The sequence below is a fragment of the Passer domesticus genome, chromosome 14 (genome assembly GCF_036417665.1).
Source record: "Passer domesticus isolate bPasDom1 chromosome 14, bPasDom1.hap1, whole genome shotgun sequence".
Lineage (NCBI taxonomy): Eukaryota > Metazoa > Chordata > Aves > Passeriformes > Passeridae > Passer > Passer domesticus.
This window is the reverse complement of record NC_087487.1, coordinates 12,199,020-12,322,350: the sequence shown is the minus strand read 5'-3', so window position 1 is coordinate 12,322,350 and position 123,331 is coordinate 12,199,020. Positions and strand designations below refer to the sequence as shown.

General features: G+C 41.2%; 1 protein-coding gene and 1 long non-coding RNA gene across 10 annotated transcripts; one reads left to right on the top strand and one right to left on the bottom strand.

Moving 5' to 3' along the window:
• The first annotated feature begins 25,254 nt into the window (after nt 1-25,254).
• On the top strand, nt 25,255-122,077 carry ARNT2 (aryl hydrocarbon receptor nuclear translocator 2). 9 transcript variants are annotated; one of them, XM_064389553.1, is made up of 20 exons: nt 25,255-25,584; nt 49,992-50,103; nt 55,747-55,794; nt 58,777-58,821; nt 61,314-61,527; nt 63,390-63,603; nt 80,627-80,729; nt 82,702-82,767; nt 83,149-83,234; nt 90,280-90,356; nt 92,112-92,246; nt 93,055-93,129; nt 97,061-97,212; nt 103,049-103,121; nt 103,279-103,402; nt 107,360-107,456; nt 109,980-110,118; nt 112,559-112,724; nt 115,199-115,335; nt 117,674-122,077. In XM_064389553.1, exons 1-20 carry the CDS (start codon nt 25,554-25,556, stop codon nt 117,770-117,772), a joined length of 2,193 nt encoding a protein of 730 aa, XP_064245623.1. In that variant the 5' UTR covers nt 25,255-25,553; the 3' UTR covers nt 117,773-122,077. The 9 variants fall into 9 exon arrangements, with proteins under 9 accessions (XP_064245623.1, XP_064245629.1, XP_064245622.1 ...); XM_064389552.1 differs by having other exon boundaries at nt 25,410-25,584; nt 107,357-107,456; XM_064389557.1 differs by lacking the exon at nt 25,255-25,584 and adding an exon at nt 32,033-32,169 and having other exon boundaries at nt 107,357-107,456.
• Nucleotides 65,520-67,445, bottom strand: LOC135281044 (uncharacterized). Its single transcript, XR_010347816.1, has 3 exons — nt 67,214-67,445; nt 66,316-66,404; nt 65,520-65,716 (listed from the first exon to the last, which is right to left on the bottom strand). It is a non-coding gene; the product is annotated as an uncharacterized LOC135281044 (long non-coding RNA).
• Nucleotides 122,078-123,331: the final 1,254 nt, after the last annotated feature.

Below are 123,331 nucleotides of genomic sequence, written 5' to 3'. Positions count from 1 at the left end.
GGGCTCTCAGGAGAAAAGCCCCATTTTGGGGCCGTGCTTACCTGTTACCCAGGCCTCCTGCAAATGCTAATTGTGCCTAACCATGTGTGGCAAATCCGGGAAAACAAATGCATTGCAGTCCTGCGGGCAAAAATGGGGATATTTTTTCCACATAGGCACCCCCAATAGATAACACAGCAATCATTAGTAAACATTTTCTAAGATCAGGTGCTGTGTAAGGTGTTGATTCACTCATCCCCCAGAGCTCTTGGTCAGGGGAGATTTTCTCTGCCACTGATGGGGGCATTAAGACCTCAGGAGAAGAGCAGCAGCTTTTTGCTGGTGAGGGAAGGTTTTGACCCCCTTAGCAAAGGGTTTGAGCATCCCCAGGGGCTGATTATCCTTTCAGATAGCACAGGGAAATCCCAGCAACCAAAAGACTGTGGCTAATAAATTTTTCAGGATTATTAATTGGATTCTTTAGAAAAAGGGCAGTCAAGGACAGGCATCTAGAAAGAGCCCATTTCCCCTTTGAAAAGTGTTTTATTAGCTGGACTTCAGTTTCTTTTGGAATTCCTATATAAATGCAGCTTTCTATGATACCTGTCAGCATCATTGGTCCTGTACCTATTGTTTTCTGTGCTATAATTTCTGCCTGTGAAAATGCCAAAAATACTCAGTCTTCCTGGCTGACAGATGTTGCTGGGAAGGTGCTGCTTTGCACTTTCACAAAAATAACACCTAGGAGGAGAGGGGAAACCAGCACATATCAGTGTCAGCACCAGTGGATTCCTGTGGAATGAGGAGATAATTCTATAGTAGCAAAACTGACTTTTTTTTTCTCACTCTTGTTCTCACAACTGTATTTAGCACCTCAAGGTAATAAATTTGTTGAGTCATAGAAAGCAAAAACCAACAAAGCTGCCTTGAATGTTAAGTTGGTCTTGTATAATAATTATGTATTATGTGTGTGTTTTTACTTTTAAAATGCAGACAAGGCACAGTCCCTGTCCCAGGGAGAGTCCAGTCAAGTCAGACAAAATTATGCAGATGTAACACCAGGATTGCCAGGTGACAGCCTTGTTGTAAGCAAAGCAGGAAAACCTGGGTGGGTCTGGGAGTATTCTGCAGTATTGGTAGCAGAATTAACTCACACTGAAGGCTCTCAGGCTTTTTAGGACCCTGTAGAAAGGTGCTCCAGTTCTCCTCTTTATTCCTGCCTCACCCTTTTGGAGTATATTGATCCTTCCAGTAAGTTCATTTACTTTCCTTGGTTGGGGATAAGCTATGATGGATTTCTTTAAAGTATGAGTTGGACAAAAATAATCAAGCCAGCACCATAATTAGGTGTGGACCTTCTCAACATTCCAGGAAACACCAGCCCTGGCCACGGGCAGATAAGTAATTATTCTAACAAGCATAATAATCTCATGTTCTGGAGCTGTGGCGAGGGAAGGAATAAAGATTCCAGTGGATCATTTTCCTTTGGTTTTCTGAGTTCCTTGCCTCAGTTCAATAATGCAGGAACTCTGCTTTGCTAACACATCACTTTCTGTCAGTAACAGTATTTTAAACCCTGAAAACAAAGAACCAGGCACCTGATTTACTGGGGAGAGGCACAAAGCATGACAGCATGGACTCAAAGCCTCCAGGAGACACTGAAAACCTAAAAGCACCATTGTGCCCTCACCCAAAAACCCCTCAAAACCAAAAGAAACACAAAACTGTCTTTGCAGCAGTTCCAGTAAAAAGCAATATGGTATAAAATAACTCTCCCATGTAAGGACAGACCAATAAATAGCCTGGAAGTGTGGGGCTGTCAGGCTGTTGTGTAGGGAGGCACCAGTGACTAAGAAGCAGTGTTGCACAAAATGATTTAACTGAGGAGCTTTTGCTAGCCAGCTGGAGAGTATATTGTATTTGCAAACTGCAATAAAGGAGAATTGAATTTTAACCTTCCTGATAGAGAAATATAAAGGGTTTATAATTGACTCTGGACGTGTAATATTGAAGAGAGCCATATAGTGCAGAGGGCTTTCCCTGAGAAAAATAAACCAGTTCAGGCACGAATTTATGTTTGTTGTAAATTTATTTATTTATTTGTCATAAATATGGAAATATTTATACAGTAACAGTATAGCTGTGTCAAGAACAGGCTCTGTACACTTTAAAAATTTGGGAGCAGTCTGAATTAGTGTTACAGGTTAATTGTGGTGGCATGGAACAGCCCTAGGAATATCCTGGGATAACTTGTGGTAGTTACTGCACTGCAGGGTGAAGAGCATGCACAGAGGGAAGCTGAGCTGCAGGCCAGTGTCTACAGGAAAATCACCTTGCCACTCTTCTTTCTGCTGGGCAAGAGAAAAAATTGGGGGAAAGACACTGAGCAAAGGCTGCTCAAGTCACTTGAGCCTTCAGAGGACTCAGAGAGCAGAACTTCAGGTTACAAAAAGCCAAGAGTGTTCTGTGTCTCCTTCCAAAGTCAGGCAAAAGATCATCCTTTTTCCTCAGATATTGAAATGAACTGTAATTCAAATTTGAGTTATTCTCTTGCTTCGTCATCTTTCAGCTGGCTCCATGGTCAGCTGCTCACTGCAACCTATAGAAATCAAGGACCAGAATAAGGACTTCTTACTACACATCTTGTGACAGTAATTAGAGGGAAATCTGCCTAATGTGTCCTAGGAAAAAAATAGTTACAAAAAATAGACATTTGCACATTAAGGGTTAGGACAATATTAATTTCTTTTATGTGTGAATCCAGATTTACATCCACACTGAATTAACTTGTCACAGTTAAATTGTGTTTAATGTGTGAGAAGGACACCATTTCCTACCTTTAGTGCTGATGATTTGTATTTTATTATTCCAGAATAATTTAACCTAAGATGAATTATAAACATCTTAATTTTCAACATAGGCATATAGCTACAAATGAATAATTTAGGAATTTACTTATTTCAAATGAATTGTACTGAATATGTCTACATAGTCAGACCCTGCAAAAGTGAATGCATGGGAATTATGCTTACCTCCTCTAGCAGGAAAGATTCCCAAATATTTTTTAAACTGATTTCATTGTATTCCATTTGAGATATTACAGTTCTTGAAGATGAGGAGAAAAAGGAACTGAGTATTTAGCCAGCAAAGCATCTCATTTGAATTAGAGACATGCTTTCTAATTTAATGGGACACTTAACTGTGGGCATCAATACCTTAATTAGCTCATATTTTTCTCTTAAATTAGCAGATTCCATACTCTTCTGTAATGTGTTTCAGCTTTTCTTCTTTAGTTTCTCTGGGTGCTCGTACTCCTACTGTACAAATAAAATGCATTATTTAATTCACAACTTTTCATCTCTAATGCTTTTCAGTTAAACCCATGAGTTCAACTTTACTCTCCTTGCTCTCTCTATACAGTTGTTCTCTCTGAGGTCAACAATTATGAGAAATCCTCCTGGCACACAAATCCAGGCATGTCCCCAGTAAAACTGAAAGTGGGATCATGGAATCTGAACCTGATCTAGTGGAATATTTAATATCTATTTACATAAGTTTTAGTCTCTGTGCCCAAAATTGCATTAGATCCTTCACAGCTGATGAGAGGGCAGCCCTAAAAAATCCTTCAGTTTGGTGCAGATATGTTTTCTGAGAGGACATGCTGGAGCCATGGGAAGCTGTGGTTCTGTATTTCAGGATGAGAGGGAGAAGAGCAGAATGTTAGTGAGGAGAGCAGATGATGTGAACAGAGAGGTATGCAACAGCCCTGACTGCCCATGAGATCAGAGAATGTCTTTTCTCCAAACACATTCTGCATTTGCAACTGGGATTCTTGGGGAACTGAAGGCTCATGTGTTCATTCTGGAAGTGGTTTAGGCTTGAAAAGAGACAGTGACAGGCTGAAAGGGGGGCCATGTGGTGCAGGTTGGATTTGGCCAACATGGGGAGAACTTGAGACTGGAATTACTGAGAGCCATGAACAGCAGCTGAGGAGAGGGCTGGGGGTGTGGAAGAGGGTGGTTTAGCCCTTGGATATGCTGAAATAAAAAGGAAAGTCAGACCTGGAGTGTGTGAACAAACCCCAGCTCTCCCAGACTGTGCCAGGCAGAGGCTGGAGATTCACAACTCTGATACAGGTCATGGGATGAAGCCAGGACAGGCCACTGGCCTCTTACTGCTCTTCTGTGATAGTCATTCACTGCACAGCAGGGAAAGAAAATGAATATTCTTTCCCATTTGAACAGTATTAATTCTACCCATCAAGCTTCCTTTGGTATTGAAAATTCTGAGGAATGAAACAAATTATTTTATGTAGCCAGTCCCTAAAAGCCTCCAGGAGAATAAAAATTGAATGGGATCATGGGGGAAATATTTTTTTCTCTTTCTCCTGTGTCTTTAGGGAAATGTATGATCTGATGAGCTCCTCATCTGTGCATCTTTATTCTTATTCTCCTCAGAGCTGAAGTCAAACATTCAAAAGCCTGGGTCAAAAGAATTGCAATAGCAAAGAAAGCAATCTGGCTGAAAATGAAGGAGTTAGCAAAATGGGGGTTTTTTTGCAGCCAGCTTCTACAAAGAGAAAGGCCAGTGCTGTGCCTGTGCCATTAATGTTCTCCTGACTTAATTTAGTCAGGAGCTGGGATGAGAGAGGAGTTCAGGTCTGAGGGTCCACAATGCTCTCTGAAGCTGTCTGACAAGGCTGATGGTTGTCTTGTGCCAGTAATGCTTTGAAGAATCTACTAAGAAATATTTCTATGTGTGTATATTATATATATGCATATATAATTACAATATGATGTAATTATAATATTATATTGTATATTTTAATGTAATAATTGAGTTAGATTAATGGCCAGTGTTGATCCAGGGCAGAACTGGGCTGCTCCTGTCTTTACAGTCTGTGTGGTGGGGCTGGGAGCACTGAACAGAGAGTTAATGAGCCCTCCTGAAAGCAGAGAGCTCCTGCTGCTTTGCAAAAAATGTGCTCAGTCTCTCACTGGAACAGCCCAAATGAGTGTGGTTCCTGCTCTGGGAGGTTGGTGACCTGGGACTCAATGTTACAGTGATGGGCAGGATTCATCTGTCATCTCAGATGGTGTCTGTGGGCAGACACTGACTATTAGAATTTGTTTCAACACATGAATTTCAGCTTATTAGCTAATGTCTGAATACATCAAGTAGTTAATAGCTGGGTGTGAATCTGTTTTTAATGCTTTGTATTAAGCAACAACTTAAAACTTGTGAGTTAAAACGTCGAGGGAGAAAAACTAAATCAAAAAATAATTACAGCAAGTTAGACCTTCTTAAGAGATGGGAAAAATCTCAAACCAAAAGTAGGTTATTAAAGGATGGATCATCAGACTGTGGGTAATGGGCTCAGACATTACGTGAGGCTCCCTGCAAGTGTTTGCCATTGTCCATGGCACGTATCCCTTGGAACAGCATGCAGGTAAAAAATGCATCATATCTGGAATGTGTAAGCCATAGATGAGGAATAACAGCTATGAACAACCTCATTCAGCTGGGCATAATTTTCAGATTATGTTGTTGTTACTCAGCATCACAAGACATTTATGACCGGGAGAATCAAAATGAAAATATGGACTTGGAACACAAAACTGTTCATCATGCCAAATGCAAGCTGTTTGTTTTTTGGATTTTTTTTCTGGAGAGCAAATTCCTGCCATGGCTGCTTTGGGGTTTCTGTGCAGGAAGCAGGCATCTTGATGCAGTTCAGAGAACTGCAGGGAAAATGTCTTCAAACAGAAACCTTCCAGAATGTCCTTTGCCAAAGGAAATATCTAAAAACCTAGAACCCAAATGGAGAAACCATAAACCCCAAACTCACTGGTTGTTTTGGAATGCCCTTCAGTTGCTGGGATGCTCCTCTGGAAGTGGAATGAAGCCAGGAATTGGCCTTGAGCTAGTGAGCTGAGAGGTGATGAGCTTTGGGTGGGACATGGCTTTGCTGTCACAGTTCTGTTTCTTCTGCAGAGCATTTCTTTTTGTCCTCTAAAAGGCTGCACTTAATGCTCCCAGCTTTTTCTCATTAGACAAAATAATTTTCCAGGCTCATCCTCTGTGATTTCCAAGGGGTGCAGTAAAGCAGTATGCCAAGCCCAATTTAGATAAGAACTATTATCTTTGGGGTTTTCTAGCTGATGTGCTTGGTAAGATACTGAAATTGCACCTGTGGGCTTATTATCCAGCCACACCACAAACCCCACTGTGGGCCTGAGATGAAGCTGCATGAATAGGATTTATATTTCACTCTTGTGCCCATTATGTATGAGTCTGTTCTATAAGTCAGTGCTTGATTTGGCACAAATGATCAGCTCTGATTAGAGCTGCAGATGTAGAAGGAAGAGCAAAGTTACCTCTGTATCTTGATTTACCTACTACCTGTATCTCCTTATAAAACATCACAGCCTTGAAAATTACCAGGCAGTGCAGGGGAAATCTGCATGAAGGTAATGAGGAGTTTTCTGAGAAATGCAGGTCATTCATTAGGACTTCATTCATTGCACTGTCACAGCAAAAGATGCAAGAAAACTTTCAGTTATTAGTTCAAATAAAATCAGCTCAGCTTGGGGAACAAAATAAATCAACCTCAGGCCTCAGGCATATGACAAACAACAATTCCAGTTGAGACCTCCATTTCTTTCTGACGAGACTGTCAAACACTATTAAAAAATCATGAACACAATTTTTTTCTGTAAACAAAGAACACTTCATTATAATATCTGCCATCTGATCTTCTATGCCAGCATATATCAGCAAGGAAAATTAAATGCCTTTCCTTGAAAAATGAAATAGAAAATAAAATTAACTGAATGTAGGTTTTTTTATACTTAGAAAGTCCTGGCTATATTGCCTGTATATTTATTCTGTTGCAACCATCTTTTTTAATCAAAATAAATCTCCATCTCTCTTTTCTGCTTTAGAAAAAAGCTTTACTCCAGTAAAACTGAGCTCAATTATAACAGTTCATTACAGCAAACAAAAAACTCAGTTCCCCAGAGAAAAATAACATTAAGAATGACGAGTTGTTTACTGTTTTATGACCAAGTGTCTGTGAATGGCTCAGTACTGAACAAATTTCTTTTAATTTTTGCTTATATTGGAATTATCTGTTCTTTACTGAAATAGCTTTTAGATCTCTTTTACAACTTGAAAGACCAGAAAACAAATCTAGATCTCAGCCTTGTTATTGTAACACCATTTTTTTCAGGCTTTTGAATTTTTAGTTTTTCAGTGACCTGCAACTTTTTTCCATATTTGAAAATATAAGTGATGCTTGTTACCTATTTAGTGTTGCTAAATATTTCAATATAATGACAAGACAGGTTCCAGAAGATCTGAGTCCTACCTCAGTTAGTGTGAGGTTACTGCACCACAGTAGCCATTCCAATGTGACTGATGGAAATCTTCATGGGAATCCCTTCATGGACTTTCCCATTCACTGTTCAGCTACAAAGGGGATCAGAGCTTGTTCTGACCTTTCTGGAGGAGCCTTTCCCATTGATAATAACAATTTTCTTTCTTTCTGCTATGATGGGTAGCATCCACATCGATGGATTTTTTTCATCATCTGCCAGGGAAAAGAGAATTAATTTCTCTCAATGAGTCCCATTGTCTAGGACAATCTAAAGACATAGGACTGACTTAAAGGCATCCCAAAAAATGTTTTCACATCATATCCCAAATTTTTTTCAAGAGAAAGCCTTCAAAGGCTGGAAGAGGACTTTTCCCCTGCCATCAGTGCACAGAAATGGTCCTGAAGCTCTGTAAGTGCTGCAGCTCTCACCCCTCTCTTTGTAGCAAGACAGCCCAGTTCAGCAAACACCTGAGGCTTTCTGCTGTACCAGAGCCAGGGGTCACTGCTGGACCTCCTGGAGGCCAGAGGATGAGCAAGCCCTGGCAGCTGGCTGTGTGAGAGCCAAACTCCGTCCCTTCTCCAGCAGCAGAGCCAGCTCCATCCCTCCAAAGGCCGTGCTCACACATCCACGCTGTGTCTCACTCACCCACTCGCTCCCCAGTGGATTAACACTGACATTCCTCTTGGAAACACTGCGTTCTCCAGAAGTTCATGACTGGGATGTGTGGCTGCTTACAAATACCAGCATGCTGAATGCTTTTCCTGCATTGCAAAGGAACATTTCCTAACCCTGCAATGGGATTCTGCATTTTGTCTAGCACTTGGATGCTTTGTCTGGGTGGATTTTGTAGCGGCTCCAAAAGTTTCTTCCAAAGTGCCAAAAAACTCCTGCTGTTGCAATTCCACCTCAGTGCTAAATTTGGAGAAAAGTGTTACCTTGCACCAAGAATGAAGAGAGCCCCAGGCATTAGTGGAAGCTGACTCCAGATGGATCCAGGCTGCTTAAGGAAGGTTTTTTTCTCAGTGTCACCCTGTTAGCTGGGGACACAGGGGTGTCAGGGTTCCCCAAGACACAAAAGATTTTAATTCAGTGTTGTGTGGACCTGGACAGGTGGAATCAATGACAGTTGGTGCAGCTTCATCTACTCTTTCATTCACACTGCAGCTTTCTGTGGTATCATATCAGAGGTGTTCATCATACAAGCTAGCTGATAAATGACAGCTGATACACATGACATACACACTGATACAAGCTAAACTTTTCCCAGGAAAATGGAAATAGATTTGTAAGCTATTTTCTTCTTCCAGGAATTTATGCTCATTTCCTTAGGTTTTAGGTCTTAATTGTAACTAGCAGGAATGGGGAATTAGGCAAACAAACAAGATGCAGTGTTTTCTGTTTTCAGTGCATTGGTCTACCCACGAACAGTTATTTTAGGAAGTCTTGAAAAATATTTTCCATTTTCTCTCAGGAGTTCCCACCACTTTTTAAAAGGAATACAAACAAATTAAGAAACCTCAGGCTATATTGCAAAAAACATTCTTTGTTTAAAATGGTTTATAAAAAGAAGTGGTATGAAAATATGAGTTAGAGGGGAGGAGAAAAGAAAGATAAGGAAACAGATGTGTTGGAAAACTAGAAAATATTAAACAAAGGGACAATTTTAGCAAGTGAATGTACAAAGCATGAAAGATGTGGTTGCTAGGAATTTTTGGAAGGAAGATACTTGTTCATACAATACCTCGGGTGGCGACTCACCTACTCCCTCACCTCCCTATTCATGTGAACAGCTGAGAAAACCTACAAAGGAGAGGAAATTCAGCAGTCAGAGACTGCAGCACAGGAACCTTTTCCACTGCTGACCTAACCTATAAATCTGGGAATTGTTAGTATAACGTTCTAGATAGCTAATCCTAACTCCTGTGGTTTGGAGAAGCAGGGGAATTAAGTGTACTGCTTCCATGAGGAGTTTATGTTCTTCAGCTTGTGCATGTGAAGATTATTTATAGAGTTAAGTCCAAGAAAGCTGTTTAGTCTGGGAGAAGATGGAAACCAATGGGCAACAAAACAGCGATCGCGACATGATACCTGGGGTAAACAACTTCAAGGGAGTTAAAATAACAATAATTCAATAATCAGTTGGGAAAATGCTGTTTTCCAGGCCCCGGGCTTGCCAAGTCTGAGAGCCTGGAGATCAAAAAGAATATGAATCTTAAAAGGATTGTGTTGGAACAAGAAAAGGAGGAGTGAGCAGCTGCCAGGGGATGAGAGGAAGAGTCTGAAAAAGGAAGGGACTGCAGCTGAACCCAAAGATGCAGATAACTGGACAGGCAGGGAAAATGTGGGCTGGAACCTCACTCCTGCAGAGATCTTATCTCAGCAGCAGGTGGAAGTAAGTCCCAGCACACCTGGGCACACAGTAACCAGAAATACCTGATTAGCACAGGGATTTGCACTGATAACCTGGGGTTTGATGGAGTTTGGTTTTCTGTGGATGTTTAGTCCAAACTAAAACTGGAGTTGAAATTCCCTTGTAGTTTTGAATTCACATTTTTTCTTGTTTACTGAAAAGGATCTGTAGAGTGCTAATATCTTTGTTCATCAAGGAATGTCCATCAACCACCATGTGTTGGCTGAGGTGCAGTAATAACTGGTGTTTCTATCCATTACAGGAAAAACAAAATCTTCAAGATACGCTTAAATTAAGTAAGTAGAATAATATATTTAATTGAAACTGTCTAGAAGCGAGTGCCTTTAAGCTGAACTTCTCTGAATATTACATTTTCTTTGAACAGGATTGTGACACACTTTGTTTTTTCCTCTTTTTCCTTCTTTCCTTCCTCTAACACTGCTCCTGTGCCATACAGGGCAAGACAGGGCACACTCAGCCCTTTGGTAAATTGTGATCATCCACATGCAGCACTTCCCTGAAGTCAGTGTCACAACTCCAGATTCATCTCCTGGCAATTATATTTAGAAACAATAAGGTTTTCTACTGAAAACAAAAGCTTGTTGAGACAACAGCATGTAAGTACAAGCACTGTCTGTGTGGGATGAGAGTTTATGTTTGGAATGACTCTTTTATCTTTGAAGCCTTTAAAACCTTAATAAATATTTTGGAAGCTGTTTCCCTGACTGGGGTTTGTTTGGGATTTTTTTGAAATCCCATCGTGCCTGCCTCCCACCCCATCCCACAGATTTGTGTTGTCTGTCTGCTATGGCTTGTCAGCCAAGCTTCAGGCTCCATGGATTGTCATTATCTTCATGTTTCAATGAGCTGCCCACCACACGCTACAAAAATATTTGCTATAAAACAATAATAACAGCTCATCCAAGTGGTATTCACTTAAGTATTGAGTTATTGCTTTTGAATTTGGAATTTTTGTTCAGATTTTCAGGAAAATATTACATTTTCTGAGAGGAAATTCCTCTGCAGTAAACAGCCATAGCCCACAGCAGAACAGGGGTACCAGATAGTGACTTCCATGTTATGCTGCTAAACTGTGTCAAACCATCAGCATTTTCTATTTGAATAGTTGATGAATATTGGAATAAACTTTGTATTTTTGTGGGTGCTTCAAATTCTGCCAGTGGACCTTGCCAACAGCCCAGTTTGCTGCGCAGGTGCCCACAGGCCCTCGTGGTGTTATTGAATCCATTCCTCCTCTCCTCCATGGAATGCAGAGCCAAATGCCTGCCCCAGTGTGGGCTCCATGTCCAGCCCCACCCATGGATCAATGTCAGCTGGGAATATTGGAAGGGCAGGGGCTTGGGTTTTTCCATCTCTGCAGAGAGCCAGCTTAATGTTCCCACTGAAGGTAAAACGATGCAGCTCGTGCAGCAGGGGATTAGGAAGTCTATCAGAAATCCTGTGCCACTGAGTTTTCAGAGTTTTCATTATCCTTGTCCATCTGCCTCCTCAGAATTAACATCCACCTGAGCAAGTCTCTGCACCTTGGCTGAGGGCCAAGCATGCTCTCAGCCCAAGGCAGGGAGAAGGAAGGGAAAAGGCTGCTCCCAAGGAAATGCCATCACGGTGGAGGCACTGACAGCCTCCTGAAAGCCACGGGAAGGCCAGGTCTTAAATCATCACAGATTTACTGCTTTGACTCGTTACTCAACAGGATCCTGTCTGAAACATGGACTTGGGAAAAGTGAGCCTTGAAGTGTGACTGAGAAAAGGAGATGGCATTAATGGCTGTGGCTGTGCACAGCACCCAGACAGAGCCTTCCCTGCCAGCTGCCCAGGGTGTGCAGGCAGTGGGTCGGGCTCTGGACTCACCTGTGGCTTTGCTTCTTTAATTCTCCAGTGCCCTGAAGCAGCCATGAGGCTCAGGGACCTTTTCCCATGAGGACAGACCTCTGTGCAGGGGCTGCAAACAGGGAAATGTCCCCTGCAGCACCTGTGGGTGCCAGCTCAAGGGTGTGGGAACTGGAGCAGCACATCTGGTTTCAGGGCAGCTCTTTGTGTTCTATGAATAGCAATTTTCAGGATTTCTGTTGCACTTTTGCTTTGGCTCCAGCTCTTGACCCTTTCCCATGAATTCTCTTGCTTTTTTCCTACTCTTATTTTGCATGACAGCACCAAGCATTGTTTTTCATTTTCAAATGCAATGACTTGTTCAAACTCACCACCTTCTTCCTTGGGAAAAAAGGGAATTACAAATAAATAATGAAATGTTCTTAAACATCAAAAAATGCTCAGCATCTCTGACTGATGTCATTAGGAATCTTCCCATTGACACTGGTATCATTTATAGTTGGATAAAGGACAGGAAATTATGCTTTATGGTTAAATATACTTTTTTTTTTAAATCTGTGCTTTGTTGAAAAGTGACATAGAACATGGGAGGCAGAGATAAAGATAAATAATTTTCTGAATAGATAAAATAATGGTAATATTCTTAAATAGATAGGATGAGTTATTGGGAACTTCATAACAGCTTGCTGAAGATATTTAAGACTCTCAATCCACTCAAAAAATTAATTTTTTATTTTGGCAAGAGGAACAATATATTGTCCAGGAGACAGCACATGATCAGGACAATCTACTTTTATGATTTTTTCCCTCACTAAACATAGTACCCGGATATGTATGAAACAAAAATTTCATTTTGATATCTAATTTTACTGCAGGACAGAGGGAAGGTTGTCCTGTGAAAGGATCTCTCATGAAATTCTGAAATATCTTTTCACACAGTTATCTAATAATACACACAGTCACTGAATATCAAGGTAAAATTGTATTTGCTCTGTCTGCTGACAGTCATTCTCAAAGAAGGTGCTCACAGAAAGCAATTGCTTTCATCCACTTACACTATTTTGACAATCTGGCTCCCTGTTTTATCCCCACATCGTTCTAACACGATCCACAGGATGGAAACAGTGTCTCTGTATCTGTCCCTGCATTTTCCTTTCCCAGCACATATTTCAGTAATCTTGTGTGATAAGTAAATAAATCCAACAACGTATATTATTACTTATTGCTGTTCTGTGCCTGCTATCCAACATTACTTCATAACCCACTGAGTTCATTAGGGGATTTTTAGAAGGCATTTCTGGAAATGCTGGTCAGATGTAATTCCACTGGACTGAAAAAATTTTTTTTGTCCTTGTGCAGTTGTGTGTCAAAGCCAAATTCACATCTGGGTAGACATTATTTTTTTCCTTTTCCAGATAAGACAGTGATAAAACAATACCACTGTCTGTGCATTCCTCATGTTTAGGGATCACTGCTTCAGCAAGCTCTTACTACCAGGCTGATATTTGTCTCCAAGAAGCAGATGAGAGGTGACATAACCAATGCCAGAATTTACTTTTGTGGATCCAGAACTCTTTCATTACAAATATGAATTAGTGATCAGTGACAAATCAATTAGTGATCATGACAAATGCACAGGGACTGTATTACCTTTGCATCTTAGTTCTTTTATTTGCCTTATATTCATCCTTTGTACCAAGGGTACAAAAATTGATATAATATTATCTTTGGGTAATTTGGTTTTCTTAGAACTCCTGGAGGTCCAAAGGAGCTGATCCTTCAGGCTTCCTTGTTCACCCATTGAGGGGCTTGGAGTCTGTCCAGTGCTTCCATGACCTCCAGTTCCACCCTGCTGCTGCCCACAGGTGAGTGTGAACTTTGGGAGAGCCACACCCCAGCCTGCCATGGTCCAGTTTGGCATTTCATCCTTACATTTTATTTTTAATGAAAGCATTGCATGGCATGGGATCCTCCGAGCACTGGTGATAACCTGCTTTAGAACTGGCCTATTTAGTTAGCCCTCTAAAATGACAAATCTATGCAATTTTCTGGGAGCTGGTTCTTTACTTAAGCATTTACACCCTGTGTTCAGAGTAACACCTCCCTCCATTCTAGTGCTCAGGGACTGACAAACAGTCGAACCTACAAAATGAAAGCAGTATCTGGGCATTCATTTACCTCTGTATGGCACTTGTATAATTTAAATAACCTCCCATGACCCTTGTGTGAATGTTAGAGTTCATGTAATTACCAACAAAAATTATCTTGCCCATAAAGCGAGTGAACTGTGTATAAATCCTTGATGTCAGGGATAGCATTCTGAAATGTAAGTTATACAGAAGGAATATAACATGCAGAAGAAATTACTCTTGCTGGAAAAAAGATTGATTCACTGGGTTCTATTTAGCTTTTAATTTATAACAAACTAGCCTAATCTCAGTTTCTTTAGCTTCTGTTAAAATATTAAATAACATTATTATATCAAATACATCCCCTGTGACATTAAAGGAAATGGAAAGCTTAGGCATACATTAATTGCATTCCAAAATGTGGCATAAACCTTAATAAACCTAATTTAAAGAACCTGAGAACAATGACATTTATGCTTTAATTAGAGCAAAGGAAAGCTGTGCTGCACACTTTTACATAAACAATTTTTCCTGTGGGACTCAACCTTTCTGGCAAGGTGCACATTTCCCTGCAGTGTGCCACGTGTCAGGCTTCTTCCAGAGGCAAACCTTCCTTCCTGGAGGTGGACACTGCCACACCAAACACAGCAAGAACAAGCACTGTGAGAGCCAAGCAGACAGCATAGGCAACCTTGAGGCAAGACCTCCTAAAAACCAGACTGGGCTACCCCAGGAAAATGAAGTAAGTTATTTCCCTTTAAGGAGAGCACATTAAAATGGCCAGATATGCACTAAACCAAACAATAACAGTTTAAGATGATAAATGTTTTTTTAATGATCCCTATCACTCTGGTATTCTAATTACAGCACATACGTTTAAAATGGAAAACATCCAAATCTGCAAAAAACCCATTTGACATGAGATTAAAAAAATATCCAAAATCAGATAGATTAATAGATCTAATTTACTTTAGAGGTATTCACAAACTGTTACAAAAACCAGATTGGTCATAAGACTCTAGTTGTTACCATATGCATCTCACAGGCTCTGTGTGATGTTCCTTATGCTGGCAAACTCACTAATGAGTTCAAGGCTGTTCCCCAGACAAGAACATGACAATTTGTGTGCTATGCATTACAGCACTTTGTGCTCTGCAGCAGAATGAAACATAAATTTTGTGGAAGAATTTAGATGTTCTTTCACAATCTGCTCTGGTAAAAAGGAAATTGTGCAGTAGCTTAGTATATATTTAAAACTGAGAATCTCACTGAATGCAGATGAATGACGTAATACATACACTGCACTTGTATTTACTTCCATTTTAATCTTTTACTGCCATTGCCACAATCTCAGCATCTCACTATTGTTCAGGTCTTCATGTTGTTAATTTCTGTGGACCCTTTTCTGTTGTCTCAGGAATATCTGCTGTTTCTCTGCAATTAGACAGAGGCTGGAGGCACTTGGGACCATTGGACAAGCAGAGCAGCCAGATAAACTTGTTGAAAATAACAGCAATTTAATAGTTTACTCTGAAACCTAATGACACTACTTAAAAATGTCAATACTGTCAACAATTCAATAACACTATCAATTCCAAATACGGGCATTTGGAAATATAAACTAAGTATTATTTTGAAAAAGCTGATCATAAAATAAAATTTCAGTTCCTCAGGGCACTGCAGCATCTCCAGGACTTTCCTTGGTATCAGTTTAAAGCCCCTAACTTTTAGGTGAGGGGCTGGTGTGGCAACAATGCACTCAAGTCCAGAAAGTTGTCATGACTTGCTTCATTTAACAGGAAGGAAGTATTTGACGCTGATTTTTGAAATTAATGATTTTGATAGGACAGAAATAAAATTTGTGAGCAAAAATTGCTTCCACCTTTTTGCAAAAACCTATTCTTTTTGGAGGAAAAAAGAACAAAAAAGGCAGAGTGTTCCAAAAGAATACTTTGATGAAACTGCAGATTCTGGAAAAAGCTGCTGCATTGAAGAAATGTCATCAACCTCTATCTTGGGGCTCATTCAGGCAATTTAATGAATACAAAAGCTAACACTTGTAATCAAGAAGGACTAGTGATACATTTTTTAAAGGGAAATTAATTTTGGAAAACACTAGAACTCTAACACTGCAGGACGTCTGTGGCATCATGCCAAGTACTTGATATTAGCTGTTAATTGGCACTCAAATTCTCATTCTTTACGTGGCCATGTATGCCTGAGAAGTGATGAACCCAGGGCAGCTCTGTGCAGGACTAGATGCTAAAGGAGTGCCTTGAAACCATTCCTATCAATGGTCACACCTGGCACATGTCTGACATCCAAATCCTGGTAGAACAGGAGCTCAGAGTTCATTAATCTCAGACTGTAGCAGCCCCGAGCATTAGCAGAAAGCCCAGGTGGGTAGGGAACATGTTCCTGTGCTCCTTGGGATGAAAATGGTGATGCTGATAAGCTATGCAATGGATGTCAGGTGATTTGGGAGCAAAGCTCCAACCCCATGTGATCCCGTGGTGAGGGAAAGACAGGAATTTTCTGAGTATTGTTGCTGCTGCCTGGCAGTGAAGACAGGAATAAATGAGCAGTTACTAATGAGCTCTCCTCTATTTAAATCCTGTGACATGACCCATAGCATCACACTTAAGAATTTAAAAACACTGACTCATGCCTTTGAATTGTGGATAACAAAAATTTCTTTTAACTGTGGCAAAGTTTTTTTTCTGAAGATACAATCAGAAAACCAGAAAATTTAAAATTAATCTGTAGATAAAAATGTGGGGTACATATAGAGTGAGTGCCAGAAAAATCATTATTATTTAAAGAAATTATTTTTCATCTGTGTTACCTCTGTGGTGTTGCAGCACAACACAGCAGAGTTGGCTTTGCATGTGCAACAAGTGATGCTTAGATGATTAGTAGCAAAACTTGACCTTGAATTCCATCACCCACGGACTGGTAATCACACAGTTTATTTCCATTTTGCTATTGCTTTGGGCAGGAGAAAATAGAGGGATTGCCTTCTTTGCACATACCTTAACAGCAGGGCTAATCTGTTTCCATATGGTAGTAATAGAAGTTAATTTCTTTTTTTTTCTAAATATTTGAAAAATGTCTGAGAACAGCACTTGGTATTAGTCATGGTAGTATGAAAACATTGTGTCAATATTTTTTCCATGGGAAATACTGCAAGAAAACATACATTTTGCAGATTCTGGTCTTTGGGACACATTCCTACTATTCAGTCACCTGTGCTCAGGGGGAAGGCAGTGAGAGGTACAGCAAATACCTCACACACATATTGAAGAATGTGTTCATTGGGAATGAGACACAGAGTATTCATTCATTTTTAATGGCTGTGTTTCATCTCAGGAGGAGATTCTCAAAGACCTGATTTGCACAGGCCTTTTGAAGATCATAAATTCAGTAAGGTGTCTGAGGATCAATGAGGGGACAGAATTTACCCAATCCACATTTTGGCTTTGGAAAATGTCTAACCCAACTTTCTCATTCCCAGACCTTGACCATTCCAGAGCTGACTCTAGCCATGTGCCTCTGTACATTCAGCAGCTTTCAGGCAGTCAGATAATGACTGGGAAGTCACTGCTCTCCACGGAAATAATCTGTTTCAGGCAACAGGAGCAGCAGAAGGAAAAAAAGACTGATGCTGAGCATGATTAAAGGTGAATTTAGATCAGGACCAGCACCATTCCAACTGGAAACATTGGGGAATTATGTTCCTGTGATCCCATATTATTGCTTATGCCCTGACTAACCACATTTCACAGCTCCCCCTGCAGCTGCTCAGTGCTCTGCTCTGCCTCCATCGTGCACAGTCACTGCCAGGGACTCTGCCCATGTAATTGGAACAAGGGGGAAACCTGTGGCAGACAGACAGACAGAGCTGCAGAGCCTCAACATCCTCCCTCCTGGGAGCTGGGAATTAGCATAATCCCTGTGCTCCTCTGTAGCTCCAATGCACCAAGGGCATTTCTGGAAAATCCTGTTCTCTGATTTTGCCTCCCACCACCGTTCAATACTCTAATTGATAGATGGGAACTTTGAGGTGAAGCACAACGTGCTTAGAATGGGAAATCCCTGACAAAACCTGTAAACGTCACATTACAAAAGGGTAGCTCAGGCTCTGAGGAATCAGGCCCCAGCCCAGCATTCTTCTGATTTTTTGGCTTTGTCTTTCTGCCTCACACCAATGGGCAGAATAAAATACACCATGAAAGAGGCAGTATGAAACACCAGTGTCCTGCTTACTACCCCTTACCAACAAAGCTTTAAAGCTATGTCCTTTCCAGCTTGGCTGTGAGCATGCAGCCCTACAGTAAAATCCATGTGCACCCAGGGAAAAATGTTGCTCTGGAGTGTCAGTAAGTGGCTCTTCCAGAAGTGTGAATTGTCCAACGACCCAAACAGGAGAAACCCAACATAATATCCCAGCCCTCATCACGTTCCATTTTCAAATATAGAGACAGTTGTGAAACAGCTTACTACTTTTTATTCTTGTTTTCTACTTTTTATTCGTGTTCTCTTAGACCAGGATGAGTGGGAAAAGAAGATGCTGATTTTCCAGCTTCCAAACACCCAAAATTCATCTGCCTAATATTGTCTTGGAGCCTTATCCTCAAAACTCTGTGGCTGTGAACACTGACATTGTAAATTCAGGTGAGATGAACACAGTAAAAATGCATTTCAACCTCTGGATACCCAGGATATTTAGTTACAATTTTTTTCACTATTTTGTACACTTCAAAGCACACATCTCAGGCATTGCTGTTCCACAGTCTTTTCTTTATAAGCATTCATCTCAGCTGCCTTGCAGTGCTATTTGCACTGTACTATTACTTCCTACCCCAAAAGATGCAGCTACCAAACAGGAATCTGTGTGCCAACTCTATCACTCCTCTGTTTAAAATCCTGACACTCAGCCTCCTGTTTGAGGGGAATCAATACATGATCTGGCCTGGATGGATAGAAATTAATCGATGTGACATTTTACAATACATTCAGAGCACTGGGCTAATGCTCATAGTGCATTTATTTTGCAAATGAAACTCTCTACTGCATGAATTCTTGTAGTTGCAGTTTGCTGGAAGCTGCAAGAGTACAGCAGAGGGAAGTATAGCTCAGTATTTGCCTTCTTTCCTCAGTTGTTTCAGACTTAGTGGGCATTTTCAGAAACAAAATGCTCAACCAGCTGCATCTTTGGTCTGATTGTTTTTTATATGTTGGTAACTGTTTTTGATGTAAGTACATACTGACACAATCTTATTTATATGTATTAGCAGATATGGTAGAAGAATTTTGTTCTATACAAGGTGATCTGGAAGAATAGATAGGAAAGAAAAATTATCCATGGCTATATATTCAGCTATTCAAGATAGCTGTTCCTTCTTGTTAATGCAATTGCAAGAACCATAAAGCATATGGTAAGGGATGCTCCATCACTTTTAAAGAACACTTCAGCTAATGCAGAAATTAATTATGCTGCATTCCATAATTCAGGGATTAGATTTTTGAACATAATTAAGCGTGTGGTGCCTGGTCTTTGAGACACAGGTACACGTGTTCATTTTGTCTGTTTCAGAAATAAAATCAAGTAGCAAGCTACCAAAAATATTTTGTTCAAGCTTTTTAAATAAAAGGGTCTGCTGAAAATTTGCATAATATCTTACTTGTGAAATGTAAAAACTGTCATAAATCGTAATTCAATTTATAAGACAATTAAATGCATGTGTTTCTGCTCTCTTTTATGGTTCTTGGAAATCATTATCTTGTGTAGCTGGAGAAAAAGGGGCTAAAGAAAACAGAGAAGAATTAGAATAGAATTAGCATTAGAACAGAGGGAAAATATCAGACAGTCACTTCCTTCACATATTTGTTTTTTCTAGCTGTCCTGAGCTCAACTGAAATAGCACAGCATGCTCCACATTCCTCAGTATTTCTTATTTTCCTTAGGACAGAGGTTGCTTTCTATGTCTCATGGGACTGAGATGGTTTTGCTGCAATTAACTGCTAGAGATTTTCTGCCATTGTAGTCTCTTTGCAGCTTATGATACTCATTAAATCTCTCTGATGACATAAAGAAAACCCTGTAAAGATGATAGAATGTTGTTTATACAACTTACTGAAACACTCTTCATAAATTCTCATCTCAAACAAGGCAAAGTTGTCCCATAAGTTAGCAGCAGTATTTTTCTAATGTACCATGTTCTTAAAATATGTTTTTCAAACAGCCTTGCCATCAATGTAAATGTGTTCTGGTCCCACCAGTGGTTTTATTGTATGTCAGAACATATCAATCTTTTGTTCATTACAAATAGGTCAAGTCTAGAAATATTAAAAAACTAGAAATCAGAAACAAAGAAATGAAAAAATGTGAAAACTTTTTTCAAGACGTGTAGTGTGGATGTTGCATTACTTGCACCTTTAGACTTTACTACATTTGAAGAATTTGCAATAGAGCGGATGGGGCAGCAGGAATCTGGGAAAAAGGCAGTTTGGTTCCACACTGAGCAGTGAGAGAAAAAGGCCCTTTTCCCTGCAAAAGCCCAGCTCTGGATTTATCCCTCATTTTTACTAAACTGACTGATCTTTTACTCCAGCTGGTATTACAGCACTAGTGAGTAGTGCTATAACAAAACTGTTGAAGAAACAGCCTTCACCTTATTTGAACTACTAGTGAACTGCATGTTTTTGTTTCTGCAGAATTTAGTTTCTTATTTCTGAAGGTCAAAAGAGATAAAGATGTTCAAGACTTTCTACTGATGTGGAACTCTATTTCTGTGTCTCCAACCCAACAGGTCTCCATGCTTTAAATCATTATATCCTAATTAAAGTTTACCAGCAACACATCCCTTCAGAAGAAAAAGCTTTTAGGTCAACATGAGATATATGGCATTTGGGGAAAAAGGTCTTGACTCGCATAGTTCTGATCTCAGGTGCTGATTCAGTGCTGTCCCTGGGATCTATCTTTTTGCTCCTGTCTTGGGCTTAGGTAAGTAGACCAGTATTCTCTATACCATTTTGGTTTTTCACCCATTTGCTTCACAGAATGGTTTCAGGGATATAATTAGGTAAGCAGTGTGAAAAGTGTATTCCCAGATGCTTCTTGGTCAGTTCTGCCTGAGGTAACCACCAACAGCCTCTCTCAGCTTAATGATGCCTGCTGTTGGCAGTGCTTCTGCCAGAGAGTGAGGTTAATGTCAGGAAATAAAATAAAATCTGCTTAGTAAACACTGCAAAGAAAATAGGTTATGTGTTAATGTGCTTGCACCAGGTATTGCTCTCTGAGGCTTTATTTTCAAGTTTTGTTGTTTAAATTTTGGTTGTTCATACATGGTTAAATTTATACAAACTTTGAAGAAGCTTGAAATGATAGAGAAGAAATTAAGAGATAAAAGATGTCTGTCAGGTGTTTGGCTCCTAGTCCATACTTCCACTAGCATAGGAACACTTGTCTGATCTCAGTTTAGTTTCTTAGGTAAGAGACATCTGCCACACACATTTCACTTTTAGAAAGGTTTCTCTAATTCTCAATGTCATTTTCCCTAAAGGAAAACCACTGCGGAATTTAACGGCAATAGCTGTAGAGAACATCATAGAAATTACATTTCTATACCTGCAGGACTGAATAGAGATTAATATAACTTACACATTCCTATTGAGGTATTTTATTGCATTTTATAGGAAGAATACCATTTTCTCTTAAATTATATGGGATAGTTTAAAGAACAAGGTTGTAATTTCCTTAACAAATGCTTTTAAGACCTCCCTATGATAGTTCATGTTTTAAATTTCATCATTGTCTCTATAGCTTATTTAGGCAAGTGTGGCCACCCATACGTGACGAAACAAATTAAAAAGGGCACATAATGTTCCAGTTTCGAGTACTTGGGTGGATGGGGTTGCTTTAATATACATATATCATACTCTTCCAAGCTATCAAAGACCTTTGGATGAATTGGGTGCAATATATTAACTCAATTACAGTGGAAACAAAGATCAAAGAATGTAGCTGGGAGGTCTTATTAAAGTATGAGACTTCATTAAAATGTCACTGGTTTTGATTATACTGGATTAAAGTGTCTGAAATTTCACTTAACTTCTTCACGTCCCCTGAAAAGAAAATTCTGCTGGGTTATTCTGTAAGTTCACAGTTTGAGAACTTATTTTGCAGTGTTGTTATTAAAGTGGACTTTTCATAAATTGGTAGAAAACACCAAAGATCTTTTTTATTCATTTCTGACACTGAATATAAAATCTCTTCTGCTTCAATTTATTTCCTTTTTTGTTTGTGATTTTTGTATCTGGCTTTTACTCATTCACATTCATCCCGGAAAGACTTCAGTTTTTCAAAGGAAATCATAATAAAAACCCCTACTTTTCCTCTATTTAAAATAAATAAGAACACATGAATGAGATAGAAAGGTAAGAAGTCCAGTTTTTCCCAACTGGCAGAGCAGTGCTGAGCTTTCCAAGGAAAGGTGTTAATGGGGAGCAGTTTCTGTGTGCTGCAGTGCTCAGCTGTTCTATTTCTGCCTCTCCAGCCAAGAAACAGAATGCACATGAATGCTGAGCACTGCTATCAGCGGTAATAGCCCTTTAAATTGGAAACAATCACTGTAAAGACACCTAACAGACATTCTCTGGTATGTAACAACAAGATTGAGATAAAAATCACTTTTCTTAATTCGTTTATTTTCCTGTTGCTACACATGATGTCAACACTTGTTTGTAATTTTATTAAAATGGTGACGCACCCCCTGTTGTGACGCAGGAGCAGTGAAAAGTTTGCATATTGCTATCTTGCACATCCATCATATTTTATGCTTGATATTGATACAGCCCTGCTCAATCTCTCTGCAAGTGCCAGGGTAGAGTCCAGCCCTGTCCCTGCTTTTGTTGTGATGAGCCCCATTCCATGGGAGTTAGGCTTTCAAGGTACATAGCCCAGCATGCACTTAGCAAAACATGAATTCATTCTGTAACTAAATTGATTTCTTGCTTTGCTGCGTACATGTTCCTTAAATTACAGTGCAAGTAAAACACAGAGCATGCACTTCCACCTTAAGTAGAACACAATTTTATGAGCAGCAGTTGCCAGCGTTATGGATCTCCCCACAGATCTGGAAAGGCTCAGGACGAGATAGCAAGCAAGTAGTGTATTACAGATAAACAAGAATAATTCCATTCATTTATGGATTGTTTCAGGGATTCTGAAAGACTCTGCTAATACTGGCTATTAGATAGAGAAGATGGGGAGGAGAGAAAATCAATTCATTTCTCAATCTATTTAAGTGAACAAAGAATTGTGTGTGAAACTGAACAGAGCGTGTCAACAAAGCTCACACCAAACAAAAAAAGAAAAGCAGCTTTATTTTGCATAATTGTGTCTGAATCACTGAAGATTTGACAGAACCTGTTCCATTCTAAGCCCCAAGGTCTTATTTAGGCAGAGCACAATATCAAATACCCTGTAATGTGTTTTTTCTGGGCTAATCTAACATCTCACAGGATATCACGCAAAAGGACAGCACAGGCAGTTGAGTGGTTTCCTTGGTTTATATTCAGTCTTTGCAGGACTTATTCCATCTCTCTGTTGAAAGCTACGACACTGCACTGTCAGATCTCTCCAGTTTTTTAGGGTGGCTTCCTTATCTCTAAAATAGGAACGAAATAAGAAATATTAGTGTGTTTCTGGTAAGAGAGAGATAAGGTTTAACCTCTGAACACTTGTAAAGGTCTTCAGAGGACACTTCAGAAGTGCCTAATGCTATAAATTCTGGCTTTATAAGGTTTTTTACTATCATTAGTGTATTAGGAACTTGACCTTTTAACCTTTATGCCCATATGTAACCTGCCATAATGGAGGTTCATGGAAAAGCTTTCATGACCAGCATTACCTGTGCAATCTGAACAACAGACTTGGCAGAAACCTGAAGGAATTGAGCTGTGACTGTGCAGCAGGGTAAGTCACTCCAAATTTTGCCTTCCTTATAAAAGGTAAGGGTCTAGAAAAACTATGACCAAGATTTCCTCAAATCACAATGTTTTATCTGAACAGAAGTAAGTTGCATTTACGAAATGGCTGATATTAACAGTCTAGTATTAGCAGGGTAAATGCCTTGAGATAAGAATTAAGATTGCCTGCTGAGCATCCAAAACTCCACAGCATCAGCAGGCACTAAAGCAGCAAGAAGCTTGGAAAAACGGCTCCACATCTGATAGGGAAAAGCACAATAAATCAAAGATAAAGCAAACTTTCTAGATAACCAGGAGCATTTAGTGCCATTCCTCTACAGGAAATGAGTCAACACAGCCTCCATGCTTTCCCTGCCTTTCTGCCAATTTACATCTTAATGGATAAACTGGTCCAAGTTACTCATTTGGCAAAGCAAGGGATTGATTTGCAACTTTTCATCTTGACTGCTCCCATCAACTTCTGCAGGGCTGTTCAGGGCAACTGAGCACAGCCATGGGCAGGCATTTAAAGATTAACAGGCTTTTGCAGCATTCCAGGGGGATGACAAAGCCATCAAAATTCATTATTTTTTCCCCAGTATTTCACACACAGTACACGTGACTGCTGCAGTTATTACACCAGTGGCTTTTCAGAAATCTTGCAGTTTAATTCTGGGATAGTGGGGGGTTTTTCCCCTTGAAGACCCGAGTTATGAGATTATGAGCAGAATCTCCAATTTCATAGAAAGTGTATTTTTTTGTCCTTGCGTTTGTAATGCAAAGCCTTGAAATGCGAGCTGAGTTACAAAGGATCAGTTGTTCAGTTGCACTACTTAGCATGAAAGCGAGTCCAGTGGGAGCCAAAGCAAGGCTTTTAGAGGAATATGGTACCACTCATACACCCCACCTGGAGGGGAACAGAATGTCTGAATTCCTGGATACTTCCATACACTTGATGAGTGTGAGTGAACTCATGGGGCTCTGTCACCCTTCCACCTTCCAGAGGACCTTGTCACCTCAGGGGAAAAGGGATGTGATTATTTGGGGACAACATGGATGGTGGGAGCATCCGCTCAGTTTTGGGTGGTGACCTGCACCTCGATCTTCCCCTTAAGTTCAGGAGGGCATGGACAGCACCCCAACCTCCTCCTGCAATTTAAGGGTGACACAGAGCACCTCAACCTCCATGTTCAGAGCCAGAGGCCACGGACAGCACCTCAACCTCCCTCAATTTAAGGGTGTCCCAGAGCACCCTGACCTCCCCATTCAGAGCCAGAGGTCAGGGACAGCACCCCAACATCCTCGCTCAGTTTAGGGGTGGCACAGAGCCCCCCAGCCCTCCCGCTCGGTGCCGGAGGTCAGCGCCCACTCCCCGCCGCTGTTGGGCCCTCGGGCCGCACCCCGGCCCGGCCCCGCCCGCGGGCTGCGCTGGCTGCCCCGGCTCAGGGAAGTTCGCGCCCCGGGGCCGCGGGTTCGAGCCCCGAGGGGGGCGGCCGGTCCCGGGCCGTGTCGGGGGCGGCTCCCGCCGGTTCTGGCCGGGGGTCCCGGCCGGGCAGCGGCGACCGCGGGCCCAGCGCACATGTGCGGCCGCCCGGCACATGCTCACTGAGCGCGGCGCATGAGCAGAGGCGGCGCGGGGCCATCGGACATCTTGGGCCGCCCCGCACGGAGCGGGCAGCGCCGCCGGTCCCGGGGCGGGAGCAGCCGCCGCCCCCGCGCCGCCCGGCCCGCCCGCCCTGGCGCCGGCTGCCTGCCCCTCCCGCGCTTCCCCCGGGCTGCTCTGAGCATCCCTCCGCCCCTCTTGCATTTGTCTTAATTCTTCTCAGAGACAAGATGGCAACGCCGGCGGCGGTAAACCCTCCCGGTGAGTAGCTGCCGTCTCGCCCCAAGTGGCCCCGCCGCACAACACGCCCCCGCCCCGGCTGCCCCCGCCCGGCCCGGCGCGCTCCCCACAGCGGTGCCGCCGCTCCCCCGGGCCCCGGGCCGGGCAGAGCCGGGCAGAGCCGGGCCAGCGGAGCCGGCAGCCCGTGGGGGTTCCTCGGGGCACGCCGCCCCTCTGGCCCGGCTGCAGCCGTGCAGACACGAACAGTGGTGCATAAGCATTGGCGGGCAGGGCAGCGCCGTGCGGAGCCGTGCCTGCCCTGGGCATCGGTAGCAACACTGGCTTCCCCTGCGTTTGTCAGCTTTATTGTCGGCTCGAGAAGCCGAAAAAACGGTGTTGAAACTGACCGGGGGTCAGGAAACTGACCAGGAGAAACCTCGGCATGTGCCTTGTGTTTGTTTTCTTTCCAAAGGATACAGTAAACATTTGCTGTTAGTACCAGAGCTATTGACAAAAGAAACTTACAAACATTTTCCCATTCAGTTTTTTCGTGAGGGAATTCCCCGACGTTTTGTTGCGTGTCTGTGAGATGTAACATCTGTTTTGTTCAGTGCCTGATGGAATAAAGTGAGTTTGGGTGAAAGGCCAGAGTGGTATTTTGGAGATTTACTTGGGTCAGTTTGGTGTGGATCAACAAGTATCTGACACTAAAAATAATTGGGATGACAGATATTGTACTCAGTACTAAGGAGGAGTATTGCTATTAAAGGTCAATTTCATTTTTACTTGTTTTAATATGTGCTTGCATGGTGTCATTTTTTGTAGAGTCAGGTTGAGTTCTGACAATTAAAGGCTTGCTTGAGTAAATGCCAACTAATGTTTAAAGCTTGTTCATTAGATCAAATCCTGCTGTAGTTGGTAGTGTAGTTGACATGCTGAAAGTAAATATTGTGATATAAACAATGAATTTGGTTCAGTAAGCGCCAGTACACTAAGCAGAAACTGATATTTGTCAGTCAGAGTAGGTTTTAATATCAGAGTTCTACATATTAAATTAAAATCAATATTTAAGGGAAGGTTATGAAATTAATACTGTTTAGCTTTCATGGTACCATGTTGTGCATCATAACAGAGAGTTTCACTGGGTGCATTCAGTAGAATTAATTTTGCAGGCAGAGGAGGATACAAACAGCATTTTTTGACTTGGCTTTGGTTTGCCATTCTCCTGTCTGCTCTCCAAGCTACACGCTGAAGGAACAGCCCTGTCCGCTTAGGGGCCAGTGCTGAAACTGCTGAGTTACAGCAGAGCTCGGTGCCCCTTTGGCACCAGCCTTTCCCACTTTCTGTGCCTGAGGCTGAACCCTGAAAAGGTTTGGTTGCAGGAGGTACAGCGTGCTTCTGAGGCTTCACCATAGTTCTCCTGTGAGCACTTGGTGAATTGAGGGATTGTAATGGGATTATTGAGGAAGCATAAAAAAGAGGAAAGAAGGGCCGGGTAGGTGTGTTGCCTGTGTGCATCTCTGTGAAAGCTGACCTGCAGTGTGGTCCTCAAACTCTCTGAAGCACAGGTTGCTGGTCCATGGGGAGGATAAGGAAAGGTGTTGGTTTCCTGATGAGAACCAAGATCCCTTCTGCAGGGCTGGGGTTACAGAGCATCATTCTGCTCCTGTCTGGGTGGCTGGAGCAGATCTGAGCTGAAAGGCAGACTTGCTGCCTGTTAGTGAGCCTCCCACGTTTTCTGAGCATGAGAAGTGTTGTCAGACACCGGGGTGAAGTGGAAGTGGGGAGCTGTGAGGAGAGGAGACCCTTGGTCTGTAGCATAGTGCTGCCTTTGCTCTACCACGGACAGCAGAAGGTAGAGCTGTGTGAAATGCCTGCACTTGTACTGTGGCTTTTTAAAATCATAATTTGTCGCAGTTCTTTTTTTCTTTTAGTAAGTAACTGCAAAGCAATGCAGCGAAACAGGCAAAATCTGTAGCGAAATTATTTTAATCCTGTTATTTTCTCTTGGGGACAGATCCTCAGCTGGAGTAAGATGAAAGTAGCCCTATTGGTATTGGTGAAGCTGTGCCACCTTGTGCCAGTTGGCTTTCTGATCTGCAATGTTAGGGGACCACAATAGAGGATTAACTTGTTAAGCATCTTTAATGATGATTAGAAATTACAATATGATTAAATTTTTATTAAGCAATTGTCTGGGGTTCTAATAACAGTTGGTAATTTAGGCAGGACATTAACTTGCAGCTACCACAATACAAATACATGTGGTTTTAGTCATATTCTAGATAGTGGAATGGGGATTAGTGGAGAGAGAAGAGCTGGGTGTTCTCTAACCATGTGAGGGTCTTTCAGTGTGGGATCTCGTGCTGCAGACCCATGCAGTGCTCTGTGACAGCATCTTCTCTCTTGTGTTAGATGCAGATTTATCCTTTATCCTTTTCTCCGCTGATTTTTTTTTAATGGAGAGCTTCAGTTTGTGAAGTTCATAGAAGTGGGAGCAGTTTGGATCCTTTCCCTCCTGAGGCTCACAGCAACTGCAGTGTCAGGGACCAAATTTGTGCCACCTCTGTGGCTTTGTGGGCTGTGTTAGATGTACACTGATGGTTCTTTTTGGTGAGGGTGTATGGCTGCAGCTGGGCATCACCCTGACACGGCTGAGGGGCTGTGTGGGAGAAGCTGCTTCCTCTTGCTGCAGGCTCAGCCTTGGAACGGGTCTGGCTGGGAGTGCTGGGTTGGTTCCTCGTACTCTGGGTGACAAACTGAAGTGTGAAACAATACAGGTGTGTGGGAAGCTCATCTGCATTGGCACAAAGCATCACAGTTAATTTATTTCCTCCTGAAATAAGATTGGCATATTAAATGTGATTTAAGAACAAAAAAACTGTGGAGGTGTTACAAGCATTTTGTATATTACTGCTTGCAGCAAAGTAACTTGGTGCCATGTCTGTTTGAAAGGTGTTATTTTTGGAATGCAAACTTTGTCCTTAACTGCTGCTACTTTGTGTTTGGATTTTACTTAACTTGAGTGCAACACATGAAGGGGTGATTCTTGTATTAGCCAGAGTGGGATGAAAACATAAAACTCTTCATGAGTTTAGGAGTTTTTTATCCTAAGACATCATCTGGTTTTGGGTGATGAGTTCCAGTCTGGCTCAGTCTGATGGGTGAGCAGCAGCTTCATGCTGTGGTCAGGTGGTGAGAAATGAACTGAAAGGCATCATTTCAGTTCTCCCACTGAGATACTCCTGAATGGAAGGTAGTACACACAGATTGCCAAAATGCCACAAACTCAAAAGTCAAGTCAAGAGAAATCATGAGGTTTTGCAGTTTATCTAGAGTTACTTTGGAGGGAAGATCCCACAGGGTGCATTTTTGGTGATGTTTTTACAATTTTATAAATCTTTAGGGCTGTATTTTTATATTTAATTGGAAAAAAAAATAAGTAACTGAGTTGTTAATGTAATCCCTAAAGCTCCTGGTATAGAGAATATATCCTCCAAAGAGCATCTACTAGAAATATGTAGAGAGAGATGTTGTGATGTGAGAGAGAGGAATTGCTGGGGTTTAGGACATTGCTGCAACCACAGCAGCTCATGAGGGGTACTTTCAGCCCATGGCTAATCCAAAATATAAAAAATTGGAGTTTTAACTTAAAGATTATTAAATAAGCTCTCTTTACTTTCAGTTTGTAGTGAGTTAACAGGAAATTTTCTGTCATATTCATGAAGACTTGTAAGCCCTGCATCTGGGCTCTTGGTTTAGGTGAGCGCATTGGGTTCTGGGAGGTGGTTTTGGGGTTTATGTATTTGTTTGACTCGGGAGTTAATTGGACAGAAATCATTCTTCTATTTGAACTAGATATTCTGAGTCCTACCCAGTCCTACATTGGAGCTGAAGTTCCTAAGATATTAAGTGCTGTGGAATTTTTTTGATGCTGCCCAGTTCATATTCCCAAAAGGAACTGACTTGCTGACAATCTGGCCATTCTTTTCTTCAGATTTCCAACAGCTTTGAAATTGATGATTAAAAAAAGTGTTTTAGATTTCAAAATCACTCAACTCAAAGCCCAAAAGTTGTGTTTTATTGCTGCTGCTCTGCCCTTCATTACAACACAAGTTATCCAGTAAACTAAAGAATCAATTTAACAGCATCCTGGGGAGTAAATGGAGTGTTGTAGTGGTGGAGGTTATAATGAGCTCTGATGTTTCTGGTATGCAAAAAAGTAGTCATCATTCTAGGATAAAGTTAAAAAAAGGGTCTCAAAATTAGAACACTCATTAGCTAATGGGAGGTTTACATTGCAGATCGTTTTCTTCTTGTGTTTTCATAGCTCTGGTACTGCAGAATTGGTCCTTAATTCAGTCAAAATGTGGTATGAAATGCCAATGCCTCGTGAATTGTTCTGTGATAAGGTTTTGTCCTTCAGGACTGTGTACTGAACAGTAACTGGCATTGAAGAAATGCCATTATTTTTATATTTCTAATATATAGGTATAGGGTATACAAAAGATTTAATCTCTTCTATCACAAAATAGTTATTTAAAATTTGCATATGTAGCTTGTGGTTGGTTCCAAATATTTTTTTCAATAGAATAATGTTTTCCCATTCCTCTAATAAAAATGCAAAACAAAAGAGATATTGCTGATTTCTGTAATACCATATGGTGTTGCTGATATTTCTTAGCAGTAAGGAAAATTGCAATAGAGATTAGGTAGAAAAGAAAAAAAAATAGCCTTTTCAAAATAGTCAAGGCAAAATAACCCTGTTGATGTAGTGATTATTGTTATTAAGAGGACAGAAATGGGGCTGTCATTATGAAGATGTATTCAGAGATTATGCTTAAATGGTTGTGAAGATCAGATATGTGTGTCGCTCAGAGTAATTTTGGGGGGCTTACTGCTTCAGAACTGACAAGCAGGAATGGAAAATGTGTTAATTCAGTGCTACCTGCAGAAATTACGGTGTTATTAAAATTTGCAGTAGGAAAGAGAAAGAGGGGTCTTGAGTTTAAGAGATGGGAATTTAGATCACGGCTCTTGGTGTAGATCCCTGGCAGATTTTCCAGTCTATCAATAGCAAAGTGTCTTTGGCTGGCCAGCAGTGTTTAGAGGGGGATGAATCAGCTAAGGATGAGCTGTTCTGTCTGGCCAGCTCCGGGGAGAGCAGAGATGTGTGCAGATACCAGCCCCAGCTGCCTCTCTGGCTGGAGGGCTGTGCTCGGTGAAGGTTATGTGGCAAAGAAATCAGCAAAGTCAGAGGTGCTCCTTCACCATTCTGAAACTTATTTCATGCAAAACATTGCATTTGCTGGACAACACAGGCAAAAATGTGACATTCCAGAGATGGTGGGTGGGTGCTTGCTCTAGGAACCATTGGTACAGTTTACTTCTTGCTAACAGTGTTTTCTTTGTTCGGCTCTAAAGCATTTCCTGTCACCCCATCTGTATCAATCATTCTGTCAAGGAGGAAAAGAAAAATTTTATGAGGCTGCGTTTGTACATTTTATTTGCCTTCTGATTATAACCCAAGTAAGATAGATGGAAAGGAAAAACTTCAGAAAAATAATCCTTCATCATTGTTCATTGTTTCAAATAAAAATCCACATGAAAATTAATAGATGGAATAAACCCCCATGGACCATGCATTTTCTGTCTGTTCTGGGAAGAACTACTTTGTCACAAAATGTTACAGGATTTTGGCAAGATCTGGCCTTTAATGTGCAGAAATTACACAGTTTAAAAATGCAGGATGAAATGGAGAATGACAATTTCTTAGCAAGAGCTGATTCAGAGTTTATTTTGGATAGTCAAAATTTCAAATGGATCTCAGTTTTATTGTTGGCATGGATTAGTGGCCGTAGTCATGCGATGCGTAATGAACTAGAAGCTGTTTAAAAGATAGATGTAATTTCCTTTTTTTTTGTACCCAAAGCACGCTGGTCTTCCTTGAGCAAAGCCATCTGCACAGGGAGAAAGAGAAATCCTTTCTTGTGGATACTCAACATATTGATGAATGTTTCTAAACTTTCTGCTTCCTTTTTCTTTTTTGTGAGCATTTGTTTTCATTTTGCTTATCTTTGATATTTCTGTCCTGTGGTTTCAATCCTGCTTTTCACGCTTTGGTGTCTCTACCTTTCTCACAACTCCTGTAACTACTTTATTTTCTCTGTGCTGAGCTTTGTATTGACTTCTCAGTGTTGTTGAAATGTAAATGAATCCTGGCATTGTGCTGGTGCTACTCCCAACTCTTTCAACAGCTTATGAATTCAGATTTGTTCTGTGGAGAGCATCTGAAGTCCCCCTTAGAGAAAAGTGGTACTTTTTCTGTGCTGCCTCCCTGCAGCCCAGCAGGTACTGGGAGGTGTAATCAGCTGTGTCAAATTAGGAGCCTCTATTAGCTTGCATCTGCCCTGGATGGGTGTTGTTGTTTTGTTCAAGGACAGCTCATAGTATTAATTTCAGATGCTTAGATCTGGGCTGCTGCAGGTTTTTCTCATCTAAATGTCAACTGCATGTGACAAGTAGAATAATATAAAATAATTGTAATTTTTTCTCTAATCAAGTAAAAGGGGTGTTGAATTGTTTAATTACTGGCTTTGCCAGCATGCAGATGGAAAGGCTTTTCAGGTAAGTTGCTCATACAAAATGCCTAAAATGGATAGTAATTAACAACTGGCTCTTCATTGGTATGTTAATTATGCTGCCATTTGTCCTGGTGCCTGTCGTTCTTTAAATGTTCAGTTACACTGAAGTGAAGCGTTCACTTCCTGGCAAACACAGAATGTATCAGAACAGTTTGACTCTCAGATATATGCAAATATTTTATGGGAAGAGGCATGCCAGTAAATCACTGAGCTGCAAAGAACAAAAACACTGCATATTTGTATTCCTCAGAGGTAAAAGCAAAGGAACCTGCGTGTCTGAGGAACAACCTGCAGGCCTGATTTTGAAAAATTATCTCTAATACTTTCCCAGTACTAACCCAGAGCACAATTCCATGCAAGTAGGTAATTTTAGGAACTTGTTTACTGCTGGCTGTTTCTATTAGTGAAGCTAGGTGGGCATCTGGGTGCTGTTAAATGCCCTTGAAATGCATATATTTTAAAACTGTATTGCTTGTAATATCTGGATGGAAAATTTGAACTTAATTGGAAGTGCTTTTAGAACTTGGGATAGAACTAATTATTTTGAATGCAAAAGAGTTAAAATAACTTGTGAATAAATCACAGCAGTAATCTCAGATTTTTTTCAATTTACTGTTAAATTCTTTTGGGAGCAGAGATTGCCTCCTGTTTTCTGGACTGTTCTTTGCAGAGTGCATCCCCAGTCTCCACATCCCATTGCAATAAGTAAAAGCAGGCTGTGTCTGGTACGTCTGCAAGTCATCCAGAAGTGTCCTGAAGAGGGCCAGGCTGCTAAAGTTACATGGCAAGTTTGCTGTGACCAGCCTATGAGTATGAGACTGGTATTTTAATTTGCTGAGCTTCTGCCACATGGAAAATGGTTAATCAGCCCAACACACACGGCAGAAGTCAGCCCCTGAAATGAGGTGCTGATTGTAACAGTAGCTGTGGGAAGCGGGTTATAGCCATAAATTAGCTTTTAAAAGGCACTAGCTACTGTGTGTCACTGCCCGCTGCATCGTGTTCCATCCTTTCATGCACAAAAAATTGCATTGCTGTTAGCACAGCCAGGCCATGGCTGAGCTGGATTTCCGTTGTGTTGTGTCCAGTGAAGTTGCTAGCAAAGTTCCTAGCTCAATTTTGAGCCCAGCTTTAAACAGTTAAAGTAGTAATAGCTAGAGAAGCTTAGTTTGAAGTGATAAATTTTGTGTTCCCAGTCTCTGAGCATCAGTCCATGGAGGTGGACCTGTGGTTGCTCTGTTGACTACTCCTGTGAGTCATATTCATGTCACAGTATATGGGACACCAGCATTTTCCTTGGATTTAATTTTTTTTAAGCATCTTTAAGAGATATCCTGGCCCTCTGCATATAGATGTCTCATCCTGAAAATGTTTTGCACTTTATCTACTGAGTAGTGATTTGATCAGTAGAAATCAAGTCTGTATAATTAAAACTTTCTTTTATTGTAACGAGATTTTCAGTGTAAGAATACAATGGCAAATTATTGATGCTATGTCAGGGTTTCAGCGTTTCAGAGATAAGAGTTCCTCTTCTAAGTTTTTTATGTTTTCATCTAAAATATTTCTAGTTCAAGGGAAAAAAGAAAAATTAAATTTATTTGGTGTGCAGTAAGGTTTGTGGGGAATAGCAATTGCTGTGCATTTTTGCTTACTAGTGAAGGTTTGAAATATGCATTTTCATTGTTGACATTAAAGTAAATGAACCATCACTAAGAAAAGTGTAGGAGTATTTTCAAACTCTCTTATGAGAACTGGAAAAAAATAATACTTTCTAGCTGCATCTTCAGCAAAGGGGACAGTGGACTGCTGGAATTAAGAATGTCTTAAGTGAACATAACAATTTTCCCCAAATGCCAAGATCTAAATTTCCCAGTTTTCTGAAACAAGTTCTTAAAAATGTGTAGTGTCTCTGTGGATTCTCTGCCATCTGTGAGTTAGGGTTGGTCCAAGTGAAACTCTTTCTCTGGAACTGGATTCTCACTAACAAAAAAACAAGTTCTAGATCAGACTACATGGAACCCCTACCAAAAATAGCCCATTAGAAACACTTTAAAATTAAGTATAAAATTTCCATTATGGGTACCTACAGAATAAGACATTTTCTTTCATACAGAATAGGGCATTTTCTTTCATACAGAATAGGGCATTTTCTTTCTTCTTTGTTGTTGATGCCCACTGTGAAGTACTTGGGTTTATATGAGTTTTTGGGCTCCTTGTAGAGTTTTATTCATACTTGAGATTTGGTTCTCAAATGATCACAGATGTTGCGTTGTTTTTCTTCTAAGTAAAACCCGAGTGTTCCTGGACTTTCTGTACTCTCTGAGCTGTTTCTGGTACACTCAATGAACATGTGCCTTTCTGAGATGTATTAGTCTTTTGCTTAAATATATCTTGATACTCTTTCCCTTTTCAGACAAGCTAACATTATACATTTCCTAAGTGTTTCCTGACTCAAGAATTAATCATATTTTGTTTTAGTGGTGTTCTTCTCCTGCTTCAGAACTCTTTGGTTCTGAACTGTAAATGGGGCTGAGGGTTACAAGAGTCTTTAATGTTTTAGGAGAAGCTGCCAGTTTCAGTATCTTTGCCCTGCTAAGTGTTCCCTTTTGTCACCTGTGTTTCTCCCTCCGGGTTCCATGCATGTTTTAAAAAAGGGAGGCATGTAAATAATATTTTATTTACGTATTAGAGGTTAGGCAGCTGTAGGATGGCACTGTGGAATGAAATCTTAGTGCTGGTGTACAGTAGCTGAATTGAAAGGTGTGTGGTTTTACTTGTTGGCATTTGGGTTGAGTACTATCAGCTGGAGATGTGTGAGTGGGTGGAAAGAACAGTAACGTGGAGTTCATGCTGAATTATGTTTTGCTGGAGGAAAGCTATTCATTAGTCTCATAGCTGGCACATGCCTCTTTATTCCTTCTCTAAAGTAGTATCTGACGACTTTGATGAAAAGGTTGATATGACATTAAGGAATTGGTTCTGCCTCATCTAGTGATGTGCAAAAGCCTTTCTGCCCTTGGCAGAGCCGAGTGAGACACGGGCAGCCTGCCAATCCTCACTTTGCTCTAGGAAGGGCACGCGTGTGCTAGATGGTTCAGGGTTTGAGGAGCCTTGGCTCATCTCTGAGTGTTACAGTGCAGGTTGATGGTGGTGGATCCAAGCTCCGCTCCGGGGCTCATCGTGTCTCCACCCACGCCCCTCTCTGGGTTTTTCAGGATGGTCCTACGGACAAAATACTCTTTCATCATTGCTAAATTTGAAATGAAAGTGATAATTAGGAATAAGAATTTCAGAGACCCATGAATTGCCGCTGTGCAGGAGAATTCCTGGCTGCTGCACCCTGGCTGCACATTTCTCATGTATCACTGGCTGCCTCGTGTCTGAGAATCGACCAGGGCAAGAAGGCAGGCTCGTGGTACAGCCCTGGACAGGGTTCAACTGTATTACAGGCTTGCTACTGAATCACTGACAAATAACATTCACATGCCACAATTAAGTCATCTGACTTTTGTTTTCGTTTATCTTACCACTGGTTTGCAAGTCCTGTTTGTAAGACTGCAAACGTTCATTTTCATACATATCAGTTGTAAAAATGACATATTTGTAAGATGCCTATGCTGGGACAAGCTGAGAATATGTTTCGTTGTGATGTACTAATTGATAATGTTTTATTAATAGACTTTTATTTCAACCACGTTTATGTTGGATTAACGAAAAATTTTCCTCAGAAGAAACAGAGAGAGAAAAAGGAAAAGATACAGCTTCTTTCTCTCGGGAAACAGCAGTTATTATAATACATGAATAACCATTAATTTGTATTTTCTTTACAGAGTAGGTATGATATTTGGATAATGTGCTTTTTAAGTGTCTTGGCAGAATATACACATGATAGATAGTTATTTCACTGCTGAACCAGCAATAATCCACTGGCTTTAAAGTATTAATATAGGTTTTACAACTTATATCGTGTTGTCTTATGGTTGCTTTTGATACTTAAATTTGCCTTTGAAAATGCATTTGTTTATTCTTATCCAGTTACAGTTTGTATTAAGATTGAGAGCAAAATGTACATTGCTTCATGCACCAAAGTGATGATCAAACTATATGAAAAGCACAGTTGCACTGAGTGAAAATTATGAGATAGTTTTCAAGTGTTGCTTGTGCATTTGCAAGTTAAATTTTAAAAGTAGGAAAATGTATTATATGGGGCTATTTGGTTAGTGGGTTAACTCAAACTGCTCTTTAAATCAAATCAATGAGCTGTCCCTGGAAGTAAATACGTTTTCAAAAATGAAATCATGATTCTTTCTGATGTTGAAATGTAAGGATAAAGTGTTTGTAGTGATTTCCTGGTAAATGCATGTGGCTGCCACTGGTTGTTTGCTTTGGTGCGTAGAGTCCCTTTAGTAGCTGGAACCTGATTGCCAGGTTTGGAATTCAGAATAATCTTGTGTGTCCTGTGTACTTGCCTGTGCTGCTCTTCCATCAGCAAATAGCAAAGCTAAAACCTTACTTTGGTCAATATTTACAGACAAACAATCAGCTTGTTTTTTGACAAACATCCACTTTGTTTACAGTGAGGGTTTTTTCAGTATCATTCTTCACTTCTGCATTTGATATATGCACAGAACTGTCTGTATGCTTTTGGGAACAAGTGGCTTGTAATGGATGTCAGATCATGTTTAATGTGAATATGGGGACATAGAAAAATAATGCTTTGTTGTTATATGCTTTTTTTTTAATTGTTTAGTGGTTCACTGGTAGAATATCCAGCAAATCTTGTGTTCTGTAATTCTGAAAAAGCAAGTAAGAGCATGGCTATAACTGCTGATCACATCAGGAAGTCTAGCATAGCCTATCTGCAAACAGCATTTCTCTTATGTTAAAACTGATCATTTTAAAAAGAAAGCAAGAGATTCTGTTTTATGAAATATGTTCAGGAAGTAGCTCTGGGAAGAAGTTAAGCAGAAAAAAAGTGTTCCAAAATTCATGACAAATTCTCGGGAGTGTAGGAAACTTAAAGTAACATTAAGGAATATTCTGTAGCAGAGCTTTGTAGTATTTTGTATTTTCTACATGCCTATGAAGGTTTCTCTTATGCAATAACATTGGGGTGTGCCATTTGGAATATTTGTAGGAATGAAAAATTCTAGCAAGTAGCAACAACAATAACAGCAAATGCTGTTTTGAGCACCCAAAAGCTTGTGAATTTCTAATTTTTTTTTTTAGTTTGCAGACATGAAAGACATAATACGTGAAATTACCTAAAAGGAGGAATCTTCTAAAAAACATTTAGTGAAGGGGCAGTGAAAAGTAGAAAAATCACTAAGACCTTTATTTGAAATGTTGTGGGGTTTTTGCTTGCAGAAAAATTCAGGGTTTGGGAAACTCTTCTGCAAAGAGGAAGGTAACTGCTGATGTGGGTTGGTGTATGAGACTAGTGAAGACATCAGAAGATGTTCTGAACTGAAGGTTGTCCTTGTTGGGAGGTTAAACTGAACACATCCAGCTTGGTGACAGGTGCCGGATGAGCATTGTGGGAACTCTGGTGCATTCTTTTCAGCTGCCTTTTCAAGATTCAGTTCAGTTTGAATCTGGAATTTTCTTAGCCTCTTCCATGGTCTGAGGGCTGGACTACAATATTTTGTAAACCGAGCAAGGAGTTTGAGAAATAATGGCTGTTCACTTGTAGACCCCATTTGAGTCATGTTTTTTGATCCTTCTTGCTACTGTGGGAAAGTGCAGCTGGCTGTTTTCTTCAGTCTTTCGTGAAAAAAAAATAAAAGAAATTTTAATCAGAAGATCTCCTTTGGCTTAAAGGAATTTCAGACAGGCATAAAATGAACTGAGTATTTACAATGCTCAGGCTCAGGCTGGGTTTTTGAAAGGAGTTAAATATGGGATTTTTCCCCTGCAGTTTTTAGGCAGAGAATGTTGTATTAGAAATCATGAGAAAAGAAAGAAGTACTAAACCACACCCTATTTTTAGAATATGTTTTTGACAAATACTGATATTCTTTTTAAGGTGTTTCACATAAAAATTCTTATTCTTAGTAATGAATTGGGGCGTGAGAACACCTGAAAGGCCAATTAATTATCATAACATCAAATAAGCATCATTTGCTTGTTGATCAGGCAGAACTGAAGTCATTAGTGCTATCAATAGAATGCTGTTTAATGAAAACAATAGCATTCTGATTACCCAACAGTGCCCAAGGACACTGTAAATTTACTGATAATTAAGTATTTGGTAACGCAAGTTGCTGATCGGAATGAAATTTAAAATTGACAGACCCTTCTGAGGCACACTTAAAAATCTCTGTAATACATAAAAAAGGCATTTGAAGGACACCAGTGAGTAATTTTCAGTCGATAATTAGAATCAGAGTGGTCCACGTTTTACACCTCTGTCTTGGGCTGTGTTGCTCCCAAGCTTTCTGCAGCTGATGGGGAGTGGATGTCTTGGGCTGGGTTGGTGGGAGCACCACAAAGACGTCAGTCTGTCACCACAGGGTAGCTGGCAAGGCAGCTCTTGGGCCACCCCAGAGCAGTGGTGCTGGGTTTGGTGGGATGGAGTTTGACAGTCACCCCTTCAAAGCCTTCATGGTCTTCCTCACCAGCCCCTCGGTGTCTGCAGAGGTTCCTGCTGGTGATTGCCCTGTGCTCTGTTGTTCAGGATAACACTTCTGGTTTGGTACGGCTCCATGCATTTTAAAATTTCTTCATTTAGGATAAATTATATGACTACTTGCACCTCTGAACTTAGAACAGTGCTCAGTGAAAATGAGTTATAAGAATATTTCTATGAAACAATTATAAGAGGAGAGCAAGAATTTATTAATTCACTTGAATGTTTCTGCTCGTTATTTAAGAAGTATATTGTCAAATTTCTTTGAATGTGAACCAAAATTATACTCATAAATACTGCCTCTCATGCTCATGAAATCTGATTGCTGATTTCCTCTGTAATTAACAGAAAAAATACGGACAAGTGATGTTGGCAGTGACTTTCATGTGAATTCTGTTCATTTCTGGTTAGGGGAAAAAATGAAATAGTTGAAAGAAGACATTGGATTCCTGGGGAAGCAAGGCTGCCCCTGATCTGCATTTAGTTAAAATCCATTTTGATGAATGTTCTGGACAGATTTATTACCAATTAGTTTTATTTCTTTACATGTATACAGCTATTGACTGTGTTTAAAGTGCTGTCATCTTGTTATGATGTAAACTCTGGAGAGGCATGGTATTGATCTCAGGCAGTTTAATTTCTTATGTGTACCATTGCAACTATTTTAATACTTTAAAATAAGTACTTTAAAATAATTTTCACAAATTGGCAGTTGAACTTGTACATGAACAAAATAGATTTGTGATGAAGCTCTGAAAATGTTTGAAATTTAAACCAGCTTCTATTGCTGGAAAATAATTGCTTATAATAAGAAGCAAGACTACTTGATAGAAGATTGTGGAAATATTATTTTAAAAGAGATAGTTTGAAGATGAATGAACAAAAATGAAGCCTCAAATGATGAGATAGTGCAGATAAACTATTGAGCAGTTACTGCTGTTGTTATTTCTTTATTATAAAATAGTTACATAAGAATTTATAAAAGGAAATTTGCTTGCAAGTATTTTTTTGACGATTATAGAAGAGGGAAAGAGAGATGATGTGTTTCGGAAAGAACAAATAGCAGCGATGGTATAAAATCAATAATCAGTGATCCAGAGCAAGGGCATACAATGGAAAATGCTTGATTTTATTGTTAATGAAATAAAGTAATAGCAGTAATTGGCTAATTTCCTATCTTTTGTACCTTTGTAGAAGAAACACACTTAAGAAATGCTACTTCTGCTGCTCCTGATGTAAAAACATGGTGTCTTGTCCTGAAAGCAAAATTTTTCAAGCCCAGCATATCTTTTTTAGCAGTGACCAAAACCAGGTGCTCAAAGGAGTATAAAATCAGAGTAAGCATGTGTGGTGCTTCCCTGGCTACTGTCCCACCCTCCAGCCAGCCAGTGATGCTTGTTTCATAGATCTCAGTGAATTTCTTTCCCATAGCTTTAGATAGGCTCTACATAAATCCTATATAGATTTTTTGGCATCCACAGCTGCCCGTTGTAGGGAGTTTGGGGCATCCAGAGATAGTCATGATTGCTCAGGAAAGCTTGGCAAAAATACTGAGGGTGTGGGGAGGTGAGAAAGATGAGAAGGGGGAAGTTGTGGGATGGGGTGGCAGTGGCTGAAATGCTGACATTGCCTTTGAGGAGTGCAGTGGCTTGGGGTGACACCCAAGAGAGGACAAGCAATGCAGTGGGAGAAGGAATCCAGGCTTAACTCTTCTGGTGTTTACATATAAATATGTGTGTGTATCTCTATGTGTGTATATATATATATATAAAAATATATATATGTATACACCTATGATATATGTAGTCATGAGAGTAGCCAGCAAAAATGGGCTGCTGTGCAAGGCAGCAGATGAGGACTGGTTGGATGAGAGGGCTTTTCTTTCTTTGTAGACAGAATTCCAATCTCCATAAATTTTAAGAATGTAGAAGCAGATATGACAAAGCATATTCATAACTGAAATCACAGTAAATCTGAGAAAAAGGCCGTGTGGGTTATTTTTTTTTGTTTTGTTTTAACTTGCACTTGCCAAGTGGGTAACACTCTGCTTATTTACTAAGCAACAAATTTTATCAGGCCCTTTTAACAATTATTGATAATCATGTGGACAGGGCTGTCTGCAGGTGTTTTGCCTAATTCAGGATTATTTTGCCTAGCTTTAGCTGGTCTTGCAGCTTCCACTTTACCTCCTGATGTTTTACTGGATGAAATACAGCAAGTGTTCTGATTTAAAAAGGGAAAAAATGTCCTGTACATGAATTTCTAATTGAGTGCCAACCAAAACAAGATAAATGAAACAGACTTGTTAAATGAAGAATTAATGGACTGAGCATGATCTGTCTCTGAGAAACTTGAAAGAAAGTCCTTGGAGTTTATTATTTTTTCCTCATGTTTGTTTGCCCAGGCTGGGTATGTGCTTGCAGTTTTTGTGAGTTCATTAATGGGTCAGCTGTGGGCAGTTGTACATAACAGAACAGCCTTATATGCTATTTGCTTGGTCTGATGCTCAGTAAAATGTATGGGAAATAACACTGAATGTTACCTTCTGTTTCTTGCACATAACTTGCAATTATGTAGTTACTTTTGGCAAATACAAAATGTCAGAGAAGGAGGGAGCATCACCATTCATTTCAAATGATGCACAGTTTGAGCCTCTTTTTTGGTGATTTGCTTGGTACTTTTGCCACATGTCAGTAAGATCAGCCAAAATAATGTCAATAAAACCACGGTACATTAATGCAGAGACAGTTAAGTGTGGAATTCTGTTGTATGATTGCATTATCATGTCTGTAGTTGCTGAAAACCAGGTAGGGTCACATTCAAACACCTTAAATGATCCTGCTGGTGTTGGTTGCTGTTGTACTGTGACCCTTCATGTAAGCTAAGCACCTGCCTCTCTTCTTTTAATGATGTTTACATCAATCCCAAAGCAGCCTTTCCAAGTCAGGTTTTCATCCTCTCTGTAAACTGGTCTTCTACAGTAGCTGCCCTACTTCCCTGCCCGATTTGCATGTGCACTTTCCCACTTGTAACTATTTATATCTGAGACATTTGCCAAGTTGGAGGCTCAGGTTGTGTTATCAATGTGAGTCTACCTCAGGTCCTTGGATTTGCTTCTGGCTCACTCCTTCATGCACTTCCAGACTTTGGATGTAAGAAGTACTTTTCTTCTAATGTGTCAGTCCACCATAATCATGGTGGAGACCTGGGTGCTCTTCTGCTTGAGATGAAGCCCCACTCTGCAAGGGGAAGGATTATCAAATTTTAGAGGCAGGCCAGGTGCTTAGGTTCAGGTCAGTTTTCGCCTTCATTCTGCAGTGCAGATACAAACCTTGTTTTAATTCTGAGAGGGTTTATTATTTTTCCAGGACTAGAGACATGTTTTCAGAACAGGAGCCATTAAGTCTTCTTTTTTAACCTTTGCTCTCTATTCTGAATTTCAGCAACCTCTTTTGAGGTAAATGGTCATAGTTTGGCAGGACTTGTCAGCAGTTGGATGCATTGGCTTATTAAAGAGAGTACAAGGAATAGTTCACCTCAGTCAGAGGCTGAATAGGTCAAGAAGAGATAACACAGAATTATGAATAAGAAGTGAAAAAATAGCCAAGGAAAAATGCAGGGGCATAAGGTGCAATGTCATTTGTCAGGAAGATAGGAAGAATGAAGAAGCAGCTGCCTTTTCCCTTCTTCCCAGGCTAACTTTAAGTAGGCAAGTGCATCTTCTGTCTGTTGCTTCAAGTTCAATTTTTAGTCTGTAACATTCTCTGCAGTGGGTGCAGAGGTGTGACTCCTGTCTTCTTCTGGATTGTGCTAATTGATTCTGAGTTTATTCAATTTATATGGGTTGTGTTGGTCATTTAGGCAGTGAATGTGAATGTGGACCACATCCTTTCCTTACTCCACAATGTCTCTGCAAATTTTTGTGCCTTGACCACAGGGTAGGTATGGATGAATGGAATTACCAACATGACTGGAATGAATAAGGTGGTTAACATGAAAATTAGAAATTAAAATAAGAAGTACTGTCAAAATAATGTTCAAAATCAGCTAGTAATGTATGAAATAAATTTTTGGTTTTACAGGACATAAGATTAATGTTTCCACAGTGGGGTTTTTGGGTACTCTGGTTTCTGCATGGCATATCTAATTTTGGATGCTTCAGAGGATCCTGGTTTTGATTGTTGGCTGCTCATCCTTCTGTGATTGGTCTCACATTGTCCCTCAAGCTGATAACTTGCAGCAAGAATTCCCCTAAAGTAGACCAAAAGTCTCTTTTGTCACAATGTACTTCCAATTCTTTGTCTGCATCCCACCTTTTTTTGCACATCCAGGTGGTGTTGTTGAGCTGTGGGGCACACAAAAGGGTGTGGATTGCAGTGAGATCCCAGCACATCCCACATGGATGGCTTGTGTGAACACAGCAGTCAAGTGTGGAGGTACCATAGAGTGTTTCATCTCTTGGACTTCAGAACTTGCTCTTCCAGTCTACTGGTGGGGCATATGGTTCCAGTTTTTGACTTCAAAACTTGCTCTTCCAGTCTGCTTAGGTGTGTCACTGGCCCTGCATCTCCTGCAGAGTCCCAGCAGAGAAGGCAGGGAGTGAGGTAACTGGATTTAGCCTCTGGAACACCAGTTAGGCCACTCTCTGAAATGCCTGGTCCCAGTCTCTGCTGAACAGACAGTGCCCCTTCAACTGAGCAGCTCAATCTCATCACCTCCCCCCTTTGAGTGCTTAACATTCACCTGTGATGCAGGCAGAGGATAAAGCTCTGATCTTCATTTTGAAAAAGAGAACGTTTCTCTGGTAACTGCTCACCATATGCCCTAATTTATCTTCAGGGTTAGGGGTGGGCCCCCCTCACACCCCAAAGCACAGGGCATTTGTGGTGGAGGGGAAAGTTTTTAGTTAATTAGGATTTTTATATTATTCCTGTCTTAGTAGCTGTTTCCAGAACCTAAATGGTTAAAGAAGAAAATGTTAGTAATTTTGCTGCAAATAAATTGATCAGTATGCAAGACGGTTGTCACCGGCTGAATCATGGTCCACAGTTAAGGTAAACAGATCTGTGATGACATTTTCTGAGCAGAATACCAATGCTGCTACATTTCTTCCCAGAGGTTTCTGACTCTTCTTATATGCGGATAAAATTTCTCTCCAAGAAGGTTTTGTTCACAGGAAAGAAATAGCATCTTTGTAAGAGTCTTCCTTAAAGGTGGGATTTCTTGTATTTTGTGATTTATTTGCAATCGTAATTCTGTCGAGAGCATGGCACGGAATGTTTTTGCTTTTCTGCATATCCTCTCTGTACAGTAGATGTTTTTGATGTGGAATCTATTTAAAGTGTCTGGCAATGGCATGCAAGTTAAACAGTATTAACAGAGTTATCAGGAACAATGAAAACGGGGTTGCTTTTTTTCTTATATTCTTTGAGAGTGAGCTCTGTTTTGTAATCTCTGTAGTTAATACATAAAAGCAATGACTAAATAATACAGCTAGATTTTTAGCATTAGTGCTTCTGTGAAATATTTTTGACTACATGATGGCTTCGTATTTTTGTTGGCATATTCTAAAGTAGGAGCTATGATATAGTTTATTCTTAAATGTCTCTGTGCTAGGCAGAAAATCCCCCTTGCAATTGACTGCAATCAAAACCATTTAGCTGAGATGCATCTAACTCCCGTATGACTTCAGGGTAATGAAAAATACAGTTTCTAAAGAAGTTTTTGAAATCTGCTTTCTGAGAATATTTAAAAGAACATTTTGAAATCACTGTGTACAGTGCTGTTGATAGGATTGGGCGCGTTCGTAATTCTGTGTTTAGCCCTAGATCCACATTTTCTTGGAGTGATTGACATCTCAGCCATTCTGTGGATTAGAGGCTGAAAATCTGTCGCATTTGTATTGATAAAAGTAGAATTTCCTCTCGTTTAGTCAGTTGTTGGTACCTGACTTTAGTCGTGTTTATTACAGTAGAGGCTGAAGGATAAAGGAGCCCTGTGGAGAGCATGCTCAGTGGTACCTGGCACGGAATAGCAAACCTGGAGCTGGTCCCCACAGCTAATGTCAGGGATTCAGACTCTCTGGGAGTCAGCAGAACCATTTCTCCAGTGGACTTTGGGTTTAAACCTGGCCCTGTCCATCTCTGCTGTATTTAAGCAGTATAGCTGAAAAGAGTGAAATTAACAGGACCTTTTGTAAGACAGACTTAGGAAGTCTTGTCATGCACAGCATTTCAAGGCTCCCCAGCAGGATGCATGGCTGTGGTTTGTGGAGAGGAGCAGAGCTGGGGCCACCATCCCTGGAGCTGTGTGATGCTCCCTGTGAGGACACCTGGCCAAGAGCTGCCCTTCTCTGGGGATACCTCAGCAAGTCACAAATCTGTGTCAGAGCTGCATTTCAGGCACTGGATCTGGGGTGGGGCTCAAGATTTTGAGTTTGGGCTGGAGAGCTGTGGTTTAATAATTCCCTAGCAAAAAAGAGAAGTCCAGGTTCACCCTGGCATGCTGCACTTCTCAGTAATTCTGGCTCTGACTGGGGCTCTCGTGCACTTTCATGGTGTCCTTGTGCAGCATTTAGCTTGCTCTTTGTGCTTTGCTTTGTGAAGTTCACAGCAGCTATTTCTTTTGCAGATACATGTAACAGCTTGAGACAAATGTGGATTTTTGGGGGAATAAATCCCTGTATTTTATTGCAGTATTTTAATGTGCATTTGCTGGTTATCTTTTATTTTAGGAATATCCATGAATATTTTGGGATTGTCCTAAATGTGGCATTGAAGTAAAGTGTAATGTCCAAACTTTGAATGTTCAGCAATGAAATTAAGTCTGGACAGAAACGGAGGGACTAATTCTGCTTTTACATTGTTCCTGGATTAATGTGGCTCCTCAGAGACCCCCAAGATGAACATAAATATTAGTGGCAGGATCTGGCCTGCTCCCAGACATGACAGTGATAAGACAAGAGCTGCTAAATGTTGTCCAGCTGGAGGAATGTTTACTAAAGATTGCGAGTGTTGTGCTGGATTTTGTTCTAATAACGTTTCTGTGTTCTTTGGCAGATCTCTAGGAACTCTCTGACCTCCAAATGAAATACCGCATGCATTTTTTCAGCAAAAAATTTATTTCTATTTGACACTAAGAAACACCTTTTAAAGATTATAAAGAAATTTGTTCAGAACTCTGCCTTGATGGTTACAGATGATTTTCATTAATGTTCAGCTTGACCTTGTTTCACTTCCTGAGAATTGTACCTTATGTTTGTACTTTAATTTTGGGTAGAGTAAACAACACTTGTTTTATTGCCATTGGCAGAAGGAAAGTCCACTCTGAAAATTCAATGTCAGAAAGAGTGCACCTGGTTTTCCAACACTTGTTGCTGCTGAAACGCTTCTGTGAGCATCAGTGTTAATGTGTATCTGGACATGGATTTAGATAAGGCTGAAAAAATGATCTTTATGATTGTTCACTCAGCATGTCTGTTGTTGTTGTTTTTGTTTGTTTGTTTTTTATATATATCTGTAACCAACTTGATGCTGCAGGTCTGGGCTTCCATACTAATTTATGCTCCAACAGAGTGACTGGGACTGCCCGAAATTTATGTGACTCTAAAGAATTGTGAGCTACTCTTAAGAATTTCTTATGTTATTTTTTTCTTTTGGTCTGTGTCTGATGCATGCTCCTCTTGTTTTGTTTCTGCTAATAGGCTCCTTGGGATGCTTCTCTACCACAGTATTTCTATCTGAGACTCCAGTTTATGAGTGCCATTTTTCTTCTCTCTCTTGTTTTGTTTCCAGAGCATACATAGACCGGTAACTTCACAGATGTTTAGTCAGAGAAGCAGCTGATTATTCCATCAGATTTTGCTTTTGGCTCTGCCTTCCTAGGTTGGCCCTTGTTTTTGAGATAACATGTCAATGTTTATACTTTTCTCACCAGGCATATTTTATAAATGCAAAAATATCGTCAAGATCTGCTTCCTTTTTATATTCTCATGAATGAGTAGAGCTGAAAGAAATTTGGGAAGCATTTCAGATCCATTCCTTCTTCTGCCCATGTGTTCTTGCAGCCTTCAGCCCTCGTGTGTTAGGTTCTTACAACCACGATCTGTTGTTTACATTTCTGCACAGCCATCCAGCTTGGATAGAGCTCCTGATCCAGCTGGCTGCAGCTGAGCACTGAGGTCCCTTTGTCATCTCTGTCCCTGGAGTGCCCTGTAGTGCTCTGGTGTCACTGTTGGTACAGGGGAGCTCCACTGCTGCCCTGCCTGGATCAGCCTCAGGTGTTCTGTGCTCCATGAGTTCCCTCGGAGCTGCTTCCTTTGCTGGGTGGCTTGGAAGACACCAAAGCCTCTTGGTTTCTCCATCAGCAGAACTTTTAGTTCTGTTGTGTCAGGAGAGAGCCTGGAAAGCTGACTGCTTTTCTCAGCAGTGTATGTGCGCCTCGAGCACCTCACAAGAGCTGCAGTAGCTCACACTGTGGGTGATGTCTCTGACATGTGAAGCTCTGAAAGGGAAAGGTAAATTGAGTATCTTACACACTGATACCTGTGCAGATCTGCCACATCTTCTCCACAGTGCTGCAGAATGGAAAGTCTTGTGATTTGAAGGGCCTGAGCCTTTCCTCCCTCTTAGCTGAGCTTTCATGTGGATGAGTGTCAGTGTGTCCCCTGATGATTTTTTTTTTCTTCCTGTGCTCATATCTTGGAAATGGAAATTTTTGAAGACCTCCTTCTAAAGCACAATGAGCTTGCTTTCATTCTCCCAGGACTGTGAAGACATATCTGAAGGCTGATTTGTCTAAGAAGTTACTTTCTGTCTTTGATTGCAGTGTCTTTGATGTGCAATTCTGTAGAATCAAAATATCTACAAATCAAAATATCTAATTCTTTAGCTTATACCATGATAGACAGATGATCTGTTTGTTGTAAAATGTTTTCTTTCTTGTATTTTTGGGCACTGACATAACTGAACCTCTGGTTTGGCCATTCCTTTTACCTTTTTTTCCCTCTTTATAAAAAATACACAGTTCTGTTTGTCCTTCCTACTTGAATCTTGATAGCTGCCCTTGCCTTGTCATATTTTTATACATGTAAGGCTGAAAATAAGTGCAGAAAATCAACTCATTCTGCCTATCCACAGCAACCTAAATTGGACAATGCTCAAAACTATCTGTCTAGGTCTCCCTAACTTGTCAGGGGTGAGAGCAAGGGCTCTACAGAAAGAGGTTTGCTTAACCTGTTTTGGATGCACCTCTAAGCATGGAATGCATAAAGGAAAGCAAGGGGGCTTTGTTTCCTTTTTTTGGTGAGCTGTAAAGTTACCTTAAACAATTAGTTTTGGCTTTTGGCTACAACCCTTGGTGTGCTTTTTCATCATCTTTGGTTTAGATTGAGGAAAATGAGGTTACAAGAGTTCCACATCACAGTACAGTATTGTTCTTGCTCTTAAAATATTGCTCAGAGATCATCTGAAATTGTCCTACAGTTACTACTTTAAAAAAATCTGATCTCTTTGATGATCTATACTGAAATGTGTTTCTGAGTGACGGGGACACTTTGCAGGTAGATTTATTGTGGTTTTTACCATCTGCTTTAATAAACGAGTGAGCAGAGCATTTCAGAATGACCTTCGGTTCTACCCCTGAGAGATGAGTTTGAATGTTCTGAGTGAATTATGGGCATTAGACAGCTAAGGGTACTTATTCTGGAAATAGTGATTTACCAGTTGTTTGCATGCTGATGCTTTTATTTGTCTGGAGATATGCTAATGTGCATAAATGCTGTGTTTCCACATAGCTGCAGCTTTAGCCACTGTGGCACTTTCTGTGATGTGGGGGCATAGGCAGCAGTCTCATTGTTTGGCCTTGCAGACTTTGTTAAAAAATATTAGATTGCTCTGTTGCTTTTTAGTTGAAAAGGAGTTAATAAAACTAAATGTACTAGAAGAAATCCATGAAATCAGTGAACAGATAAAATGTTATTATTTGAAATGCATAATGTTGTATAATGGATGTGTATAAAGTGTGGCAGAGATGGAAGTGCACTCCAGACATAATGAAAGAACATGGATTCCTGTTTCCATAATTGAAGTTATTTCATACTTATCTGTTGGGGAAAAAATAGCAGGATTTTTTAAACAGATTTGCTTTCCATTAGTAATTATATTTAGCTGTAGCTCCAGATACCTTGCCAAGTTTTTTTTTTTTTTAAAGTTGGAAAGAAGATGCATTTTCTTTCAAGATAATTAAATGTTTTGACTGTAGATTTTTCCTCCAGAGTGAATAAAGTATATGTGCATTAGAAAAAAGTTTTAATTGCTCATATAGTTTATAAGAGTTATACAGAGGAAAAACATTCTTAATCCCATGCTTAATAATGGAATAGGAGAAAAGGGTCTAAATACGTTATATTCCACTTTTCTTTTTTGAAGTGTAATGAATTGTTATTAATAGACTTTAGAAGTACTTGCCAGTAGTGGTCTGAAAACCATTGCATAAGGTGAACTTTTGCAGTTTCTCACATCAGAGTTTTGAGGTTTGATTAAACCTGTGGCTATACCTCAAGCCCTGGCAGAGAGATGAATATCAGCCTGGATTTTGGGCTCAGTTCTGCTCTGCAAGACACCACACAGAAATGCAGGAAGCCTTTGAACTCTTCCAAGTTCAGTCTGACCCTCTGAATGCCTCCAGAATATAAATAATAAAAACCAATATCACTTGATAATTCATCTCTGCTCTCAACTCTTGGCCTCTCTGGCAAACTGAGTTTTTGAACTTTTATTTTTCTTGGTACCCTGGTACCATGATCCGCAGCTTCATTTGCCTTGGGGAATCAGCTCTGCATTTCTGTAAAAGGCACTTTAACTGTGGTAGATGGTTGTCAGCCTCTTTGAGACTTAAAATGAGCACCATTTGGTCAGTGGAATACAGAGATACCTACCTACAATTCTCTCTGTCTCCCAGGCACTATAATGTCTGTTGACCTAGCTGGGCTTTTTGAAAAGGATCTGTGAATCTGCTGGGTTTTAGTAGGAGAGCTTTAGTTTTCCTTAGAATAAAAAGGAAAGCTTTCTTTGTTTCTTTTGGGAAGGGCCTGTCTCTAATGTTATCAGCAGAGGTTTCTCGTTGAAGGTAATGGATTAAGGGATTTCCCCCACCTCTTCCCCATCTCTGCCTTACAGAAATGGCATCAGATATTCCTGGCTCGGTGGCCTTGCCAGTGGCTCCCATGGCGAGTGGACAAGTGAGGATGGCAGGATCCATGCCTTCCAGAGGAGGAAAGCGTCGCTCTGGGTAAGCCATCTCATTTTTTTTCAGGTCTGAAACTAGAAATTACTTGTATTAGAAAACTCAGAATGCACCTGAATACATGTGTGTGTTTATTATGTAATGTTATATTTATGTAAGCTGCATTATGACATTAGTCACTGATGTTTTGTTTTTCTCTTCAATGCATCTGTTCTTCCTGCAAGATCAAACTTGCTGATAAGCATATGGCTTGTTGTTTTGCTTGTTTCAAAAGATTTTCATGTTTGGCAAAGCATCCAGAAAGGAGTTTGGATCCTGTGGCTGTTGTAGATGTAATGAATGTGTATTGCCTATATCTGTTTAATCTCACAGTGATTTATCAAATGAAAAAAGGTAGCAAGATTGTGCATGAGGACTTACTCAACTTCATCTGAAGGTTACACTTGGAAGCTCTTAAAGAGAGGCCTATTAAAGATGTTTTCTTTATAGTTCCAGGTACAGAATAGCCTGAGAGCTCACTCTTCAGAGACTGTGGACAGCGATATTCTAGGTCTCACTGGAAGCAGCATAGTCTTCTTCTGGGAGAAGGGTCTGAATCAAATTCAGCCCTTACACTAGCTTGAGGGCTCTGCTAAAGAAGAAAAATTGTTTTATCTAGCATCAGAGGCTGATGTGGTGTATGGGGTAGTTGCCCACATCAGATTGCTCTGTGGCAACTCCTAGTAATTCTCTGTTAGGAGAAAAGTGTAGCAAGAGCTTGAGAACAGAAAACTACTCTCTACTGTTAACAACTCCCTCCTGTTTTTATCAAAGGTTGATCACAAGTAGTAATGGTCTTTGGATGATGCTTTCTCAGAGATTACTGATCTGAGAGTCTCTTCAAAAGAGATTGATTAGTCTTATATTTAGTCCTAAAGCAGGCAGTGGTAGGGCTTAACAGGATCAACAGTGTGGGTAAAATCTTCACTGGCGAACACCTAAGGAGGACATTACTCCTTGCAGGAGCTGCTCTAGGGATTGTTCACCAAGGTATGTTGACAGTTTTGTGCGTCTGCTCCAGTAACAGTGCTGGAGTCTCAATCTTGGAGTGAATTAAGAAGGGGGAAGGTTGACCTTGTCTCGAATGCAGAGCAAGGCTGGTGTGATGTGAACCCCCTGGATGGTTGTTTTCAGGGGTGTTCCTTTGGGCAGAACAGTTTGAATATCTCCCCCCACTGAGTGCCCTTCTTATGCTGAGCTAACTGTATGAAATTGGCTTGAGAAACTCCTAAAATCTGTCTTTGACAGGCATCACATTTTTATTTTCCAGCTGCTTAATGAGAAAACCTTTTTAAATTCGCACTCAAAAGAAAAGACAAAGCATTAACATCTTTTGAGTGCTACCTAACATAGATAAGGTTTTGTACTTGAGTTGCAGGATATTTGATCTCTTTTTTGATCAAAAACCATGTCAGCTCTGAATATCAGTTTGAAATTTACTGTTGCCAAGGTTTGATGCTGCTGACTGTGAAATACTCTGATATTAAATACTGACTTGATACTAATTGAAATGCTTTAACTGTTGCATTTTAAGTATTGTCATCTATTTGTGAGAAGGTGAAGTGAGGGGAGGGTGGGAGGAACATAAAACCAAATTATTTTAAATGTCTTTAACATGTTAATTCAGTGAGTAAATTAGTATAGATTCACTTTTATATCTGGATCATGGTATTTCATCTGTGCACCATAGCTCTGAACTAATTGCCTTTCTCTAAGCCTGAGCTGAGAGTGCTTTTTTTTTTATTATTTTTTAAATTTTTTTTAACGTTCGCTCTGTATATATTCAGACCTTGAGGGAAAGAATGCCTGCTGTGTCTAATTCCTCTGAGCTTCTCTTTGAACAAAGTTGCAACTAACACTTGGTCCTTTCACTGCTGTTCTGGTGATGCATCTTCGTACACCTCAGTCCTTGGGCATTTAAGGAGTGTTCTGTGTCAAACATAAAGAAGTGGAGCTGGTGTACACAGCCATCTTTCCCAGATTTGGTTATCTCTGAAAATTGTTTCTTTTTTCATAATTGCTGAGGCAAGCTGGCAGAATAATTGCTGTGTGGACTTGAATGCAGATCAGTTTAAACTCATTGGCTGTCCTGGAGATGTTTCTGCCCTGTCGGCATTTGGCTTCATTGACAGCTTGGAAAAATATTTTTCCTTTCTATAAATTATACCAACTACTTCACAGAAAAAAGTGACAGCATAACATAATGCACTGCGGTGGTCAATGCCTATCTTAGATTAATGCACCCTCACTTCTTTATTTAATTAGGTTTTAATTCAGGCTTTGATGTGTTAGAGGATAAGAGGCTCTTTCACCTTCCTGGGCTGTCTGTACTTGGGCAGGGAGGGTTGCAGTTTTTTTATGAGTTGGTTTCTGTTGCATTGGTTTTGTTTTGGTTCATGGTGTAGTTTGGCCTTTTCTCAGAACCAGAACTATCAAAATCTGGAGAAAAGAGACCTCACTCCACCATTCGGCCCCTCAATATTGTGCTGAATAAAAGGCTGTAATACAGACCCCCATCTGCTTCTCAGCTGCATTTGCTCCTGACCATTCCTGCCTGCCCTCTTCCTACACTGTGTAATCATGGCAAGCATCTTTTGACATTTCTTGGGAATTTTACATAGTAATTTTGTTGCAGTGTTGAAATACTCTTGCAGGTCAATTTTTTTAACCTCTGCAGGTCCAGTTTGTTTGGAAGCATTTTCGTTTGTTGGAGTTTTTAATGAAAATGTTTCTAATTGAGAATAATTAATTTTTTTAAAGTATTTTTATTACTGCATTTATAGTAGCCACACATCTTCTAAGGAAAATACATTTTAATAAGTTCCTCATGCATCAGGCCTTTTCACGACTGATGTGAACAGTATGAAAGAGGAAAACAAGATTTATGCTGTCTCTTCAAAACAAAAGAGCATAGTGCAGCTCTTTTTTAAAGCATCTTTTTAATGGGAATTTTAAATGAAGATAAAAGATAGTCTTTCTGAATCTTCTGAAATGATGTCATTTGTCTTCTGGGAGGCTGCTTCTACTGTTTTGCTAATGTGCAGTATATTCTATCTAAACAGAAGATCTTATCTGTCAGGGTATGAGGAGGTTGATGGAATATTATTTTTACTTGTTCTGCTGTGTTCTGCTAAAGGTTACAACTGATTCACTGCCTTTCCCTTTGCCTTGCTGTAAAGCACAGTGGATCAGGCAGGACACTGGAATCAATGACTTTATATCTGAGGGGTTTTTTTTAATGTTTCAAAGGGTTTTTCATTTTGCACGGTGAAATTAGGAAATGTGTTATTAACCAAGATGGAACAGAGATACATTTGCTGTTGCATTTTTTAAAGTATTGATATTTTAAATGAAATTTATGTTGAATTTCCATATGAAATAAAGGGGTTTGAGTAGTTTAACAAAGCAAAGGCATTATTTAAGACTTAGTCTGGTGCAGACTGATGTTATACCCTATGCATTCAGATTCTGCTGTGATGAGCCCACTGTAAATGTGGGAGGTGTTATCTGAGGAATATTAACCCATGAAGAATCTCCTGAAGGAAGAAGCTGATATCCAGCCATCTAAATAAATAGGTGTGTTAGTTGCCCTCACTCCCTCAGAGGTGGTGATAGAGTGCAGGCAGCAGGTTGAAGCCTTAAACTGTTATCATCATATCTAATTCCCTGCATTGTATTCCAGATTAAATGTAGTACAGCTAATATTTGATTTTAGTGAAAACCCATCCCTTAGCACTCAGCTGGAGTATTTGGCTGGAATCTAAATAAATCCTAGAATCATATCGACCAAGGCATGTGATCTCAGTGTACTGGAGAGGAAGGAAAAGAATAACAAAATTAATCTGTCCCAGATGAAAGCAGTGTATCATAAAATCCCTGAAGAAAGGCTTTCCCCCACAGGTGTATAATTTTTTTCTGCAGCCCTTTCCCCCCAGTTTGAAACTGTGTTTCTCTCAGATGGATTTAGCTGCCAGTGAAACCAAGTAAGAGTGTGATGCTTTTGTGAGTGGCTTCAGGTAAAGCCATCCCAGTGCTGCCCTCCACTTGTAAACAAAGCTCTCCTTAACAGTGACTTCTGCATTTTCAGTGCAGGTAGAAACACTCCAGGGAGTGGAGTGGGAAGGTTTTTCTGGAATGTCACATTATTACACGTGGGGAGGAAGCAGGTAGGTGAGAGGGGACCCTGGGCTGTAGCACATGTGTAAATGGTAAATTTCTGGGAGTGCTGCAGGTCAGGGGGGATTCAGGCTCTGGTGGCAGCCCTGAAAGGCACATTTGGGGTGCCAGCAGCAGCTGGGTCCTGGCTTAGCTGCAGCCCTGTGGCAGAGGTGAGGCCAGTGGCCACTGGGGGTCGGTGCTGTTCTGCATGAGACAGCAGGGATCACGGACCTTGGAACCGGATTTGGTGGTAATTAGGTGAGCAAAGATGTGATTTATAGTGAAAACGACGATTGCATCAAAGCTAAGCAAGTTAAACACACAGCTTTTCTTAAAGCTCTTTGGGGAAAATGGTTTTCTCTTTGCTTCCTCCAGAAATGAATAATCACTGTTACCATCTGGAAAATATTATTGTAACTTTTCTAGTGCCATGTCCAATTCCTGTGCTGACTTGCTGCCCTCATTCCAGTTGTATGGAGGTTGCTGTGACTCAGACACATCTTTTATGGGCCAGTCTGTCTTGGTCGTCAGAATTTAAGAAGGGAGAATTTAGAAGAATTTAGGAAGGCAGTGCCTGACTGGCACTTCTCCTTCTCTATGCTGATGTAGTTTTAGAGGCTGTTTTTGCATCTTTTTTCCCACACTCTGGACATACAAATCTCAAATTGTCTTTGGTAGGAATAAATTTAATACTGACATAGATATTGTCACTTTTAAGAGTTTTTTCCCTTAATAGGACTTATACCTGTTAATATGAACAGTGTTAGACACATGGAATCTGCAGTTGTATGAAGTTTTACTACACTGAAAGGCTGGAAAGCTTAGAATGTTAAAGAAATCTGAGAAAATGTTTGCAAAACAAAACTATAATTTCCTATCTACACAAATAAAAAGTGATCAAGGTCTGTATACCATACTAATGCATTTTTATTAAAATAAATACACTAATACAATAATTGTATATGATAGTTTTATATCAGCTTGACTGTCTAATGGCGGAGTTACATCCTTATATTTGGGGATATAAATATTTATCCACCTCGTTTTAGAGGTATACAAATGTCTAAAATGCTTTGTAAATTATACTGTTGTATTACTTTGTATTGATACTATCTATGATACAATCACACTGCCTAATACAGGAATCTAATTTAGATGTCGAAATTAGGAGGATAATCTTCCAAGTTTGTCTGTGTAAGAGGTGAAGAAAGAGGTTCCTGCTTTTTGTGGCTCCCTGGAGGAGCCAAACTGCCAGGCTGGGATTTGGCCCAAGGAAGAACTCAGCTCTTCCACAGCCTTGGGAAGGTCTGGGACATAAATCAGCTGATGAGCTGCTCCTAGGCCTGGAGGGGATGAGCAAGGCTGGAATCCTCAGTCGTTAACACCTCTAGGCAAAACACACATCTAACAGCACTGAGAACAGCTGGCTTGAATGTTCATGCCACCATTGCCAACGCCTTGATTGCTGATTTGGAAATCTTGCTTTTACAGAATGGACTTTGATGATGAAGATGGGGAGGGGCCCAGCAAATTTTCAAGGTGAGCATTTACAAAAGAGTTGGCCAAATCACTGATTTCTTTCAGTGGGGAAAGACAGCTGTCTCATTACTGATGTTTGAAAATCAGAATAAATATGAATGAAGAACTTGCCAACAACTTGACCCAAATACTAGTTACTCTTTTTATCAGCTCCCTCTGAAAATTAGGCATTCTGGCAGAAACCTGCCTAATGTAGTTATTGGCTTATAAAGCTGACAGCGTGTGTGTCACAGTTTCACTCTGCAGCTATATCAAATGAGAAAACTTGTGATTTTTAGCTTATTATTTCAACTGCTGTAGATGAACTTCGGTTGTTTGACATTGCTGAAGTTGTCTTTTGGCCACTGAAAATGAAATCTCATTTCTAATTTATTTCAGATGTTAATTGCTTGTTAAGACAATTTGACAGATGTAGAGGTGGATTGTTTTTTAAAGTTAGTGAGCTTTACATTTTGTACCATTAGGTGTAACTGAATAGTAAAAAATGACAAAAAATGTTAATTAACATGGGATATTAAAAGCTAGAAATAAACAGTAAAGCCTCATTGCCATTTTTTTCACTTTTCCTTTTTCTTTTCCTGGTCACACTGTTTGCATTTTTTCATTAGAGACCAATCAGCTGCAGTGAGGGGTGTAGATATTTAAGGCCTGTGGATAACTGCTGATTATCCAAATTGTGATTGCAGCTCTGTAGCAGCAGCCATGTTGCAGCACAGCTGTCACTGTAGGGTTTAACAGGGTCATTCCAGTCTGAAAGAGAAGTGCGCTGAAGATCCACTGTGACACCATATCATCATTTATTGGACAAGACCAGCAGCACTCCTGTTTGGTTAAAATCATTTACAGAACCAGTCCCTGGTGTTAAAACTGATGATTTGAGGGCTTAGTCCTAATATTTCTTAGAAGACACATGTTAAGGGAACAAGATTTGTGATGAATGGGATGTGATTTGTGCCTGCACAAGCAGCAGGGTTTCTGGGCACACTGATACACGTGTTGGTCCTTTCCCATTCTGGTTTTGGCCTTTCAAAATTTGGTGGTGGGTTGAACCAATAATTCCATTGCTTTTAATGGAGAGGCATGCTGTGCTGTGCTTAGACTCAGTTTAGGTTTTAGGTGTCAGATCAAAATCTGATATTTAAATCTTAAATGCTGTATAGACCCCAGATTGTTCTGTTTTTAGAGAGTACAGAAAAACCATGCAGGCACACCCAGGGCTATGTTCAGACATCCTCTTCTGTTGTTCCCATCTCCAGATTGCTCACAGATTTACTCCTAGCTTGCTTCAGTCAAAATTATTTAGTTGTCAAAGAGCTGCTGTTTAAATGTTGATGCGAACTCAGCTGGCTTTGACTGAAGTGCCTGAAGGAGCACTTCATGTGCAGAGGTCAGCTGGGATACTGGAAGGGAAAAAACAGTATTTGGAGGCAATAACATCTTCAGTTATTGCAGAGAAGGATGAGTAGCCAAGGCCCAGGCAGGTGGTGTTAGCACAGTGCTCCATGGCAGTGACACACTCTGCTTCTCAGGGCTTCCAGCTCAGCTCAGGTATCCCTGCATGGCTCCTCATCCTCACACAGAGCCTGTGCATGTGCTTCCCCTGTAATGTGCCCATGCCTCACTGAATTGGTCTTTTTGCTGAAAATTATTCAGCTTCAGTTTGTTCTCTGGGCAGAGTCAAGGGGAGTAAAGTGGTGTTGTCACTTGAGTGTTCTGAGGACGCTGGTGTTGAACACAGCATGAAGAAATACAGCTCAAGGCTTGCTGAAGTGTTGTCTTCACTGTTTGAATGAGGAACTTGCATAGGTGGATCCCTTAAAATTAGTTTTAATGCATTTCAGGCAGAAAAAAAGAAAAAGTTCATTATTGATTTTTTAGAAGAGGAAAGCATGCTTATTAGGCTGTATTACTGTTTTAGCTAATACATGGGACTTTCATAGGCTGTCTGTTGTAACAAATTACATCATTTTTGAAAGGTGTAATTTTAATACAAAATCTCATTTAACTGTTCTTGAGCAGTTATAGTCTTCACTTCTAGAAAAGCCATTACCTTATTTTTGTGTTTTCCAAAACATACATGTTGTGTTTTGGAACTAGCAGTTTTGTTTCAAACAAATGAGTCTTTCCATAACTAGCAAAATCCAATTGCAAATGATTAGTGTGTTTTTTAGGAAAGGGAAAGAGGAGCAGCATGTAATTTTTTTATTGAATTGTCACATTGCTGCCTGTCTTTGGGACAATGCTTTAGAAACACTGAATCTTTAGTCCCACAGGACCAGTCTCATTGGTCTGGATTTCGTCCATAAAGGTGCTGCTCAAACACCACACATACCTGCCTGGGCATCCAACTTCTGTTGATTTGGGTAGGAACGAGGTACCTGTTTACTTCTAGGGAATTAAGCCAGTTTAAATTTCACTTTTATTTACCCAGCAGTTTCACCTGCCTGCCTTTTGCCAGCCTCCAGGACAGTCGGTAGTGTCCATACCTACAGAACTTTTTCCTGTAGGCTCCTTTACATAAGACATCACCTTTCAGCCGTGTCTCTGCCCTCCTGTGTTATCTGTAGACCATCAGTGCCCTCTGCTGAATGGAGGGAGCTGTGGTTGCAAGCTGGAACAGATACAGCCCGTTCACTTCCAGCACAGCAATGAATATTTCATGGCCTGCTGTGGATAAAAGCTCACTGGTGTTTTCTGTACTGGTGCTGCTTGTTAAGTTTCCCAAGAAATCAGTGTATGTCAAAGTGTTTGCTTAAATCCACTGAAATGTGTCTTCTAGTTTTTTAAATATACAAATGAAGTTTCTGGTTCAGCATGGCTTGGTTCAGGCTCTGTGTTTTCTTTGCTTATCATTCTCATTCCCTTGTTTTTCTTGCTGTTATTTGTAATGGTTTGTAGTTGTGGGGTTTTTGCTTTCTGCTGTGTGTTGGCTATCATGCAATGCATAACCCCTGTTGATTGATGTACTATCTTTTGTTTTAGGTATGATGGTGATCAAATCACTGGTGATAAGGAAAAGTTTGCAAGGTAGGCGTGTCCTATAGAGCTCTTCTGCTGAGAGAAAAGAGGGGGATGTTCGTGTCCAAAAAATCTCAGTACGTGTGCCTTAGCTTAGAGAGATGGTTATTCTGTTTTAGGTGGGGTGATGATCAAAGTACTGCTGACACAGAAAGGAAAGGTAGGAAAAAGGGAAGTCAGATATGGTTTGCCCCCATTTTTCTTTTATATGGTGCTGTTCATACTGATCTTTTGGCTGTTCCAAAACTGCTTGAAGTCAGAAACACAAACCCATAGTGGTTTTGGATTGGCTCCCCCGTATCCCAAAATTAATGTCCCTTCGTAATTTCACTATAAAAACAGAGTTGAAATGACAGAATTAGGACATCATTCTGTACAAGGTTGTGAATGCCAGGGTTCCTAGGACACACACTTTAGAAGAGCAGCACAGCCCCTCTTTTTCTTTTAAGGCTTTAAATTTGAATTAGTTTCAGGAAACTTTTGGGGTATTGTCTTCTTGAACATTTCCACAGCCAGTAGATTAACATGCTACTACTTTCTATCTTAAATGAAGTGGACTATTGGGATACTCCTTTTCTCTCAGGAATTTTTAGAGTCTCTTTGTTTAGTCTCTATAATGGTGGTTTTCAATGTCCAGAAGTGCTAAAATACTTGAGTGGTAGACAATGTATGATGTACTTATAAGTGTGAAATGTATGTTGAATCTGTCTGTTCTTTGTCTCTCTCTCTCTTTTTCTTAACCACCGCTTCTGTGAAAATGCTGAACTTAGAGCAAGCTTTCATCATGTAAAAATGCTTTTATCTTCCCTGTGTCCATATTTATCCGCATGTACCAGCTGGCATGTACACACATGTGCTCTGTGTACATGTGCACTGTCACACCAGCTGTGTGTATGACCCAACTCCCCCTGTTCCCTCCTGCATTTGTGCAGACCCACACAAGGGCTGTTCCTCAGCCAGGTGAAATGAAAAGTTCACTATTACAGTGTCCTGGACAGTGACCTCAGGCAAGGCTTGGCTGTAATTTACTGAGCAGCCATGGGCTGTCATGGCTGGATTTTCTGCATATCACACAGTAAGCATTGGAAAAATAACTCTGCATGTGGCCCTAACAAGTGTTGTTTCTGCTGACTGTGCCTCATGCATGTAACACCTGTATGTGCAGGGGCAGGAAACAGCAGGGCAAGCCCTTGCATTCTTCTATTTCAGGAAGCAGCATACAATTCTTTCCTGAATTTTAAGAAAAGGCTTAATTCGTAAAGTATCCAAAAAGTGTGCCAAGCCTAGCTTCTGCTTTCATAGTCAGTCTTTACAGCAGTCAGCTCCAAAGAATGTTGCAGTTTCTTTTAATGTTGTGTTATCACATCAGTCAATGCTGGTGGACTCTCCAAGTGATCACCTCTCACATCTTGTTGGATCAGCCAGCGATCCCACAAGACAATGCCATGCACAGCTCATTGAAATCAGTGGAAGATGCTGCTTTGACAACTGAAGCATCATCTACCTGTCGTGTACTTGTATTTAGCTGCCACCTGACAGGTACAGTATGAGAAGAATCAGTGCTGGGCACTGAAGCATTCTAGGTCCATTTGGACCATTTCAGATGTATATATTGGTATGATTTCCAGAATGGGAAAACTGAACTCTGAGATGTTTATTTCTGAAAGATTCTGGTGGGTGTCCATTTTGGGATTTATCAAATTTGACTCACCACCTCAGCCATATGATTCCTCTAAAGGATGAGAACATTGCAGCCTAGCCCAACTTGGGGCAGCATCAAGTACTGTCATTGTTGCTTCCCTGCTGTGCTAAATTGTCCCTGAACATAAATTCCAGTCTATGTCTGACAAGCCAGCTGTTTACTTGCTGTCTTTCGTACTTATTTTATTTATTTATTGGGATTTTTTTTGGTATGTATTGTTATCCCATATATGGTCCCAGTGATGCAGTCTGATCCTGCAGGCATGTAGTGACTTCCTGCAGGGGTGTGGGGTGTTCCAAACAGCATTGTTTGGGATCTATGTTATCACTGAGTGGACTTTTTTCATAAGTCAGTGCTGATGTTTCCTGCTGACCTGATCCAGTTGTAAGTGAGAAGTTTCCTCTAAAGGACACCTTTTATAAGTCGCTGAGAGATGCATCGTAGCAAATCTGGGAGTTTGACTGGAGTTGGCAGATGTTAGCTCCTCACATATTTCTACTTCATTTTTGTCCTTAAACCAAAGGAGATTAAACTGGTTAAGAGATTAAGGCCACAAGCCAATAAATAGAAATACATGTTCTTTTCACAGCTATGGGCAAATCATATTTATCTGTCTGTGGCCTGGATTTTCTGTCTGTAAACGGAGGGAAAACAGTGGTTTGCTTTGTAAAGCACTTTGCTCTCCTGGGGTGCAAACAGCAAAACAAGTGCGAAGCATTATGATTCATTACCTCCAACTGAGATTCTTACACCGCTCACGTCTCTTTTCTGTTGCTTTGGTGTTTCTTTAAATGCTCAGGGAGAATCACAGTGAGATTGAGAGGCGCAGGAGAAATAAGATGACCCAGTACATCACCGAGCTGTCGGACATGGTGCCCACGTGCAGCGCCCTGGCTCGAAAGCCCGACAAGCTGACCATTCTTCGCATGGCTGTTTCCCACATGAAGTCCATGAGGGGCACTGGAAACAAATCTACTGATGGAGCTTACAAGCCTTCCTTTCTTACAGAACAGGTAGAATGTACAAAAATTTTGGTTAACCCTGGATTTTTTGGTCTTAAAAGGTGTGAGAAATGCTGAGAGGAGTAGAGCCTCAGCTTGATCCTTCACTGTAGTGTGGCAGCTGGTACCAGTTACATATCTAATGTGTGAATACAGACAGTTTTTTGTGACTGTTTGGACTTGATCTTAACACAGACAAACCTTTCTTTTTGGAGAAGCAAATTGGCATTCTTACCATTGCGATCTGTCCATCTGAAAAACAAGTCACTCACTGCCTCACAGAAAGGAATTTTCACCTTCAGATCTGGGTTCTTCCCATCCTAACATAGATTCTCTAAAATAAGTAAAAATTAGTCTGGAAAGACCTGCCTCTCTCTCTGGGAATTAGAGGAAGGTTGAAAACATCATTTAGTCTTAATGCTAGAGCTCTCAGCAACTGAACTGGGCAGAGATGAATCCCATCTCTACTGGCTGAGGTACTTGGTTACATTTTTGTTGGAAGAAGGAAGATGCACCCAGTGCTTGAAGGAAAACTGTGTTTACTGAGTACTTTGAAAATTCCTACTACCTCCATTGTTTTCGAAGTCCTATGGGTGTAGTGTTCATTTTTGTGGTCTGAAGTGATTTAAGCACTTACACATGGAAGTTGTGGCTGGAGGCAATACTTCTTTCTCTTGGATAAACAGCAGCTGCTGCTGACCTCTCAGTGCTCACGACTGCTTATTCCAGCTCTCCTGGAGTGTGTTTCTGGAGGGACTGTGCCATTCTGCTGGTGGCACACCCTAGTCACTTCTTATTGCAATTTTTTCATTTTCTAAATCTTGCAGAATTACAGAGTTTGCTTTCATCTTTTTTAATAATGTGCAAAACTGATTATACTGTCCTCAGTGTAGTGTGGCCAGCTGTGCTATGAGGTTTTTTGTTTAGTGGGTAATTTGGGGTCAGTGTGCTTTCTCTGTAACAAAGCAGCAGAAGCTGACAATCTGTTGAGTGTTTCTTGAGATGAGTTATCCATTTCTTAGTGGTTAGCCAGATTTTTATCCTCACCTTATCAGCAATACCTGCCACTGTCACACTAACCCTGCTGAGCCATCCCGCCTGGAATGGGACTCCGTGTTTGAGTTCCAGGTGCAGGATCTTAACAAGCTCTGGTGGTCACTGGAGCCACCAAAGGCTGTTCCAGCTTCTGTTGCAGGAACTGGAGTGGTAGTTGTCATCCTTTGCCATGAGAGGTTTTCAAGCTCTGTTAAGGAAAGGGAGTATTTCTGGGTGATGCTGAGGCTTCTTACTCAGAGGCTGGAAAACCTCCAGAACCTTCTTGTGTAGTGGCTCAAGGCCCTTAATGGAAGAAGAGGCTGGGGATTCTTTCCTCATTCCCATTACACTTTCTGCCTTTTATCTGGTGACTGTTTAATTTACAAACAGAGCTCATCCTGAGCAGGGCCAGGGAGAACCAAACTAGAAAGTCTTATTGCCTTCTTTCCAACTACATTATTCAGAACTTTTAATTAAGGCATGAGTGTGCCATGAGTTAGAGCTGTTCATTTCCTCTGTTTGCACTCTGAAATATCTTTTTATTTGTTAATGTTAGATGCCTAGCACAGATTGTACAGTGAGTATTAGTTGTTTATTTTCCTTAAGTGCATGGAGATCCAAATGAAAGGCAAGAATGGAAAATAAAACATTTTTTGTTATTGAGATGGGCAATTTATGCCTTGCTGCAAGTTTAGTTGTATTGTTACATCAGTGAAAATTTCGTCTCAGTTTTGTTCAGCTACTAAGATCACAAGAAAACAATATTCTCTGACAGTGACAGATGTTATATTTAATTCCCTTTCCTTGCCGGCATTCTAATCAAATCCTTTCTTTGGAAGGAACTGAAACACCTTATCCTGGAGGCTGCAGATGGGTTCCTGTTTGTAGTTGCAGCTGAGACGGGGAGAGTGATCTACGTGTCAGACTCTGTGACTCCTGTGCTGAACCAGCCCCAGTCAGAGTGGTTTGGCAGCACTTTGTACGAGCAGGTTCATCCAGATGATGTGGAAAAGCTGCGAGAGCAACTGTGTACATCTGAAAACTCCATGACAGGTCAGATATGGCTGATGGCTGCTTCTGTGTGTTCAGGATCCCTGGAGAGCTTTTCCTGACATTCAGAGTGTCAGGTGTAAAAATCTGGTTAAAGTGAAACTTGGCTAGATTAAGCTGTGTTTTCTTGCAGGCAGTACAGTAATATAAATCTTCTGTTGAGTGACTGCATTTTGCTTCCTATTCATTGACTTCAGTCAAACCACCTTCCATGTAGCTCTGCATTCAGACTCTGGTTTGGAACCTGGATTGTTCTCAGGCTTGGTCTGGAAATGTAGATTGTTTTCATTTCATCCTCAATGAACTTGTGACTGCAGTGTTTAATTTGAAGTCAAAAATCATACTTTATACTTTTCTGTTTTCATATAAGTTCCTTGTGGTTTGCTAACTGGAATTTTGAGGGGAAAAAATCCAATGTTTGGCAACTGAAAATATGCTGGATTTTAATCATGAGGCTCCTGTGCAGTAGTGTAAGTTACCTGAAAGTTTATTACCTATCATGTTGCACATAAAACTAAACCATATTCATATCTCCAACTCTGACTTTTACAATTATTCATGCTCAAAGCTGCCAATAGGAAACCACCTTGTCTTTAATAGGATGTGTATGTTAGAGCTGTGAGAATTAGCTAAATCCTGTTGTAACTCAAACTTGGAAAGGAGGAAACTTCTCTTTTTAGTCTTCAGGTATTATGTTTATAGCTGAAGGAAAAAACATAGGAGATGATATTTAAAAAACCCCTGATCCTTGCAGGAGTCACATAATTTCTCTTTGCTTTAGTAGCTAAAACTGACCTGGTTTGCTGGAAGTTTTGTTGAGTTTCATAACTCAAAGGACAGCGATCCAGTTTTGAGTGAACCTGCACACTGTTTACAGCTTCCATGTCAAAACAGTGCCAAATTCATGATTTCCCGTGGTTTGAATGTGATGTGGTTTTGGCAGAGCTTTCGTGTATTCAAATGGGAAGCTCAAAGCAAAATTCTGTGGTGAAATTCCAGATGGATGGAAACCAAGTGAACAGTTAGGGGAACCTGTGCAGGGCAAAACAGCTGAGTTTCATGCCACGAGACTTGCAAAAGAGCACAACCTCTGTTTTTATTATGCAGCCTGTAATATGTTTTAGCATACATACCATCTTGTCCAAGAAACAATTACTCCAGAGCCTCAGTGAACAGTCATGTTTTGACTTCCAAAAGTTCTCAGTTATGGGACTTAACCTGATCAAACTAGAGCTGGACGAGACACATGCAGAGCACTTCTGAAAACCCAACTCTGTATTTTTTCCAACCTTAGCTAGGAGTTTTTCTTCCTCACTGAATTGATCTGTGGCCAGTGGAAAGAGAAGTTCAATAGTATTTATAGAGCTAAATCTTTTCCCTGCCTGAATCTTGTGGAGTTGTCAGAGTGACACAGAAGGCCTGTAAATTTGGTGTACATGGACAGCTGAACATTTGCCCAGAATGAGGAAAGCAGGGTCGCCTGCTCAGCTTTTTGAGTACTTTTGTTTTAAAGGTGTGGCTGGTAAAGTACAGTAATTTTGTTTACAAGTAGTCCTGTCAGTTTGTGGAGCATACAGACCATACAGAAAGTTCTAGATTTATTATTTTAAACTTGTATTTCCTCCACTCTACAAGGTACTACTAAATAAGAGAAGCAGTCTTCTATAAGTACTGTCAGTCCAGCCTCAATTTGTTTATAAGCTGCAGGCACCATCACTTTTGCTTCTATGAGATACCTTTCTAGGAGAAAGGTGATTTTAGAGTCCTTTCAGCCAGTTACACTTCCCTTGCTGTAACACAGGCCATATTGAGAGCAGCAACTTTGTAACAAGTACTGAATGAAATCTTGCAGTGACCTGAAATAATGTGTCTTAGTGACATTTCAAAAGATGTCAAGGAGGCAAATGCATTTCCTCTAATTTGGTATTTATTAAACCAAGTTTTCCTTGGCTTTCCAAAAGCATGTTTCATGCAGAACAAAGGGCAGTGTGGAGCTTGAAAGGGATAGAAACCACAAGGCAGTCAGCTGCATCTAGAGTGTTTTTTGCTCAAAGTTCACTTCAGGCAGTAGGAATCTCCTCATCTTGTAGTGACGTCTGGCTGTTGAGCACGGGATCTGTTTAGGGAGAAGATTTTTCAAGTGAAAGTGTAACAGTATGTATAATTTTTTATTTTGCTCTCTTCCTCATTTTCTCAGGGTCCATTTTCTCCATGCTATAACCTCCCCCTTCAGCCCTTGAGCTGGGAAAGCAGTGACAGCATTTTGACTAAGGAGAAACTTCACTTGCCCTGCAGCAGATCCGAGCAGTGTCCTTTGGTTGTAATTGTCTTGTTACAAGTGCTGATCATTAGTGTGGTGTTGCTGGGATTTTCCCAGTGCCTCTTAGCAGTCCTGCTACCCAGAGATGCTGTTCCAGACCCTGAGAACTTGGGAGGCTGCCACTGCCAACGGGGAGGGACAAAGAACAAGCCGGTGGAGGAAGCAGGCTCCCGCTCACATTTCTGCCCCCAGGAATAAGACTGGGACTGGGGCTGTGCTCACATGAGCATTTCTTTGGCAGTCACACAGCTTATGCAATCCTCACCTCATTTCACCCTTTCCTCCTTTGGCATTTCTGTGGTACTTACATATGAGTCACATCAAGGGGTTGACCTGCTGAAAGCTAAACTAAGTTAAAACCCCTTGGTTTTGGTAGAGACAGCTCTTTGGCCCACCTGATCATGGGGTTTCTCAAACTCTTCTGAGTGCTGACACCAAGGAGAAGCAGGAAGTGAATAGTTAGGAGGAGACAGGACTTCAGGAGCTGTAAAATGTATGTCAAATTGAAGTGCCTGTTAAACATGGCCTCAACCACGTGGTGTGTTTGGGGAGTTAATTGGTTGTTCTTCCTTGAAATCTTAGGATATGGGGAAGGATGGATAGTTTATATTTAATTTTGTGTCCTTGGAGATTTTATTCCCTGGAACTGGAACAATTGTCTGCTTGTTTATTGTGCATTAATTGCTAACACATTGTAGCAACAGGAAAGCTGAACTGTGAAGTGTATGAACAGTTAGAAATTATCTAGAAAAGAGCAGCTGAGCCATGATGATGGCAAAAAATTGAGCTCCCAAGAAGTTTTTATGTGCGTCATATGCATGATTAATCAGAATGGGGCAGAGATATTCAGAGTGATAATTCATTTTCCCTCTTTGTTCTTGAAAATCTGCAGATGTCAAAATAAATCACTTCAAATATGGATGAAGATCAGATCCCACGGGAGGATCCATTAGCAAAGACCTCTTTGAGCTCAGGGTGCACTGGTGGAACTTGGGGGATGTTGGGTTCAGGTGCAGGCTCAGTCCCAGTGCAAGTGAGAGCCTCTCAGCTGCAGACAGCAAATCTCTAATGGTACAGGGAACAGACAGAATTTAGATTTAAGTGTAGAGAAACGCCACTTTTGAAGAATTCTCCTGCTGCATTAGCTTGCAGGAAAAAATGGCTGAGTAAGTATTGTAGTAGACTGTCCTTCTGTTAAAATGCAGTGTTCCAGAGCACTTTGCAGGACTGATTTCTACAGATGTAATTCTCCATAAGTAGTTCATGAAGTAATAGAGTGATGAGCACAGACACCTCTGTATGGTTGCCTGGAAATATTCCCAGTGATTCCATGATGTGTCTGAGATGTGCTTGTCAGGGCTCTAAGATCCCTGTTCCTGCACCCAGCATCTCCAGTGGTGCAAATGGGAAGCACTCAGGTTTGTTATCCTCAGTCCTGGGCTGCAGGCAGCACAGCACATACAAACCAGCTACAACATCTCCCTTCAGCCTCAGCCTCTGTGCCTAGGTGAGGCATTTGCCATCCCACCCATGTCACAAAGGCTCTCAGGACAGTTGGGTTCTCCTGGAGTCCTTGCAAACTGTTCCAGCTGAACAGTTAAGGGGTGGTGAAAGTGCAGAGCAGTGACTGCAAGAAAATTATGAGAACCAGAACCTCTACAGCTTTCATTTTCAAGTGATTTAAAAATGACTAAGTCACTTCACTTGCTAGCTGACAAAGATTAGTTGAGGTTACTTCTGGACAGAACTTGTATGCCAAGTTTAGTCTTGGCAAGATCTTTTATTGCCATATTTTTTAAGTGTGACAAAGTAGAAATTTATGATGGAAATGGTGACTGACCACAGCAAAAGTTGAGCTGATAGGCATCCCTTGAGAAGAAAAAAGCATTGTGTGACAATTTTCTGTGGTTCATGTATATTATGGAAGCATCACTCCATGCTGTAAAAGCATAGATTTGGACTGGGGAACCTGTCTCACAGAACCTTCTAATAACGTGTTGTCTTGCAGGGATGATTTCAGCTTAGGCAGTTTTCTGTCCAGCTGCAAGCCCTTGTTACCAAGCAGTTTGTAGACACAGCCACAAAATCCAGATGTTGTAGATAGAGTCAATTTGTAAAAATTAGAAAACTGTTAAGCTCAAAAGAGGGAGGTGCCAGAGACCAGGGGCTCACCAGTGGAGAGGCAGAGTAAGGCATTCCACAGCACTGAACAGATGATAAATAACCCTGTGAAAGGGAAAAATTGGGATAACTTTTCTCCTCATCACACAATCTTCCTGAAAATAAGTGCAGGATTTTTTGTGCTGTGAGCTGCCTTATACTGCCATGTCTGTTTTCCAGCTCTGATTTCTGCATGATCTTTCTTAGAAGGAGGAGGATGGTTCTCCTATTGACAGCCAGCCAAGTGAATGTAAATGTGTTTTTTGAACTCTGACTTTCCATGAATTATTTAGAGCTCCAGCTGATACAGAGAAGAGCTGGATGAGACTCCTATTTGGCTTCACATATAAAATTCTCCAAAGATATTAAAAGACTGAGTTGAGCCATGACAAGAAACACAGTCCTGACAAATACAATCCTGTTCTGCCTTAAACGTCATCATCAGTAATAGTAAAACTCATGTTTAATGGAATAGTAATATATTATCAAAAGGATATATGGGTTGAGTTCTGCACTCTATTGGCAAACCGCTGTATTAGTTTCTCCACATCCACTTTAAAATTGGATCAGCCTATTTATTTAAAAAAAGGGGTAAAAATGTCTATTGCAGGTATTTGTGCCAAAAGTTCTATACCAAAAATATATTGTCAGAAGGTCTGTCTTTTGTAGACATTAATATACTTGTCAAAGATTGATACTTCTGTACTCAGAGCTCTTAACGCTCTCTGGGAAAAAAATGAAAAGAAATAAAAAATCCTTTTTTCAGGGAAGCATGTTTTTGCTGAGGCAGTTGACTAAACAAGAAGCTGTTGTAGAGCTCCTCTGGGACTTTGTTCTGTAGCCTTTGGTTCTGAAGAGCACATTTGTCAGAGGTTTATGCATCAGAAAGGTACTCTGCGTGTGAAGGGCTGTTTCAACTGACAGCACTTGATTTCTTTATTTTTTTTTTTTTTTCTGTCTGTGAGCTCTTTTAAGTGCATGAACCCTAAAGAACCATCTGTCTCTGAAACGTGCCCAGCCCAGCAGATGAGGAAGTCAGAGAACAGAGAATTAAAACCAGATCCCAGCATTTTTGATTTTAACATCTTAGTACAGGGTGACTGACCTAGTAAGACAGTTGCCTCTGGGCAGGTAGGGAATGAGTTGTATAATATTTTGTTTATGGAGAGTTAATAGCTACTTGTGCTTTTTATCCCAGGATACAGCAGAGGTTTTCACTGAATGTGCACGAAGCATGACAACCTGTAGAGTGAAGACAAGCAGGCACCCAGTAAACAACACACAGCAGAGCTGGTGGGATGGAGAGGAGAGAAATTTTCCATAGACATGATATGTCCTGAATTCTTTTATGTCTCTGCAGAACTGTCCAAGACTTGACTCAGTTTTTTATGGGATTTTCCACCCACACATACCCACACAGCCCCCAGTTTATTCCTTGGAGGGTTGGAGGCTGGACACAGCTGTGTCAGGATTATTGTACCTGCAATGGAAGGTAGCAGAGATTTCTGAAAATAGATGCTTTGACACTGTGGTCGACCTGAAAAAGAAGGAGCAATTCCTGAAACGTACTGCCATGTATAGAATGTATATGTGTGGTTGATGTGACAGCATATTTTGGGTTCCAGTTTGTTTTTACTGTAGAAAAAGCCCATTTTGGCAAGGCATCTTTTTGTCTTTTAAGTGTGAAATCTGGAAAGAGAGTTGCCTTGTTGTTGACAACTACCAAATCATCATGTGATACCTGTTTTTCAGCAGAGTTATGTGGTCCCACTGGCATTGCTGAGAGTGAAGAGGATGTTTCAGATGTGAGACTTTCCATCCACACCAGCTCATTGCTGTTCTGTTGTTCCAGGGAAAAAGACCTGCCCATATTTTTGTGGACTGCTTGTTTTCTTAACAGGAAGGTCACAGTGCCAGCCAGAGATGGCCTTAGAACATGGGCAGTGCCAAGCATAGGAATTTGTGGATTTTCAGCTTTAGTCTGTTTAGCCTGTGGATTTGTACATGCAGGATGGAGGAAATGAATGTCCTGCTTCTTCCATCCCCATTCTGTTTGCAAGTAAATGAATTAGGGCAGGAAACAAGGAACCTGTGACTGTAGGGCATCCTAGAGTGCCATTCCTGCCCTTTGACACACTGGACAGTAACACAGAAATAAGAAAAAACAGTCTGCTCTCAAAGAATTGGTACTTTCAAATGATCATATTTTAAATGTATGGTACGTTTAATCTCTCAGATATTCCAAGAGAATTTTGTTTTCCTTTGGTCTTTAGGGCTGTTTCTTGGGGGGGTGAAAGAATCCCAAATGTTGGGAGAAGCCAACTATGTAGAAAGCAGTTCAAAAGCAACTCTTACACAAACACAGTGACCCGTGGTCTCCCCACTGCTGACACATTCCTTTTGGGTGGATAGTACTGGAAGAAAAACCAGTGATAATAACTCGCATTTTTTTAAAATTACTTTGGTAATTATAATGGCGGTTTAAAGAGGTCAGTACATGCTTTTACCAAAACAAGGAAACAGCTTTAGCCTAGTACTCCCGAGACAAACTTACTACACCTGATTAGCATTAGGGAATGCTTTTAGGGTGAATTTTCAGGTGTTTGGACATACACATGCAAGTGGGTTTTGTGGTTGCTGTTTCTATTCAGTCTTCACCTTGAATTTCCCACTTGGAAGCTGCTGCATTCTTGGGTCTGTTATCACAGATGTTGGACTGGATCACTTTCACTTGCTGGGTTTCAAGGGTGGTGGGTACTTTTTTAATGTTCAATATTTGTTCAACCTCCTCTGTTTTGTTAAACACGATGAGATATATGGAGTTAGTGGGGTTTCCCCCCTTTCAAAAATACTGGACTTTTACAAATACCTGAACAACTTCCTTGGTTAGCACATTGCCAATAAAACAGTCCAAGTGTGCCTGGAGGGTTTTGGCACTGGCAAACTTGAAACCCTCTCAGGTTCTTCAGTGCTTTGATGGCAACAGATGCTGGGAGAATGCAGCTTTAACATCTGCCTTGTGGAACAGGAGCTTTGACTGTTGTGTTGTCTCAATGAAGTCAGTACAAGGCACTGAAATATTTTATTATTGGTGTTGAGCTGTAGTAGCAGCCTAGGGAGGCGTGGGGAGGAGGAGTGCCTTCTGTGTAGGAATATTCCACCCATAAAATTGGTCATCCCGTGCTGCTGTCATCTCTCCATCCTTAGCTGAGGGTCAGCTCTGTGGCAGCAAAGGTCTTTGGTCCTTCCCTGGCCTCCCACCAGCTTGCTGAAACCACAGCTCCCACTGGCTCCTCTCTGATGCCCTGCTTGGAGCTGCCTGGAGGGAAAAGCCTCCCGTGTGACAGCTCACAACCAGGGTGGGAGCATGGCCCACAGGCAGAGTTCTTTAGTTTGATCTGTTTTATTGCAGTCCTGGGATGTGAACTTATTTCTTCAAACAGTCTTCTTTCTATTGTCATAGTGTGGAGACTTTTGCATGTGATTTTTAAGTGTCTGGTCTTCAAAAAGAGAATTAAAACCTATAATGGGTGTTTTGCCCCACACACCTTATTTTAATTGAACTAAAGAAGTAGCCTGTAAAAACCACCAGACTGCATCCTTGAGCCTTTTTCTCCTCCCTCTCTTTCCCTTCTCATGTTTTAAATTTAATTCTGTCCACAGCAATATATCTTACAAGGTCATCTTGTGGTCATTATTTCCTCTAATGAACTATTCCATGGTGTGTCACCACAGCCAGATTTCAGACAATACTAGTATTTACTAACAAAGCATAAATCCCAGTTACTTGAGTTTGATAATGAAGTACAAGTAATATAGAATGCCAGGAGCTGAAGCTTTTTTGGCAAAAGGGCTTTTCAGTAAAGCTTCTTGTTGAGTATCCAAGTGAAGCAAATAGGTTAGTTTAGAAGCTACTTACAACATTTGTGTATTGATTTATTATGCAGCTGTGAATGGTAAAAGAGTAAATTACGTATTTTAGTGTTGTTTTGGATAGCTGTTCTGTTGTGGGAGTATCTGCTGATGGTGCTTTGGAGTGTCTGGGGTTTCCATCCCTTTTTCTAGAAAGTCCAACTGTCTTTTGAGGAGCTGTTTGTACAGGTGTTACTGTGATAGTTTTCTCCAGCTCAGTCTTTCCTTCAGGTACATCTGATATTTGTTACAGAAGGGCTGCCCCAACTGCTCAAATCATGGAGCCATGAACTTTGTCATAGGTACTTGTTTTGGGAATGAAAACACCTGCAGAGATCACAGATAGATGCTGTGTATTTATGTCTACACATAAATACATCTGTATTTATGATCTGTGTGGGCTTCAGTAAGCTGTTTTACTTAATATTCTGAATGTGCCCCATACTTTCAGTAACCATTCTTGAGAGTTCAAAATACATTTGGTTAAAGTGTTTTATGGGTTGGTTTTTTGAGGTTTTTTTTTGTGTTATAACTTAACTTTCAACATATGCTTTGAATTATTTGCTCCAGTTTCAAGTCCACTTTTTCCAGGTCCATCAGCAAAGAGACTTGCATGTGATCCGTAACACTATCCCTTCAGATAGTCCCTGAAAATTAACTGAATAGCAAGGCTCAAAAGCCCACATAGTTTCGTTTTTAATTTAATTAAAATGATGCATATTTGCCCAACACTGTGGAGAATGACATGATGCAGACTGGTTAGTCAAATATGAAGGCAGGCACAGCAGGGACCTTTCAGCCTCATGAGCTTTTGTAATAACAAGTTGTATTAAGCAAACAACTGTGTAACATGAGGGGTTTCTTATTGAAAAACAAGAGGGGGTGAGAAAGCTTTTCAATTTCCCCCTTGTGGGTCAGTGTCTCCAGTTGGTAAGTAGGGAACAGACAGATATTTAAAAATAGGTGCATTTCAGTTGCATTACTTATTTTTTATTTTTTTAAACTTTGCTGTTGATTGGATCAACTCTTCATTCTATTGTAGGGATGTCATAACTTGACTCTAATGCTTATACAACGCCTTTTGCAATTAGATGATGTAAACCTTAGCATATTTAGAGAGGTTCAAGTAATCCCCCTGAGAAGCCAGGCTAGTGAGGAGAGTGAGCTTTGATGGTTTATATTTATAACCATGGAATAGTTTTGCTTGGAAAGGATCTTGAAGTCTCATTCCATGCTCCCCCCCTGCCTTGGGCAGGGACACCTTCCACTAGACCAAGTTTCTCAGAGCTCCATCCAACACTTCTAGGGAAGGGGCATCCACAGCTTCTCTGGGCAATCTGTGCCAGAGCCTTGCCATGCTCAGAGTGAAGAATTTCTTCCTCATGTCTAATCTAAATCTGCCCTTCTTCAGCTTAAAGGCATTTGTCATTGTCCTTTTACTCCATGCCCTTGTAGAAAATCTCTCTCCATCTGTCTTGGAGGCTCCCTTTAGGTGCTGGAGGGGGCTCTAAAGTCACCCCAGAGCCTTCTCTTCTGCAGGCTGGACAATCCAGCTCTCCCTTTATAGCAAAGGCGCTCCTACCTTCTGAGCATCTTTGTGGTCTTTGGGCTAATTTCTTTCAGGTTTTATACTGCTATATCCAGAGGCTGCTACACATAAATAGGACATTCAGCCTGTAGTCTTCTCTTAGAAGCATAAATTTAAGCTGATTGTGCCCTGTTAAGCATATAGGTGTCATGAGATTTATATGGACTTACTGAGAATCACTGTGCATTATATTGTTGAGTGTTTTTATCTACAGTTGCAGCATTTTGAGAACTCTTGTCAGTCATGTGAGCTTGGACCCTGTTCCTAGCTGCACCTCTACTGCTGTCTGCAGGCAGGAGAGATTCCTTTGGGTTCAGTGTCCTCACCTTTTAAATGACAGTAAAGGTGTCAAAGTCCTCTGGAAGCTGCTGTGATGTCTGCTAACAGCAAATCCATGCTCCAAGACAGTTATTTATTTTGTATATTGTTACAGTTATTTATCAGTGTATTGCACTGTAGTGGTGTGTGCAGTGGGGTAGGGCTGTGGGGCTGCTTCCTGCTGCAGGATAAAACAAGCTCATGAGGCCAGGGAAGCCCCAGCCTGGGGTATCTAAAGCAGTCTCATAACATTTGGGTGGAAGGCAGTGCCAGCTTTGGAGCAAGAGCCAAAGAGCACGACCAACTGCATTTTATCCCTGCCATCCCACAAGTGTCTTGGTTGGTATGTGTGCAGTATGATCACAGCTGGGAAGTCCTGTGTGGTCCCTGATGTCATTCCAGGCTGTGTGAGCTGACTGATTTTACAGTTCTACTGTATTCTCAAGGGATATTTGTACAGCAATGTCCCCTTGGCTTCATTCTTGTGGAGAATTTGCCAGCCACAAAATCCTGTATGGCAGAGGGGAGGTACAAGTGGTGTGCTGCTGCACAGCAGGCTGGGAGGGTGCAGTCCCATGTGGGCAGGTCCAGCCTTTGCAGAGTCAGGCCAGCTGGGAATCAGGAGTGAGAAGTGTACATGGAGAGACATTTCCACCTGCAGCGCTTCTTGGTCCTTGAAACTTCTGAAAGAATCATGATTTTAATATCATGGAAGATTTAGATTGCATCAACCATCTCCACATGATAGGAGTGTGTCCATTTTTGTCATTGTCCCTCCACCTCACCCCTGCCACATCCTCAGTTTCCTGTAAGCCAGGGATGGAGATGTGATTCTGGTCCATAAAGGCTGTGGCAGCAGTGGGGATGACCTGTGCTGGCAGACACCTTCCAGGCAGAACCAGAGGCTCCTGCTCCACAGGGGAGACAGCCTGAGAACAGACCATTCACTCTGACAGATGTGAAGGAGGAATGTTACAGTAAGCAGCAGCTTAGTGGGTATTGCCTTGGGAGCTGCATTGTGACCATGATGTGAGCAAGAGAGGCTGTAAAACTCAGCACTGGTTCTGGGTGCCCTGGTAACTGAAGCCAGTCTGGTGCTTCTGCCCTTAGTTTGTCATTTTAAGTCAGGATGGTGTTAAGTTCACCTGTGTTTTCAGTATTGATGCTGTTCCTCTTGCTCATGTGTTTGCTTTTCTCTCGATGAGAGGGCAGAGAGATGCATTTTTTGTCAGTACAGTTTTATTAGGATTGCATTGTTTGGTGTGTACTCTGAGATGGGTATGTGTGTGGTAGGTAAGTCTTTGCTTTTATGAGCCTTGCCTTTATGTAAATATTAAAACCCAGAATGCTAAAAAAAGGCTGTCCATGTCTTGGGTTTTTTAAAAATTTGTATATTGTTCTATTTGTATATTGCCAAATATACAAACTTCTTCTGGTTTGTGTAAACAGGAGTTCCTGGAAGGAGAGTCTTCAAATGCTGTGTTTGCAAAGCAGTTGTAATTCTTAATGTGTTCTGTAATTTTTAATAATGAAATCCATAGGGTGGATGTGTATTTATTACACTTAATCGAGCTTAAAGCACTTGCTGAGTTGCACTGAACATGAGATAAAATTGTATCTTTTACAGTTGTGAGGCGTACATTGTAAATTTGGTTTGTTTTGTTTTAATTGTTGAATTAATGCAGAAGAATTGCTCTGGCATAAGCTTATCAAGAATAATTTAATATAAATTGATCAAATTTAGGCTATTTAGTCTTATTGGAGATGTTTTGTTTATGTATTTGTAATGCATCTGTTTTGAAGAAGAGCTCTGTCAGCTGAGCACCTCAGTTGGTGTAAAGCTGAATGCTCAGCTGTAGTCAGTGTAAACTGATACATGGCAGTTCCAAGAAGAGTTTCACCTTGTCGTCTTTAACTTGACTGTTATCTCAAACAGTGACGTGGATATTGATTCTCTGCAAACTGTAGAGCAGTCAAATATTTTTAAGCTGATCTTTTCTGCTAATTTCTAAGGACTTAATGTACTAACACAGAACATCACCACGGAAATCCTTTGTTCTCTGACCCTTCAGTTTGAGGGTGAGCTTACATTTGGAGCTGTGTTCAGCAGCAACAGTACCTTGACCATTACTTTGTTTTTATTTTTAATTATTTCCTCTTGTTTTCCTCCATCCTGCTCTTGCTTTTTCCGCTCTTCTAGTAAAATAAAGATGGTTTTAGTTTTTGTAAGGATTTATGGGTGCAGTATTCCTGTGTTCTGTTTGTCTTCCTTGAGCAGCCTGTGGAGTATTTTTGATGAACACAAAGTCATCTTTTGTTATCTTGTCCAACCCAAACTTAGTTTATCCTTTATTTTATTTTTCCTGGAAAGAAATATGTGGACAATCAGTGGCTGAGAATAATTATGAAATATCTAACTTCTTCTGTGTAAGACAAGACATTACCATCTAAAAGGTGAAACTTGCTGGGTTGCTGAAGGTATTGAGGTCAAGGTGAGAGTCCATATATTAATTCAGACTATTTCCCTATCAGGTCCATGATTCTGTGCAAGACAGGAGTCCATCTATGGATGAGTTAGGGGGAAATGGAAAATTGTATCATGTGCTTTGCCAGCAGTATTTCTGTGCATGTGAGGCCAAACCAAATTCTTCTGAGATCTATGAGCTGCGTTTTTCCATGCTGCAGACTGGATGTGGGCACTGTATGGTTGTTTTAGACCAAACCATTTCAACTTGCACTGAAATCCTTGCAGAAGAATGTGCTTATGTAACAACCCTTCTTTCATTTAAAGACTGCAGCATTCTTAGGAACGGGGGATCCAGCAGAGAAAAAAGCATTTGTGGTAGAATTAGGTGTTGAAGTTTATGGAGTTTTGAATTAAAAAAAAAACAAACAAAAAACCAAAAAAACCTGAAAAATTTTAAAATAACAGACTGTGTCTGATTACCAGGCTATAAACCTTTGCATGCATTGCATGAACATGGGGGAAAATTTTCTAACAGGCTGGTGCTATTGTGTGAAAGTGGATTTGAGCCAAATTCCCAGATTTGAAACCCCATGAACTTCAGTAGGCCCAGGCCAATCCTTGGCTTAGGTTCATCTCAAAGCATTGCAAGTACAGAACACAAGTTTGAACATTCCCAGTAGCAACTGGAGACCCAAAAGAGGGAGGTTTGTGTGTAATCCAGTCACTGCACACACAAGGGACACATCAGTGCCAACGTGAACATTTGCCCCTTGATCATCATGAGAATGTTTTTAGAGCATCTTTGAAAAACACCCTGCAGGAAATGTTTCTGGCACATGTTCTCAGTACTTGAATCTGTTATCTCTTTCCTGGTAAGAGCTTTATGTAGCTTCTCTAATTCTCCCCAGATAATGAACTTGCCCATTGTCCTCAGCTCCGTGTGCCAGCCCTTTCCTGGCACAGCAGCTGACATCAGGTTCCTGGATCACACAGTGGTTTCCTGCTTGCAGAACAACTGGTTTATTACAAGTTGAAGCAATACTGCCTTCTGGATGGGGACTGTAGTGGGGAGATTTCAACAAATTATCAACCATACCCAGACCAGCCAAAGAGATTTATGTGCCCATTTTAATCAGCATTGTGCTCATTTATTTGCTTTCCCTTTCTCAGCAGAGCAAACTCTGGTTTCCTCTGAGTTGTGCAGCTGCTGTAAAGGGCAATAAGACAGCAGTGTCAGTCACAGCAGTGCTCCTGCACTTGCTGCATCCCAGGGTTGTGTCTGGAGCTGGAGAGGGGAAAAGTTTAACATGAAAATGAGCTACATGCAATTAACAGTTTATGGGGAAGCTCATAAAGGATCCAGCTGGTGGTGGCACTGGGCTGTTAAATGGCTCTTCTGAAGAAACTGGAATGAGAAATTTTAAAAAAATACACACATGCACTGATCAGTTAACAGAAGTTGTCAGAGCATCCTGGAATATTTCTTATTAATAAGAAAATAATTTCCAGGTTCAGCGTCATACATGCTTTGTGTTTGTCCCATGGAGAAACCTAAATGAGCATTTATCACTGAGGATTCTGGAACAGAGATAGGAATACTTTATGATTCTGTGACAGAGCTATCATCAGGATATGCCAGCTGAGCTGGGCATGTGACTAAGGTGCAGTTTATGCCAGTTGGCTTGATTTAGTCTAATAATCTATAATTAATTATAATTCTGTATATTGATATTTAGCTGTGATTAATCTATAATTCTTTTTTAATATAATTTGATCATAAGATTCTATTAACAAATGTGACACAAACTGCTTGTTCTATTTCAGAATCTGTAGTATATTATTAGAGCTCCACAAGGTTGACATGTGCATGCTGGACTATTGAAACAAGCTGCAGAGAGAGCTTTGTCATAATATCAGTACAGCAAACATCTCTGACTCACATACCCCCTGCAGTGATTTTGTAAGTTAGGGCAAAATTTAGAACTCTATTTGTTATCTGGTACATATTTTAAAGACATTGCCAACAAAAAGCTAAATTTAAAAACTCTGGCTTTTGTTGTTGGGGATTCCAGACAAAAGGAACATGTGTCAGCAATTTTAGACTTAGTGGCCACGTAATTGTGAAATATCCTTTCTCCTTTTTTTTTTTTTTTGTTATAGATGCTCTTGGATGACAAAACTAGATAAATTTCTATTAGCTGTTTGAGTTACATTCACTGTCAGTGCTTTTTGATTAATACTGGTGTCTCTTCAAGAATTTGCATTGCAATGAAAAAAGAAAGTGCACAGAAGACAACTTTTCTTCTGTTTGTGTGTATGACAAAGTTATTTTGTCCTAAGAGAATGTTGCTTTTATTGGTTTGATTTGACTGGCCAGTTGGCATGGACAGCTTTGGATCCTGCACATATATCCTGTTATTATGTGCTTTATTGTCATGCCTTCATTTATGAATGAATTTTTCTGCTGCCTGATGGTATTTTATTTCTCTAAACTGGCTGATTAGTTGGTGGGATGGAGAAACTGACTGTGACTTTGGCTATAGAAAATGTGACAGACTGCCCAGTGCAGGCGAGGGAAGTGTGTTAAACTTCAGATCCATCCTGCATGGTGGGGTCAGCACAGCTGAGCTGGGAAACGTGGTGTGATTTCTTCCCAGCTCACACCTGAATCGTAGACCAGGATTAATACATAGCCCAGTGCTTTAAAGCACCTTTAGGAGTTGTTCCCCAGGCTTGCTGACTTCTTAACCATCTGAGGTTACCTTGGAGTTAACACCAAGGGAGGTCTGACCTTCTGTTGGCAGGGGTGGCTTTCCTCCAGAAGAAGTTACCTGGAGTATACCTTAATACTGAAATACTGCTGCCTAGTTCCTTATCTCAAAACTATTATGTAGTGATGGATGGAAGTAAATATTTAGAGCAAAGGTAATTCTGAACTTAGTGTTTGGCAGTAGGTTTATTTCAGAACTTCATTTTTGGACAGAGACTTTTAGGTCGGTCTGGTGAGGGAGACTTTGACTGTATTCTGCATGTTATCTTCAATTCAGTACAGACAGAATAGGTGCCTTATATTGTGTAAACCTGGCTACTTATACGACAGTGAAGAGTTAGGCTTGTGTAGTTTCATGTACAGAGAGATACTCACCTTAAACACGTGGGTTTGTTCATGGCCATGTGTTGTCAGCACTGGTGGCTGTCATCTAAGAGCCTGGCAGCTGTTCCCCTGCATTTCTCTGGCCCACTGTCACTTTTGTGGCTGCATCCAGCCCTTGAGCATTGTGGATCTGGTCCAGTGAGTCATTTCTAGTCTGTGCTAGGTTTTGTAGTCATCTCTTAGCACTTGAGCTGTAGATGTGAAAATCCATTCTGGTTGTTCTTTGGAGATAAGCAGAAGGATTCTCTGTGATACTCAAATCCCTGATCTGAACCTGTCTGTAGTAATCAATCTTCTGTTTTAAATGAAATAATCAATCTGTTATCCTCTTCATACCTTTGCATGCATTCCCTCCCTCGTGTCCTCTCTTGGGTTGACTTGGTGGCTGTCATCCCTTTGCCAGGCTGTGCCTGTGATGTGTGATTCTGAGGGTTGTAGGGAGCAGGGTCTGGCCCTGGACCTTGCACAGGCTTGTGTTGCTGTGTGGTGAATCACATCATCTCACTGATCTGTCTGAAAATAAACTTTACAAATGCTCTTGACATGTCAGTTTTTTAGCAACTTTAAAAGGGCTCCAGCACAAAGGCTGTTGTTACAAATCCTGGATCTCATCATTAAGGAGAGAAGTTTGGTCTTTTGTGCATCTCACCATCCTGACAGCTCTAACTGAGCTGGTGCTGTGGTGAGAGTGTTCTGCATAGGCACAGGCACAGGGGAAGAACAGCAGCTGTCAGGGGACTGGTAAATGTTGCTTTATCCACAGTTCTGGTAAAGAGTGGAGCAAGCAGATCAAGTCAAAAGCTGTGCCTGCTGTCATTGCCTTGTTTGCCTCCAGGCATTTGACTCTGCCCTGGAAGTTGGTCTTGGGCCAGCTGAGGAAAGAGCCATCACTCCTGTGGCTCAGAGTCAGCTTTGCTGAAATCTTTAGTTAAACCAGCACATAACTGATTCTCCCCTGTGAGACCAGGATCAAGATTTTTTTTTTTGTATTTTTTCCCCTAACTTGGCTAGTGGCATTCAGCTCATGAATTTCTTGTTATCTTAGTTGCTAGTAAATGGAATTACATTTATGTACTGAACACCAGTTGCTCTCCCTGGCATTTCTAGGACGAATCCTGGACTTGAAGACGGGGACAGTAAAGAAAGAAGGCCAGCAGTCCTCCATGAGAATGTGCATGGGATCCAGGCGCTCCTTCATTTGCAGGATGAGGTATGCATTTACCCTGTGTTCCACCAGCGTTCCAGTCCTGGCTCAGCTTAGACTTCAGACATTTTGTGGCACTAATTTGGCCTTGATTACAAACTAAAGCTGTAATGACACACTGCCATGAAGTATTTCTAGAATACTTTATTTAGGAACTGGATTGAAACTGAAACTAGTCTTCCATAAGGATAAAACAGCACCTCATTTCTGTTGTAGTTATTTTTATGAGTGTGGGGTGTAGGTTCCTTTTTACAGAGAACTTCATGACAGCTTCACCCCTGGAACTGCAGCCATTCTTTTCTAGTAAAGTTACTCAAATCGATACCTTGGGAATGAAGCTTTCGCAAGTGTTGTGAACACCCAGCTCTGTGTATTTTTTCAGCAAACCAAGAATATTAAAAGAATCTTAAAGATAAACAAGAATTCAGTTGCAAACCTGCCAGCTATGTAGGAATTAGCCTAAACCTGGTATGAATTAACCAGATGTCAGCTGGCTGATGCTAGATAAATGAGTAATTGTTAGAGGGTTTTGATTTGCAGTTTTCCAACTTCTCCTGCATTGTCTGGGCTTCTTTAAAGAGATTTGTCTGCCCAGTGATTTTTTTGGGGAGGGCTTGTGAGCACTTCTCTTGTTTTAGTGCTAACAGGCTAAAATGCCTGTTGATATTGCAATAAATTTTTGTCTGTGGTTAGGAGGGGAAAGTACATAATTGTATCTGTAGGCTCTGTCCAGTATAAATGGTGATAACAGCACTGCAAAATTCATTACAGAATGAAACACAAAGCACAGTATTTGACACGTTAAACTACAGAGACCTGTACTTAGGTAATGTGGTGGGTTTTGTCCAGTCCTGTGAGGGTGCTGAATGTATGGCTCTTGGGTGCCTTTGTAAGGTGTTTATAGACTTTATACCTGCAAGATCAGGCTTCAGAGCTATGGAACCTTTCTCACTCTTTAACTGGGAGGGAAGAAATACAGCCCAGCAGAGCAGCACTGAGAACACTGCTTTTTCTTCTTCCCAAGATGCACATCATGTCAGGAGGACTTGTTTGTTCAAAGAAAACCAGGCCTAGTGTCCTGTTTGCAGTTGTTCCCCAGCTTTCAAAACAGTTCAGATTGCAGTCATTTCCTAGCACCCTGATGTTGTAAACTCCAGTGCATGAGAGTGACTTTACACATGCCCCTAACCCCACTGTTTTTGTATTTCTAAATCTTATTTTAGTTGTTCACTTCTCCTTGGCAGTGACTGATAAGAAAAAAAATTAAAGGAATAAAAAGAAAACCTTCTGGGAAGAATTGGCCTCAGATAATGTGAATTTTCCTTGTGGTTTCTTCTTTCATTGTTATTATTATTCCATTAAAAATGCACTGCTTTTACCCTTCAAACTCTTTACTCAGCTTCAGATGGATTGTTGAAATTTCACAGTTAGGCATACTTATAAATATCACAAAATACACATGAACAAGTGTTAAACAAAGTTACTTGACAGTGTAAATAGTTTGATCTTTCAAACATTATCTTAATGTCTGCAGACATTGTAGCTGGTGTATGGCAGTGGAATTTTTCTGTCCAGGGAAGCTACAGGAACACTGAGATTGGTTTGTGTGGATATTTGGTGGCCTGACATATTTTTCTCTAGTTTTCACCCCTGCTTTTTGGCATTTTGAAGTGTGTTTACTCTTTAGCCACCCTTGGGTTATCAATTTCAAACAGTCTTTGTACTGGGGAAGTGTGGAAGGGAATCTTTTTCTAGTCTCTTTCATTTTTCTAAAATAAAGAAGATTTTTATAGCACATCTAAAAATCTCAGTCTGTGGAAGCAGCATGTTTTACATAAACATGAATATGCAAAATTTTGCCAGGAATAAGTATCCATTATTATCTGCTTATATATGGTAGTAAGGATCTCAAAATACATTTTCATCATGTGTATTCATATTCATTTTTGACCCCTTTAAAATATTCATTTACTTTTAGGTGTGGAAATGCTCCTCTGGATCATTTACCTCTGAACAGAATAACCACCATGAGAAAAAGATACAGGTACTATTACTTAATTTACCACAAAGCAGCTGTAGTTGCCCTAAGCCCTCTCATTTTCCACTGGGTTAATGCCCACTCTAGGAGTGTTACCTGCACACACTGGATCCTTTTGCAAACAAAATCTCTTGCATGTGTCACTCAGATTCTTTGTCTTGCTCCAGCTCTGAATCAATCTTCAATGTCTTTCTCAGAGAAATATTTCAGAAAACAGGTCCAGCTTGAATAGCAGCATAACAGGGCTGGCAGTGCAGAACCCTGGTTGATTCTCTGGTGTTTCCAGCATAACTTACAAATACTGGTAAACCATTAGTAGCCATGGTTTGAAAGTATAAAGCTGTTCTGCATGTCAATGTGATGTTTTTGTGTTCCTTGTTCATTCAGGAATGGTCTGGGCCCTGTGAAGGAAGGTGAAGCACAATATGCTGTTGTCCACTGCACTGGCTATATCAAGGCTTGGCCACCAGCAGGTTTGTATCCCTTGTGGAAGACAGTGTGCACCAAACTGTCCTTAGGACAGCTGAAAACCTGGCTCAGGTTTCCTTGCTGCTAGAAAAACAGGGAGAGTTTTAGTGGGGTGGCTGATTAAAGCTCACCTTAAGAAGCTTTTGGTAAGAAGAAATCAGCTGTTGTACTCACTCAGGGCATCCCTGTTTTCCCTGTAACACCCTTCTCAATTTCATGCCACAGAGGACCTGTAGGAATTGCCAGTAATGCAGGATTCCACAAACTGGGGCGAACAGTTTTCTACTAATGTTGATAAACCAATATAAAAATGGTCTCATTTTGAGAAGGTGGGCACAAAGGATTGTGTACCTCTAGAAAACACCATTTAATGCTTTTATACGTAAGTGCTGAATTGCAAGCACCTATGTATGAAAATGTGTAATTTCACTTCAGACACATGGAAGTTCTCAGTAATGGTGTTACTTGAGAATGTTCAGTATTTGTGATCAATTCTGTTTTGAGGCTGTTTTTCTGGGAATCAGGTCTTGGCATACTGCTTTGATCTACGGACAAAAACACTTACCTGCTGGAGCTCAATATTACATATGGGAATATTTACCTTTGAAAAATTCCAAGAGGAGACAGTGGAGCTCATCCAGACCTCATGATGAGTGGGGTTACCTGACCTTGGCGTTTGCAGGAGTTGAAGAGGTTGTTTGTGATGTGACAGCGCCTGCTGGCACGAATCAAAGAATCAAACCAGGAGCTGTCCTGCCCTTTTGTGGTTGTACACCACGGCCATAAATCACATTGATCCAGGGATTATGAGTCCTAAGAGGTGGTTTGTACCAAATGTGTGCAGTGGTGTGCAGACAGCAGCATGCAGATGTGAATTTCTTGTTGGTTTTTTGCTGAAATGCGGTTTTGGAAGCAGAGGAAAACTGCCTCTCTTATTGCTAATAGGATTTAATAGGAGTTAAGATGTTCCAATTTTGCTTCTATCTCAAAAGTATGAGACCATAGTGTCTGTAGAGTGCTCTTAAAATTGATGTTTTTTCTGTTTTGTTTTCTTCTACAAAAAGATTTACTTTTCTATTGGAAATTCTAAATGCAATTGAATTCAACCTTGATCTTTGGGGTGTCTGCTCAAGAAGGTGTAGGTCAAAATAAGATTTTGTTTAATCTGGGGGAGAATCTTGTTTCATGTTATGGGGTGTTTAAAGACATCTGACTGTTCAGGGGTGTATGTTGCTGATACAGAACTACAGATGCACGAGGCCCTGATGTTGGCAGTGTGTGCCCTTCAGCCAGTTCTGCAGGACAGCAGCTTGGGATTAAAAGGATCTTCTGGGTCTTTGAGTGCCCAGTGGCCAGGTATCAAATCCCAGTTGGCATTAGTGAGGTCTTTTCCCCATCTCAACTCTTTCAAAACCTTGCTGCTTATTACTTCATGAGAAGTTTTTATTTCACCGAAGGTCAACTCATATGGGAGTTTTCATGCCTAGTGCCTCTGTGTCTCTCCAGTGTTCTGCTGTGTTTCCAGAAGAGGTTATATCCTATCAGCCTGGGCTTTGCAAAGACAATCCAGGCCACTTCTACTTTCCATTCTCAGAATGCATTCTCTTTACCCTTGTGACTTTCTCTGCAATTGTTCATATTTTCACTTCTCTAAATGTAGGTCACTGGCACTACACGTTTTTATTTCAGATGAGATTGTAGTGATAGATAACACAAACAATATTTCCTGTCTTGCCTGGCAGTGTAGGATACAGCATCCTTCTCTTTTGTGTGGTGCATCCTGCAGGCCTCCTAAGACATCTGATATAAATTTATATGTCTTCCAGGTTGCCTTTTTCTCACTTGTCAGCTGCAAATCTTGCTTTGAATTGTGTGATGTTTCAATTAGTAAGATCAAGTTCCATCCTATTTCTGTTGCTTTAGCTTATGACTGTTACTGTTCCCCAAGTGCATGCTTATGCATTTAGTAATGTTGGATTTCATCCCATTTCTATTACTCCACTCCTCAAAATCACATGGTGCTCCTTATGATATCCCACTGCTCCTCCACAATGTTAATTCCTCCAAACTATAGCACAGTCCTAAGGGATGTTTTAGATTTTGACAGCCTTATGTGGAATTTCATTGGACTTTTATGTTACCATCCAAATTGTTACTTCTATTAGTCATGTCTGGGTGCCTTTTCCAGGGCACACAGAATTGAATCAGGGCCTTTTTCATGAGTGTTTATTTGCCTTCCCAGTCTTCTCCACTTTGTGTTGATGATTGTCATGTATCCATTGACTTTCAGAGTTGCTGGGAATATCCATGGGCTGAATTGTTCCCCTATATGTTTGAGTAAATAAGGGACAACATCACGGCATTTGTTCTCATTTCCAGTGGTAATCCAACCATAATCTGCAAAGCAAATGAGATAACTACAGCAGTAATGGAATTTGCCAAGGCTTCTCTACCCTGTAATAAAATTACTTTGTTGAAATTAGCAATCCCTGCATGGTCTCTGGATTCTTGGGAATAAATGGGCTTGTGCTAAATCACAGCTGTTTAAAAATTCAGTGATCAAAAAGATAATTTTCATTTATTTTTCAGTTGCTAAGTGGACACTGGTATAAACTCCATGTCCTTTTCTTTCAAAGCATGTGCATTATATTGCTAATATACAATATGAAGTGTACTTTCACAAGCAAAAGAACCAATATTATCAAATGCCTTTAATCTGTGCTTAGTCTCATTTGTTTAGCACTTGGTATTTTCTCTTTCTGGCTTGAGTTGAATTGTCTGTGGCCAGTGTTCAGTTTTTTTAGTCCCACACTGAACAAATCAGTGTTGATACAGAAGCATCAAGAGAAGAACTGCTTTGTGATCATTATTGGTGTGATAGACAATTTGACAGTGCTTCTGCAGGGAGGGGTCTGTGCAAATCTGAAGTAATCTCAGTACTTCAAACAAGTGAAAATGAATAAGCTACAGACAGCTGGTGGTGTATGTTAAGGACTAGATTTGTTGTGCTCAGGTCTGTGTTCAGCATGGAGACATTGGGACATCCAGCCTGCCTTTGTGGTTTTTGTCACTTGTGTGGAGCAGCAGGGCTCATGTATTGGCAGACTGTCATCAGCCCCTTCTTCACTGAGAAAGGGAAGACAAAACAGAGGAAGCATCCTGCCTCAGCATCCCTTCAGGCTGTGTGTTAATGGTCTGTTCATTTTTCTCCATTGCACCTAAAAAGACAGGTAAAATTAAGATCAAGTGTAAAACCAGGCATGTGATGCCTACACACTTCTGTCCCCATGGTTATATGCTGGCCTCAAGTAATCAGGTGTAAACTTGGTGTGGTAGTCAAAGGAAAAAGATACTTCAGATGATGTTCCAGCCAGTCATGGTGTATGTTTGGCTAAATAATGAGAGTGTGGTGTTGGGTTATTTTGATTGAGGTAAAAGGACCCCTTGTTTGGAGCTGCCTGAGCAGCAATCCCAGCCTTGTCCCTCTGTTCCCAGTGAAACAGCTCAGATGGAACTTGTGATCCTCAGCCTAGACAGTGCTTCACGTTCACAGCCAGTCATAAAACTGAGAAGTGCTGACCTTCTCCCATTTTTTTTTTCCTGTTTTCAACTTAAGCAAGATTTGACTTTCTTCTATTTTTTTTCCCCATCTGAATACCTCATTCCTGGAAGGAAATGAGTCTTCTGTGGTCCATATGATATTTTCCTAATAGGTTTGTTTTGCTTTCTTTTTGTGGCATAAGATTTGGTGGAGAGAGAAGATAAAGTCTGTCAGGATGTTGGTAGTTTTCTGTAAATCAAAGCCAGGATCTGTACAAAAGCATAGAGTGAAGCAAAGAGCTAGATACATGTTTTGAAACTTTGAATAAAGAGTCAGAATAATGTTAAATTCAGATAATGTTGAAATCTCTTTTTTCTCTTTAGTTAAAAAAGAAACATTTTAGTCTTCCAAGTCAGACTTACGGTAACATCTTAACCACAGCATGCCAAAGCTGTTAGGTTATTTTAAAGTTTTGGCCAGAATCTGGACATTTGTGCAAAGTACTCCCTCTTCCAATACAAAACAAAATAGTTGCTTGAATATTCCTTGCAGTGCTGTCATTTTTAAGGCTTTGTTTATTTTTTTGAAGAGTGGTTAATTTAGTTTTTATTGGGACTTTTCATGAGATTTTTATCCTTAGTATGCCATCCACAGCCTTTTTTGTGAAAGCCTTTTTCCATTGTTTTCTATGAGAGATAAAGTCACACGGTGTAGTTCCTTCCAGGCAAGTAACTAACAAGAAGTTCATCTAATGAAGACAGGCATTATCAGGGGATTGCTAGTGACCACTGGACACTTAAATTCCATCTTTTTAAAGAGTTGTAAATAATTTATTTTTTAGTGTAGTGAAATAAAACCATAAATCCACCAACACTGTTCTGTGTCTCACAGAAAATGTGGGGCAGAAGGGTAGAGAAAGAAAGCAGAAAAGGAAACTTTTCTGTTATTAGAGCCGCCTGGAAGCTCATTGGGAAAACTAAAAATTTCCTTACGTCCACACCAACACATGCTGTTGCCCTGTGGGAAACTCTTTGCTGGTATAGAGGACACTTGGAAATTAAATATAACCTCTGATGGCACAGCATCCTCTTTGTGATGCTCACTTGCAGCTTAGCTGCCAGTTGTTGATGTGAACTCAGACAAGCACAGCACAGTATTTATTATTTGAGAGGGGTGTATATTTGGTGTTGAGAAATAAACCCTCTCCCAGGGTTACACATAAAGAATGTGAATAACTGAAGGATGTTTATTTTGTTGATATCCCCTAAAGGTCATTTTTGAGGCTGCTTTCCTTCAAGCTCTTACAACTTTTTTTAGAGATAAGGATGGTACTTGGTGATGTTAAGGAGCAATACAGCATTGTGTTAGGAGCTGGACAAAGTGGTAGAAAGTGCAGTGCACATCTTCATTTACCTGTCCATACTGGAGTGTGTTGAATAGGAAGTGTGCTAAAGCAAAAGTAAATCTCATCTACAATTGCACCCCTCCCATATAAAGACACCCAGAGTTTAATCTTTGGAAATACCAGCTGAAGAATAAAGAAAATAATTTCTCACTGTGGAATGCTGCCAGTAATAGCACCTACATTGCAGAGAAGCAGAAAAAATTTTGTCATATTTTTTTCTCCAGGCACTTTGGGAAGGGGTTAACAATCCACTGGGTCATGTATTGATTAATTCCAGGCAGACTGGTTTTTATTCGTAGAGTGTGGCATAATCCAACTAAGATATTTTCCATTTTGCGATACAGACCAAATGTAATCCATCTTGGGCAAAAGGGGAAAAAAAATTACAAAAATTAGAACAACAGCCTCCCTTTGTCAACAGAGTGACATCAGAAATAATGTTGCTTAGCTAGGTTTAATTTTGGAGGCTGTTTATGTTACTTTTATTTTATTTGAGCAGTAGCAAGCATGGACCAAGTTCCTAAAAAGGAAATCACTGTTGAAAGCTACAGAGAAAAAAAGATTATGCAAAGTGGAAGCTGTCCAGCTGTATCTTTGCTGTCCTTTGCAATACCCTGTGCCACTAAGGAAATGATTGGAGAAAGCTTTGAGGTCAAGGGAATATACTTTAAACGTGTCCTTCTCAAATGGAAAACTCCATTTGAAAGGGATCTTTTGGTTAAGGTTGTCTAACTGGAATGCTTAGAGTTATGTCCTTAAAACAACATTTGTTAGATGAGATAATAATGCTCTTCCTTTGTAATGCTCCCCTTGATAAAATTGTAGTTATCAGTTATCAGGGGGCTGCAAGTAATGTTGTGCACCCCAGATTACTGAAACTTGTTTTGCAGTAATTTCACATAGTATACAAAAACATGGCGGGGGGGTTCCTTCATACTTGGTGTATTTTATTTTATTGTATAGTTCAGTGTATAGTCAGAAGACCAAAAAATACCTGTAAAATGCTGCTTGGAAGCTGATTATTGGGTAAGATTCAACTGTTGTGATACAAAATAACATCCTTAGAGATTACTCCATTCACCAGCATTTTTAGTCATTTTCAGAGATGTCATTTACGAAAGTGGTGTGTTGTCATCCTCTGGACTGTCCGAAGATTGGCTTACACTGGGGATTATAAATGTAAAAAATAAAGTGGCTGTTGTTTCAGAAATGGTAGCTGCTTTGTAATTAATTTTGTTAATGCTTTTAAGTGCCTCTTAAATGATTCACTCCCTGTATGACTGAATTCCTTGAAAATCCTTGTGAAAGAGTTTACAGATCACTTAAAATAGGTCAGTGGTGTCACTCCTGGAAGAAGTTTTTCCAAGTGTTTTATACGAACTTGGTATCTCAGTACTGGAGTTGGGAAATAGCCTTAGCTCAAGGCTTAGCCAACAAGCAAGTAAACAGTGCTAATCTGAATGTTCCTATTTGTGAAACACCGAGATGGAAAATAGTACACATGTATGTTTTGAAGCTGTTCCTGTGTTTATAGTAGTCACTCCTGTTACACAGCTGGAACAAGCAGTGTTAGCAAAGCATCCGCATTTTTTTCAGTCTTTCAATGTAACAACGCAAGTTTAGTCCATTATAGAAAAAAACTAAAACCAGCTGTTCAATATGAGCACAGAATCAGTGATTAATTTAGGCTGGGCCTTGTTTTTAAGGCTCATTATAAAATATTTTTCACAAAGAAAACTGAACATAGTGTGCATTCACTGACTGTGTTAAGTGACCCCATGGTTCCATAACGTGCTGGTGGAGCAGCACTCATTTAAATGTTATTTTCCATCTCGGTGTATAATGAAATTTTACTGTCTGTTTTGTCTTCAGCAGCTAAAATTGCTGCAGTGAGTACTGTGTATACATGTGAGGTATATAGGATTGAGCACAACTGAGAAGCATCATCTAATCTGAACCCAGAAATAATGACTGAATCTTAGAGAAGAAAATGTGGTTATTTTGTAAGATTTAGAGCGTCTAGAAAAGTACAGAGCCAGGACAGCAGTATCTCTGTTTATCCCAATTTCCTAATTATAACAGTATTTATTATTGTTTACTCCAGGAATGACTATACCAGAAGAAGATGCTGATGTGGGACAAGGTAGTAAATACTGCCTCGTGGCAATAGGAAGGCTTCAGGTAATGGCAGTCTTTCCATATACAAACTATTTCTGAGAGCATGATCCTTGTTCTGGTGTGGTTCTGAAAGAATTGCACGCTGTTTTGCTACTAGACCGTAAGTTTTAACATGCCTCCAGGGTGTGTATGGCTGGGGTGTTTGAGGTAGTGAGAAACATGGCAGTGCAGGTGCTGCAGGTGGTGGGTTAATGTGACCCCCAGAGCCAGGACATGCTCCCTGCCATTTTTCCAGTCATTCACTCTCTGACTAATCAACTACTAGAAAAACTGTGATTGCAGGAGTTATTCTGAAAATGGTAAAGATAAGCAGTCAAGAGGCACTTCAGAAATCATAGCTTTATTCTCAGCATGTATTGAGTTATGCATTCAGATGAGATGTGAGCTGAAGGAACTGGGAGAAAAACATTTTCCTTCCTTTTTTTGTGTAGAGGGTTGCAATTGTTGTAGTGCATTTCCTCCTTTGTGCATTGCTGAGCAGAGTTCAGAGCTCTGAGCTAAAGCAGCTGTGGTGAATCTCCTTCCCCACAGCAGGGAGGACAGTTTTTATCTTCCTGGTCTGGGAATTCTGCCATGGGTGAACATGTTTGAGCCTCTTGCATGATCCCGTGCACTTGCTGCCATCTGCTAGGAGGGGATCACTCCTCCTGACAAGGTGGAATGACCCTTGCACAGGGACCAGGCCCATCTTACCCTGCAGGTGTTAACACATCTGCAGAGTGGCTCTGCATGGCCATGCCAGAGCTACACAAGTACTGCAGGATGAGTTGCAGGTTAATCATGCTTTCATAATCAAGAGTAATCTATTCCACTAAGGGAAAGAAGGAAGTTATGGGGGTTCATGTGTTACAGCTTCCAAAAAAAGATGATTTCCAAGTAATGCCAAAATGTCTGTTACGTTAGAGGAGCCATTGTGGTATGTGAGGGCGGGCAGGAGGAAGCCCTGTGGTGGGTTAAATCAGAAAGGAGTCAGGGTGCACAAATTAAAAACTCTTGTTCTCTAACAGCAATTTGAAACCTTGCAGATGGTTAACTGGATAATCAGCTCTGAATTAGCAAAAAAAAAAAAAAAAGATTTTGCTCATTTCGCATTGTTAGCAGAGATAGCTCTGGAAGTTGTAAAAAAATCCCACCTCCAGTGGGAAAGAATGGATATGAATTGGCCTGATAGCACAGATTTCAGGCAGAGAGCTCCTCTCTGGTGAGATTTGAGAAATATTTAGAGAACTGTGTTTTTCATTACAAGCAGCCACTTGCTGGTCTGATATCCCCTACCTCAGCCTCTGGAGGACTTGGTTCAGGTCCTGTAGGTGTTTCAAGTGAGGTTCATGTTACCTGAAACAGGAGTGTTTAGTCTGAGCAGTTCTATTGGTTAGATAATGGGTTGGTTTCATATCCTAGGACGGGTGGACTGCATTGTCCTCTGCAAGTCATTCATTCATGGTTGACAGAGATAGGAACCACAATGCCTGATGTGCTGCAAAGTGAGATGAATCCAGCTGGACGTTCATCCTCAGTAAATCCCCCCTTCCTGGGAACTTCTGGTGTGTTTGTTTCTCTGCTGTGCTGTTAATCCTCAGTGATGCCATGGGGTGAGATATTTACCCTACAAACTGGCCTGAAGGCTCTTCTGCCATTTATCTGTGCTGTTGTTTCATTTTGCTTCCCTCAGCTGCTAGCAGCCTGCCGGCAGATTCTGTCCTTTAGCTGTGGGTCAGCCATGGCTTTGGGTGACTGGTGTGACTCTCTTGGCCCTAGGTGACCAGCTCTCCTGTGTGCATGGACATGAACGGCATGTCGGTGCCCACGGAGTTCCTGTCCCGCCACAACTCGGATGGAGTCATCACCTTTGTGGACCCAAGGTGCATCAGCGTCATTGGCTACCAGCCCCAGGTCTGTGGCCACTGGGAGTGTGGAGAGTGGGTGCAGCTAGTGCAGAAAATGCCATTGAAGACATGAGGAACTTGTAGCTGATAATTCATACATCAGGCAGTGAATGCTGTTTGTTTTTCTTTGCTGTCCACGCCTCTGTGTGGGGTGTCTGTTTAGATCTGATTAAAATTCGAGCAGCAGAGTGCTCTGAACCTTGCACAGCTTTCCAATGAAGACATTTCTGTGATAGGAAGTTAACAGTGCTTGGAGAGAGTTTTAGTCCTGTAGACCTTTGATTCTGCCAATCTCTTGAACAGTAAGCAAATATAATTTATTGCATCTATTTTCCTTTAGGCTTACATCTGCTCCTCTGAACAGCAGGCTAGTCCAGAACTGAGTAGAATAGTAAATAAACCACAGCTCTCCCTCAGATAACTCCCAGCAGTTGCAATTTAGATGCAAAAGTAGTTCCTTGTTCATTTACTTTTTAATATTTTTTTAATTTTAAGTTTATAATAATAAACTTTATAATAAGTGTTTTTACAAAGATTAGTGCCGTAAAATGAGCTGTAGTAACAGATGTCAGTCTTTTCAAGACACCATTTCTCAGGTATTAGAAAAATTAGAAAATAGCTTAAACATTTTTGTAAAAGCATGGGGCATGTTGCCTACAAACCTTGTTTGTGTGGTTCTTCCCTCTGAGAAGGGAATTATCTGAGTAGTCTCATTAAATGTGATAGATCTTGTGTTTGCAAAAATGACTTGCAGGTCTACATGTCGATTTGTTTTGTAGTTTGGGTTTTTTACAGAGCTTTATGTTTTATTCTAGGATCTTCTGGGGAAAGATATTTTAGAGTTCTGCCATCCTGAAGACCAAAGCCATTTGCGAGAGAGTTTCCAACAGGTGCTGTGTCCTGCTCCTTTTGTTCCACACTTTCTTGTTTTGTTATTATTTTGTCACAGAAGTAGTTTTTATTTTATTTTGTTATTATGCAGGAGAAGTGGCAAGATACAAAACAATTTTTTGGTTAGTTGTTGATTGGTTAAGCGGCATAATAAATGGTAACATGGGTTGACAGTATTTTCAGAAATAAATCTTTTAGTTATATATTTGGTTTTTTGCTGCACAGAGTGAGCTGCTTTGGAGATGCCTGTGTTGATCCCCCTATGTTAAGTGGTAACCAAAATTATTTACCTTCCAAGATGGGCTGTTGATTTGAAAGTAGTTACATCCCTCTGTGATGCTCGATTGTTTGTAACTGAGTTCTCTGCTAGCACAGATGATTTGCTTTTTCATGTATTTTAATGGAGTTACATCACTTTACATCAACATGTAATTTGGCCCTTTTTCTCTGTTAGAAATTGAAATGTACAGGGAAGTAACAAAAGAAATGCAACATACAGGAAGAGTTACTGGTTTGGATTAATTTTTACCGTGGGCCATGTTTACATCAGCTGAATCAGTGGCATTTATTCCATTGCAGAGCTTGCTGTTTCATGCATTAGCAGGGCTTTCCCAGAGCTGTCTCCTTATTGCTGGGCTTTTCAGTACCTTTCCTGCTGCACCAGAACACCCAGAACAGGATGTTTAACCTATTGCTGAGGCTCAGTTGATCTAAGTGGTTCCAGATTTTCTAGCAACAGCCAATAGCTCAACCGAGTTGTGTTGATCCATCTTGCGTTGGATGCTGAGATGTATTTTCAGCTGTTAAATGTGGATATGAAGTGACTTCTAAGTAATTTGTATAGCCAACTGTTTGTTCAGGCATGGCATGCACAGACAGAGCCTCTGGGGGAAAAACAACTAAGTGCTGTGTCCCTAGAACAGACTGTGAAACGGAGGTTATGGTCTCTGCAGAAGTGTTGGAGATGGTGTAAGATACTCATCCTCTTGAGCTGTTTCTCACCATCCCCCCTTCAACAGGGACTATCAGCCATGGCCAAGTGTGCCTCCAGTTCCCTTGCACAGAGTGAGTGCAAGCAGCAGCCGTTTTAAATTCAAGATGTTGGTTCACAGGCTGTCAGAGTTCGATGCTTTAAACAGGTCACTGCACCCAGAACATCTCCTCTGCCCCAGCTTGGCTGCGGGTGTGATGCTGGATCCTCCTGGCAGGGTCTGTCACCAGGAGTCAGCTCTTCTCTCCTTCCTGCCCCCTCCCCACCTTCCTGCTGCCTTGGTGCTGGCATGGACTTGCTGGGAGGGTTGAGGCCCTAATTCCTTCTGCTTGGAACTTCCAGCTTGGGGCTGGTTCAGCTCCCTGAACTGCTGCCTGGCGGCACCAGCGGCGCCGGAGCAGTGAGAACACATATGCTGTTTGTCAGTGGTGCCCAAATGATTGATTCCACTCATCTGTCCAAGGGACAGTGACAGAGAGCTGCTGGATAATGGCCTGTCAAACATCCTCTGCAGGGAATCCATCCAGTGATTGCCTGGGTTTCAGCAGGGCTGGCTAACATTGCAGTTAATGGTTTGGTCCTCCCCACGTTCCCTGGGAGGGAGATCAGGCTGTGGCAGGCTGCCAGTGTGTCCCTGAGCTCGGCTGCTGGGGACTCCACTGTCACCACTCACTGCTGGGCATGTGCATAAGTGATTTGCTGGATCAGGGACCTACATGGTTTGCTTAAGGTCATACAGAAAGACAGCAGGAAAAAATGCAATTAGAAGTGAAAGTTCCTGCTCACTCAATCTACGTCCAATCTATGAAAATGGCGTGTTGTTTCCTTAGCAGGCAATGCCTTCTTGGGTTCTGTACAGTAGCAGTGTCATTTGGGCTGTTATTCCCATCATGCAATAAAAGACTGAAGTAAACAGTTCAGCTTTCCAGCAGGTGGTTTTTATTTCCAAAGAATATAAGAAAGTAAAGTTTAATCATTAGCTTTGAAATTTTTTGTGCTGGTTTGTTTGTGTGCTCTGTCTTAAGGCAGTTCAGGATTTTCCCACCAGCAATCTCTCTGCTTTATGTATTATTACAGAATTACTGTTTGCTTAATCAGGGTTTCAGGGTAATAGATCGTTCTTCGTTTTATTATTGTTAGTTTGGACTTAGAAGTCTCTTAATTAAAAAGGTAACTGTGATTTCAAATAAACTCTTTTTTCTTTTCTTCCTAAAACCTGAAAACTTGACACTTCTTATTTGCTGACAGTATCAGAAACAAGCTGGTGCATAACAGAGGAGGGAGGGAGGGTGGGTTTTGCAATTTTTGGTCAACTGCCAGTATCTATCTCAGAGCTTTATTTCCTTGGGAAGATAAATTCATTCATCAGGGTGGGAAAAATCAGGCCAGAATAAGATAGTCTCAAGGCTAAGACAAACAAATACAGGTTAATATCAAAGATTTCAGTCTACAGCTGTTGGATACCCAGTAGAATACTATTCAGATTGAACACTCCACACCAGCTCTGTGGTTGCTGCCCTGGGTGTGGTAGTAGAAAATTGCTGATAAAAGAATGTTGCTCAGTGAGCTCAGAAAAACCCTGTAAAAGCATTAAAAAACCCCCAAGAAAACCAACCAAAAGTCATTTACTTCATTAGGATTTTGAACTTTCCTGGGCTTTGCTAAAGCTTGTGTCTTCTATTTGCATTGTCTTCTATTTGCATTCTTTCCATTTAGTCCCATATCCAGTTGATTAATTTGAAGTGCAAACCTCTGAAAAAAGCAGGATTGGAACATTTTTCTTAATCTAATTGCTTGTCAATGAAGACAGAGGGTAAATAGTGGGACTTCCACTTTTAGCGAATACAGCCTGCAGATAGCTAATAAAAAGTAATTTCCAGATGTTAATGATTAAGAATCCACAAGATGTGGCATTTATTTGCAGTAGACCTTCCCTTTCCTTCCTTGAGGCAGCCCTGAGATAGCCTGGTGGAAAAGCTGTAAAATATAAACAGAGATAGGCCAGGTAAGTGCCAGCTGAACCATGAAAGTTTTCTTCTGGCTTAACCCCAGGTTGTTGGATAACACGTGAAATGCAGTTGCAGGGCCAGTGTGAGAAAATTGCTTTGAATGTACTTTATTTGGCTGCTTCTTAATCCTCACTTGGTGCCCAACTGTTGACTTGAACAAAACTTCGGTTACCAAACCTGGACATCTGAATTCTTAGTTAGAAACACATAGGCTGTGCAAGTAAGGAATTTATACTGTTAAAATGGCCAGTGGCTTATCTGTGTTCTCTCCATTCAAACACTGGCTCACTTTTTTTAAGCCAGAAGCAAGTGATTCTTGTTAGCAATTTGCCATCCTAGAGAGTTTTTTAATATGTTTAGGGTGGGGGGAACCAACCCCTGGTGGTTTCTAGAAAAACAAAACATGAACACCACTGTTTTTAAGCATTGTCCTAATTTTGCTGCTGATTTATCACATATATTAATTGTATTGTTGGGTATCCAAGCAGAAAAGCAGTCAACCTCAAAATTACTTTTCTTGTGGGCTTTTGTTTAGCTTCAGTGATTGGTTTATGGTTTACAGATACACATTTAAAAGATCCTCAGTTTGGTTTCTGTCAATCTCTTGATAGTGTTTTGCATTAAAACATTCTTAAAGTTCCTGTGTTGAGATAACAGCACAACCTGATGATTGTCCTGAGTCTGTATTCTTTTTGTAAGCAGGCTGGAAATTGGCATTTTATATGACAAAGCACGAGGATTTCATCCTGAAGGAGATAGCTGTAAACATGGATAGGATTTTGCGTATTCTCTCCAAATAAAAAAATTCCTCTGCTGTCCCCGTAGCTTTCTGGAATTCAAGTTTAAAATGCACCAGTTGCTGCTGTTGACTATTCATTTGCAGAGCAGATAGCAATCTCCTGTTATTAACCTTTCCAAATGGCTTTGCAGGTGGTGAAACTGAAAGGTCAAGTCCTGTCTGTGATGTATCGGTTTCGCACCAAAAACCGGGAGTGGATGCTGATCAGGACCAGCAGCTTCACGTTTCAGAACCCTTATTCTGATGAGATTGAATACATCATCTGCACCAACACTAATGTCAAGTATGTGCCTTTCTGGGTGCTCCCCTCTGTGCTTTTGAAGGAATTGTAACCATTCTTTTTCCCTGTGAAGCACATCCCAGTTTTTTTACAGATACTTTTTGTTTCTGTCTAACAGTGCAGGGTTTTGCTGCATCAGGAGATCTCCCAGTGTAGCTGTTTCTCTGTGTCATTATCCTGTGATGCTTCCAGGGCCTGGCTGCACTGGGGGGAAACGTCACTTATCTGTTATGTCATTAGACAAGGCCATTGATCTCAGTCCAGGCTGCCTTGAACTAATGCAGAGCTTCCAGCAGCACAGCAGCTGTCCTGATACTGGAGGAAGGTTGGCCTGACTCCTGAGCCAAAAGAAAATTCTGTGTCCATGTTCATTGTGAGCATAGCATTCTGTAGTTCTGGGCTCTTCTGCTTCAGCTGCGTCTATTTTACGACCTAAGGAAGCTGGCAGAATTATTTCCTAGGAGGTTTGATTGGGAAGGGTTCTTGATAGTTTAGATTTGATAGAATATCCCCAAGTAAGGGGATGATCCAACTGCTTATCTTAAGAGGAAAATGAAATCATCCTGTTTTGGAATTAATATTTTCAAAAATCTTTCATTTCATGGCCTCTTAGGAGGAGGTCACACTCAGAGTATGGTGGAGGTTGATCTCTGTGGACTGAGCAGAGATGCTTTTGGAGCCTGCTGAATTCTCAGCCAGTAACTGCATAACCTAATCTGGCCTTGATTGCTTTATATTGTGAGGGTTTTTTTAATATTTTTTCTTCTTTCCAATATAAACTTAATCTATTCTTAAAATTAAATCTGCTTCTGGTCTGACCAGAGATTTTTTTTGCCAAGTCTTTAGCTGGGAGGAAATGACTGTGTTTGAGATCTCAGCCTGTTAGACCATATATCGGAAATGCTGAACGAGCAGTCTGCTGCTGGAGGTGCCTGCTGAGAGCTCCACTGCAAAACCAAACCTCTGGGGCTTTGGCACTGGAGTTTGGAAATGCTCTGGGCATTCCTTGTCTTGTTTCTTTAGCCATGGCACATACCTGGACTGGAAGGGCTGTGCATTCACTTACATGGAACCCAGCATCACAATTGTTTTCCTCTTTTTGTTTTTCTTCATACCCAAAAAGTTGGGCTTAAACTGAATAGTTAAGCTCATTGAAAACAGGCAAATGTGTCTTAAAATCAGACAGCTTGTCTGCACTGTGCATCAAAATAGCTATTTCCACATTTCTGCTGTCCCATAATACTTTTTCAGATAATTTGTATATGCAAAAACAGGCCTGCAAAGTAAAAAACATCTTCTGAGGTTTGTCCCAGGCTGGCTTAATATTGTGCTTTGTTCCCGAGAGGCCACAGAGGAAAAAGTGGGGCTGGAGGCTTATGTTGTGTTGACTCTGGGAATGCTTTTTTCTGAGCCTGCACTGTACAGTTCAGCTTGGCACCACAGCACTCCCTGTGATGAATAGCACTGTGCCAGCTCCTGGCTCTGCTTCCATCTCTCTTGCTAGGTTTGAATAACAACCCAGATATGCTGACCTAATATGGAAGTTGCCTGCTGCTACTTTGACAGAGGATGTTCCCTCTTTCCTGTCATGTTGAAAATGTTCTGAAATGGGCAAGATACAGCCCATTATACTCCTGCTTTTGAATAGTAGAAAGAATGCATTATTCAAACCAGTTTTGGTTTTTCCCCTTATTCACTCCCAGTTCTCAGATTTCCAAAGAGAACTTACTGTAAAGTACTGCAGTTCCTGCCTGGTTTTGGATTTTTTTTTCCTCCCTACATTTGGGGTCATGTTTTGACTTCTGATTTTCTAGCTGCCCTGAAGAGTTGTACGTCATGGTGATTTCCAGCTGCTCTTGAAGCTGCTGCTGGGACTGGTGGTTTGGCACCAGCCCTGGTGTGTGTGGCCATCCTTACGTGTTCCTGGAAGGTGCTCTGGGTCCAGCAAGGTGCTTCCCATGGAGACCAGGCTGGGATGGCTTGCTCTGCCCAGCTGGAGGCACAGAGACAGATTTGATATGCCTGTCACTGTGGTAACCTAGGCAGCACCATAAAAAACAGGCTTGAGGTAGTTAAAAATTCAGCATGAAATCGTAAACACAATGTAGCCAAAAAAAGTGGGTTTGAATCAGTTTTTAACTGAGGATAGTTTAAAGCCACAGTGCATACATCTGTGTGTGTCTGTTAACAGAATAGCTCAAGCTGGTCAGTGAACAGCATTTTCCCAAAAGACTGTAGAGGGCAGTGATGATTCCAGTTGTGGAGGGATTTATTGATTTTTACTGTTATTTGTTGGCTTGGTCTGGTTGTTCTATTTCTTTTTTTTGTTTCTTTTTTGTTTCTTTTTTTTTTTTTTTCCTTTTTTTAAATAAAGATACTCCTTTGGAGCTTCACACAGTGGAATGTCCAAACTTGCTTTTGGTACAGAAGGATAAGGAAATAATTAGGTTCAAATGTTCACTTGGTTCTTTGCAAAAAAAAAAAAAAAAAAAAAAAAAAAAAAAAAGAAAAGAAAACTTCTCTTAGTTTCACTTGGGTGTAGTCATCCAAGAGAAACTTCCTGGAGAAATGAAGCATTTAACGTTTCACATTTGTGCTGTGTTGGGCTGTGAAGAAGAGTCCCCTGTTTGACCACGTCTTCCTGTGTAGTTGGGATTGTTTGATTTCCAAAGAGAAAAAAATAATTGTTATCACTGTTTATTTATTATACAGACAGAGCAGTGTTTGAATAAAAGAACGTTGTGGTGGCAGGTTATATAAAGGTCTTATATGTATGTATGTGTGTGTGTATATATGTATATATATTTTTTTTTTAAATATATATATATATGTATACATCAAAATAAAGAAGATATGTATTTTTGTGGTCTGTATGGAATATCTGATGTTTCATTTTTGGAAGACGCAAGTCCTGGGCTGCACTGTGTGAATTTATGAGTCCTGTGGTTGTCCTGAGTCTCGAGATTGTTGTGTTGGAGTGAGTTGGCCCAGGCTGCTGCTGGATGAATCAGCCTGTGGGAGAGATGCTTTCTGCTCTGGGCTCTCCTGGGCCAAAATACTGAAGAGATCAGCTATGCTGATAAAATTGCAGTTGGTGGTGGTGGTGGTAAGGACTTTCTCGTGCTCTTGTGTCATCTGTGGTCTGACACTGCTGTTAGACAGACCCTTTCACAGGGCTGAGTTGAAGCTCTAGGCTAAAAGAGGGAGATACTGAGAATTTCTGAAAGTGGATTTTACAACCACCGCCCCAAGGCTTTAACTACTCTGCTTTTGTCCAAACCAGACACAGGAAACATATGTGCCTGTATTACATAAAAATAGCTTGGTAGGAATGCAGGATTGTTGTTTCTCTCCCACCAAAGAGCCTGTTAATTTTAAAGTTCAAATAATTTTTTGTTTACTCTGATGCCTGAAAAGAGTACCAGTGACTTCAGTTTTCATGGAGAGAGCTCAATATCCTCTCAAATGTCAGGAGAACTTCCACACTGTCTTCCTTTTTCCTCCATGTGAATGTACTAAAGTAAATTTGAAGTAACTATCAAAGCCTTCAGCTTTGCTGAACCATTCTTGTCCAAGCCAAGGGCTTTCCCAGTTTCATGCTGAACCTGTGGATCAGTACAGACAGAATCCACTGTTGACCCAGACAATGCCACACTTGCTGTGTTGGCACTGTAGAGCCAAGAAATTGTTTATTTACTCCTTGAACCCTTGAAACTGAAAGTGAAACCAAGGACAATTTTTGGGTTCAAAGTTAGAAGGCAACTTCGAGTTTTGCCCAAACTGATGATGATCCCTTGTTCTGTTTCATTCTTACTGTCCAGCAGTTGGGTGGCTGAAGTGGCCTGCCCGTGTTGGCTGCCAGAGGGGCTGGTGGGATGGCAGGGTCTGAAGCAGCCACAGCAGCAGCTCTGAGCTCTCCCTGGTCGGCTGCTCTATGAATTGCTGCACATTTTCTTTCAGGTTTCAAACACCATTTAAACTGGTTATGCAGTAGCAGCCAACAACAACAGAAGATGCTACCTTGGCTTTGCATTTCAGTCTTAATTAAGTGCAGCATAGCTTGCACAGGGTTCAGTAGAGATACACACAACTATTTTGTTTTTATAGGAAATGGATTTTGGGAGGTTGTTCCCAAAGTTCAGTGCTGTTAGCACAATGTGGTGTTTATATTGTAGTGCAGCTTAATGAGTATTAGAGATGAAAGATAGAGAGGGGAGAAGGAGCACTAAGTTAGAGAAGTGCCTACAAAACAAATAACGAGTGAGTGTGCTGTTTGGTTTGGCTCATTTGTATGTATATGGCTGAATCAAGAAAACATTCTTTATTAGGAACAGAGCAGAGCCTAATGTGCTGTTTATTGACACACGCACGGAGTCGGTGGTAATAAAAACAAATGAAAGAGTGTAATTAGCTTTCACGTTAACAACGGGGTTTAATGGGTGTTTATTGTCCACGGGGTGGTGTTTAGAAACTTCCCCATAGATTCCCCACGATTCCGTTGCCTCCCGTAGTTCTCTTGGAAAAGTCTGCATTTTATGCTTGTGAATAAAGAATGTCTTTGCATTCCGGAGGTAATTTTTAGGAATTTTCTGTTTGCTAAAATAATAGGGAAAATCCGTGTCTCTCTAATGGCTTGGAGGACTGCCTTTTTTTTGCATGTTACTGCTAGGACAAAAGTTGTTCCCTGTATTATGTGTTCTCACACTGTAAGGCTTGCAGAAGGCTCTTGGCCACTTACTCTGACCCGCTGTTTGTTGCAGGACACAGATTTTTGTCATGGAGAATAAAAACTGACCCAAATGTCTCTTGGAAAAGCTTCAAGGGATAGCAAAATGTGTAACTTACTTCAGTAGCTTGTTTGAGTGATTCCTCACATTTCCACCAGTTTGTGCCTAATTTGTCATTTGACTTTGACTGCAAGTTTATCTCTCAGTCCCTCGGCATTTGAATATATTTCAAAATTTAAAAGAAGATTTGGATGAAAACCTGAAATTTAAGCCTGTGGCTAAAAATACATTGTCATTTTCCAGAATTTCAAATCCATGATCTTGCTGTTTTGCAAAATCTCATCTATTCCTGCCTGTCCAAGTATCATCTCTGGGGAAAGACACACATGGTGTGTAATTCCTGTTTTTTGGGTGATTTTTCCTTCAGAAAGAAGCCAGGAACGTACACAAACTTCGAGCACTGTCAAGGATAATTTACAAATACCAAATCCAAGTGTTTTGTCAGTTTAAGTCCAATCCTATTGTAATCTCCGAGCTCTAGCATAATTGTGGGGGTTCGTATCTTCTCTGCTAACTGAGCCAGGAGCTTCACAAAGGTGAGTGTTCTATCCCTGCATCTCCAGGCCAGAAGTTTTCTTGCTTGTTGTGACCAAGCAGCAAAAAGCAGCTGTTAATGAGAGGTGCAGAACATCTGGATAACTTCAAGCTGCTGAGGTGTTCTGTCTTTAGGCATCTTCCTGGAGACCAAGCTTTCTGTTTCCTTCAGCAGGATCAGAGGGGGTTCTGCTGTGTTCAGCCTTATCATGAGGAAGACAATGAATTAAGAGTAGTGAATTTTTAAATCCTTTAGAAGGAGATTGTGTTCCATCCTCCATTACTTACCCACCTACATTTCTGTGCTGTCACAGCAAAACTCTTCCTGTGCTCTGTTGCATTCCTGTGGTGCAGGTTTTCTCAATGAGAAAGCTGTAAAAACAGAGGGATCTCACAGGAAAGGATTTTGTAAATCGTCTGAGACACGTTTCACTGGGAGTGTAAAATAGGAGACCATGACTATTCCTTTTTGTATCTTAATTGTTTTTTGTAAGAAAGTCATTTTGTCTCCCTTGCAGACAACTTCAGCAACAGCAAGCAGAACTTGAAGTACATCAAAGAGATGGGCTGTCATCCTATGACTTATCTCAGGTGAAATTTCTCAGATTTTTCTTTTTGTGCCTCTGATCATTTAAGATGTAAAACAACAGCACATTTCAGCAAAACTAAAAGTACGTTGTGACTGTCCCTGAATTCCTTTTTGTCAAATACAGTAGAGGGAATCACCTTCCTCTCTGTATCTCAACAGGTGCCTGTTCCAAGTATACCAGCTAATGTTCATGAGGGTGGAAAGTCTGTGGAAAAGCCTGATGCTATCTTCTCCCAAGAGAGAGATCCTAGATTTGCTGAGATGTTTGCTGGAATAACTGCTTGTAAGTGAATGTCCCTGATGTTTAATTTATAATACTGTGATAAGCTTGGTTACATGGTGTAGAGCACAGCTTCAAGAGAATGAAGAGAAACTGCTGCATGATAGAGAATTTTCTAAGCAGCATCAGTCTTTGGGTCATTTCCTGGCATTTGTCATTAGTTGGTGTTTCCCTAAAGATGATGGAGTAAATTCAAAGAGGGAAAGATGGCTTTAGTGTCACCAGAGCTGCCTGGTTTTGATTCTCTTTTCATTTCACAGGGACACCTTAGGCAGTGCTCCTAGATACTAAATATACTGAGCAGAACATTCCATTTCTAAGTATATTTTTCTTTCCTAAACAGCATATGTAAATTTATTTCTCTAAATAGGGATATATTTCTCTAAAAAAGGGACAAGAAAGTTACCAGATAGTCTTAAAATAGGCTGCAGTTTTTTATCAAATCACCAGATTCTGTATTAGTGGTTTCAGAGTCATATGCTGCCAGCAATATACTTGTTCTCTGGCCAGTTGAAGCATCTCCAGTCATGTTACCTGGTTGTGAGGAGTCCTTGCTCTTTTTCCCACAACTTTTAAAATTTTTAGCAAGTTCTTCTAAGAGTGATAGCACTCTCAGGAGCAATTTGTTGTTCTGTATTCCTTGGAAATTACTGTGAGGACAGAGTCCTCACTGGTGCCCTCACCAAAGGATTTCCCAGCCCTGTTGTAAGAGGTAACAGCCAACTTGTCAGTCAGACAGATGGAGCTGTGTCAAAGTAGCCCCAGCCTGTGCTGCCTGTTGCCCAAACAGACAGAAACCACTAAGACTGGCAGCTGAAGGCATCATGTGAAATATATCTGTAGGAAACCAGCCAATACCATGGCTCGTGGAAGAGCTTATTGATTGTTTATTGTTCTTAACTGTCCTCACTGAAAAAGAGGAATTTTTACATTTGTTTTAAATAAATCAATGTGCAAGTGTCATGCAGTGCAGGGAGGAAACAACCCACAGGGTTTGACTGCAGGGGTGTTGGAAGGTGACCTCGCTGTTGGTTTCTTGTGTCTGGATTGTTTTTTTCAGTTGGAGAAGACATTGTAACTGCAATATGTACTTGATGCTCTGTCCTCCCATTGCTAGGACTTCTCTGCTATTCCTGTTCATCCTTCTCTGTTTACTTGAACAGCGGAGTCAACAGCTGAGGCCATAAAAGGGGGTCCATTAGAAGGTAGCAAGACTCCAACCCTAAACACCAGAATGTGTTTTTCCAAGCAAGAACATCTTGCTTTTTGGCTGCCTTACTGGCTCTTTTTCAGGCAGCTCTCAGCTGTTTGTGGGAAGGGGTTAGGGTTAAGGGTGTCACAAGCTGTGAGGTAGCTGGGAGGTTATGCTCTTGGAAATGCCATTTCTCTTTTCATTCGTACCAATTTACAGGCTGTGCTTTTTTTGGGACATTCTCCCTCTCTGAATGTCTCATGGGAGCTGTGATCAAGGTCTCCTCTGAATGATAAAGGATGGTTCCCAGTCAGGGATGAGGTACCCTGTCCAAAACCAATATTGACAAGCCTGCGTGCTGCCTGCCAGACATTTGCCTTGTGTTGATACCTGATCTTGTTCTGTAAGAACATGGGCTGACACAGGGAGAGTGCTGCTATAATTCCATGTAGTGGCCACACTTCATTAGAACCCCAGAAGTTGGGAGAGGAAGCCTGGCTTCACCAATTCATGCAAGTGATTTGAAGCATGGGATGATGCAGTTCTTAGAGAGAGATTCACTTAAGAGGCAGAAATATTGGAGATACTCGTCCTGCTGGGGGAAGGGACATCATTGCCCAGTGGAGTTTAGAGAGAAACAGGTAAAATTCACAAAAAAAAAAACAAACAGTGCTGTACCAAAGGTGAGAGCAGAGAATTGTGTGAAAAATCCTCTAGGAATACAGCTTGGAGAGATGTGGGCCACATTCAGAGGCTAAAGGGCATTCAGGGTAACTCAGGAAGGAGAATTAGCTGCTTGCTATTAGTTTAGCTGTTCCCTTTGTCTTGGCCTCATCCTGTGGCACAGACCCTGGTAGCTGCCATGGCAACTCTGCTCCACTTGAGGAATTCCAGTTCATTTGGGGCATTCTCAATTTTTCTGGTGAGTTGTTCTCAAATATCTAAAGCACCCGCAGGATTTTGGCTCAGTCTCTTCCAGCCCTGAGAGTTTGGTTTCCCTGCAAAGGGTGGCCTTAGAAAATGGGGCATCTCATGCAAGAATGACATTACTGCAGAAAAAGACAAATTCATCTGTTCGTCTCAGAGATATGCCAACCCATTCTCAATTCTTTCTGCTTTATGCACAACCTTTTCTACACCTCGTCCCCATTTCTCCCTGTTGTTGTTTTTAAATATGAGGGCACAGTTTTGCAGCCCAGCCTTGGTTTCTGTGCTGGGCAGTAAGTAGCCAGGAAGGAATTTCTACAAATTTCTGCGTTACAAAGACGAGCAATGCCAGCTTGCATCTGTGGCATCCACACTCCAAGACTCCTGTGAGGGAATTTGAGGTGACTTTTTTCTTTTGAGAGGCAAGCTTAGGTTCTTGTTAGGAACATAATGTAAGAACAACTTAGGTAACAGAGAAGATCTGCTGTGTGTTGGAGGCCTTTGGTGAGTCACACTCAGGAGGTCTCTAAAAGCTAGGGAAAGCTAAAAAAAATTTAAACACCTAAAAAATACTTCTGTTACTTGTGAATTGAGTGGGTCTTTTGTCCGAGAGAGCATCTTGTGAAATGAGTGGGAATCTGAAAAGAGCAAAGGGGAAAATGAGGGGGCAGACTTGATTTCTAGGCCTGTCAAATATATGCAAAACCATCAGCGAGTTGCAGGGTGTTTTGCACTTGGAGGGGAGATGGAGAAGGTGAATAAAGGGTGGTGTAGCAGACCTGTAAATTATTTTAAGAGAAGTACTAGTGAGATTTCCCTGAGCTTTGGAATAATCCAGTACCAGAAAATTAAATTAAGGGACCAAATGGTGCTGTTCACTCAATCTTGTTTCATTCAATTAGAGATGGATCTCCAGTTCCCACATTAAGGGTAGACTATAAAAGTTAATGGTGTCTCTTTGTGCAGTTTATTCACTACACTCATTTGTCTTCCACCCCTCTGGGGTACTTCCATTCTACTTCATGGTTCCCCATCCTATTTCATGGTTCCCCATCCTTTTTCATGGCTCCCCCAAGCCACATGAGGACAGCAAATTCCACAACAGAGCTGTGTTTTCCCTTGCCACAGCTCAGGTTCACAGGTCTTGTGACACTCAGGAGCAAAGGGCCTCCAGCCACCTGGGATGCAGGTGGGGCTACAGGTTGTCACCCCAACATCAGCAGGCAGTGCTGGGGAGGTGGGGAGCAGATTGTCAGCTGGTTAGGAGAGAGCTCTTGGACACCCTTGGGTTCTTTCACCCAGCAGGGAGGGGGCTCTCAGCTGCCACCTCAGTGCAGACAGGCTGTGGTTACAGCAGTGGAGGACTTTTCTTGGTGGCAGAAACGTGCCCTCACCTGAGCCACGTGCATCACACCCTCTCCAGACCAGGCTGGTTTCCTGTGCCATCCCCTGGGCAGCCCCAAACACCTTTCTTCCAGAACAGCTTTGTTCCCCTCTCCAGCCTGTGCCTGGGGCACCCCTGACTCCCCCCCTGGAGCAGCTTCCAGCAGGTCAGGGCTGTGTGGCCAGAGGGCACAACCAGCACAATGTTCCATGCAAACAGTGGCATTCACGACCCACAGCCTCTCAGGAGAGTGTAGAGCATACACAAACCAGCTGTGCTTCTGCTTTCACGCCAGATTGTCACTTTGTGTCCTTCCTAATGTGTTCCACAGGGCTTCTTCATGAAGCCTGAAGAAGGGAAGAAAATATACATTGCAATTGTCTTTAAATATTTTTTCTTCATTATCTCACCCCCTAAATTAATTCTTTTCCTGTGATTTGCTTTTCTCTTGTAGCAGATAAAAAAATGATGGCCTCTGCATCCACAGCAGGGAACCAGCAGCTTTACTCACAGGGAAGCCCATTTCAACCAGGACACTCGGGAAAGACTTTCAGGTATTTGGTGCAGATCCTGAATGTGTCAGTTCCTGTCTGAGAGGGGGAAACTGTCCCCCTGCAGTACTGTGGAAACAAAACCAACCCAAGGTGCAAGAGCTTTCTTTACATGAATGAATTTTACTTTGTGTACACTTCACTGCTGGTGATGTTTCAGCACTTACACTGGGCTTACAAGCTGAGATGATTTGGGTATCTCTCTTAAAAATACTGTCTGATAAGTAGTTATTTTTTGCTGTGATACTTTAATTGGAAAAAAGCTAAGGAGCAGCAACAAATTCTGAAGGGAAATAACTCTGAGAGGTGACAGCACAGGGTCAGAGATCTGAGGAGCATTCAACCAAGCTGGGAAGGTGCAAAGATTTGTTTTGCACTTCAGCTGTCACTGCTCCTGCTGAAGGGCTGCCTTGAAGGGCATTGATGTGGGTGTCAAAGGGAACAGAGGGATGCTGCATCCATAGTCCCAGGTGAGGACTGGGACAGGCTCATCAATACTTTTCTAAGGCAGCTTCCAAATACACGTAAGGCGGTGGTCTGGAATGTTCCAAGGCATTTTTGAGTTCTTCTAAGTGTGTGTCATTGCCCACCAGCTGGCAATACGGGTTCCAGTTGCTTTTGCAGAGTGTGGTAACAGCAATCATGTTGACCTTAGTGCCTTGTGATATCACCACTGTCTTACTGGAGTTTAATTCTCCTGTTCAAACCAGCTGTGAAAGTGAAGGAGCAGCCACTGAGAACCTGCCAGTTCCTCAGACCGGAAAACATTGGCAAACACATATTTTATTTAAACCAATGTGCTCTTAAAGTCATAATTGCTAATAATCTGAGTGAAGAGAAATAAGATCCATGTGAGTGTGTTTTGTCAAATTAAAACCAAGTATAACTTGGGGAGATATGAGAATAAAATGAAATGTCTTTTAATTGGATATTATGTATTACTGGGTGACTGACTTGCCATCTGGGGGTTTGGCTTGTGTTCTTGTTCATTTCCTTTGCTAATTCCTGATGTTTTAACTGTAGCTTTTTTCCTACTGCTATTCTGTTACATCAAGTAATGGCTTGCATTTCTGCCAGCACTTCCACTCTCAGTGCACTGCCCTCTGTACAGTCTCCAGCCTGGCCATTCAGTCACTGAGCCTGGGCAGCCTCTAGGCACTGCTCTGCAGAAATCTGCTTTCAAAGTACAGTTCCAGATACTGTCCAAGCTCCTTAGGTGATGGGACTTGCCAGTCCAGCTGAGAAGGTTTTGGCAGAAGGGCCAGCTCTCCCCAGCAGCTGCTGTGTGCTCCAGCCAGATTTAGATGGACTTTCTGGTCTACATTTCCCTTTTTGGAGACTCTGTGATAATATAAAATAAAACACATATTTTAAAAAATTAGAAAACACAAAGCATTTCTAAACATACGCTTTGCTTTTAGGCAGAAAGAAATCCAGAATAACAACTCACATATTCACATGCCTGCCACGTTTAGCTTACACTCTGGGAGGGATTCTGTCAGCCTTTTCCAAGGATTCAGCCTTGTTTACTTCTTTTCCCAATCTGCATTCTTCTCTCTCTGTAAGATTGTGAAAATAAACAATAGGGATGGGATTGGAGAAAAGAACAAGCTGTTTCAGTGGATCCACAAAAGTGGTTTTGTATGCTGTCTTCATTTCTATTCATTTCTATATGACATGTAAAAAAATATGATTTTATATATAAAAGTACAGTCACAATGTGTAGTTGTGTAGATTCCATTGCTCAAGACTTCCATGAGAATAAAATGGTGAAGCTGAGCAGTTCCTTCATAAATTTTTTCTTAAAATTAGGAATTTTTAGGTATTTATCTGTAGTGAAATTCAGTAAGTAGGAAACAGCTAACATAAAGAAATTTAAAATATTATTTTTTACTATTATTAGTGTTCCAAAGTTACTACATGAATTTAACTTCCTGGCTTGATTATTCTTTTGCCAGGGTATATAACTGCCTGTTCTTCTTTAGCATCAGTTGGTGAAAAAAGGAATTAAAAGCCCTTATTTTTAACATGTAGTACATAATTCTTCATTTCCCAGGCAGGAAACAAATAAGGAAGTGCTTATAAGTATCCTCTTTTGTGCCCATCTTCATTTAGAATGGCATTTAAGCAAATGCTTAAATGCTGTTGACTTTAAGCACAAATTTGTGATGAAGTACCTGCTTGAATGCTCTCTGCTAGCCAGATTTTTTATGCATTAAATGTTAAACTGGTGTGGGGCTAAGTGTGTATGCACCATGTCTGGGACTGTATTTATTCTTAGAAGCCCTTTCCAAGAGATTGCTGAAGTCTAATTCAAAATAATTCTGCCTGCTGTGTCTATTAGGACTGACATTTAGAATGCCAGTGTGTTTCATAGTTTTGTGATGGTTCGCAGTCATTTTTCTTACCAAGACAGACTGAATAATTAGCTTTAATGTATCGTCAGTGTTTCTTTATCTGGGATACAATCTGTGCGTTGGGAACAGGCCCTACAAATGAGGCTCTGTGTCTGTTCTGGCCCCTTAGTTCATCTGTGGTGCATGTGCCTGGTGTCAACGACATCCAGTCTTCCTCCTCGACGGGCCAGAACCTGACCCAGATATCCCGGCAGCTCAACCAGAGCCAGGTGGCCTGGACGGGAAATCGCCCACCGTTTCCAGGACAGGTATGCACTTCAAGTGACTCATTTTCATGGGCTTTAAAGATCTGCACTCTCTGTGCTTTTTACAGAAGTGTTAGTAAACCCGTTTATGGTTTCAGGGTAATTAATTTGTGGTTGGGGTGGGGGTGTGGCAGTGTGAGCAGCTGCCCTGTGTGTGGCTGCTCGTGTTTGGGGTGGTGGTCACTGAGGTGGCAGTGGCTGCACTGACCCAAACCCCACTGAAAGTTCTTGTCCTGCATTTGTTTTATGTGTGCACTGGATGAAGGAAGAAGGACACATCTGCTTTAGTATTAAGCCTGTGAATTAAATCTCTCTTGGGCCAACCTTGCACCCAGCAGTGTTACCCATGGTTATCAGGGTGGGCAGAAGGGGCAGGTGCAAATCCAGGCATGGATTGGGAGCAGAGGCTGCTCATCAGCCTGGTGTTCCTCCATTAGCACTGCCCAGCATAGCTCACACTGCTGTGTGCTGGAGGAAACAGCACATACCTCCATCAGATGCACTGTGCTTGTCAGTGTTAGCCCAGAAATCACCTCTTGTTCTGTGTAACAGTTAAAAAATGGTTCAAAACTCTATTAAAAGACAAATAATATGAAATGAGTTTGATCTTAATAATGCTGCTCTTAATGCCTCCTGAGTTCTCGTTGTTTGGCAGGCTGGAATGGCGTGTTGGGGTGGTCACTAAATAAATTTCCAATAAGTGAATTGTTTCCACATTAATCACTGATTATTCCCAGCCCCAGAGTGTCATGGTTCTCTGTCACACCTGGTTAATGAAATCCAGTCACAACATTAACTCATTTCTTCAAATGATATGGAAGGTGCTGAAAATGACTAAAACAAATTACTCATCCCTCTTACTGCACAAATTCTGTCCAAATCAACCGAGTTTGGATGTGAGTGTAAGGAAATTGGAATTAATTCTTCCATCTTAAATAAAGTAAAATGGAGCTAAGCCTTGCAGAAGTGACACGTCGAGCTCCCACTGCCATTGTGGAAACCTTCAGAAATGTACAGTTTCTTAGCTTGGAACTGAACTGAAGACTTAATAGCATCTTCCACATGTTATATGCCTGTTGGGATCTGTTTTCCTCCCCCAGCTCCAATGCATTTGCCCAAAAATCATAGAATCATTAAGTTTGGAAAAGACCTTTATGGTCCTCAAGTCCGACCATTGCTGCCAATTTCACCACTAACCCACATCCCCAGGTGCCACATCCACACATCTTTTAAACACCTCCAGGGATGGTGACTCAATCTCTTCCTTGGGCAGCCTCTTCCTGTTCTTGACAGCTCTTGGTGAAGGAGTTTTTCCTGCTGAGGAGTGATGGGAAGTGGCTCAGTGAGCACTTTTGCCAGCTGCCTCAGTGCCCTGGCGTGGATCCTGCCCAGCCCATGGACCTGTGTGTGTCTGAGTGGTGTAGCAGGTCACTGACCTTCTCCTCTTGGATTGTGGGGGCTTCATTCTGCTCCCTGTCCCTCTCTTCCAGGGAAGAGCAGCTTCCTTTGCCTGCACTGATTGCCAGTAACAGTGCACATCATGACAGATATCCAGAGATGTAATCATGTAATCACCTTCAGTTTCTCTTTGTGGGCATGGTTAGGCAGTGAGTTTTTCTTGGGACTGCTGGACTTACTCATCATGTGGGAAATGGTTTATAATAAGATCCTGTCTGTGCACCATACATTAGCCCATGGCTTTGGATGGAACACTTCACTCCCTTTGGTCCCAGTGCACCAGTTGTACATGTCTCAAAGCAGCCTCTGCAGTGTTTAACCATTTGTGTAACATTCTGGGAGATCCTCTGACAGAGCTGTTTTGTAGGTGCACTGACAATAAACTGGATTTTAGTACTTTTGAATTAAACTGCCCAATTAAAGCAGTGTTAGGCTGTTTCTTCCCTTCTGCCAGGACTTGGTGATTCACCCTTCCAAGCCCTTTACAAGGCAAAGTAACTGCTGCCTGTATTTCGTAGGCAGGGAGAGAAAGCAGCACATTAGCTTTGAAACTGCTTTAGCCCTTTAGTCCCAAGCACTGGAGACTCTGGTCATCTGAGTCCTGCAGGACATCCAGATAACTGATTTCACTGTTGCACTGCAAAATCAGTACACCTGGAAAATAAAGATGAATTCTTCATACTTGTTGAGTTTGAGATTAATCCTCATAATAGTGGTAAAAGAAATCCTGGTTTTCCACATAGCTCTGATACAGAGTACCCGTGAGCTAATCAGCAGGAGAGCTGTAGGTGTTGGTTTATACTCTGTTGTACTCCTTCTGCAGCAGTAACCTGGACTGGACAGAAATTAAATACAGCTGAGACAGGAGAAACATGTTAGCATCCACAGAGTTTATTTAGTCTTTGCTTTATGTTGTAAAAAGTGATTCTGCTGTGCTGTTTCCCAACAATAAAACTTTTTCCTTCTTTTACGTTTTATTCCTCAGCAAATTCCATCTCAGTCTGGCAAGGCTCAGTCGTCTCCCTTTGGCATTGGAACAAGTCACACCTACCCAGCTGACCCATCATCTTACAGCCCCCTGTCCAGCCCAGCCACCTCTTCTCCAAGTGGGAATGCCTACTCCAGCTTGGCAAACCGAAGTGCAGGCTTTGGTGAGTTTTAAATGGTGTAACACAGAGATGCACATGGAAATGAAACTCTTCAGCATTAACTTCATTAAAAATCTTCCAATATTTAATCAGTAAAAATTGATTTTTATTGTTCTTTTGGTTGGGAAGCCCAGGTGGTGAAAGGGTTTTGCTTTCTGCTGCTAAGTAGAGAGGACAGAACTGACCTGTTCCCTCCATGCTCCATCTCCTCCACATCCAACACATTCAGAATATTGTCATTTTATGGTATGAGGGAACTTTTTTTTTCCTCCCCCAGTAAATGGTGTCCTGAAAGATTCAAAATTTGCTTATATGACTAGTAATCATCCTCCCAAATTGTGGTCAACTGGTTCAATTTGCTTTTTTTTTCCCCCTTCTTTTTTCGTCTTCATGGTGGTGTCCTCTTGCACTGAGATTGTACATTAGAGTTTGGCTGAAAACAGGATTTATTTCTTGCCCCCAGTGCTACCAACCTAATCAGAGTAGTTGCCATGTTTTGAAAGGGTTTTCTTTTCCTATTATAGGCTAATTTGGTAGCTTTCAGACCGTGACCTCGTAGGTAACCCCTTGGTGAATTTTTTGCGCTCCACCAGAAGAATAATATTCAGGAATAAAATATATAATGGATTCCATGAAAATGTCACAGCGTGACAATAATGTGCAATCCCAAAAAGCACAGGTAGCAGTGTGCTGATGTGTGCTGTTTGCTCCTGTCCCTGGGGAACAGACCTGGCACAGACCTGTGCCTAGAAGAAGGGCATTGGGATGGAGCTCTTCCCACACAGCTTATTCCTCCCTCCATTTCCATTCCCACCAGGCACTGTACATTTGTTTATGAGACAGCCTTGTATTTCAGGCTTAAGCTACTTGGCAAGAACCCTTTCACTTAATGAGAAACATCTCCTGACCTACATCAGTTTGGGTGCTATTAATAACCCAGCCCTCACAGAGACGAGCGGCTTCGAGCGCCGGCTGGCAGGGGCTGTTCTGCTGAAAAGAAGCATCATTTGCTTCACTCAGTTGTTCTGAGGAAAAATAAAACAAAACAAACTTGCAACTTGCTTTTAAAGGGTAACTTAGATGAATTTTGTTTTGGCTCTTAAAATGTCTGCAGGGTTTTTTAGTCAGCTGGATTACTGGTTGTGGTAATGTCAGTGAGGGAAGAACTGTAATCATGTACTTCAGATGTGATAGAAATGCATCACTACAGCCTGTTTACTTTCCTGTAAAACCTTCCTTTTATCTGTTTTGCATGGCTTAGCTGGTGGCCAAAGGGATTTGGTTAAATATGTGTGTCTGTATTTTCTGAAGTCATGACTATGAGTAGTGGCTGATTTGACATGATTGAGTCTGGATATCAAAGACTTGGCATAGCACAGGTGTGGAAGTTTGGCACAGAAAATTTGGCACCCTTGGCAGAGGATGCTGGTGATCAGGAAGAACCAGACATGCACAGCTTGACCCTCTGTGTGAGAAGGAAACAAGCAAAAATAGCTGGAGCAGTTATAGAGAAAAACATTAACAAAAAAAAGAGGAAGAAATGTTTGGAGGAAAAGCATAAGCCTGGTGGCAAGCTTTCTAAAATGCTAGTTCTTAGAGGGAGATACTGTGACTAAGGAATGGAAAATTATCCAAAAATATTATAATTCAGTGGCAGTCTGTAGAAGTGCAGGGTAAAATGAGTTCAGCTTAAGTGTCATCTGTTACTGTACTCATGAAAAATGTATGTGTAATAGGTAACCAAATTAATGTGTGGCAACATACTTTTTTTATGGTGGACCATTTAGAAGAAATTAATCTCCTTGAAATCATCATTTAAAATGTATTTACAATGAAGCCTTGCTTTTCATGTTGCTCTGTCAAATGTAAATGGCCTGAGACTTCTAGGAAAGTATCACCATATTGACAGGATAATAATTTGCTATGAACTGCATATTAAATAAATCACTTTGCAGATGTATCACTGGAGGACAGGACAGTCCTGAAATGCCTGTATTTAATCAGCAAGGCTGTTGTCTGTTGATCATACTGTTCCTACATCTGCTTAAAAAAATCCTGGATCTGCTTACACGCTTCTTAGATGAGTACCAAACTGTGCAGCCACTGCTCCACAAGAATTCAGTGTTTTTGAGAGAAACAGCATTCAGATGGTGAAGTCTGGTTTTTAAGTGAAATGAAAAATAGTCCTTATCATGATTAAAAAATGATGGGGGGATGCTTGAAAATTGTCTTGCAGTGCCTGGCTCACCATGTCAGTGTGCATTTTGCCCTGGGCAGTTCATGGCTGTGCAGCCGTGGCCCTGAGCTTTGCTCTGGGGCTGAAACACCCTCCAGCTTCCTCCTCGCAGAGCTGGTGTCACCCAGGGCCTTTCTCCAAGGCTCCTTTGCCAATCCAGCGCTGATGGATGCCGCCCCAGAGCAGGCAGGTGTTGTGGAGGAGCTGCCCTCTGACTTGTGCCCTTTCTTCCCCCGTGCAGCTGAAGGCGGCCAGAGCAGCGGGCAGTTCCAGGGCCGGCCGTCCGAGGTGTGGTCGCAGTGGCAGAGCCAGCACCACAACCAGCAGAGCGGGGACCAGCACTCGCACCCGCAGCCCAACCAGAGCGAGGTGTTCCAGGTGAGCAGTGCCACCCAGCCCAGCGTCCCTCTGGCCACCTCTCAGTTCTGGGTTAGAGCCGTGGCCCTTGAGGATCAGGTGCAGCAGGGCCTGGAGCCTTCCCCTGCTGCTGCGTGCTGCCCTGCACTGCTCTTAGCTGCCCTTGGCTCCTCAGGTGGTTTGGGTCTCTGCCACACAACAGTGTCTTTGCTATGCAGAACACTGTTTTCCCTTCTCTTTGCACCCTATACTTAGGGCTTTCATGTTTTGCAGGGAATCCATGAGGTGTTCCCAAGTGGAATGTCTTTCTTATCCTGGTGCTGGCCTCTGACATCTCAAGTTCAATTAGATATCAATGTCGTTCTCTTTGACAGTTCAAGCAGGAAAGGAGTGTGACACTGCACAGAAGATAGTGGACAGTAATTATTTAAGGCTAAACCTGGTCAGATATCAGATAGGTGATAAACAATCATCTTCAACTACCTAATTAACTATAATTCTGAGTCTTGACTACAGATGGCAAAGTCCTACTATAGAGTAGGACTTCCTAAGTTGACTAATAACATATCTGTCCTTGTATAACTAGTTTTTAAATTACATGAAGAAGACAGTTTACAAGAAAACAATGCAGATAAATGCAGGAAAGACAGTTCAAGCCCCAAGCAAGTTTAGAAGTGGGACGCCTCCTTGTCTTTTGGAAAGTAAATTCACCTGCAAGACTGGGCTCGTGTGCAAGAACGCTGCAGAAGAGCTGGGAGCATGGGAATATTCCTGTGTGGATGAACCATTGCTTTCACACAAGATCAAACAGCCCTTCATCTGGAATAACTGCCTGTCTGCGTGCTCTTAGCCCACAGCCCAGGCAAGATTGGTCTGTTGCATCTCTTTGTGTTAGGAAAGGCTGTCCAAGAGGATATTCAGGGTAATTCCAGTGCTGCTGACAGCGTGGTTTGATGGCCAGCAGAGACATGGGGCTCCAAGCAGTGTCTTGCTTGTTTCTTAACAAACTTCTCATAAAGTTGGTGGAAAGGAAGACCATGGGATAAAAGGAGAGCTGGGCTCATCTGCAAAGCTCTTGGAGGTGAGCATGTGTTTGGAGGGAGTTAGGATAATAGCTGGATGGGATAAGAAACTTGGATGAGTTTAAAGGCCTCCAAGAAGTTGCTTGGATTGTGCCCAGAGTCTCCCCTGGGTTAGCTGGGCTTAAGGAGAGAGGCAGACTCAAGAGGAGACCTTGCTGGGTCTGTGCCTGAGGAGACTTTGCCACAGAGGTCCCAGCAGCAGAAATGCCTTCAGAGGTGGAAGTGTAGACAGGAGGGAGCAGCTACAGTTTCCCTTTGGCTGGGAGAGAATGTGGGAAAACATCAAATAAGTCCATGTTTTGGTCAGAAGATGAAGGCTGACCCTGGCAGCTCAGACACTGCCAGTGCTCACAGTCTCTTTCACCACATTGGCAAGGATGCTGTGAAGATTTTGGATGGATTTTAATCAGTCTTATTTTGGAGGAACTTCCCAGTACGCAGCAGCTCTCAGTTCTTTTACAGAGCACATCCCGTGAGCTTTCTTACTTGTTTTTTTGGTTTTGTTTTATTGTGAGGATAGTGAGCCATCCCTGGCAAGAGTTGGCTTTGTGGTAAGAACTTAATGCTCTAAGGACTGACAGGAAAAGCAAGCATAAACTCTGGTTTTCCCAGCAAGGGATATCTTCTCCCTGTGGCTTCAGTCTCTGGCTGAGGAATGGTTGAGTGTTTTTTGAAGCCTTCTGCAGAGACCTCACTTGGCTCAAGACACAAAGAGAAATTACCATGAAATCCCATTTCTCCTGAGAAGTTCCTGCTATTTCCTCTGCCTCTGTACATTCATGAAGCTGCTTGGGCACCTTGTTAGCTGGGGAGATGTCCAGGCTTGAGTGTTCCACAGAGCAGCGTTCACCTAGAGAGTGCTGGTAGGAGGTGAGACCTTGCCCAAACCCATCCTGACACAGCTGGAGTTGAGTGTGTGAGGTGTTGTACACTCCCCATGCAGTGAAACCAGAGAGTTTCTTCTCTCCATATGTAGTTCCCATTCCAAGGGGAGCTGTTTCAGTCTGGGAGGAGTAGAAAGCAGCTCAGATGTGTTTTATTTCAGAGGAGCAATCCAAAACTGCCCTGCTTAAGTCCCACCTCTTGTTCAGAAACACTCCAGCAAAAAAGTAGCACATAAACTTTAGCCCAGCCCTCTGCACAGGTCTGGTTTTCACCTTATTTGTCTAAACTTGGCCCTTTCTGGTTTTACACTGAAAAGATGAACAGGAAACAGTTTGTGTCTGGATAATGTGTTGGCAAGTGAGACCTCACTTTGATTTTTCCTTATCATGCAGGACATGCTGCCGATGCCTGGGGATCCAACACAGGGTACTGGCAATTACAACATTGAAGATTTTGCTGACCTGGGCATGTTTCCACCATTTTCTGAGTAGCTTGTGAAGCAGAAATGGAAGTTCTTCTTCTCCAAGGCCATTTCAGTGTAATTTTGGCGCTGCTTTTTCTGTGTTGCATTTCTGTAGAAGCTACTAAACCAGAAGACTCATTTCTCACGTTTCAGATAGTGGTGTAGAGCTTGCTCTCTCCTCCTTGGGGTGCATCAGTGCCAGCAGAGGAGCTCCAGCACTTGTTAGTGTTCATTGACAGCTCCATTGTTGTTTTTTTTTTATATTTTATTGTCATCTACCTCAGAGATAAAAAATTTTGCTTGTTTAAAAAAAAAAAATATCTCTGAGTCTCAAATATTTGAATGTGAATGATGCATAATATTTCCTTTGAATGGTAATTTTTCAATAGATAACAAAGTAACAAAGACTAACAGAGAAAAGGTAAGGTCATGTCTTGTTACAGTGCCTACCGCTCAATTTCGATGCCTTGCTTTAAGCTTAAGTTTCTGAAAGCAGACACAATATTCTGTTTTCTTTGATTCTTGTAGGTTTTAGGTCACTTTAAATGTTGAGATTAAGCAACATAATGTAGGCCTCTCTCACCCGAAGATTCAGCTCTGCCTTTTCTAACTTAAACTTGAATGTGTGTACATTTTGGTACTTTATGTATATCTTGTGCTGTATGAAGTGATTTCCTGTACTGGTTTCTTTTGCCTTTACAAAGGGTCCATTCTGGAGTGTACTGAAAAGGTTGATGATGTATGTGAAGGATTTGAATATCGTGGGAATCTCCATCACTTCACATAGGTGTTCTTACTTTTAATTCAGGTGGTTCTCTGTTCAGAACAAACATTTACTTACATAAGCTATTAGTCTGGTTTTGCACTGAATTGAGGCCTATAACCTTGTACATTTCTCACTGGCTGCTTTAATTATTATTGCTCTTGCTTTCCCAAAAATGTTGCCTCTTAAAAAATGACTGTAAACACATCGAGATTGCATTTTCTATATTAGCTGCATTTCCTTTCTGTGAAGTACTTTTTATACTGTGAAACCTCACATTTTAACAGTGGAAGGTGGTGGCCTGTTACTAGGAAATTGTTCAAGCTCATTTGCTGCAAACAGTGAGATGATTTTGTAGTGTATAATTTTTTTAAAGTGAGTTGGTAATAGATATTGATTGGACTATTGTCCACTGCTTACACAGTGATAACTTGAATTTTGGCTTGGATTCCCAAGCAAGTGCTTCTGTTAACCCTGTTCTGTTAAAAATGGGATTTTCAGCATGCCAGGTTTGTTGAGGACTCTTGACTGCTCTGAATGCTGTATGCTTTTCCACGGAGGTGAGTTAATCACCTTCCTCTTGGGCGAGTGACCTGCCATGTGTCTTCATGAGAGATGTGGTAGGAATCTTTTTGTTCAGTATTTCACATGCATGATGAGTTACAGAGGTTGGATTGTGAGGATTTTATCCTGATCATTTCTTCCGGGATGAGAGGAGAAAGAATCACTCACAAAGCCCCAGGTTCCTGCATGCAGGTTGTTCATACCATTCGAGGTTGGGTGCAGAGGAGGAAGGGGCAGCTTCTCTCAGCTTTTGGACCTTCAGGGGCTGTCATGGACCTGGGGAAAGCAGCCCCAGGGCAGAGACCCCATCCAGAAGATCTGTGTGTGCAGTGATTCTTAGACTTCACAAGATTAAACTCTGCCTTCTCATGGCCCCTGTGGAATTCTGGGGTGTCTCTGAGTGGGTGCACATCACCACAATCCATATTTTTGGTTCAGGTGAGCATGGCCCAGGGACAGGACTGGCACAGATGGGGCTGTGCCAAGCTGACACTGCTGTCCCAGCCTTCTCCCAGATCAGCATGTCGTGTTCAGTAGCCAGGAAGAGTCCTCCTTACTATTTATCTCACTAAATCTGGGACCAATCTCTTACCCTATGTGCAAGTGGGGCTAGGGAATCTTTTTTTTTAGGACAGTTTTGTATATCTCTAGATGAGGTACTGGAGAGGCCTCGGATCTCCTGGTCTGCACTTGCCTCACCAAATCACACTGAATACAAACAAAAATCTCCCTATCTCTTCTCCCCCAGAGATGAGGAAAATACCATCTGAGGTGAGCAAGCCATGTGCTTATGCACTTTGCTTTTAAATCCATGGATTTATTCTCTTGGAGCCATCCCCCTTTCCCCTCACGCTGCTCATGGAACTGGAGAGGCAGAGCTCTGCTGTGAAGTTCACTGATGTCTCTAAGTGGTGCCTGGGTGCTGCACCAGTGAGGTGCTCAGTGTCTGTGCAGGGTTTGAAAGGGGCTGTTCATGAGGAAGGGAACAGTAGGTGAGCAGTTTGTGTCTCCCCACAGAAGATGCTTGACATGATAAACGTCAGTTCTGAAATTTTTATAAATTTTTCCGTGAAGTGAATAATGAATTCAGCTAAAAAGTGCTGTTCCTGTGTTTTATTTTACCCAACAAACTGCTCTGAGTATATTTATAGTTTTACTTCCTGAATTCAATTTAAAAATAAGGTTTTTAAAGCCATTTTCTTTCTCCTGACATCAGCAATGATAACTTCCTCAGTGTGTTGTGGGTTTTTTACTACTGAAGAAGGCTTCCCGTGTACAGATTTTGGTTATGCAGTTCAGAGTGCACTGTTAGAAGAAATTTAAGCACATCTTTTTTTTTCTTGTTGTTTTTTTGAAGTCAGTATGCCTGAGGGATCGGAGCATGGACTGCTTCTCACCCTGTGGGCTCCTCTGCCTTCCTGGCTGGGGAAGGTGGTGGCTGCTCTGTTCAGGGCGGCGTGGACAGTGCCAGGTTTGGGTTTGGGTTTTCCCTGTCAGCCTCTCTGTTGTGCCATCCCGAGCCAGCGCTTTACTCTTGGCATTTCCACCCTTGCCCTGCTCCTCTGCCATTCCTGGCCACCCCATCTCCCCAGCCCGGGTGGAGGCGTTGGGCTGCCATTCCCAGCCAGCGAGGAGGGAGCAATTCACAGTTTTGGCAGCTTTGTGCTTCTGAGGCAGCAGGAGAGGCTTTGCTGTGCTGCTGCCCTGGTCCTGCCTGCTCCTCCCAGCCAGCCTCCCCGGGTGCTGTGGCTGACAGAGCTCTGTAGCCTTGGCTGTGCTGTATCTTGTGTTTCCCTGCTACAGCGACGTGGCTTATCCTGTAGCTGCAGCTGCAAGGTGCATTGGGAATGCTGATGTTTTTATTATGTGCTGTCGGTGTAGCTTTGTTGGCACTTTGGCTTCCAATTTCCAGAATTTCATAGGTGGTGGATTTCTCATTTCTTTTGTGGATTTTTTCTAAGCTGGAAATAAAGCTGTGATTTCTGCTTGAACTGTTGCAAACACAGTGTTTCTTGACATGGAATCTTTTGGGGTTTAAACTCATGGAGCAAGAAACTGCAAATAGTGATGGTGTGGGTGAGTTATTTCAAGGAGCAGACATGTGGACTGAGACAGTTTTAGATACTAAAATATTTATATTCATTTATTCAGGTGAACAATCCAAGACTCCATCACATTACTTGTGCAAGTGCTACTGGCAGTACCTACAGTGATGCTTTAACCAGATAGTTCCATTTGTAGCTTTGTTGCCTTTTCTTTTCTTTTGAAGTACAGTATGAAACTGTAAATACTTCTTGCAGAACTGCCTTTTTAACTCTTAATTACTTTTGGCACAGTGTTAAATAGTGTTGGATTTACCCAATTGCTATGACATATATTTTTATACATAGGTGTACTCTTTTTTCAAGAATAATACAGCCATTTTGTCATTAATGCCTTATGGGTGTCATACTGCTGTTGCTCTTTGTTTGCAAGGTATCGAGTGGACTAATTTCTAGTTCAGATATTTTCACTTTTCCTGGCAGTGCTCAAGTTTGGCTTCAGGTGATTTTTGCCAGAGCCCCATTTTTCACAGTTGTTAACTGTGAGAAGAGGAGAATGTGGGCTTGGGCTTGTTGCTGTTAATGGAGCAGAGAAAAGGTGATGGCATCTAATTGTCTTTAAAAGGTCAGACTTCTCCTACTCTAAACCAGAGTGCATTTCATGAAACTGATGGCTGTGGGCACTGATTACTTTGTGTAGATTAATGGTCTTTAAAAAAGAAAGGGAAAGGGGAAAAAAGGAAACAACTCCAAAAATGGGCTTCTGTCATTGTTAGGCACTTGGTTACGTATCTGTTTAAACTCTTCATATTGATGTGAAATTGTGCTGTGGATAAAGTGTATTTTGTACTTCTGAATGTTCTATATTTATGACTAACAAGTACAGAATCAGTTGTGTGTATGTATAACTAATAACTGCCTTTTTAAATTTCATTAAAATAAAAATGTCATGAGCTGTTGTTAATTCCTGTCTTTCTGTAAATAAGTAAAATGTGCTGTTGGGAATTGTCAAGTAAGAAATAACCCTGAATTATAAGATCCATGCCAAAAATCAGAAGATGAGGCATTGATCTTTGTCTTTGAAATCTCCTCCAGTGCTGTGTGGTTGGGGACAGGACGTTCCTTTTTATCTGTCTTGTAAAGGCTGTCCAGAGGGAGCAGGAGAGGAATGATAGTTCGAGAGCTCAACTTTTAAAAGTGTTCCAGAAAAACATTAATTAACAGCCTGTTCTACTGATGATGCTGAGGTGTGTGAATTGGTGGCTGTATTGTAGAGGATTTCATTAGAACACAATTGCTTTAGAGCTAATTCATGGTCTGGGGCAGTATGTATGCACTCCCTGGGGTGGTACCACAGTGGTTTCCTTGTCTACCTTTTGGTCTCATTGTTCAAAGTTAAAAAATACTTGTATCCTTGCCACAAACATTCTGGTGACCTTTTCAGATTGCCTATGTAAGGCACATTTGCCTTTCAGTGTGGGTCTTCATTGCATTTATGTTGTTATTTCTTTGTCTACTTGTTACTTTGTTAGCAGGACATACCTTGCTCGTAAATCCAAAAAGCTGGTGACTGTGCCATGGCAGCAGCTGAGGACACTGCTCCAGGGCCTGGCATGGGGTAGGTGGTGTTTCCACAGCTCATACTCCGTTTTTAGGGCTCTGCCTGTGGAGAGCAGGCGTGGGCTCTGCTGGGACCTGGCAGGGAACTGGGGCACTGGGAAGGGATTAATGAGATACAGCCAGCAGCCCCCCTGCTCTGCTGGGCTCTGCTCACCGTGTGCTCATCCCAGAGACACAGGTTGCTCTGTGAAAATGGGCCATTCGTGCTGTTTTGCTGTGAAAATTGGGTTTTCAATGAAGTGATGTTCTCCTGGCGTTTGCTCAGGTGCTGCTGAGCCTCTCTGGTGAACAGGCATGTGCCAGACCTCGAGCCCCATTTGGGAGTGAAGCCACTTTCATCCTGGCAGCTCTCTGCTGCTGTTCCAGTGCAGTTTAATAGGCTTGCAGTTTAATAGTTGCTTTTAAGAGCATTATCCAAACAGAAAGGCACACACAGAATGGGTGTTGCACCCGTGCCAAGCAGGGCACAGTGTGGTTGGGCTGGAGATCCCTCCTAGCACTCCTTTCACGTGGGTCATCATTAGCTGTGCTCTCACGTGCTAAATCAAGTGTGCTTCTGGGCACTGTGGTGACAGCAGGGTGTGGGAGTGCTGGCAGG

Bases quoted from the DNA above. Each gene is read 5' to 3' on its own strand.
- ARNT2 (XM_064389552.1), top strand. From the start codon at position 25,554: ATGGCAACGCCGGCGGCGGTAAACCCTCCCG. The intron at 61,528-63,389 runs GTAGAATGTACA...TTTCTTTGGAAG, and splicing joins CTTCCTTTCTTACAGAACAG to GAACTGAAACACCTTATCCT. The intron at 90,357-92,111 runs GTAATGGCAGTC...TCTTGGCCCTAG, and splicing joins TGGCAATAGGAAGGCTTCAG to GTGACCAGCTCTCCTGTGTG.